The sequence below is a fragment of the Neoarius graeffei genome, chromosome 9, assembly GCF_027579695.1.
Source record: "Neoarius graeffei isolate fNeoGra1 chromosome 9, fNeoGra1.pri, whole genome shotgun sequence".
Classification (NCBI taxonomy): domain Eukaryota; kingdom Metazoa; phylum Chordata; class Actinopteri; order Siluriformes; family Ariidae; genus Neoarius; species Neoarius graeffei.
The window spans coordinates 63,847,064-63,991,242 of NC_083577.1; the positions used below are offsets into that span (position 1 = coordinate 63,847,064).

General features: G+C 41.1%; 4 protein-coding genes across 6 annotated transcripts in view; 3 read left to right on the forward strand and 1 right to left on the reverse strand.

The window, feature by feature from the left end:
- Positions 1–1,430, forward strand: part of scn1laa (sodium channel, voltage-gated, type I-like, alpha) — a 111,252-nt gene extending 109,822 nt beyond the window's left edge. The window contains exons 26-27 of the mRNA XM_060930080.1: positions 1–20; positions 117–1,430. The exon at positions 1–20 is cut by the window's left edge and continues 251 nt beyond it. Of these exons, the coding sequence (XP_060786063.1) occupies positions 1–20; positions 117–1,300 (1,204 nt within the window). The 3' untranslated portion in view covers positions 1,301–1,430. The remainder of the gene's footprint in view (positions 21–116) is intronic.
- Positions 1,431–38,364: 36,934 nt separating this feature from the next.
- On the forward strand, positions 38,365–81,429 carry ttc21b (tetratricopeptide repeat domain 21B). Its single transcript, XM_060930081.1, has 29 exons — positions 38,365–38,528; positions 40,867–40,996; positions 45,618–45,728; positions 45,893–46,059; positions 46,764–46,886; positions 47,183–47,340; positions 51,420–51,504; positions 51,599–51,697; positions 56,939–57,131; positions 60,539–60,636; positions 61,402–61,602; positions 63,472–63,601; positions 63,704–63,861; positions 67,191–67,415; positions 70,495–70,733; positions 71,143–71,215; positions 71,475–71,585; positions 73,200–73,338; positions 73,489–73,595; positions 73,692–73,880; positions 75,259–75,369; positions 75,462–75,543; positions 75,706–75,856; positions 77,316–77,477; positions 77,926–78,121; positions 78,482–78,706; positions 80,818–80,938; positions 81,013–81,080; positions 81,148–81,429. The coding sequence occupies exons 1-29, from the start codon at positions 38,496–38,498 to the stop codon at positions 81,223–81,225; spliced, it is 3,963 nt and encodes a 1,320-aa protein (XP_060786064.1). The 5' UTR covers positions 38,365–38,495; the 3' UTR covers positions 81,226–81,429.
- A 524-nt stretch (positions 81,430–81,953) lies between these two features.
- On the forward strand, positions 81,954–102,650 carry galnt3 (UDP-N-acetyl-alpha-D-galactosamine:polypeptide N-acetylgalactosaminyltransferase 3 (GalNAc-T3)). Of its 3 annotated transcripts, XM_060930084.1 has the most exons (12): positions 88,356–88,747; positions 90,204–90,803; positions 91,581–91,753; positions 92,882–93,031; positions 93,440–93,504; positions 93,574–93,674; positions 93,826–93,943; positions 98,445–98,645; positions 99,973–100,104; positions 100,534–100,635; positions 100,931–101,083; positions 101,532–102,650. In XM_060930084.1, exons 2-12 carry the CDS (start codon positions 90,274–90,276, stop codon positions 101,643–101,645), a joined length of 1,839 nt encoding a protein of 612 aa, XP_060786067.1. In that variant the 5' UTR covers positions 88,356–88,747; positions 90,204–90,273; the 3' UTR covers positions 101,646–102,650. The 3 variants fall into 3 exon arrangements, with proteins under 3 accessions (XP_060786066.1, XP_060786067.1, XP_060786065.1); XM_060930083.1 differs by lacking the exon at positions 88,356–88,747 and adding an exon at positions 81,954–82,145 and having other exon boundaries at positions 93,440–93,674; XM_060930082.1 differs by having other exon boundaries at positions 93,440–93,674.
- Positions 102,651–117,469: 14,819 nt separating this feature from the next.
- csrnp3 (cysteine-serine-rich nuclear protein 3) lies at positions 117,470–128,612 on the reverse strand. Its single transcript, XM_060928814.1, has 4 exons — positions 128,450–128,612; positions 122,324–122,583; positions 121,909–122,205; positions 117,470–118,627 (listed from the first exon to the last, which is right to left on the reverse strand). The coding sequence occupies exons 1-4, from the start codon at positions 128,595–128,597 to the stop codon at positions 117,470–117,472; spliced, it is 1,863 nt and encodes a 620-aa protein (XP_060784797.1). The 5' UTR covers positions 128,598–128,612.
- Positions 128,613–144,179: the final 15,567 nt, after the last annotated feature.

Genomic DNA, 144,179 nt, shown 5'->3' on the forward strand with positions numbered 1-144,179 from the left:
GGTCATTCTCTCAATAGTTGGTAAGATCTGCTGATTTGTACATGATCAGAAATTGTATTATGTATTTGCGGAGATACCACGCAATGTACTTGTAATGTCCCTCCTCTTTTCGACAGGCACGTTTGTCTCTGAAGTCATTAAGTACTTCTTTTCTCCAACTTTGATTCGTGTTGTTCGACTTGCTCGGATTGGCCGAATTCTGCGGCTCATCAAAAGTGCCAAGGGAATACGCACCCTTTTGTTTGCCTTAATGATGTCTCTCCCGGCCCTATTCAACATCGGTCTTCTTCTCTTTTTAGTTATGTTTATCTACGCAATTGTTGCCATGTCACAATTTGCCTATGTCAAGAAGGAAGCTGGAATTGATGACATGTTTAACTTTGAGACTTTCGGCAGCAGCATGTTATGTTTGTTTCAGATCACTACCTCTGCGGGGTGGGATGGACTCCTGTCACCCATTCTTAACAAGGGTCCTCCTGACTGTGACCCAGAGAAGGATAACCCTGGCACCCAAGTTAAAGGTGACTGTGGCAACCCAACTATTGGTATCATCTTCTTTGTGAGCTACATTATAATATGTTTCTTGATCGTGGTAAACATGTACATAGCTGTGATTCTTGAGAACTTCAGTGTGGCCACAGAGGAGAGTGCAGAGCCATTAAGTGAAGATGACTTCGAAATGTTCTATGAAGTGTGGGAAAAATTCGATCCTGACGCTACACAGTTCATAGAATACAAACAGTTGTCTGACTTTGCTGATACCCTTGACCCACCTTTGCGTATATCTAAGCCCAATAAGATCCAGCTGATTAATATGGACCTACCAATAGTAAGTGGGGAGCGAATCCACTGCATGGACATCTTGTTTGCATTTACAAAGCGTGTTCTGGGGGAAAGTGGTGACATGGATGTGCTTCGCGGGCAGATGGAGGACCGTTTCATGGCCTCTAACCCTTCCAAGGAATCTTATGAGCCCATCACTACAACTCTACGCCACAAGCATGAGGATGTGTCAGCTGTCATCATTCAACGGGCCTACAGGATGCATGCCATGAAACAGAATGCAAAAATAGCCACCAACACATACAAAAAAGCTGTACAAGGGAATGGGGTGGTTTCAAACAAGGTCCCAGTGGTGACACACAGGTGTAACAACCAGCCTGCTTCAGACAAATCTGACACATCAACCTCTACCATTGTCCCACCATCATATGCCAGTTTAACACAATCTGGTAAGAACAAATATGAGAAAGACAGGAAGCAAAAGGAAATAAAAGGAAAAGATAACAAGGAGCGGTAAAGGTAAAATGATTTTTTTTAAAAACCCACTATTTAAAAATACAGAGGTTTACAATATGATTATGTTTATATTGTAATCATGTATATGGATCAACTAATACTCTTTTCCAAAGTATGGTTATATATGCCATAGTGGCAAAACTGCCTCTTGCATTTTGCGATCATCTTATTGAACTTATTATTTTCTTTAAAAATATCTTTAATGATGATGTTTTGAAGAAACATTTTGTCTTTCCTTCTGTTCTACTTTAGTATCGTCCCTTTTTCACTGAAAGAAAAGCTATTAAATGTGTTCTAGCGTCTTCTTATGCATTCTGGGACCATCCATATTTTTTCCCCTGAAATGCTTCCTGCTTTCGGTGATGCTTTTGTTATGTATTATTGCTAAATCTCAAACCATGGAGGATTGATTTCCATGCCTTTCTGAAGTCATTTGGTTTTATCAACTGCACTTCCTCCCTGTTATGTTTGCAGATATTATTCTCGTTGTTCGATTAAGCCATGTACTTTGTGTAATATTTCTACTGTAAGACAACAACCTTGCTTCCAAGCTTTGCCTTTCCCCCGTGCAGAGATTTTGAAACACAGATGTTGCTAGAACTCATGAATCCGTTTGACCTCCAGTGAATCACTTTGTTTACAAGGGACAATTCAGGGAATTTTATCTTTTGAAGAAGTTGATGGAACCTTTTTCATGCTTGCTGATGAGCAGGGACATTGAACTACACTATGATGGACTCTGTAGTGAGATGGGATTGAAACAAAGCCTCTCAAATGCTGTGTGAAATAGAAGTAGCCAGTTCTTCATGAAATCCTTGGGGAATTGGTGGTACATATGCAGGAATTATCTTCCAACATCAACCAAAGAGGGATCTGTGTGCTGCAGCAAATGAGTCAATGTATGTAAATGTGCCTATGAACATACTAGAAAATTGATTGTGTATGATGGAACATATCATTCACAACATAAACTGGCAGAATCAACCATAACCAGCTGTAACTGCACTGTTTAATTTAGCATGTATATAAATCTTGTCCAATCAACACCATCTTATTATACCAGTGTAGCTCATGCATTTGGATATAGTCTGTCTGAAAGATTGAATGGATTTGCTATGTATCCTGGGTATTTGTATTCTTTTACATTCAGGCACTGCCACAGATCCTGTCAAAAAATTGGTCATATTACCTTTCAAATATTAATTTTATTCTATTTTTGGAACATACTTGTATTATTAGAATGATAAACATATCCAGTGAAAGAATGTTGGTGGAATACTGCTTTAAAGGTGAGAAAATAACACACATGGGCATCACTATGAAAAAAAGTGTTATATCACATCCAGTATTTCAGAATGGCACGATGCCTCACAGGTGCCTCTTAACCTCATTAGAAAGCCATTAGTATATGTGCCTATTTGCATCATGAGCATACAGTACAAAATAAATCCATTAATAAACAAATTACTCTTAGGTCTTGCCTTTAAAAATAGCTCTTGCACATTAAAGCCTTTCAAAAATTCAGCAACTTCCACTTGATTGTGCAAGTTCCCTAATTTTGTTCTTGTAGTCTTGATTAAATACAATGATCAATAAGCCATCCGTCATGCATAGTAGCAGATATATTGTATGAATATGAATTATGTAGCATATTTTCTATAAGGAATAGATTATGCTTAAAAATTTTTAAAAAAGTCAGAGATTAGTACTACAATATGTTCTGTTTCTAGTCAGCAGGAGGTTGGGAAGAAAAAAATGCTGAATTTAATGCTATTTCCTCAATATGCCTATATTGCATTACTGAAATATACTGTATACTTGCTTTGCCTTTGTACAGTTGGTGTGTGTGTGTGTGTGTCTGTCTGTCTGTCTGTCTGTCTGTCTGTCTGTTATTTATAAAGGGATTTGAGATAAGAAACACACCATGCACACTTTGGTTGCACTTTTTTTTCTGTTAAATTTAATTACTTCCTTCCAAAGACTGTACTCTAAATTTCTGTACTGTCAATTTGAATCTCATTTATACTTTGATGAGGTGTCTTAGCAAACTGAGCATGCTCCCTGCACATTGACTAATATTATCTACAACTGAAATAGAGAATATATTTGGCTGATTATATCTGTGCCTGGAATAGTGTGGCCTAAGTTCAACAAATCCTTGCATTTGTTTAAGTTATTTTTATGAATTTTTATCAGGTATGTTTCTATTTTGTTTTGAATCAACTGTTTGTCCTTAAAGGCCCATTACATATGTCTTACATAAACACTGCTATGATCCTGTTCTGTGAGTGTCTTATGCATATACTAAGAATATTTTGTTGCCAGTGAAATATACATTTATATGAAATGAATGTTTTGATTACATAAGCACAGGTAACAGATGGCATTTTATATATAGGTTAAGCTTGTAATCTGTCATGATACTGCATGCAAGATACTGCCATGAGTCAACTGATTAAGGAAGCTAAAACAATAAAGATGTAACGTAACTTACGAATTCTTGTCCTGGTCCTTTTTAAAAATTTTATTTCATTTTTAATTAACATGCTAGTTGGATCATTCACATCATGTAATGCTGTAAAGATGCTGTAATGTTATTCATCTCATCTCATTATCTCTAGCCGCTTTATCCTGTTCTACAGGGTCGCAGGCAAGCTGGAGCCTGTCCCAGCTGACTACAGGCGAAAGGTGGGGTACACCCTGGACAAGTCACCAGGTCATAACAGGGCTGACATAGACACAGACAACCATTCACACTCACATTCACACCTACGGTCAATTTAGAGTCACCAGTTAACCTAACCTGCATGTCTTTGGACTGTGGGGGAAACCGGAGCACCCAGAGGAAACCCACGCAGACACGGGGAGAACATGCAAACTCCGCACAGAAAGGCCCTCGCCGGCCACGGGGCTCGAACCCGGACCTTCTTGCTGTGAGGCGACAGTGCTAACCACTACACCACCGTGCCGCCCCTGTAATGTTACTGTACTTGTAATTTTAGAAGAAATAAGACAGTAATGAATATCCAGTAACATAATGGCCATAAAAAGATTACATACGATGTTATGTGTCCTCCTTTTAGTTCAACTGATTCCTCTTAAAATGTGTTTAAATCCATGGACCAGCTACAGTTTTTGACATGAGATTTAAAGATTAATCTTTTGGGCTACGCGGATTGAAGTCCAAAACTGAATTGTAGAATTGTTAATCATGTTGCATTTTTTTTATCAAATGTCTATCATGACTATTCAAATAAATGTTATTTTGCAGACCCAGCAAGTAATTTTTTTTCACTACTATTGAAAATTAAACAAGTTAAAAAACATTTCTGGTCCATGTCCGCACATAATAAGAGGCCTATGAGCAATATGACCTGTTTGAGCAAGAGAAATTGTTTTAGGGCCATCAGCTTCTGTCTCAAGTGACTAACCACACCTAATTAGGAAAGCATTAGTGCCCTATGCGCTTCCAATCACCCTTTTTATGACTTTCAGCATGCTCATTTCAACCAACCACAATCAGCATTAGGCCTTCCACATTGCCGGAAAAGACCCATTTTTTGTATTCCAGCTAATGAGCACTTAAATGTTTTATCTCCTCATCCTTAGATGGTGCAGGGAGGGTGTGTGTGTGTGTGTGTGGCTGTTTGTGGATAAAGCAAATATATTGCAAAGACTACTTGATTTATAGTCAACAAAATAAATTTATCCCCTCGAAAGACCTGTTTGTATATTTATGGAGCCCATAAAGTTTCCCTAATTGTATAGCACTTCATTTAGAGATCCAGGAACTATAAGTCTTTACAAGCATTTATTTGAGTCTAAGACACTTGACCACAAGCCATTGGTTGGGTGCCATGGTGGTGTAGTGGTTAGCACTGTTGCCTCACAGCAAGAAGGTTCTGGGTTTGAGCCCAGCGACCGACGGGGGCCTTTCTGTGTGGATTTGCATGTTCTCTCCGTGTCTGTGTGGGTTTCCTCTGGTTTCCCCCACAGTTCAAAGACATGCAGTTAGGTTAACATGGGCAGCCTTGGGCTGAAGTGCCCTTGAGCAAGGTACCTAACCTCCAACTTCTCCCTGGGCGCTGTAGCATAGCTGCCCACTGCTCTGGGTATGTGTGTGTGCTCATTGCTCACTTGTGTGTGTGTTCACTGCTTCAGATGAGTTAAATGTAGAAGACGAATTTCACTGTGCTTGAGTGTGCATGTGACAAATAATCTTCTTCTGTTAGTATATCATTAGATGCATCCATTCATTATCTATACCGCTTATCCATCAGGGTCACAGGGAAGCTAGAGCCAGCAAAATGAGCCCATGTTTACATTAGACCGTATCAGCGGATCATCAGATTAACGTTTTTAAAACGATTAGTGTGCACACAGCAACACCAATACACGATTTGCGTGCACACAGCAACGCCAATACACGGATACGCTCGGCTCCGCAGGCATCCTGCGCTCCAAATCACTCCGCCCTGAACAGCGAGTGCCCTCTGGAGGGTGCGCACTCCGGCCTTGCGCAACTCACAGAGCACGCGAGTGAAGTGAACAAGTGGAGTGGGGCTGAAGCGAGCCAAAGCGAGCCGAGTGAGGCTAGGGGCGTGAACAGACACTCCCCTGTGCACTGATTGGTGAGGAGGCGTGTCCTCACATGCCCACACACGCCCCGCGAGCGCGCTGGGATCTGTAAACACCGCAAACCCGGAAGGAGAATAATTACGAGAATTTCTGAAGCCTTATGCTCCTCGCCTCATCTATACGCTCTTGCCAGTATCTGTCCGCGTTGTCGGTGACAACAAGCCACAGCACCAAGACCAGCAACACTAACGACTCCATGTCCTCCATGTTTATTGTTTACTATTCGGGTCGTGAGACTACCGCTTAAAAGGTCACTGATGTCACTGTTTGCGCTGCTTAACGACATCACCTGACGTCCACCCACTTTCGCTAACTCCACCCAAAGTGTCCACCCACTTCCAGCCAGCACGGTTCAGCGCGGTTGTAGTCGAAATGCAACTCCAACAGCCCCACTCAGCCCAACTCAGCACGGCACGGCTCAGCCCGACTCAGCCGCGTTTGTAGTGGAAAAGCGGCATTAGTGGCTCTTGTTTTTTTGTATACTCTCTTCATACCCGAGAGGAAATTAGAATTCTCCACATTTAGCCCATCTGAGGCAATGAACACACATACCCAGAGCAGTGCACAGCGCTGTGCGATGCAGTACGAGTGCTACAGCGCCCGTGGAGCAGTTGTGGGTTAGGTGCCTTGCTCAAGGGCACTTCAGCCATGGATGTAGAGGGGAGGGGAAAGCCCTGTTCATTCACTCACCCCACCCACACATTTTTCCTGCTTTTCCAGGGAATCGAACTGGTGACTTTTTGCTCTCAAGCCTGCTTCTCTAACCTTTATGACTTTAACCTTTTTAAGAACTATTAGGCTATGTTTACATATAGGCTTATCTTATTAGATATATTTTGTTATTAGATATTATTAGAGTATACAGACAGTTTTCATTCAGAGATGATTTAGTATCAAGATCTGCAAGCAGAGAGCACACAATTTGATACCCTGCAATGTAAGGAAATAAAATAAATTGACAAAATTAAAAATAAACAAATAAATAAATAAATAAATGGGAAAATTAAGAAAAACAACCTCAGTTATTGAGTTCTCATCTTCTCATTATCTCTAGCCGCTTTATCCTGTTCTACAGGGTCGCAGGCAAGCTGGAGCCTATCCCAGCTGACTACGGGTGTGTGGCAGTTCGTGTAAATGGGTGGAGCACAGAAGGACGGCAGGACAGAACTGAGAGTACAAAAAAACTCTTTATTCAGCTTTTCAGCTGTCAATACACACACGCGCACACATCAGCTATCTGCTGTGGAGAGACTCCCTCTGCTCTCACTCTCTCTCCTTAAGAAGGGCGCGGTCACTGGGAAGACACACAAACACATCAATTAACAGGTGTAATGATTCTGCCACTTAACTTCCCCGACTCCGCCCTCCTGTCACAGACCGATGCTAGACCACGCCCCCGCTGCCACATACCCCCACCGCCCGACTCAGGCCGGGCAGCCGTCCGGCCCGCAGCCGACTCCCCCCCCCGCTTGACGGGAGAGGAAGTCCGCCACGACCATCTGTGCTCCCGGCCTGTGGATCACCTTGAAGTTAAAGGGTTGGAGTGCCAGATACCAACGGGTGATCCGCGCACTGGCATCCTTCATGCGGTGGAGCCACTGGAGGGGCGCGTGGTCCAAACAGAGGGTGAAAGGGCGTCCCAGCAGGTAGTACCGGAGGGCGAGGACCGCCCACTTGATTGCCAGGCACTCCTTTTCGATGGTACTGTAGCGCCCCTCACGCACCGACAGCTTGCGGCTAATGTACAAGACAGGGCGATCCTCCCCCTCCACCTGCTGGGACAAAACGGCCCCCAGCCCTCTGTCCGACGCATCCGTCTGCAACATAAAAGGGAGAGAAAAGTCAGGGGAGTGTAAAAGTGGCCCCCCACACAGTGCAGCCTTAACCTTAGAAAAAGCCCGCTGGCATTGCTCTGTCCACTGGACCGGATCTGGTGCCCCCTTTTTAGTCAGATCAGTCAGTGGGCTGGTGACGTCCGAATAATTAGGTATAAACCTACGATAATAGCCAGCCAGCCCCAGGAACTGTCTCACCCCCTTTTTGGTCTTGGGCCTCGGGCAGGCCGCAATCGCTGCAGTCTTGTTAATTTGGGGACGCACCTGCCCGTTGCCCAAGTGGAAGCCCAGATACCGTACTTCCACCCGCCCAATTGCACACTTCTTCGGGTTGGCTGTGAGACCCGCCCGCCTCAGCGATCTAAGGACGGCCCTCAGGTGTTGGAGGTGCCGCGGCCAGTCATTACTATAAATAATAATATCATCCAAGTACGCGGCCGCATAGGTGGCATGGGGGCGGAGGACCCTGTCCATCAGCCGCTGAAACGTAGCAGGCGCCCCAAACAGCCCAAAAGGAAGTGTGACGAATTGGTGTAAGCCGAACGGTGTGGAAAAGGCCGTTTTTTCACGGGATAATGGAGTCAAGGGGATCTGCCAATAACCCTTTGTTAAATCCAGTGTCGAGTAAAAACGAGCCATGCCTAGCCGATCGAGCAACTCATCAATACGAGGCATTGGGTACGCATCGAATTTAGACACCGCGTTGACTTTACTATAGTCCACACAGAACCGGACCGACCCGTCGGCCTTGGGTACCAAGACCACCGGGCTGCTCCAGTCACTGTGGGACTCCTCGACGATGCCCATTTCGAGCATGGCCTCGAGTTCTTCCCGAACCACCTTTTTCTTGTGTTCGGGTAACCTGTAAGGGCGGCTACGCACTACCACCCCCGGGGGCGTCTCAATGTGGTGCTCTATGAGGTTAGTGCGGCCGGGCAGGGGTGAGAACACGTCCGAAAACTCGGTCTGCAACTGGGCAACCTCCGCGAGTTGGGTCGGGGAGAGGTGGTCTCCACAGGGGACCGGAGAGGGACGTGATGCCAATGTTCCTTTTTGAACCTCCGGCCCCAGCTCCGCCTTCTCTGGAACCACCAACACCAACGCCACGGGGACCTCCTCGTTCCAGAGTTCGAGTAGGTTGAGGTGGTAAATCTGTAGCGCCCCACCCCTGTCCGTTCGTTTCACCTCATAGTCGATGTCCCCGACTCGCCGTGTGACCTCAAAGGGTCCTTGCCACTTGGCGACTAATTTAGAGCTCGATGTGGGCAAGAGTACGAGTACCTTCTCTCCCGGTGCAAACTCTCTAAGGCGCGTACCCTTGTCGTACAGGCGGGTTTGCCGTTCTTGGGCCTGCCACAAATTCTCCTGGGTTAGTTGTGTGAGTGTGTGGAGTTTTGCGCGCAGGTCAATAACATTGAATTTCATTTTTGCTTGGTGAAAGTCCCTCCTCCCAATTTTCTCGCAGCACATCTAAAATGCCGCGCGGCTTACGCCCATATAGTAATTCAAATGGGGAGAACCCCGTGGAGGCTTGGGGGACTTCTCGCACTGCAAAGAGCAAGGGTTCGAGCCATTTTTCCCAGTTACGCGCGTCCTCACTTACAAATTTCTTAATTATGTTTTTAAGGGTGCGATTAAACCGTTCCACTAAGCCGTCCGTTTGTGGGTGATAAACGCTGGTGCGGATCGGCTTAATACCTAATAACCCATACAGTTCCTTCAGTGTTCGTGACATAAACGAGGTGCCTTGGTCAGTCAGAATCTCTTTCGGGATTCCAACTCGGGAGATGACGCGGAAGAGTGCCTCCGCAATACTGCGTGCTGAGATATTGCGAAGAGGCACCGCTTCCGGGTATCGCGTTGCATAGTCCACCAGAACTAATATAAAGTGGTACCCTCGTGTTGACCGATCTAATGGCCCGACGAGATCCATGCCAATTCTTTCGAACGGGGTCTCGATTAACGGTAGAGGGCGCAAAGGCGCTTTTGGAATGGCCGCTGGGTTTACTAACTGGCATTCGCGGCATGCCGTACACCACCTATGGACATCGCCGTGAATCCCCGGCCAATAGAATCGGGCCATTATTCGGGCTAGTGTTTTATCCTGCCCTAAGTGTCCAGCCATGGGATTAAAGTGAGCCGCCTGAAATACCAATTCCCGGCGGCTCTTCGGAATTAAAAGCTGCGTGACTCGCTCTTTCGTTTGAGTGTCCTGCGTCACTCGGTATAATCTATCCTTCATAATCGCGAAGTAGGGGAAGGACGGGGTGGCGTTCGGCTGGAGCGTTTGACCATCGATTACTCTCACTTGGTCAAAAGCATGCCGCAGAGTCTCGTCTTGCGATTGCTCTAACGGGAAATCCGCGAGGGATTCCCCAATAGAGAGAGGAGGAGCCGGCGGCTCCTCACTCTGGTGCAGAGAGGACGTAGACGGCTCTGTGACAGCTGCTCCCGCCAAAGCGACACCGGGACCTCCCCCTGTCAAATGGCAGGACCCACTCTTGACTAAGTGTGTCATTAAACCCCAAAATCCCGGCCAATCCGTCCCCAAAATTAAAGAGTGGGTAAGGCGAGGATTAACCGCCGCCTTTACTATAAATTTTTCCCCTCTGAAAATAATGTGGACCGACACTAAAGGGTAGTTGTGAACATCCCCGTGCACACATAACACCTTCACCAATTGTGCTCCCCCCAATGCCTCGTCTTGCACCAGGTTTTGGTGGATTGAGGTCTGATTACAGCCCGAATCCACCAACGCCTGATATGTATCCCCTTGGATACTCACCGGTATGCGATACGCTCCGGCCCGATCGAGGGCGGCTCCTGGCGCGTTGGGGATCCGAACCACCGCGCCCACCTCCATTATCGAGCACTGCTGTTGGAGGTGGCCCGGTTCCCCGCAGCGCCAGCAAACCGGCCCGGGCTTCCTCTCTGCACTAGTGCTCTGGGGCTCACTCACCTGAGGGGGGGGAGAGACAGACACAGAAGGGAGACACGAAAGGGCACCGCGGGTGCGGCGGGCCGGCTGAGGTGGCGCCGGCCCCCGTCTCCGCGGTGGGGGAATGGGGCGAGGAGAAGACACAGGAGGAGGGGAGAGAGAGAGAGAGGAGAGAAGAGAAGAGGTCGTCTGCTGTCCTGCCGTCGGGACAGCCGCCAGATGATCCTCCGCCAGCTCGATTGCCTGATCCAGCGGCGCCGGGCGGTGGCACTGGACCCACTCTGCGGTTCCTGCTGGTAGATGCGCGACGACCACCTGGTCGATGAGTCCCTGGTCGATGAGTCCCTCGGCGTCGCAGCTGTCGGCCCTCAACCACTGCCAGCAGGCGTCCCGGAGTTGCTGGCCAAACGTGAACGGCCGGCCGACTTCCTCCAAGCGTAGAGCGCGGAAACGCTGATGATGTTGCTCCGGGGTGCGTCCCACCCGCTGGAGGACGGCCCGGCGAAGGTCCGCGTAGGCCAGCCGGCGGTCCGCGGGGAGCTGTAGCGCGGCCAGCTGCGCCTCTCCCGTTAGCAGGGGGAGGAGGCGCGCCGCGCGCTGTTCCACCGGCCACCCCGAGGTCTCTGCTACCTGCTCAAAGAGCGTGAAGAATGCCTCGGGGTCGTCCTGCGGGCCCATCTTCGTGAGGGTGAGGGGGGAAGGGCCCGCGGCGGTGGAGTTGGTGGACCCCGCCGACGCGAGGAGGTGCCGGAACGCCCGACGATCTTCCTGTTGCGCCAGCACCAGGGCCTCGAACCGTTGTTCTTGCTCCTTTCGGAGGGCGAGCAGCCCCTGGTGCTGGCTCTGTTGGGCCGTGGCGAGGGCGTGGATCAGGTCGGCGAAGGTGGAGGACTCCATGGGGCTGTTGTCTTCTGTGCTCATTTCCCGGGTTTCGGCACCACTGTGGCAGTTCGTGTAAATGGGTGGAGCACAGAAGGATGGCAGGACAGAACTGAGAGTACAAAAAAACTCTTTATTCAGCTTTTCAGCTGTCAATACACACACGCGCACACATCAGCTATCTGCTGTGGAGAGACTCCCTCTGCTCTCACTCTCTCTCCTTAAGAAGGGCGCGGTCACTGCGAAGACACACAAACACATCAATTAACAACAGGTGTAATGATTCTGCCACTTAACTTCTCCGACTCCGCCCTCCTGTCACAGACCGATGCTAGACCACGCCCCCGCTGCCACAGGGTGAAAGGCAGGGTACACCCTGGACAAGTCGCCAGGTCATCACAGGGCTGACACATAGACACAGACAACCATTCACACTCACATTCACACCTACGGTTATTGGACCTGGCAGCCGTGTGTGTATTGATAAGGACCTGTCCACACAAGCAAATAAATGGAGGCTATGGAATTTTACTCGCAGCTCTCTTTCCATGTTAGGATCACTAAATTTAATGCTATTTGGGGCACAACAGATTTACCTTATTTATTGACCTGGTTACTGCTGTTTCTAGGAAATTGTCATCCACTTTCATTTCCTTCTAAAGTTGTGGTCTTGCCAAAATCTGCACACGTTCATGGATGAGCATTTCTCGACACCGATTTGATATTCAGTACTCGGAATTTTGTCACGCACCTGTTAAAAATACTGTCACTATCATTATGTTCTGTTCTATTTGTCAGGATGCTTCTTACATCGACAGCATTTTGGGTGGCCTTTGTGCACACATGCTTCATTTGGAAGAAGTACAATACTGCTGTTTCCCAAGGTTTCTTGTTAGCCCATTCTGTATTAATATATTTCCTATATCAGCCTATGAGTAGCAGAACAAAAAAAAAAAAAAATCACTGAAAGTCTGTGAGTTTGAATCCCAGCAACACCACAGCCATCTTTGACTGAGAGACAGGAAAACATAATTAGCCCTGCTCTCTGGGTAGGGACCGAATTACTCGCTTCCCCCTGTCGATTAAGGTGACCCAAGCCAATTGTGGGCGTCTGTGAGCTGTTAGTGGGCAGTTAGCATCCCCTCCAAGCATGTCTGGCTGCCCAGCAGCAGTTTGAAAAAACGCAGTAGAAGAGCAGCATACAGTATCTCAGAGGAAGTACAGTATGTGTTAGCTCTCAGCCTTCCCAGATATTCCTTAACCTGTGGCAAATGTATAAGATGCAGAAATGTAGAATAACAATGTGTGAAATAGTGTCGTGCCTATAGAAAGTGCAGTGTAAAATACAGCATTTGCTGTAGCATAAAGGGACCCAGAGAACTTGTTTAACTTGGAGCGGGTTCCAGAATTGCCCTGCCACTGAGCGCTGAGTTTAAGTGGTTTGGCTTTTTTCAGTGCGATTATGCTGCTTCAGCAGCCAGTACTGTTATTGTACTCTCAGAATACTCATCTCATCTCATTATCTCTAGCCGCTTTATCCTGTTCTACAGGGTCGCAGGCAAGCTGGAGCCTATCCCAGCTGACTACGGGCGAAAGGCGGGGTACACCCTGGACAAGTTGCCAAGTCATCACAGGGCTGACACATAGACACAGACAACCATTCACTCACACATTCACACCTACGGTCAATTTAGAGTCACCCGTTAACCTAGGCCAAGTTTACATTAGACCGTATCTGTCTCGTTTTCTTCGCGGATGCACTGTCCGTTTACATTAAAATGCCTGGAAACGCCGGGAAACGGGAATCCGCCAGGGTCCACGTATTCAATCCAGATCGTGTCAGCTCCAGTGCTGTGTAAACATTGAGATACGCGGATACGCTGTGCTGAGCTCTAGCTGGCGTCGTCATTGGACAACGTCACTGTGACATCCACCTTCCTGATTCGCTGGCGTTGGTCATGTGACGTGACTGCTGAAAAACGGCGCGGACTTCCGCCTTGTATCACCTTTCATTAAAGAGTATAAAAGTATGAAAATACTGCAAATACTGCCCATTGTGTAGTTATGATTGTCTTTAGGCTTGCCATCCTTCCACTTGCAAGTGGTAAGTGATATGCGCTGGGATCACACACACAGCGGCTCAGTCCCGAATCATTGCTTGTGCACTTCACTCGCGCGCTCTGTGAGCTGCACAGGGCCAGAGTGCGCACCCTCCAGAGGGCACTCGCTGTTCAGGGCGGAGTGATTTGGAGTGCAGGATGCCTGCGGAGCCGAGCGTATCCGTGTATTGGCATTGCTGTGTGCACGCGAATCGTGTATTGGTGTTGCTGTGTGCACACTAATCGTTTTAAAAACGTTAATCTGATGATCCGCTGATACGGTCTAATGTAAACCCCACCCTAACCTGCATGTCTCTGGACTGTGGGGGAAACCGGAGCACCCAGAGGAAACCCACACAGACACAGGGAGAACATGCAAACTCCACGCAGAAAGGCCCTTGCCGGCCACGGGGCTCGAACCCGGACCTTCTTGCTGTGAGGCGACAGCGCTAACCACTACACCACCGTGCCGCCCCTCCTGATGAGTGTATGAGCAAAATATTTTCAAAGGCACAAAATCAACCTGAATAGAATAATATTATCGCATATGCACCATTGAATAGCGTACTGTAGTGTATTTCACGTCAATAAATTGCTGCATTGTCTTGTGACAGTGATACCAATAACAATTATCTGCATCACAGTTATGAATACATATTATTCCTTTCTTTGACACCGCATGCCATCCACCAGAAACACCACTACGACATTTTTTATGGAGTGACTCTGCTGGGTGCCTGGTGGACAGCAGTGAACCAGCACTTTCACTTTACATCATTACTATATAGTTACGATTGAATATCAAACTTGATATGTCAAACAGTTATCTAGTTACGTCTGGCACATCCACGTGCATGTGTGCGCAGCACCATGAGGACTAATTACCATGTACCTGTTCCTGATTAGAGTCCAATCACAGCACATACAGTGCCTTGTGAAAGTATTCATCCCCCTTGGTGTTTGTCCTGTTTTGTTGCATTACAAGCTGGAATTAAAATGGATTTTTGGAGGGTTCGGACCATTTGATTTACACAACATGCCTACCACTTTAAAGGTGCACTTTTTTTTTATTGTGACACAAACAATAATTAAGACGAAAAAACAGAAATCTGGAGTATGCATAAGTATTCTTATTCTTCTATCAGTATTCTATAAAGTCAATACTTTATAGAGCCACCTTTTGCTACAATTACAGCTGCAAGTCTCTTGGGGTATGTCTCCTATTAGCTTAGTACATCTAGCCACCGGGATTTTTGCCCATTCCTCAAAGCAAAACTGCTCCAACTCCTTCAAGTTCGATGGGTTGTGTTGGTGTACAGCAATCTTCAAGTTATGCCACAGATTCTCAATTGGATTAAGGTCTGGTCTTTGACTAGGCCATTCCAAGACATTTAAATATTTCCCTTTAAACCACTCCAGTGTAGCTTTAGCAGTATGTTTAGGGTCATTGTCCTGCTAGACTGTGAACCTTCGTCCCAGTCTCAAACCTCTGGCTGACTCAAACAGGTATTCCTCCAGAATTGCCCTGTATTTAGTGCCATCCATCTTTCCTTGAGTCCTGACCAGCTTTCCTGTCCCTGCAGATAAAAACCATCCCCACAGCATGGTGCTGCCACCACCATGCTTCATTGTAGAGATGGTGTTCTCAGGGTGTTGGGTTTGCACCACACATGGTATTTCCTATGATGACCAAAAAGTTCAAATTTTGTCTCATTTCACCAGAGAATCTTCTTCCATGTGTTTGGGGAGTCTGCCACATGCTGTGGGGCAAACTCCAAACATGATTTTTTAAGCAATGATTTTTTTCTGGTCACTCTTCCATAAAGCCCCACTCTGTGGAGTGTACGGCTTAAAGTGATCCTATGGACAGATACTCCCATCTCTGCTGTGGATCTTTGCAGCTCCTTCAGTGTTATCGTTGGTGTCTTTGTTGCATCTCTGATTAATGCCCTCCTTGCCTGGTCTGTGAGTTTTGGTGGGTGGCCTTCTCTTGTCAGGTTTGTAATGGTGACACATTCTTTCCATTTTGCTATAATGGATTTAATTTGTGCTCCCTGGGATATTCAAAGTTTGGGATATTTTTTTATAACCCAACCCTGATCTATACTTCTCCACAACTTTGTCTCTGACCTGTTTGGAGGCTCCTTGGTTTTCATGTTGCTTGCTTAGTAGTGTTGCAGAGTCAGGGTCCTTCCAGAACAGGTTGATTTACAGACATCATGTGACACATCATGTGACACTTTGATTGCACACAGGTGGGTCTTAATCAGCTAATTATGTGACTTATGAAGTAAATTGGTTGGACCAGCTCTTATTTAGGGGTTTCATATGAAAGGGGGTGAATACTTATGCACACTCCAGAGTTCTGTTTTCATCTCATCTCATCTCATTATCTCTAGCCGCTTTATCCTGTTCGACAGGGTCGCAGGCAAGCTGGAGCCTATCCCAGCTGACTACGGGCGAAAGGCGGGGTACACCCTGGACAAGTCGCCAGGTCATCACAGGGCTGACACATAGACACAGACAACCATTCACACTCACATTCACACCTACGGTCAATTTAGAGTCACCAGTTAACCTAACCTGCATGTCTTTGGACTGTGGGGGAAACCGGAGCACCCGGAGGAAACCCATGGGGACATGGGGAGAACATGCAAACTCCGCACAGAAAGGCCCTCGCCGGCCACGGGGCTCGAACCAGGACCTTCTTGCTGTGAGGCGACAGTGCTAACCACTACACCACCGTGCTGCCCAGTTATTGAGTTTTGTATTAAAAATATTACACATCTCAAAATTCATGCAAAATGCCTGAAAGTAGCTAAAAAAAATAAATAAAAATTCTGGCAATGGAAAAGGGAGACACCATGGAGTTTTTTTTTTTTAACTAGCCTAAATTGGCATAAACCCCCACAGTGTTGGCAACCGTGTCATTAACTGTCCTGTCCTGTTTCTCCTCCATTGAAAATATTCATAGAGTAAGCATAAAACAGCATGATTACCACCCCAGTGAGCCTCTGATAGCACTTGTTGCAGTTGCCATTTTTGACCTCTAGGTCCAATAAAAAATGTATGGAGCTAAATGGGACAGTGAGTTTGCTGCCCCATAATTGAGCAACATTTAAGTCAAGACAAATCAATTTATTTCTAAAGCACTTTTAACAATAGACATTGTCACAAAGCAGCTTTATAGAAAAATAAAGATTTTAAACATATGAACTAATACATTTATCCCTAATAAATTGATTTATCCCTAATGAGCAAGCCTGAGGCAAAGGTGGCAAGGAAAAACTGCCTGAGACAACAGAAGAAACTGTGAGAGGAACCAGACTCAAAAGGGAACCCATCCTCATTTGGGTGATATCGGATCACCCAATCAGTATGGCATCATTTCAGTTTTCGGTTGAGAGTACGCTGTGGGCATTTTGGCTGCACCTTCTCACTGGAGCGTTTTCTCCCCCCGCCCTTTTTTTTCTTTCTGTGTTTGTATAGTTTGATGTTTGTTCTTTGTTTGAATGTTTTGTCTGTTGGTTGTGGCATAGCTCCAGACCCAGTTTTGGGCGTTGGTTTCCTCAGGCCTTGGTCTGCCATGGGTGATGTGTGTCTGCTCACTACGGACTGTAGTGAGCTCATTGTTCTCTTTAACATTGGAGTTGCCCAGCGTTCTGTGTGGCAGTGCTTCTGTGCTTGCTCTCTGGATCCATGACACAGTGTTCTGAGTCCTGTTACCCGGTGGCGTTGTGGTGGCTGTGCAGGCGATGTGGCATTTACCCTCGTGTGCTTTTTGGCGGGACTGTGGCCAGCTATGCCACTGGAGTTACATCTTAACCTTTTTTGATGGACTTTGTTTTTTTGTTTTTTTAATTGTCAAGCAACCTTGGGTGTGAGAAAGGCACTATATACAGTGCCTTGCAAAAGTATTTACCCCCCTTGGTGTCCTGTTTTGTTGCATTACAAGCTGGAATTAAAATGGATTTTTGGAGGGTTAGCACCATTTGATTTACACAACATGCCTACAACTTTAAAGGTGCAAATTGTTTTTTTCATGGTCTAGCAGGACAAGGTTCACTGTCTAGCAGGACAATGATCCTAAACATACTGCTAAAGCTACACTGGAGTGGTTTAAAGGGAAACATTTAAATGTCTTGGAATGGCCTAATCAAAGCCCAGACCTCAATCCAATTGAGAATCTGTGGCATAACTTGAAGATTGCTGTACACCAACGCAGCCCATCTAACTTGAAGGAGTTGGAGCAGTTTTGCCTTGAGGAATGGGCAAAAATCCCAGTGGCTAGATGTGCTAAGCTAATAGAGACATACCCTGAGAGACTTGCAGCTGTAATTGTAACAAAATGTGGCTCTATAAAATATTGACCTTGGGGGAATGGGATAAGGTTCTTATGCTGGAATGCAGTGTTTTCCTTTCTCCAAACATAACGCTTCTCATTTAAGCCAAAAAGTTCTATTTTGGTCTCATCCATCCACAAAACATTTTTCCAATAGCCTTCTGGCTTGTCCACATGATCTTTAACAAACTGCAGATGAGCAGCAATGTTATTTTTGGAGAGCAGTGGCTTTCTCCTTGAATTCTGAATTATACCAGTGAGTTCTAAAGGAAAATATCAGGACATCTGTCCATGAACTGAATCTCAAGAGAAGGTGGGTCATACAGAAAGACAATGACCCTAAGCACACAAGTCTTTCTACCAAATAATGGTTAAAGAAGAATGAAGTTAATGCTTTGGAATGGCCAAGTCAAAGGCTACATCCACACGACAACGGCAACGAGATGTTATTTAAAAATATATCGCGTCCAAATGGGCAACAATCAGTAAAATATCAGGTCCATATGGCAATGCAACGCTTGCTGAAAACAATGCAATACACATGCCACACCTCTAGGGGCGCTGTAAGACGGTCCCTTCGGAGACACCAGAACAATAGAAGAAGTAAGGACGCATGCGCATAAACTATTATGCGCGAGACTTCATATTAGCCACAAAGTCAGGAAAATCTGTTTGTAAAATTACATTATAATGACCAAATACAATGAAAAGTATTTTTCCAGTCTCACCTGTGAAAGGTAATCCCATGTGATCTCATTTGGACAGCAAACCCGTTGGTGCAGTTAAACGCAGCTAATCTTTATTCTCCGCTTTGACCTATCCAAAATGGCGGCGAGGATGACGTATGATTCTACGCAGAAGGCGGCGTCTTTAATGGTCCGGAATAAATTGAATGATACACGTTGATGGATTAATTTGTTGTTTCTCACCTGTGAAAGGTAATCCCATATGATCTCATTTGGACGGTAAACCTGTTGGTACAGTTAAACGCAGCACATGAATCTTTATTCTCCGCTTTGACCTATCCAATATGGCGACGAGGATGACGTATGATTCTACGCGGAAGGCGGCGTCTTTAATGGTCTGGAATAAATTGAATGATACACGTTGATGGATTAATTTGCTCTTCTACGCCCTTTTTGAGGAATGTATTGTAGGACTTAAACCCACATCTGAAGAGGTGAGATCGCTCCTTTTTTTCCCTATTTTTGCTGGCGGGATTGACTCTGCCCTAAGGGCAGAGTCTCTCTCTCTCTCTCTCTCTCTCTCTCTCTCTCACTTTGCACCATTACACAATAAATATTCACAGTGAAAATATTTTGTAAGCGCGTTTCATGAACCAAGTTACAGGATTTGTTGACAACTTGCATCGAGTTCGTTACACTTCTACCCGGCGTGAAGCACTCACAGTCATGTGGTTGTGATGTCATCATAAACAAATCCGTTCTACTCATCCAGACGACTTTACAACGGCAACGTTGCCAGATCTTTCCACTCTGGAACCCGTTCTCAAAAAGATTGCGTTTTGGGCACCCAAAACGCCGGTGCCGTGTGGACGCCAGGCCTAAACGATAAGCAATTGTATCGGAGTCACCTGAATCCGTTGCCGTGTGGACAGGGCCTTAATCCAATTGAAATGTTGTGGAAGGACCTGAAGCGAGCAGTTCATATGAGGAAACCCACCAATATCCCAGATTTGAAGCTGCTCTCCACAGATGAATGGGCTAAAATTCCTCCAAGCTGGTGTGCAGGACTGATCAACAGTTACCGGAAATGTTTAGTTGCAGTTATTGCTGCACAAGGTGGTCACACCAGATACTGAAAGCAAAGGTTCACATACTTTTGCCACTCATAGATATGTAATATTGGATCATTTTCCTCAATAAATAAATCTCATCTCATCATCACTAGCCGCTTTATCCTGTTCTACAACGGCAACGTTGCCAGATCTTTCCACTCTGGAACCCGTTCTCAAAAAGATTGCGTTTTGGGCACCCAAAACGCCGATGCCGTGTGGACGCCAGGCTTCTCCTCCTCCTACTCAAGTGAGTAGGATGCTTCTTTGCTTTGCTCCTGCTTTCTTAATCTTTATTTCTATACTTTACTTTCTCATTGACTTTCCACTATTTTATTCTTTTTTTTTTAATTTTTTATCTTTATAAGCTTTTAATTTAATTTTAATTTAATTTCCACTTTTTTTTTTTAAATGCCAGGAAGCAAAAAATCCTGCAGAAAATGCATGGAATTAGAACAGAGGATTTCTATTCTGGAATCAAAGATTAATGCTCTGCCAAAGACGGATGAATTAAAAGCGATATCTCAGGAAAGGAGTACTGAAACAGTGGCTGAGAATGCAGAGATTGCGCTCCGACAGACTGAGGACATTGCAGACCAAGTGGAAGAATTCATAACTCAACCTGTAAGTACTGAAAACTGGCAAATGATGGGTGCTAAGCCAAAAAACAAAAATAGAAGAGTAATTACTTCAACACCAGCTCGTTCTACAAATTACAATAGGATCTACAATCCTATGGAAAATCCACAGCCTATAAGGCTTCAGAACAAATTTGAATGCCTCAGGGAATGTGGAAGAGGATTTGTCAAGCGGACAAACACATAGTAAAAAGAGATCACACCAAAATCGAAGAGCTGTGAGAAGAGGCAAAAAGCAGCTTGTAACACCACCTGATCCCACAACCCTTGTTCTTGGTGATTCCACTGTAAGACAATTAAAAGGTTATGAGATGATTATTTGTTGTCTTCCAAATGCATCCATCTCTGACACCAAAGACAGCATTTTGAAACTCATGTCTGAGCATAAAACTATAAAACGTATCGTTGTGCATGTGGGAGCAAACGATGTTTTCAGAGAACAGCTGTTTGTCCAAGATGATTTCAGAAAACTTTTTTCTGAGCTCTATAAGACTGGAATTCAATCTTTTATCAGTGGCCCACTCCCAGCGAGAGGAAGTTTTGCTTTTTCTCGACTCTTCAGTCTTAACACCTGGCTTGGAAAAACTTGTTCTTCATTTGGTATGAATTTCATAGACAATTTTAACCTTTTTTGGAATCGCAAAGAATTTTACAAGCCAAATAGCACTAAACTCAGCTGGATTGGAGCCAAAGTCTTAGCAGACCACTACAAACTTGCAATCTTTTCTCAGCCAGCACCGAGGAAAACAGTTGATAAGATGTCGCAGACTGACATAGTTACAAAGCCTAAACAATCATCTTTGCAAGTCGTCATCAAGGACACACAAACATCTGTGCTTGCAGGCCTCCCAACATTCAAGGACAGACGACTCCACTTCTTCTCGGATGGATTTCCCAAATAGCATGAAAAAACTGCTCCCAATGGCTACACTTTCCTTTTCCAGCCCAAATCTGTCGCGACAAGCAGTGTATCAGTACATCAAAATTGTGTTCGTCCAGGACTTTCAGCTGGCTACAAATCTTTTTCACCATCCAAAAGATACATGTCATCTCCAGTCCTTTCACCCTCAAACCAAATGGAACATTTAAAAAGTCTTGTTTGATGTAGTCTGGGTCCCTGCAAATGGATGCAATGTTGAAAAAAAGTTGGGACCCGATGTTGACACTATTCCTGTGTTGATAAGAAACAGAAAACATAGAGCACATTTAACCCTGGGGGTGAACCAATCTAATCTCCTTCCTGTTTTAAAACAGCATCAAAGTGCACAACCAAATAATGCTTCTAGAATTTCTGTAAAGCTAGCTCTTCTGAACATTAGATCACTTTTAAACAAGTCATTTTTAATTAATGATCTTATTTGTAAACACAATCTTGATTTTTTGCTTCTAACTGAAACCTGGCTGGATCAAGCAAATAGTGCTACCACTCTTATCGAAGCAGCTCCCCCAAATTTTAATTTTTTGAATGTTACCCGACAAGGGAAAGGTGGAGGGATCGCAAATATATTCAAAGTCTCTTTTCAATGTAAACAATCCTCACTTGGTGATTTTACGTCCTTTGAACACTTATGTGCACTTGTTACATGCTCTCCTAACATATTATTATTAACTATTTATAGGCCTCCGAGACATTCAGCCAAAGTCTTTCTTGAAGAGTTTGGTGAACTGTTATCAGTCATTTGCTTAGAGTTTGATTGTCTTATTATATCTGGGGATTTTAACTTGCATGTAGATAATACTGATAACATTTATGCCAAAGAACTATTTGCAATTATTGATAACTTTAACCTGGTACAACATGTACAGGGACCGACCCACTCTCGTGGTCATACTCTTGACCTCGTCATCACAAAGGGTCTTACTGTTTCTTATACTGTTGTTGACCTGGCATTATCTGATCATTTCTGTGTTTTCTTTGAAGTTTCTATGTCTCCTTACATTCAGAATAGCTCAACGACTATAGGTAGGAGAGTCATAAATGACAACACATGTGTTCTTTTTGAGCAAGCTCTCTTACAGAACTCAACCAAAATGTCAGACTCTGTAGATGATTTACTGGAATTTTTTAATTTAAATATGACCCAAATTATGGATGATATTGCTCCATTCAAAATAAAAAGAGTCAATGATAAGCAGAAAGCACCATGGAAGCAGTACCCAGCTGTTAAACTGCTAAAGAGAGAATGTAGAAAGACTGAAAGAAAATGGCGCAAATCTAAACTTCACATCCATTATCAAATCCATAAAGAGATGCTTTGTAATTATAATTATGAAATTCGTAAAGCAAGACAGTCTTTCTTCTCCAACATCATCAGCAGGAATATGAACAATGCCCGTGTGCTATTTTCAACAGTAGAGAAGCTAACTAATGCCCCACTACAATTAGCACCTGAACTTCTATCAGTTAATAAATGCAATGAGTTTGCATCTTTTTTCAAAGGTAAAATTGATAAAATAAGGCAGAATATTTCTCATAATATATCTCAGTTGCAAAAAATTGAAAAACTGCAATCACCAATGACACAGATAGATAACTTTAACACAATGTCAGAATTTTGTTTAATTGATTATGAGACTCTTGAAAAAACTGTACAAAATCTCAGTTCTTCAACATCTGAATTGGACAGTCTGCCCACCAACTTTTTTAAATCTGTTCTTCATCTTATAATTACAGATGTGCTTCAAATTATAAATACATCCTTGGAAACTGGCGTTGTTCCTGTGTCCCTAAAAAAAGTTGTTGTAAAGCCCCTTCTTAAAAAAAATAATCTGGATCCTTCAGTGTTAAATAACTACAGGCCAATATCAAATCTACCATTCATCGGGAAAATCCTGGAAAAAATTGTCTTCAATCAATTAACTGCCTTCTTGATGTCAAACAGCCGTTTTGATAATTTTTTAGTCAGGATTTCGTGCTAATCATAGCACTGAAACAGCGTTGATTAAAGTTATAAATGACATACGTCTTAATACTGATGCAGGCAAAACATCGGTCCTGGTATTACTGGACCTCAGTGCAGCTTTTGATACTGTTGATCACAACATACTGCTATATCGACTTGAACACTGGGTTGGATTGACTGGTAAAGTTATCAATTGGTTAAATCATACTTAAAAGATAGAAGCTTCTTTGTTACCCTGGGAAATTGTTCCTCAACGTCAATGCCCTTGACCTGTGGTGTCCCCCAGGGGTCGATTCTTGGACCATTACTTTTCAACCTTTATATGCTCCCACTTGGGCAAATTATCAATAATAATTCAATTTTGTATCACTGCTATGCAGATGATACCCAAATTTATTTTGCTCTATCATCAAATGACTATGCCCCCCTTGAATGTCTCTACCAGTGCATCGATCAAATCAATAGCTGGATGTCACAAAATTTTCTTCAGTTGAATACAGATAAAACAGAAGTAATTCTATTTGGAAAAAAAGATGAAAGACTCAGGATTACCACTATTCTTGACACAAAAGGGATTAAAACTAAAGAAATGGTTAAAAATCTTGGTGTTTTCATTGACAGCGAGCTAAACTTTGACAGTCACATGAAAGCAATCACTAAAACGGCATTTTATCACCTAAAAAACATCTCCAAACTAAGAGGACTTATGTCAAAAAATGATCTGGAAAAACTAATACGTGCCTTCATCTCTAGTAGGGTTGATTACTGCAATGGCCTTTTCACAGGCCTGCCAAAAAAGACCATCAAACGACTTCAGCTGGTTCAAAATGCAGCGGCGAGGGTTCTCACATGAACAAAAAGAACAGAGCACATTACCCCAATTCTAAGGTCCCTTCACTGGCTTCCAGTAAGCTACAGAATTGACTTTAAAGCATTGCTGCTGGTGTACAAATCTCTAAATGGTACAGGGCCCAATTACCTCTCTGATATGTTGCAGCAGCCTAACCCAATCAGATCTACCAGATCGCAACAGAAAAATTTACTATTAAAACCAGTTGTTAAAACAAAGTGTGGTGAAGCAGCTTTTAGCTACTATGCAGTACATTTATGGAACCAACTGCCAGAGGACATTAAAAATGCTCCTGCTGTTGGCAGCTTCAAATCTAGGTTAAAGACCAAGCTGTTTTCAGATGCTTTCTGTTAAATAATTAATATTTTTACATTTTTTATAATTTTTACTTTCTCTGCATGTTTTAAATTTACTTTAATTTTATTCTATTTTATTCCGCTGGTTTCTTTTTTCTTTTTCTCCTTTTTTCTTTTTGGCATTTTATTATTTTATTTCTACTGTTGTTTAATTCTTATTATTTTCTTTTAATTCTTTTAATTAATTGTTTTAGATTAAAAATAAAATTATTTTATGTAATTTTATTTCTCTATTGTTTAATGTTTTTGTTTTTGCTTCTGTAAAGCACATTGAACTGCCATTGTGTATGAAATGTGCTATATAAATAAACTTGCCTTGCCTTACAGGGTCGCAGGCAAGCTGGAGCCTATCCCAGCTGACCACGGGCGAAAGGTGGGGTACACCCTGGGCAAGTCGCCAGGTCATCACAGGGCTGACACATAGACACAGACAACCATTCACACCTACAGTCAATTTAGAGTCACCAGTTAACCTAACCTGCATGTCTTTGGACTGTGGGGGAAACCGGAGCACCCAGAGGAAACCCACACAGACACAGGGAGAACATGCAAACTCCACGCAGAAAGGCCCTCATTGGCCATGGGGCTTGAACCCGGACCTTCTTGCTGTGAGGCGACAGCGCTAACCACTACACCACTGTGCCGCCTCTGTTTTAGGTCATATTTATGCAGAAATATAGAAAATTCTAAAGGGTTCACAAACTTTCAAGCACCACTGTACCAACAAGTAGCCTGCATCTTTTGATCTAAGTGGGAGTGGTGGGTCATGAAAGAAAAGAAATTTGCTCAAGTACTGTGATATAAGACCATTCAATGCTTTATAGGTCAATAGTAGTATTTTATAGACAATGTGAAACTTGATTGGGAGCCAGTGCAGTGTGGATAAGGTAGGGGTGATGTGGTCATACCTTCTAGTTCTAGTAACGACTCTTGTTACTGCATTTTGGGCGAACTGGAAAGTTTTTAATGCACCTACTAGAACATCTAGACAGTAATGCAACTTTGTGGAATGTCAAACTTTACCTTAGTATGCATAGAAATTCACCATTTACATCAACAAATTGATAATGATCAATTAAATAAGACCTGAGCCAGGAGAGAATCATTCCCTTAACTCCAATAACATTTTGTAGTCTATCAGTGAGAATGGTATGATCAGTGGTGTCAAAGGTTGTACTAAGGTCAAGCAACACAAGCAAGGAGACACAACCCTGATCAGAGGCCAGTAGTAGGTCATTTACTACTTTAACCCGTACTGTCTCTGTGCTATGATGAAGTCTAAATCCTGACTAATACATTTCATGGATGTTATTCCTATGAGCATAACTGCTGTGCTACAGCTTTTTGTGCTTGGATCTTAGAGAAAAAAGGGAGGTTTGATATTGGCCTATAGTTGGACAGCTGGCAGGGGTCAAGGCCAGGTTTTTTTTTTTTTTAATTAGGGGTCTGATAACTGATCATTTAAAGGGTTTAGGTACATAGCTAGTGCTAAGTGAAAAACTGATTATTGTGAGAAGAGGTCTGATTGCTTCTGGCATTATCTGTTTGAAGAGTCATGTAGATAAGTGATCTCGTATCGAAGTTGAAGATTTTGATGAGGAAATTAGTGAGATAGTTTGATTTTTCTAAGGGAAGTAAAACATTCTAATCACTGATCTGATTAGAACTATATACAGTTATATAGTTATCTCAAGGGTTAGTTGTCAAATTATTAGGCTTTAAATTAGTTTGAATTTTTTGTCAGATATTTTCAATTTTGCCACTGAAAAACATTCACAAAGTCGTTGCTACTACGTATAGGTGGGTTGCATCTGGTGTGACATTTGCCTCATTAGATATGCAAGATGTGAAGTGGTGGTCAGCAAAGCTTACTGTTCACTAAGCGTTACCATTGTTAGGGGGCCTTGCTAGTTGTTAAAATGCCCTACTCGAATCAAACAAACCATGAAACTGATAAAAGTTTCTTCCAGGTTCCTTGTGAAGTGATAAAGAGTGAAAGAGCAAAGGATTTTACCAAACAATGCCAAGAAAGGTGGCTCTTGAACCTTTCGCTGCATCCAAAAACACTTGATTTTGCAGTGATGACTTCGTGAAAGGTTTGTAAATTCCTTTGATTTATTTCATTTGGATTTGCAAATGACTTTTATCCCCATTTTATGTTATTTTGTGATGTTTTGAAGTTCAGGAGACACTTAAGTCCTCAGATGTGTTTTTGTTTACTGTTTGATTGTGTTTGTCATATTGTAAACTAGTGTGTATGGTTTCACTTTATTTATCAGAATGTCCTAACCTTTACAAGGATGATGTAGATTGGGATCCTACACTGAACTAGACAGATAAGCTCATCAGACGATCCATGTAGACACAAAAGCAGAGCTCACGAGTTAACAGAACGAAACTGCTTACCCGGCCATGCAGTTACAGTGAGCTGTGATAACTTCTCTGTCCTGTTTCACCAATACCCAGGTCTTTAAATGTGTTTCTGTGGACCATTGTGAATGATTTATCTGGAAGAGAAGAGCAGGGAGGATTGAGAATCGAGTGACTGTCAGTGGTTTTAATGTTATGTCTGATTAGTGTATTTCAGTGAATTTTAGTTGGTAGTTTTAATTTTTCATATATCAGTGCTCAAATTGCAAAAGATAACTTTTCCTCAAGTTATTTTCAGTTTATGTACATTTTGTTCTGTAATACTATACATTTATTCTTTTTTCCAAACGTTTTAACATACTATTCAAATCCCCATTGACATGAGTACTGTTAGCAATAATTTGCATCTGATGGCTCAATGTAACATGAGTGGAATGAGTAGTAACGTCCACATTAGCATCCTCATCAGTCAATGGTCAGCCAAACAGCACAAGGCACATTGCCAGGCAACAGCCAAGAAGAATCTGCAGTCTCACTCTTCATTTAAATGATTCTCTGGTAGATGAGCTTCCTGTGTTTGCCAGTCATGCAGTTAAAATTGAGGCTACTGTCTGTGATGTTGCTTTTATCTTAAATGCAAAGGTGTTGTGGCTATTGGTAGAAGTGAAGCTATCATTCTGATCTATGTGTTGGGAATTTTGCTGACAATAATTTAGTCTGAAGGCCTATGGTGGCTTGTCCATAGGGCCAGAGCTGTCACTAAAGGGAGTGGTGGTTCAGTGGTTAAGGCTGTACGCTACTGATCAGGGGTGGATTTCCCAAAAGCATCATAGAACAAAGATGATCGTTAAATGGTAGCGCGAGCATCACAATGTACACTCTCTCTCCTAGTTAAGATGCTCTTAGCATTAAGAGGTTTTTGGGAAACCCACCCTTGAAGGTCACGAGTTAAAATCCCATCACCACACTGCAAAAAATGATATCTTAGCAAGTGAAAATATCTTGAAAATAGTTGAAACGATCTAGCATTTCCTATTAGAAGAATACAAGTCACTAATTCTGAGATTATTAAACCTAGTTCTAGAGTGCAACCAACTTATTCTAAGATGTCTTATCAAGTAAAAATATCTGTCCATGCAGCAAGATAATTTCACTTGTATTAAGTAATTTTCTCCTCAAATTCAGTTTTCAATTTTTTGCAGTGCACCAAACTGCCACTGTTGGGGCCTTGAGCAAGGCCCTTAGCCCTCAACTTCTCAGCTGTATCCTCTCTTAGTTGTATGTTGTTTTGGATAAAAGCATCAGCCATTTATCCATTCTTATGTACAGGTTGGAGGCAAGCTGGAGCCTATCCCAGCTGACTATGGGCAAGAGGCAGGGTACATCCTGGACAAGTCACCAGATCATCACAGGACAAACACATACAGTGCGTTTACATGCACATCCAAATCGAGCTACTGTCGGTAATCGAGCTAAGGGTCCCAGCAGAGGTGCCAGAGAAATCCAATCCTACATGCACACAAGGAAATCGAGCTATTGTGTGAGGTACATTGTGCACCCGAGCCACAGGTGGCGCTACACGCCCCATCGTGTTGGTACACTTACGGTTGTCGTCATGAAGAAGAGCTATTCAAGAGTATAAACAAAGTTATCGCAGTGTTGCCAGATACTGCGGACGTTTTCCAGCCCAAAACTTGTTCAAATCCACCAAAATGCACTTAAAACCGCCCAATCTGGCAACACTGGCAGTTCCGTGTTCACAAGTTCCGTGCTCAAGCTGTTAGGCTTGCTCTCAGTGTTGCCAGATTGGGCGGTTTACCACCCAGTTGGGGGGTTTCAAGTGCATTTTGGCGGCTTTTGAACATATTTTGGGCTGGAAAACGTCAGCAGTATCTGGCAACACTGCTTGCTCTAACAGACTGTATGGCTACAAACTGTCCTGCGCAGACCACTGTTTTGTAAGACAACTTATTTTGCACAATTGTATATTTTTCTGAAGTCCATTTTTTGCTTACAAAAAATATTTTTTTTGCTTACAATTTAACTTATGTCTTAATAAACACACAAAAAGTTCAATTGTTTTGTTTTTATTGATATTCTTCAGATGTTGGACATATACATATATATATATATATATATATATATATATATATATATATATATATATATATATACACACAAATACAATGACTTGTTTATGTACACAATTCACAGCTATGCAACAGCTGTACAGATGTATTTGGTGATACAGTAAGTGAGCTAAATTTTAACAGTGCAAACAATGCCACAAAAAGAAAAGATTCATGCCATTGTCATGATTCGTTGTCATGCCGACCGAGGCTGTTGTGTTTCCCGCTTGTGGTCTCGTCACTCGTCACTTCCGGAAGGGGCAGTGCTGAAGTAAGTAGCTCGACTACGTAGCTCGATAGGGTTTACATGCACTAAGTAGCTCGGCTACAATCGCATAATCTACGTCGTGTAGCTCGATTACGAGAAATCAAGTTCGGTTCAATTTCAGCCTAGCTAAGGTGTTTCCATGGCATTTAGAACTTCGATTTCAGTCGAGCAACAGCAGAAATTCGATTTTCTCTATGTGCATGTAAACGCACTGATAGAGACAAACAACCATTCACACTCATGGTCAATTTAGAGCCACCAATTAGCCTAACCTGCATGTCTTTGGACTGTGGGGGAAACTGGAGCACCCGGAGGAAACCCATAGAGACACGGGGAGAACATGCAAACTCCACACAGAGTGGCCCTCATCGACCACTGGGCTCGAACCCAGGACCTTCTTGCTGCGAGGCAATAGTGCTAACCACTACACCACCGTGCCGCCCATCAGCAAATGTTAATCTGCATTGTTATAATTTAGACTGAACAATACAGACAATGTAAATCTTAGACATCTAAACATGAACTATGATCACAAGGCAAGAAACATATATAGTCTAGGTGGTACAACCTGACAACAAACAACAACAAAAGACAACAGCTAGACAATGAGTGCTGTACAAGACATGACTTAAATACTAGTGCTCATAAAACCAAACCATGAATCAGGAGTAAACAGTCATGTGATGCAAGTGTTGTGATGCAAGTGTTGTGATCCGAAGAGGTGCTGTCTGATGGGAATCCATAATCCTACGCCTTCCATGAAGTCATTTTCAATTCCACTGGAAGACTAATTACCTCTTTTTAGTGACCAGCAATTTTTGAAAAAATGTTGCTATTTGACATGTACTTAACATTTATGCCATGAAATTGAATCATACATGAGCTGATAGCCAACAAGATGCATAGCCTCCCAGACCTGAGTGACATATTTAGATGACATATTCAAATAATATTGGCTGGCATTTTTTGTGGTCTATCAGATATAGTCCATTCAGCTCGCATGATATTGAACTCTTCTTTGACTCCTTCAGTATCATGCTAGCTGAATGGAATATATCTGATAGACCATGAAAAAAAAGCCAACCAATATTATTTAAATATGTCACTCAGGTCCGGGATGTATTTTTTATGAAAAATGCGAGTTTTTCAACACAAGAAGATAAACTTCATATCTTCAAGCCAATGTGTGATTTTCTTTTTATTATATAGACACATTCACAAACAAAATGTACCCAAGTTGATCAAAACACTTCATCGATTTCCTCACAAGTGACATATAGAGATTTATGTCACGGTTTTGGTTCTCCATGTCCCGGATGTAGCTTGTATGAAAAATACAAGTGGTATATTTCCCAGTAAAATACTTGTGTCCATATAATATATGGAATGATGTTGTAAACAAAAAAAGTGTGAAAGAAAAAACTAAATATGTTTCATATTTGAGCTTCTTTTATCTTGATGACACTTTGCATACTATTTTCAATTAACTTTTCAGTTAACAGGTGTGCCTCGTCAAAAGTTAATTAGTGAAATTTCTTACCTTCTTTATGCATTTGAGCTCATCAAACAGTAAATAGTAAATAATAACAATACAGTAAATAGCCCTATTCCACAACTGTAATAATTCATATTATGTCAAGAACCGCTCAACTAAGTAAAGAGAAACTACATCCATCATTACTTTAAGACATGAAGTGACTTTTAATTCATAAAAATAAAGAAAAAAAAACCCCACTGAATTAGATGTGTCCAAACTTTTGACTGGTACTGTATCTGTTACTTTGTATTCTTCCTACTTTGCCTTATGAATCGAGTGGAATACCATTCTCATCCCAGTGGCCCTCAATGACCACTTTATTAGGAACACCTATACGCCTACTGATGCATGCAATTATTCAAAAGCTCATCATGTAACAGCACAATGCATAAAATCATGCATATGCAGGTCAAGAGCTTCAATTAATGTTCACATCAAACATCTGAAAGATGAATAAATGTGATCTCAGTGATCACGGTTGCTGGTGCAAGACAGGCTGGTTTGAGAATTTCAGAACCTGTTTCTAGAGTTTACACAGAATGATCTCATCTCATTATCTCTAGCCGCTTTATCCTGTTCTACAGGGTCGCAGGCAAGCTGGAGCCTATCCCAGCTGACTACGGGCGAAAGGCGGGGTACACCCTGGACAAGTCGCCAGGTCATCACAGGGCTGACACATAGACAACCATTCACACTCACATTCACACCTACGGTCAATTTAGAGTCACCAGTTAACCTAACCTGCATGTCTTTGGACTGTGGGGGAAACCGGAGCACCCGGAGGAAACCCACGCGGACACGGGGAGAACATGCAAACTCCGCACAGAAAGGCCCTCGCTGGCCCCGGGGCTCGAACCCAGGACCTTCTTGCTGTGAGGCGACAGTGCTAACCACTACACCACCGTGCCGCCTACACAGAATGATGTGAAAACAAAAAACATCCAGTGTGTGGCAGTCCTGTGGAATGAAATGCCTTGTTAATCAGAGAGATGAGGGGAGAAGAGCCAGACTGGTTTGAGCTGTCAGGAAGGCTACAGTAACTCAAAAAACAACAAATCAAACTTTGAGGTGGATGGGCTGCAACAACAGAAGACAACACGAATCCATGGACCCAACCCCACTTGTGTTAACAGTTAAGGCTGGTGGTGGTATAGCAAATGGTGTGGTGTGGTGATGTTTTCTTGATATATATTGGACCTCTTAATATCAATCAAACATCCTTTGAACGCCACAACCGACACGAGTATCACTGTTTACCGTACACATTCCTTTATGACCACAACATGATTGTGCATTGACATTTAGGCAGCAGTTCTGTGTCTGTATGACTTACATCATAAAGCTACTCTTCTATATCAGTAACTTGACATGTAAATTAGTTCCACATCATGCTCCATCTCCAAGCTACACAACATCCTGTTATGTCATTGTGAGAGTCTGACCACTAATGCACCAAGGTCCATGTTTGGTTAAAACGGAAAGGAAAAAAAAACACATTTTCCAGTAACTCTTCATTTGGTTCAACTTTCTACTGCATTATAACTTCTTCAGGTTTCCGTATACATGGTCAAATTGAACTGAAATCGAATACACCATGACCTTAAATGATTTTCTTGTCACACTTACTTTGGAGCATGTGAGTTGGCAATTATCTTATAAATTATAGTATGTAAACCACCCTCTATGAATGTTCTCAGGAAAAACCACAATGGAGCAAGCCACATACAGGAAACGAGCCATTTGATAGAGGCTTCTAACCACGAGATGTGCTTAGGGATTTACAGATCTTTTAGGGGATAGCATATGTAATGCTTTTAATCTCAATCCAGTTATTGATCAGGTCCTTTCCTGTCAGATGATCTGGTAGATTTAATTATGCTTATGAGACATGAAGGCCAAAATACTGACACAAAACTGCTCATTCACAAACCTCTATCATCCATCCATCCCTTATCTATATCATACTGGCTGTAAGATTCAAACCTTGAACCTTCCTGCTGTGATGCAACAGTGCTAACCACTGCAGCACATCCAAACCTGTATCGCTATTTTATATGTGCTTATATTTGTGATTATAATGTGGTTACAAGTAATTTTGATGATTTACCTACTCACTCCTTATAGAATTACATAAAGCAACTAAATGTGTAACTGTCCAAAAGCCTATAAAAGAGAAGGCATGTGCAAATAACTAACAGGAACACAATGCTATTTATTTATTTATTTATTTATTTATTTGTCCCACAGTCTGAGGTCAATAACAATGTGATTATTTACACCATTGATTAATTGTGCCCACGCTAATGATTATATGCCAGTACATATTTGGAATGATACCTGACAGAGTATTCCCTGTCCCATTCCATTTGGACAATATATACATAGGCAAACCATTTTTTCTGGACTGGGCTCAGAACATCCGGCCCCTGTGTTGTTCTCTACCATTGTAGACAACCAGAGCTTGGATTTCAGAATCAATATTGTCAAACTGTTGTGTAATGCTCATTGCCACTGATGAGAATAAGCAGCATTTCCATTCCACATACTAATGAGAACTGGCTGACATGGTAGTCAAACTCAGTTAGTCATGGCTCAATATCTCATATTTAACCCTTTGGTGACTGAACCCTTGAAAATGGTTCCTCCAGGAACGATGACGTTTCAGTTGTCAAGACAACGGAAAAACTAAAATACAAAAACAGAAAGATACGTCACAATGCTCTTGTGCACAAAACAAAATGCTCTTGTATTTGTATTTGTATTTTAGTTTTTCCGTTGTCTTGACAACTGAAATGTCATGGTTCCTGGAGGAACCATTTTCAAGGGGTCAGTCACCAAAGGGTTTTAAACAGAAAAATATATTTTTTAAAAATGATATAGTTATGTACTCGGTGGTGCAGTGGTTAGCACTTTTGCCTCGCAGCAAGAAGGTTCTGGGTTCAAACCTCATGGCTGATGAGGGGGCCTTTCTGTGTGGAGTTTCCATGTTCTCCCTGTGTCTGCGTGGGTTTCCTCTGGGTCTTCTGGTTTCTCCCACAGTTCAAAGACATGCAGGTTAGGTAAAATACCCAGCTACTGGGGCTGTACAAGCCAGTGCGTACTTAGTGCCAGTCCCAAGCCCAGATAGATTAGGGAGGGTCTCGTCAGGAAGGGCATCCGGTGTAAAATCTATGCCAAATCAAATATGCAGAAAAAAGATCTGCTGTGGAGACCCCTAATGGAAGCAGCCAAAAGAAGAAGATATAGTTGTGTGCCATCTCACAGCTGCAGAGTCCCTGGTTTGATCCTGAGCTCAGGTTACAGTCTGTTTGAGTTTTGTGTATTCTCCCTGTATTTGTGTGCGTTTCCACCAGGGGTCTCCGGGTTCCTCCCACTGTTCAAAAATATGCTGGTAGGCAGAAGGGCTATGCCAAATTGAATGAGTGTGAATATGTGTGCATGGTGCCCTGTGATGAACTGGCATCCCATCCTGGGTGAATTCTTACATGTCGCACTCTGGGATCTTGACCATGATAAAGCAGTTACTGTAGATAAATGAATGAAATAGTTGTGGAATAAATTAACTTGGCCTCAAGCCCTTTTCCTTGTTCATTTTATTTTTTATGCACAGTATAACAAATGAGTGTCTTTTATTAGGCTGTGTAGTGCTCCTTTTAGATATGATTATCATTACATTCAAATGGGAGCCCCAGGCCTTTGTGCAAAATTTGACTTCCTTTCAGAGCCGCGTCATGTGAGTTTAAGACAGTCCTTGACCGTGGTCACAGCCCCACACTAAGTTTGCATTCATTCAAAATATCGTACCTTGTGTCAAAGTTAAGACCCATGGGTAAGGAAAAGGAACTTCCTTTTTACTTTAATGTATGCAAGATATTTGTTCTGTTTGGATACACACAGTTTTACAACTAATTGGAGGAGGAGGAACATGGAGGAAAATCTTGACAACAGTACTCAGTATTATAATTTAAATATTTGAAAATGCATCAATAGTACTTATAACCCTTAATATAGCTTCTCTGCTCACGATATACCGACTGTACTTAACTGGTACTGGGTCACAATGCAACAATGTTAGAAAACAATAAAAATATCCAAAATAATAACAATCTTTTTTCAGCTGCTCCCATTAGGGGTCACCAAAGCAGATCTGTTCTGTATATTTGATTTGGCGTAGGTTTTACATCGGGTGCCCTTCCTGACGCACCCCTCCCCAGTCTCTCCAGGCTTGGGACTGGCACTAAGTATGCACTGGCTTGTGCAACCCCAGTGGCTGGGTATTTTACTTAATCTGCATGTCTTTGAATTATGGGGGGAAACCAGAAAACCTGGAGGAAACCCATGCAGACATGGGGAGAACATGCAAACTCCACACAGAAAGGCCCCTGTCAGCCATGAGGTTTGAACCCAGAACCTTCTTGCTGTGAGGCAAGAGTGCCAACTACTACACTACCATGCCACCCCCCCAAAAAAATTACTATTATTATGGGTGTACCCCGCCTCTCGCCCGTAGTCAGCTGGGATAGGCTCCAGCTTGCCTGCGACCCTGTAGAACAGGATAAAGCGGCTAGAGATAATGAGATGAGATGAGGGTCGTGGGCAAGCTGGAGCCCATCCCAGATGACTATGGGCGAGAGGCGGGGTACACCCTGGACAAGTCACCAGGTCATTGCAGGGCTGACACATAGAGACAAACAACTATTCACACTCACATTCACACCTACGGTCAATTTAGAGCTACCAATTAGCCTAACCTGCATGTCTTTGGACTGTGGGGGAAACCGGAGCACCCAGAGGAAACCCATCCAGACACGGGGAGAACATGCAAACTCCACACAGAAAGGCCTCTATCAGCTCAAACCCAGTGGGCTCAAACCCAGAACCTTCTTGCCCTGAGGCAACAGAGCTAACCACTACACCACCATGCTGCCCAATAAGATCTAATCTCATCTCATCTCATCTCATCTCATTATCTCTAGATGCTTTATCCTGTTCTACAGGGTCGCAGGCAAGCTGGAGCCTATCCCAGCTGACTACGGGCAAAAGGCAGGGTACACCCTGGACAAGTCGCCAGGCAGAGGTGGACAGTAACAAAGTACATTTACTTGAGTACTGTACTTAAGTATGCTTTTTAAGTATCTGTACTTTACTCGAGTATTATCTCATCTCATCTCATTATCTCTAGCCGCTTTATCCTGTTCTACAGGGTCGCAGGCAAGCTGGAGCCTATCCCAGCTGACTACGGGCGAAAGGCGGGGTACACCCTGGACAAGTTGCCAGGTCATCACAGGGCTGACACATAGACACAGACAACCATTCACACTCACATTCACACCTACGGTCAATTTAGAGCCACCAGTTAACCTAACCTGCATGTCTTTGGACTGTGGGGGAAACCGGAGCACCCAGAGGAAACCCACGCGGACACGGGGAGAACATGCAAACTCCACACAGAAAGGCCCTCGCCGGCCACGGGGCTCGAACCCGGACCTTCTTGCTGTGAGGCGACAGCGCTAACCACTACACCACCGTGCCGCCTACTCGAGTATTATTTTTTTGGAAACTTATGACTTTAACTTCACTACATTCAAAAGACAAATATCATACTTTTTATTTCACTACATTTCTATCAAGGTCCTTGTTACTCATTACTGTAAAGCAGCTTTGAAAGTGGATGTTTTTTTCTTTTCTTTTCTAAAACATGATTGGTTTTTTTTCCCCGCAGGTGACACTGAGACAGCCTATCAGTAATCACTAGGGTCATGTCATGTCCAGAGACTATAAAATCAGGTTCACTGATTTCTCCGCAGCATTATTTGAACACGATCAGTTGATGGCAGAATGGAAGGAGGCGGTTCTTCTAGAGAATGCACGCACTCATGGCCATACCTCGAACCCATGTTTCAGTTTTCTGAAAAGATTAAAGATTCATTTTGTTTTAAATGTTTGCTTTGTTTGCCTAAAACGAACCACATCACGGCCTACAAAAACTCGCCGCCCAACCTGTGGAAGCATATTGATCTATATAAACATTTTTATTCCAAGAGAAAGCTTGTTATGAAGTTATCTGTGCTTTTAGAGTTAGCGATAACGTTGCAATAGCCATGCAGTCTGGTAAGTCAAATGACTTTCTATGGATTTGCCCACCAAGTTGCCATTGCCTTGTCCACGGCTAACGCTAACACATAGCAAGTTAACTTGGACACTGTTAGCATGTAAAAATGGAGTTACCCTAACATGAATAACATTAACTTATCTGAAGTCCTTTCAGAAATGTTTTAGCATAATCTTGCCAAATAAACAGAAAGTAGAAATCTGTGTTTAAAGGCGTTTATTCTACAGTTTCTACAAGCGAGTCAGTAAATCTAGTCGGTTGCTTCAGAGGCATTAGGTTTTGTAAGTGTTGTGACAATAATACAACAATGCATTGACAGAAAATGTACTTTTAATACTTAAATATTTTTAAAAGCAAGTACTTCAGTACTTTAACTTAAGTAAAAATTTGGCTGGACAACTTTCACTTGTATTGGAGTAACATTTGACCAGTGGGATCTGTACTTTGACTTAAGTAATGAAGTTGGGTACTTTGTCCATCTCTGTCGCCAAGTCATCATAGGGTGGACACACAGAGACAAACAACCATTTACGCTCACACTCACAGTCAATTTAGAGCCACCAATTAACCTAACCTGCATGTCTTTGGACTGTGAAGGAAACCGGAGCACCAGGAAGAAACCCACGCAGACACAGGGAGAACATGCAAACTCCGCACAGAAAGGCCCTCATCGGCCACTGGGCTCAAACCCAGAACCTTCTTGCTGTGAGGTGACAGTGCTAACCACTACACCAATAAGATTATTATTATCCATCCATCCATCCATCCATCCATCCATCCATCCATCCATTATCTGTAGCCGCTTATCCTGTCCTACAGGGTCGCAGGCAAGCTGGAGCCTATCCCAGCTGACTATGGATGAGAGGCAGCGTACACCCTGGACAAGCCGCCAGGTCATCACAGGGCTGACACATAGAGACAAACAACCATTCATACTCACATTCACACCTACGGTCAATTTAGAGTCACCAGTTAACCTAACCTGCATGTCTTTGGGCTGTTGGGGAAACCGGAGCACCCGGAGGAAACCCACACAGACACGGGGAGAACATGCAAACTCCACACAGAAAAGCCCTCGTCGGCCGCTGGGCTCGAACCCAGGACCTTCTTGCTGTGAGGCGACAGTGCTAACCACTATACCAATAAGATGATGATGATGATTATTATTATTGGATCAAAAAATGAGTTTGGAAATGTTCACATATGCATGGAGTGCATCCTTGTGGTGCATAAAATAGCACAAAGATTCTGAGAGAAGTCCACAACAGCCATTCGAGGTCCAGCCATACAATTATGCAGGAGTAGGGCGCCATCGTGTGGACATGTAAAGGATAGTTAGGAGAGGTTTTTTATGCACTTCCTTGTTACTAGATAAAAGATGGCGACGGTTGTTTGGTTACTAAGACGCTTTGCTTGATCTTCAAGATGGCGAAAAACTAGTCAGAAAGCAATTCGTACAGAGCGATAGTGATCAGCAGGGATTGAGTTCTTCTCAAAGGGAACAACGATGACTGAAGCTGAGGACGAAGAAATAACACAGGTCAGTCAGGGCTTTAGTGCTTGTGTCTCAACACAGGAGAATGTACTGCATCCTAACAGATGTGCCTTCTGTTCTAGTGTTGTGTTTTATTGTCATTTCCAGTAGAACAGAAATAACAATAGGTTTCATTCTTTGTGGGTTAAATGTGCCATGTGGTAGACACGAATTTACATCTTGTTGCTTACAGTCGGTGATTTAGCAGCTGCTAAAATTACGGTGATACTCTCTTTTTCTTTTAACGGAGAAACATTTAATTTCATTAAAACAATAGCTATAAGCTTTTAATGAGCTATAAGTTTTACTGAGCATCTTGCAGAACCAGCCACTGTTGTTCTTCTGGACACTTTGGCTGTCACACTTGCTTATTCAGATACCTTTATTATATATATATATATATATATATATATATATATATATATATATATATGAGTGATTCCACGCTTATGGGTACTGAAATGGGGACATGAACTTATTTTTAAAAATTCACCTAAAACCATTTCTTTTTTTTACCATCAGGTCACAAAACATGTAATCTTTAATGAATGATATGTTAAAAGATAACTTTAATTTTCTGAGATGTAATAAAAACATATTTATATGCCAAAGTCAGAACGTAACAGAAGTGTTGTGGACATATAGATTCTCAATTTTAACAATGTAGAATTACTTTTTGAAACATAGGAAGGTGATGTTTTAGCAAATATAATTAATAAACATGTGTAGTAGAATAAACATACACATTCTTTCAATAAGATTAACATGGTATATAGCTAGATTGTAATTAATTTGTAACAGACGCAAGATGGACAATCGTAACAGAAGTAATGTAACAGACATCATTTTGGAACTCATAGGCTTGACTTTGGCATATAAATATGTTTTTATTACATCTCAGAAAATTAGTTATCTTTTAACATATCATTCATTAAAGATTACGTTTTGTGACCTGATGGTAAAAAAAAGAAATGGTTTTAGGTGAATAAGTTCATGTCCCCATTTCAGTACCCATAAGCGTGGAATCACTCATATATAAACTATATGTATGTGTGTGTGTATATGCATATATATACATGCATTCATACACACACATTTTATATATATAATGTGTGTGTATGTATGTGTGTAACGTCTCATCTCATTCTCATTATCTCTAGCCGCTTTATCCTTCTACAGGGTCGCAGGCAAGCTGGAGCCTATCCCAGCTGACTACGGGCGAAAGGCGGGGTACACCCTGGACAAGTCGCCAGGTCATCACAGGGCTGACACATAGACACCCATTCACACTCACATTCACACCTACGGTCAATTTAGAGTCACCAGTTAACCTAACCTGCATGTCTTTGGACTGTGGGGGAAACCGGAGCACCCGGAGGAAACCCACGCGGACACGGGGAGAACATGCAAACTCCACACAGAAAGGCCCTCGCCGGCCCCGGGGCTCGAACCCAGGACCTTCTTGCTGTGAGGCGACAGCGCTAACCACTACACCACCGTGCCGCCCCCTGTGTGTAACGTAACTTGCGAATTCTTGTCCTGGTCCTTTTTAAAAATTTTATTTCATTTTTAATTAACATGCTAGTTGCATCATTCACATCATGTAATGCTGTAAAGATGCTGTAATGTTATTCATCTCATCTCATTATCTCTAGCCGCTTTATCCTGTTCTACAGGGTTGCAGGCAAGCTGGAGCCTATCCCAGCTGACTACGGGCAAAAGGCGGGGTACACCCTGGACAAGTCGCCAGGTCATCACAGGGCTGACACATAGACACAGACAACCATTCACACCTATGGTCAATTTAGAGTCACCAGTTAACCTAACCTGCATGTCTTTGGATTGTGGGGGAAACTGGAGCACCCGGAGGAAACCCACATGGACAACATGCAAACTCCGCACAGAAAGGCCCTCGCCGGCCACGGGGCTCAAACCCAGACCTTCTTGCTGTGAGGCAACAGCACTAACCACTACACCACCGTGCCGCCCGTGTGTGTATGAAAAGTGGTCTCTTTTTTTTTTATATATATATAATAACTTGCTTTTATTTCCTGCCATACAGACATTTATGTATAACATTTAATTTTGTGCTGGAAACTTTTTTTTTAAAACAATTTGGAAATCTAAAATGTTTTTATACTGACTTAAAGTAGAAATCATAAAATTAAAAAAAAAGGTGCTATAAAGACTTTTACACCATACTGTATATATTAAACTTCATTAAGCATCTTGTTGTGTCTCTGTTCGATAAGAAAAGACATTAACAGTAGGCTATGTATATCCTGCCTGTGTGACTTCTTTTCTTTACAGAGTGTAAGCTAACCCAAACTTTAAATCTTTTCAGGCCCTGATCATTTATTACTGCCAGGAGAAGTATTCAAATCACGTGTTGAATGTTTCAAGTGAAGCCCAGCGAAAGTTCAGCAGTAGCCCAATCTACACGTTCTTCCACGCCTATGGCCTTCTCATGCAAGGTAAACTGAGTATGTTCAAGATATTTGCGCTTAATGCTCATGGATGAGTCAGAAGTCAGCAGTTATAAAGCCTGAATTGGAGACAAGTGAGGGGAGCATATTGTCCTCCTCAAACAGGTTGAACTCTACAATAAAAGCATCAATTAGTTGTAATAGTGGAGCAGAGCAAAGCCCCATACTTAAGAGAATATGGTAATGCATTAACCTAATTTTTGATGGCTTTTGTAACGGAACGACATCTGTACATACAAACGATGTACGTGTACCACCACAGGGAACTTGATCACCGGACAATGAAATTTGTATCTTTATTCAGATGGGTTTTTATCCAGTGCTTTAATTTTAATTTGCTTTTTAAAAAATATTTTATGGAAAATGTTCACAATAGTTTAATATAAAACTAGATAAAACAATTTTATTAGTCCACTAGATTGTTCGACAGCTGTAACCAGACAACTGGCCTGAGTTTCCCAAAGACATCGCAGCACAAAGATCATCATTAAATGGTAGTGTGAGCAGCACAATGAACACTCTCTCTCCTAGTTAAGATGCTCTTAGCGTTAAGAGGCTTTTGGGAAACCCATCCCTGTTTGAGATCTCAAGTTTGAAATATCAAGATTGCAGCTCTGAGCCTTGGAGCTCATACATTGCATTCAGTTGAGGAGTATGTTTTACAGTAAGTTTTTCCCCAAAGGTTTTTATCCTACTGGTTTTTCATAGCAGGCAACATATCTTTACATTGTATGCTTTTTACCTGAGCGATTTCTGACTCTGCACACTCATGTAAACATAATTAATTGTATCGTTCAAGAGCAATGATGAGTATTTTTCTTTAGTTTTAGATAATCTAAAACTACCGGGGCTCGATATTGATTAGTTCTTATGTCCGATAATATTCAATCGTAACTATATAGTAATGATGTAAAGTGAAAGTGCTGGTTCACTGCTATCCACCAGGCACCCAGCAGAGTCACACCATAATAAATCTTGTGGTGGTGTTTCTGGTGGATGGCATGCAGTGTCAAAGAAATTAATAAATATGTATTCATAACTGTGATGCGTGTCATTATTGGTATCAGTGTCACAAGACAATGCAGTAATATATTGATGTGAAGTACACAACACTACACAATTAAGTGGTTCATGTGGTATAATATTCTATTCAGGTTGATTTTGTGCTCTTGCAAATATTTTGCTCATAGACTCCTCAGGAGTGCCACTTTTAGGCTATCTATCTATCTATCTATCTATCTATCTATCTATCTATCTATCTATCTATCTATCTATCTATCTATCTATCTATCTATCTATCTATCTATTACAAGGCAAAAGGATTTTCATCTATTGTGTTACCTCAGACAGGTGGTGAAATGTAAGATCCTGATGGCAGTATTAAAATAGCACAAGATAGGATAAATAAAAATGAGAAAATAAGTAAGTATATGGGAGTTGAATTATCATTCAAAAAAAAAAGTGATTTAGTAAGCTATTGTGTCACTGTAAGCCACCAGAACAGCCTCAGTGAATACTAGAACATTGGAACCTAATCTAAAGTGCCTAGAACTGTGTGAAGATGACTATTTTTCCAATAGATATTCTCTCAGGGCGGCACGGTGGTGTAGTGGTTAGCGCTGTCGCCTCACAGCAAGAAGGTCCTGGGTTTGAGCCCCGGGGCCGGCGAGGGCCTTTCTGTGTGGAGTTTGCATGTTCTCCCCATGTCCGCGTGGGTTTCCTCCGGGTGCTCCGGTTTCCCCCACAGCCCAAAGACATGCAGGTTAGGTTAACTGGTGACTCTAAAATTGACCGTAGGTGTGAATGTGAGTGTGAATGGTTGTTTGTGTCTATGTGTCAGCCCTGTGATGACCTGGTGACTTGTCCAGGGTGTACCCCGCCTTTCGCCCGTAGTCAGCTGGGATAGGCTCCAGCTTGCCTGCGACCCTGTAGAAGGATAAAGCGGCTAGAGATAATGAGATGAGATATTCTCTCAGTTGGTGTTTGGATGATGATGATGGTGGTGGTGGAGGAGAACATTACCTAACACCTCACTTCAAACTCCCCAGTAGTTGTTCACTTGGGTTGAGATCTGCTGACCATGAAGGCCTCACTATGTAGTTGTGGATGAACTGTTGTTGCTGATGGTCTGATCATGTGCTGCACTGACATTCTCAATCACTTGAGTTCTCTTTTGCTCCCCCCCTTCAGAATGTGCTTTGGATCACAATTTTCAACTCTATTTACTGATGTCTTTTCCTTAGATCTAAATCCAGATGTTACTTAAGTCAATGTTCCTATTGACACACTTTCCAGTGTTTGTGACTGAATTTCCTGTGGTCTGTGTACCATTTTTCAAGGTCTCTTAGATCTTTTCCTGTTGCCATCATGAAATGGAAGTCAACTGGGCCTGCTCAACATACAGTCAAGCCGGAAAGTCTGCATACCCCTTTCACCTTCTCCATGTTTTATTACGTTATAGACTTAGACTGAGTTCATTTTTTGTCACAAAATAGCCCATAATGACAAAGTGAAAGCAGGTTTTCAGAAAATATGCAATTTTATTTTACTGACAAAAATAGGTTATTTAGGGGTTACATATCTGTACACACCCTGAGCCTAATACTTGGTTGATGCATCTTTGGCAGCATTTATAGCTTCAAGGTGTCTTGGGAAAGAAGCTATGAGCTAGGCATACTTGTTTCTGGACATTTTTGCCCATTCCTCTTGGCATATCCTTGCAAGCTCTGTCAGGTTGGATGGGGAGCATCGGTACATAGCCATTTTCAGCTCCTTCCACAGATGTTCAATTGGATTCAGGTCTGGGCTCTGGCTGGGCCACTCAAGGACATTCACAGACTTCCTCCGAAGCCACTCCTTTGTTCTCTTGGCTGTGTGCATCGGGTCATTGTCATGTTGAAAGGTAAACCTTCACCCGAGTCTGAGGTCCAGAGCACTCTGGAGCAGATTTTCTTCAAGGATCTCTGTGTACTTAGCTGCATTCATCTTTCCCTCTATCAGCACTAGTCACCCCATTCCCACTGTTGAAAAACATCCCCACATCATGATGCTGCCACCGCCATGCTTCACTGTAGGGATGACATTAGCCAGGTGATGAGCGGTGCCTGGTTTCCTCCAGGCGTGATGCTAGGTGTTCAGGCCAAAAAGTTCAATTTTGGTTTCATCAGACCAGAGAATCTTGTTTCTCATGGTTTGAGAGTCCTCTAGGTGCCTTTTGGCAAACTCCAAGCAGGCTGTCATGTGCCTTTTACTAAGGAGTGGCTTCCGTCTGGTCACTCTACCATAAAGGCCTGATTTGTGGAGTGCTGCCAGGATGGTTGATCTTCTGAAAGGTTTTCCCATCTCCACAAGGATACGCTGGAGCCCTGTCGGAGTGACCCTTGGGTTTCTGCTCACCTCCCTGGCCAAGGCCCATCTTCCCCGATCACTCAGTTTGGCTGGGTGGCCAGGTCCAGGAAGATTCTTGGTGGTTCCAGACTTCTTCCAGTTACGAATGATGGTGGCCACTGTGCTCTTTGGGACCTTTTAAAGCGACAGCAATTTTTCTGTACCCTTCTCCAAATCTATGCCTTGACACAATCCTGTTTCTGAGGTCTGCAGATAATTCCTTTGACCCCATGGCTTGGTGTTTGCTCTGACATGCACTGTCAACTGTGGGACCTTATATAGGCAGGTGTTGGCGATCCCCAATCATGTCCAATCAATTGAATTTACCACAGGTGGACTCCAGTTAAGTTGTAGAAACATCTCAAGCAGTATCAGTGGAAGCAAAATGCACCTCAGCTCACTTTTTGGGTGTCCTGTCAAAGGGTGTGCACACTTGTGTACATATATATTTTACATTTTGATTTGTAATAAATTAGCACAAATGTTTAAAAACCTGCTTTCACTTTGTCATTATGGGCTATTTTGTGTAGAATTTTGTGACAAAAATTGAACTCAATCTATTGTAGAATAAGTCTGTAATGTAATACAACGTGGAGAAGGTGAAAGGGCTGTGCAGACTTTCCAGCTTGACTGTATTTATACATGACCGAGCAGGGTAGGATGTTAATTGTTTTACTGTGTCATGCAGTACACCTGTCTGGAAGCATCTGCACTTATGTTTCCTTTATTCATTCATTTTCAATAAGCACTTTATCTTGTTCAGGGTTGTTGTAGATCTGAAGCCTATCCCTGGAACAGGTGTGAATACATCTTAGCTGAGATGCCTGTCCATCACAGGGCACCATGTACACACACATTTACATACTCCTTCATACCTAGAGGCAATTTAGCATAGGCAGTCTACCTAGCCGCATGTTTTGGGACAAGGGAGGAAACCTGAGAACCCTGGGGAGGTCCGCATGGATACAGGCAGAGAGAGTAACCCGAGCTCAGGATTGAACCAGGGACCCTGGAGTTGTGAGGTGGCCTTGTTACTCCACTCATGTACTTGGGTTTTTGCTTTAATAGGTCACCTGTCAGTGTATATAAACAAATGAGTAATGTAAACACATTGTTTTGTTGTTTACAGCTTTCAGTAATGTGTGTTGTGTCCCAGGAATGATGAATTAAATTGTGTGTGTGTGTGTACGCATGTTTAAAGTCCTCTTGTTTTTTTCGGTAGATCATGTACAGGAGGCCATTGGGGAGCTGGAACAGGTGAAGGATAAGAGAGATGTATCATTGTGTGCACTGATGGCTCTGGTCTATGCCCAGAGAAAAAGACCTAACCCAGGTAGACACTGGTGACCTAACTCGCACATTTTTTAAAAAAAATTCTGTTACAGTTTGTATCACTTGAATTCAGGTACCTAAGCCTTTATTTTATTTATTTTTTTTTAGAGAGTAAAGTTTTCCACTGCGCTGTAAAAGAATTTGTAATTGTTACTTTCACTTCAGACAGAGACACCATCCAAGAGCTTGATGTGAAGGTGAAGGAGACTCGTAAGACTGCCAGCCCGAAAGCTCTTTATCATGCTGGGATGTTTCTCTGGCTCCTGGGCCGGAATGACAAGGCCAGAGAGTATGTGGACAGGATGATCAAAATCTCCAACGGCTCCACAGACGTAAGCGCTATATTAAGATTTGTATTAAAGATCTGCAGTAATTATCAATGTAAACAATTCTAACAAATAACTAATAAATCATGCAACATGAATGAAATTATCTTAGTCACAATTCACTCCTAATATAATAATGTAATCACCATACAGACATATTTTTGTTAGGTTTTGTTTCTGATTAAATTCGGGAACATTTCAATGATGTGTGCTTTGTTCACAGAGCATCTTATGGTCATATGATGGACAGGGTAGAGAGGGGAATGACGCAGATGCCATTATAGCAACAATTGAAATACAGTAATTTGGTAATTGTATAACCATAAAAAAACTATATGGTTTATCAGTGGGCCACATTTCGGCATTGAAGGAAAATGTATAAATTTTGCATTAATTAAAGACTTTACTGTATTATTGCATATTTTATTTCTGACAAACATGGGCTATTAAATGACTATCCAGTTGTAGTTAAATTAAAACTAGGCTCTTTACACCAAATCTGATATATTAAAAACATTTTTACATGAAATCAGTGTTGACAACTCTAATAACGCACAAATTCAACAGTACATTTCCCAAATTATTGGGCCCCATGGACAAAATTGAATGTCATTATAAATAAATTTATATCAATATATCCCAGACTGTCTTATGAATGATATATCCCAGACTGTCAATATATCCTAGACTGTCTTATGTGTGTGTTTTAGGGATTGATAATGAAAGGCTGGATAGACCTGACTTCTGGTAAAGACGGCTACACCAAGAAATCTGGGAAATACTTTGACGAAGCTCTGAAAGAGAAAATCACTACTTTTGCTCTGATGGGGAAGGTAATTATGAAAAACAAAAAAGTGATCTGTAGTGGTTTCTTCTGTACTTTATTCATATAATTGCTGAAACACAGCTTTAGTATGTGGTGCTCGGGACATCTTACCATTTATTACTGGTTGAAGTTGGGAATTTCCTTATGTAGCTTTAAAAGGTATTTAAAAAAATTAATATGGAAATTCAAAAACTAAAAGAACAATAATTAGGATACAATTATTGGCATTTGGCAGCTTCACACAATTGACATTATCTCATTTCCAGAGACTTGGATTTCCTATTATACCTCATTTCCTTTCAGGTGCAGTATAATGAGGTCCGTCAGAATTACTCTGGTGCCTTAGAGACGGTTAACCAGGTCATTGTCAATTACCCATCATTCATGCCTGCTCTGGTGAAGAAGATGAAGCTCCTATTGAACCTGCAGGACTGGGAACAGACTGTGGATGCTGCTCAGAGGTATCGCCTCTTTTACTGCTTTGTTTAATTCTGGCTTCAGATCAACAGGTTGTTTCGAATGGATTTTATATACATATGCTACTTTTAATACACTGAGCCTGTTGTATGTTCCTGATGTCTAAACAGACAAACACAAAAACACTGAAAAGTCATTAGGCCAAGGAGTCATGGCCGTGGGAGTCAGTCTGTGTTTGAGTGTAAATGAAAATCAAATGTGATGCCACAGATTCAGGCTGAAAGACTGGGCCATTGTTCTGTTCTCCTCTCCCTGTTGGATGAGGGCCAGTGGGAGGTAGAATCAAAGGAGCTTTTGAGGCCAAGCCCAAAAGCCACACATTTCTAAGAGTGCACTGCTGCGGGGGGGTGTGAGGGGAGAAAGACCATTCACTCTGTGGTTAGGATTTGGTAGTGCCAGTGTACCAGCTCTTCCTGAAAGTAAAGGAACATGCACTTATTCTTTCCACATAAAACTGTTTTGCCATGAGGATGATCTCGGGAATGAAATATTCTTAGCCATTTCAACTGTTGCATTGTGTGCCATGCTGCACATCTTAAATTTTAAGATTTGGGTATAACATAAAGTAGACAATTAAAATAAAAGAAGCCCCAAACAATAACATCGACTGTATCCAGTATAAATTTCGCATACCCTTAAGAAAATATATGAAACAGCAACGTAACAGTTAGAACAAATTGTACAGTTAGGTCCCATTGAACAATTGAAATTAAAAGTGAACAATTTGGGTATCACATGTGTTCTTTGGTTAATAATGGCAAAACAAAATTGACCAAATATTGTATGTTAAAATATTATCTGGGATACCTCAACATTCTGTCATACACTATAGTAAACCTGTTTTAAAAAACTAGTTCTCTGTTGCTTTTACACTCAGTACGTTTACATGCGCATCCAAATCGAGCTGCTGTCGGTAATCGAGCAAAGGGTCCCAGCAGGGGTGCCAGAGAAATCCAATCCTACATGCATACTGTGAAATCGAGCTATTGTGTGAGGTGCATTGTGCACCCGAGCCACAGGTGGCGTTACACGCCCCATCGTGTTGGTACACTTCCGGTTGTCGTCATGAAGAAGAGCTATTCGAGAGTATAAACAAAGGGACTACAGGTGGAAATTAGCATGTACTGCTATAACCTGGTACAGACATCTGTCCTTACCACAAGGATAATGTTTAATTTGTACACTGTCCCTTTTAAAAATAAAATAAACTCTAAACTCTAAGAAGAGTGTTTGTAGTTTGTATGTACGAACAGAAGTGTTCCTAATAAAGTGGGCGGCTAAGGTGTAGTGTCATGCCGACCGAGGCTGTTGTGTTTCCCGCTTGTGGTCTCGTCACTCGTCACTTCCGGAAGGGGCAGTGCTGAAGTAAGTAGCTGGACTGCGTGGCTCGATAGGGTTTACATGCACTAAGGCTACGTTCACACTGTAGGCTGAAGTGACTCAAATCCGATCTTTTCGCCCATATGTGACCTGTATCCGATCTTTCATTGATGATATGAACGACACAGATCCGATTTTTTTCAAATCCGACCCAGGCCGTTTGGATATGTGGTCCTAATTCCGATTCCTATCCGCTCTTTTCATATGCGACTTCAGTCTGAACCGCCAGGTCGCATTCATCCGACTTACACGTCATCAGCAAGCCACAAACGTCACTATTCTGCGCTGAAGTAGGCGGCGGGTCTCTCAAAAAAAGTTACAACAACATGGCGCATAATCACGGGCGCAGATAGAGGGTGGGACGGGTGGGATTCGTCCCACCCAGATTTAAATTCACTTCGTTCGGTCCCCCCCACTTTGCATAAGGCAAACCTCACGGAAAAATCAAAAGACTAATTACCATTTGGTTTATTGAGGTGCACAGCAGTGTATACATAGTTGCAACAACTCACATAAAACAAAACAAAGACTGATATTCGGTTGGTTGAGCTGCACAGACTGCACAGGTTGCGAGCTCGAGCTTGGTTGCTATGGTAACCCACAACAAGTTTGACAGGCATATCGGGGTTGGGGTTGGTTTGCTGGCAGCTTTGTCCCCCCCAGTTTTTTGTCCCCCCCAGTTCAAAAAACGTATAAACGTATCTGCGCCCCTGCGCATGATATCAATGCGAGGGACGCTTCGGGCTGTGAAGGTTCTGAATCTTCTCAATGGAAGGACACAGAGGTTAGGGAGCTGATTTCCATTTGGGGGGATAAAGCTATCCAAGCTAGATTGGATGGGTCATACCGCAACCGGGCGGTTTTACTTCCGTAAACACTGGCCATGCTCACTGCATGTGACGTCGTCGTATCCTGCAATGCGCATGCGGAACACTTTTAGGTCGCTTTTCGTTCATACTGAGGATCACATACAAGTCGCATATATTTGTTAATGTGAACGACCTCACAAAAAAATCGGAATTGAGCATTAAGCCTTGCAGTGTGAACGTAGCGTAAGTAGCTCGGCAGAAATCGCATAATCTAGGTCGTGTAGCTCGATTGCGAGAAATCCAGTTCGGTTCAATTTCAGCCTAGCTAAGGTGTTTACATGCCATTTAGAACTTCGATTTCAGATGAGCAACGGCAGAAATTCGATTTTCTCTATGTGCATGTAAACGCGCTGAATGTTTTTAATTGTAGTCTTAGAACATCTTGGTTAAAACTGAAATGTGGGTGTACAAAATGTAAGATTGCTTTGTATGTAAGTTTATGTAAGAGTTTGTGAGCTTGTTTTTAAAAATGTATGCACTTGCATGGACAGTATATTAGCCCCCGGTCACACCGCCCGAACTTTGCTGGAGCGTTCCTGGAGCGGTGAAAAAAATTCATCACCGCTCGTAACCGTTCACCACCGTTTAACAAAAGTTGGCCCCCGTTAAAGCAACGCCGTATACGCTCGGCCACCGCTGATGTTTCTCGAGGGGCCCTCCTACTGCTCCGAAAGTTTTGAGCTGCACAAAATATTGCGAGCAGGAGGGGGCAATTTTCCGCCCCGGCAAAGTTCACCCCCGCTCCACCAACGCCCAGTCAAAGTTTGGCACCGCTAGACGCAAGTTCGTGGACGCTTGGGTCCGCTAGGCCAACGCAGAAATCTTGAACGCTGGACCACCGCTGCTTCGCCAGCGTTGCCCGGGCGGCGATTAAACGTTGCACAAACTTCGGTGGAGCGGTTGTAAGCGTTTTACGAGCGGACACGGGATTGCTGGAACGGTGTCGGGTGTTGAAGCAGCTATCCATGGCGGCGATGAACTTTGGTTTGGCGTTGGTATAGAGGTGTCGGAGCGGGACCTTATACCCCCGCCAAGCCAAAGCCCGCATGCGCAGAACGCCGCTATACCAACGCTCGTGTCACCGCTAAACCAACGCTCGCTACCGCTCGCTACCGCTAAGGCAACGCCGGCTTCAGCGGTGCACCGCTAAGCCAACGCCCGTGTTTTCGATTTTTTTTTTCCCATTTTGTGCGCGGTGACGAGCGTTGTCGAAATTCGGCCCCCCCTCCCTACCGTTCAAGGAACGCTCCAGCAAAGTTCGGGCGGTGTGACCGGAGCATTAAGAAGAAGAAGAAGCCTTTATTTGTCACATGCACACTCAAGCACAGTGAAATTCATCCTCTGCATTTAACCCATCTGAAGCAGTGAACACACACACATGCCCAGAGCAGTGGGCAGCCATACTACAGCACCCGGGGAGCAGTTAGGGATTAGGTACCTTGCTCAAGGGCACTTCAGCCCAAGGCTGCCTCATGTTAACCTAACTGCATGTCTTTGAACTGTGGGGGAAACTGGAGCACCTGGAGGAAACCCATGCAGACACGAGGAGAACATGCAAACTCCACACAGAAAGGCCCCTGCTGGCCGCTGGGCTCGAACCCAGAACCTTCTTGCTATGAGGCGACCGTGCTGCAATTGCCGCAATTACAGATAACTGTATTGCTGAGTAATTTGCTATAATGGTTATAGTTCCAGAGTTTTAGTTTTGGTTTTTTTTTGCTTTTAATGGGGACAGGGACTTCCTATACATAAAGAGTACTCCATGCTAGCTATTTAATGTATTATGTCCATTTTTGCTCAACTTTTCTCTTTAGACTTCTTCAGAAAGACAGAAACAACCTGGAGGGACTACGAATGCTAGCACTGCACTCCCTCTGCCGAGAAGGTGACATAGGGGAGGTCTGATACCTACTATTCTACTATTATTATAATAATATAAGTCAGTTTGGTTAAATTAGGAAAAATAATATAATATTAAAATCTGTGTTTACAGTCAGCGAAACAGTTGTTGAACCTTGTCAGCAACTTGGACTCTCAAGAGCCTAACAACCCAGAACTTCTTTTCAGAATGTCTTTGGCTTTCACTCGAGGGGTAAGGTCTCTTAATAATTCTTTGATCATAGTCATGGTTTAGCATCTCACCTTTTTTACAAAAATGAACAAAAAATATGCAAAATTCCATATTTTTTAATAGGAAAACTACATTTTTCTGAGATATCATGGATATTGTCAGTACAAAGTGCTGACACGAGACTGTTAAAAAAAAAAAAGATAAACATATTGCAGGTGGATCCACCATACAATTCCCTGTGTCAGTTGGTACTGTATAAACGATAACAAATTAGAATACATTAATATAAACCTTGCAGCTGGAACTGCTGTCAGAGCTGCTGTTATAGTCAAGTCAAGTTTGTATAACGCTTTTAACAATAGACATTGTCCCAAAGCAGTTTTACAGAATCTGAATGACCCAAGACATGAGCCAATTTGATCCCTAATCTATCCCCAATGAGCAAGCCTGTGGTGACGGTGCCAAGGAAAAACTCCCTCAGATGACATGAGGAAGAAACCTCGAGAGGAACCAGACTCAAAAGGGAACCCATCCTCGTTTGGGCAACAACAGACAACATGACTATAACATTAACAGTTTTAACATGAAGTCAGTTTCATTGATGTTATAAACTCTTCATTAATTGAAACTTGAGTGCAAAACTGTTCATGACAACTGCAGTCCTAAAGCTAGCAAGTCAACTGTAGTCCTCAGCCATAAAAGCATTACTGTAAGTGTCCAGAGCATCTTCCAAGTGTGACTTTCAACTGTCCACATGGGGCCGTCCTCCACAGGAGCAATGCGATGAGACTCTAACCAGACACAGGGCACCAGGATGGATCAGGCAGGTCCGAGGAGTGGAAGAGGTCAGCATCTTGATCTCAGAATTGACATGTAACTCAGAGGGACAGATTGGGGGGAGAGAGAGAGAAAATGCAGGTTGTTAGGTATGCTCAATGTCACCTGAATAAGTAGGAACAGTATACATTTTGCGCTGAGTACAAGCAGGGACTCTGGCAAAACTAACTATGACAGCATAACTAAAAGGGGAGAGCCAGAAGGTAACATAGGCATGAGGGAGCTCCGGGACATAAAGCAGCAGCCACTACACCATCAACAAACTTGAGTGAGCAAGTGAGTGGGGACTGACAGCATCCATACATCCCAGTTTACCAAAACACTCTGTCTGAGGACCCTCCAGATCTACTCCTTTACCTCATAAACACCACTAACAAAAGGCTTTGACTAAACAGATGTGTTTTCAGCCTAGACTTAAACACTGAGACTGTGTCTGATTCCCAAACACTACTTGGAAGGCTGTTCCATAACTGTGGGGCTTTGTAAGAAAAGGCTCTGCCCCCTGATGTAGCCTTCACTATACGAGGTACCAGCAGATAGCCTGCACCTTTTGATCTAAGTAGGTGAGGCGGGTCATAAAGGACCAGAAGTTCACTCAGGTACTGTGGTGCGAGACCATTCAGTGCTTTTAAAGGTCAATAGTAGTATTTTATAATCAATACGAAATTTGATTGGGAGCCAATGCAGTGTGAATAAGACAGGGGTGATGTGGTCATATTTTCTAGTTCTAGTAAGGACTCTTGCTGCTGCATTTTGAACTAACTGGAGCTTGTTTATGCACTTATTGGAACATCCAGACAGTAAGGCATTACAATAATCCAACCTGGAGGTAACGAAAGCATGAACTAGTTTTTCTGCGTCGTGTAGTGACATTAAATTTCTTATCTTAGCAATATTTCTGAGACGAAAGAAAGCTATCTGGGTGATGTTATCAATGTGAGTTTTGAATGAAAGACTGGGGTCAATAATCACACGAGGTCTTTTACTGCTGCATGTGAAGAAACAGAAAGGCCATCCAGAGTTACTATGTAATCAGAAAACTTACTTCTAGCTGCATGTGGTCCTAGTACAAGTTCAGTCTTGTCAGAGTTAAGCAGAAGGAAGTTAATAAGCATCCAGTGTCTAATGTCCTTTACACATTCCTCAATTCTATTAAGCTGGTGTCTCTCATCTGGTTATGCAGAAACATACAACTGTGTGTCATCAGCATAACCGTGGAAACTAATACAATGTTTACGAATAATATCACCCAGAGGTAAAATATACAGTATATATATATATATATATATATATATATATATATATATATATATATATATATATATATATATATATATATATATATTAAAGAAAAAAGCAGTGGACCCAAGACAGAACCTTGTGGAACACCAAACTTTACCTCCGTATGTCTAGAAAAATCACCATTTACATCAACATACTGATAGCGATCAGTTAAATAAGAGCTGAGCTAGGAGAGGGCCGTTCCCTTAACTCCCACAACATTTTCTAGTCTATCCAGAAAAATGGAATGATCAATGGTATCAAATGCTGCACGAAGGTCAAGCAACACAAGCAGCGAGACACAGCCCTGATCAGACGCCAACAGTAGGTCATTTACTACTTTAACCAGAGCTGTCTCTGTGCTATGATGAGGTCTCAGTCCTGACTGATACATTTCATGGATGTTATTCCTATGTGAATATGAGCATAGCTGCTGTACCACAGCTTTTTCAAGGATCTTGGAGGTTTGATACTGGCCGATAATTGGACAGCTGACAGGGATCAAGGTCGGGTTTTTTAATCAGGGGTTTGATAACTGCTAGTTTAAAGGATTTGGGTACACAGCCAATCCTAAGAGAAGAATTTATTATTTTTAGAAGTGGTTCAATTACTTCAGGTATTATGTGTTTGAATAGACGTGTCGGTAAGGGATCTAGTACACAAGTTGAGGCTTTTGATGCGGAGATTAATGAAAGTACTTCAGTTTCTCTAAGGAGAGTAAACCATTCTAATTGATATGATAGTTATGTTGTTAACTACAGGGTCACTTACATTGTCTGACCTTAAATTAGTAGTTTGAATTTTTTGTTGGATGTTTTCAATTTTGTCATTAAAAAAATTCATGAAGTCGTTGCTACTACATACTGTAGGTGTGCATGTGTTTATAGTGGACTTATTCTTGGTTAATTTTGCTACAGTATTAAATAGGAATCTAGGATTATTTTTGTTATCTTCTATTAGGGAGGAGAGATATGTTGATCTAGCAGCACTAAGAGCTTTTCTATACTTCAGGAAGCTCTCTTTCCACGCTAATTTGAACGCTACCAATTTTGTTTGACACCATTTACGTTCCAATTTTCAAGTGATCTGTTTTAAAGTGTGAGTGTCATCATTATACCAGGGTGCTAATTTTTTCTCTCTAATCATTTTCCTTTTAAGAGGAGCTACATTATCTAAAGTATAGCGGAACATTGACTCTAAGCATTCAGTTGCCTGATCAAGTTCTGCAGGGGCTGTCAGTGACCCAATCAAAGTTGATAACTCTGGGAGATCATTTATAAAGCTCTGTGCAGTAGTTGATGCGAATGTATGTTTAATACAGTAGCGTGGTGAGGTGCATATATTATTACTCAGGCATATTTTGAATGAGATGAGATAATGATCTGAGAGAACTTCAGACTGTGGAAGTATGATTATATATTTTCTACGTTTAACCCGAATGTTAGTATTAGATCGAGGGTGTGACCATCATTATGGATCGGTCCTATGACATTTTGATTTACCTCTACTGAATCTAAAATGGACATACGCTGTTTTCAAAGGGTCTTCTGGGTTAACGAAGTGAATATTAAAATCTCCGACAACTAAAGCTTTGTCGAAGGAAATAACCAGGTCTGAGATAAAATCTGCAAATTCAGAAAGAAACTCAGAATATGGCCCCGGGGGTCTGTAAATAATAAGTAACAGAATTAACTGGGTAGACCTATTTTTCGAGGCTACATATATTATATTAGTATGAAGAACTTCAAATGTATTAAATTTATAACCAGGTTTTTGTGTTACACCTAGATAATCATTATAAATAACCGCAACGCCTCCTCCACTGCCAGTTAGACGAGGCTGGTGTCATACATGTCAACCTTTGGTCAATCAAACCTGTATAACCAACCTCCAAAATCCGTATTTCCCTTATAAAATCCTTATAAGATGCAAATTAAAATAATTTACCTAAAATTTGAATGATAATTAACAATGATATATCCAAGTTACTTTTTATTCAATATTAATAACAATAAACCTTCAGAATGAATACAAAGCTCCAATGTTTGACAAAAACACAAAGTGTCACTCTAATGTTCTGAATTGTACTCCATGACAGCTTTTTTAGCAGTCTGCACCAATACCTCACTTGGCTGCATGTCACAGGAAGTGTCTGTGTTGATCTTGCCGGAGTGCCCATTCAGAATCTTTTTAGTCGCTAGTGAAAGTCGCTCATGTGGAAATACGCGTTTCAAACAAAATGTTACTTCCCGGTTGGCGGGATTCTCGCAATGCGGTGTGCGCATGATCAAAAGTGGAACGAAGTCTCACTACCACAAGATAACGCGTGATTTCATAAGACTCTTTACTGGCTGTTTGTGCTTTCTGTGGTGTACAGTACGTTTGTAAATGTTATGCGCTCTTTTATCATCATGGGAATTGATTTATAGCTCTAAATAAATATTGAAGTTTTTTTTTAAAGAATCCGTATAACTTTATTTGTACACCCGTATACTACGTTTATTGAATCAAATCCGTATAAAATACGGACATTCCGTATAGGTTGACATGTATGTGGTGTATATAACTGTATCCAGGAGGACTCGCTTCATTTAATGATATATAAATAAATTTGGCTTAATCCATGTTTCAGTTAAACAAAGTACATTAAACTCCTGATCAGTAATAAGTTCATTAACCATTAGTGCTTTAGATGTAAGAGATCTAATATTTAATAGCCCCACCTTTAGATCAAAGGCGCTAGCAGTGGCTGTACAGTTAGTATGACCTAATTTTATATTGATTAGATTACTGGAACAAGTTCTCTGAGTATTTCTACTTTTTTTTTTTTGTTGAGCTCGGGGAACATTAATTATAGAAAATTAATCAAAATCTTCTGGCCAGTCAGAATCAAGAACTCAACAGTGCTATGTTTTATTTAAAAAAAAAAAAAAGGCATGATTGAATTAATATATTTTCATATATTTACTCACTTAATACTTTACTGTTTTACTTGTACACCTAAATATTGTGATATTTTATTTTTGCCATATTTCCCTATATTCAAATGAACTGTGTTTTGAGAACTTTGTTTTTATAATAAGATTATTAAAATTATTATAGTGCACCATGTTCTCCTCACTGATGATGTAATCCTGTCTATAGTGTGGAAGAGCAGAAAAGGTTCTCCAGCACACACATACACTCGTGGAACGAGCCTTCTCTCTGGCGTCGGGTGATGCAGAGCTGGCTACTGAATTGGGCTACCAGCTGCTCCTTCAGGGCAGAGCCAAGGAGGCCATAAAGTGGTACAAAATTGCCATGACTTTGGATGAGAGCAGTGTTCCTGCTCTGATAGGTAAGAACTCATTCATTTCAAAGAATGAATTCCTTTTACTCCTCAGCTTCCAAGACATGTCATGAGAAAGTCAACAGGCATCACTGTAACTTTAGCAGAATTGATCCAGAGTCTCTTTACGTGACTAGATACATTGTGAGATGGTCAAAGAGTCTGTGCTTCTACAACTCCAGTTACAAAAATGTTGGGATGCTGTGTGAAACAAACAAATACAGAATGTGATGATTTGCAAATGATGGAAACCCTATATTTCACTGAAAATAGTACAAAGGCAGCATATCAAATGTTGAGACTGAGGAGCATTATTATTATTATTATTATTATTATTATTATTATTATTATTGTTGTTGTTGTTGTTGTTTTAAAGTGCTTATTTTGAATTTGATTTCAGCAAAACGTTCCAAAAAAGTTGGGATGGGACATGTTTACCATTGTGTTGCATCACCTCTACTTTTAACAACACTCTGTAAACTTTTGGGAACAGAGAAGACTAAATGCTGTAGTTTTGAAAGAGAAATGTTGTCCCATTCTTGCCTGATGTACAATTTCAGTTGCTTAACAGTTTGGGGTCTCCACTGTCATATTTTGCACTTCATAATGTGACAAATGTTTTAAATGGGAGGCAGGTTTGGACAGCAGGCAGGCCAGTTTAGCACACAGACTCTTTTTTTTTAAACTACGGAGCCATGCAGTTGTAATACATGTAGAATGTGGTTTCCATGATTTTCAAATCGTCGCATTCTGTTTTTATTTGCATTTTTACACAGTGTCCCAACTTTTTTGGAATAGGAGTTGTAAGATGGGGTAAAAATACTGTAAGCAAATGGCGCACAATAAAAGATTCAAAAAAATTGACAAGGTAATGTTTGCCTGAAACACTTTCCCACTGAAACTCTGAGATTTGTAAGTGAATATGAGGGGCTTGCAGCCTGATTTTTGGTTTTTAAGACTATTAATATTGACACTTATTAGTGTCATAGTACCCATTATAATTTGGCAGGATATTTTTGACCAAGCTGAGAATCTGAGGTCAACTATTGGGCTGGGCATTATAACATTTATAATATTGATATCATTCTATATTAACATTTATGATACATTTTTCTAAGTTTCTTGGGTAGCTTAATGTATCAGTATGTTTATAAAGCCATTATTACTCCAAGTTATTGATTGGAGATGAAACTCTATTTTAAGCAGTTGTTTCATAACCTTTTTCATTATTAATTACTTTACCTTTTTGTAAATATTGAATTGTTTCTGAACTTGATTCTTCATTAATGTGGCTCCACTGTGTTGCATGCACTTTAAATATTGTCTTCTATATTGTGTCTTAAGATGCCTTCAAGTATCCCCCCCCCTTCCCTCTACATTGCTTATGCCTAATTGATTGTGATAACCCTCTGGATTTTGGAATAACTGCAGTCAGAGATTTAGCAGACTGTTCTTGCAATGCATCCAATGTTTCTGAGGCATATTGGTCCCCCCCCCCCCCCAATTTTTCTCTCTATTTTGGTCACCTGACCATTCCAACTCACTAGCTAGATCTCCCATATGATATATCATTCCATCCATCCGTTTTCTTCCGCTTATCCGAAGTCAGATCACGGTGGCAGCAGGGTATTCCAGGTGTCCCTCTCCCCAGCAATGCTTTCCATTTCCTCCTGGAGGATCCCAAGGCACTGCTAGGCCAGATTTTTATATATATATATATATATATATATATATATATATATATATATATATATCTCTAGCATGTTCTGGGTCTACCCCGAGGTTTCCTCCCAGGTGGATGTGCCTGGAAAACCTCCAGAGGAAGGTGCCCAGGAGGCATCCTAATCAGATGAACCACGTCAGCTGACTCCTTTGACATGAAGGAGCAGAGGCTCTATTCCAAGATCCCTCCGGATGTCCGAGCTCCTCACCCTATCTCTAAGGGTGAGCCCAGCTACCCTATGGAGAAAGCTCGTTTCAGCCAATTGTATCTGCATTCTCATCCTTTCAGTCACTACCCAAAGCTCATGACCTTAAGTGAGGGTTTGAACATAGATTGACTGGTAAATCGAAAGCTTTGCCTTCTGGCTCCGCTCCCTCTTCACCACGACGGGCCAGTACGGTGCCCGCATAACTCCTGATGCTGCCCCAACCTGCCTGTTCATCTCATGCTCCAATTTTACCATTACTTGTGAACAAGACCCCGAGATACTTGAACTCCTTCACTTGGGGCAGCAACTCCCTCCCAACCCGGAGGGAGCACTCCACTGTTTTCCAGCAGAGAGCCATGGCCTCAGACTTGGAGGTGCTGACTCTCATCCCAGCTGCTTCACTCTCTGCTACAAACCATCTCAGTGCTTGCTGAAGGTCACGCTCTGAAGAAGCCAACAGAACCACATCATCTGCAAAGAGCAGAGGCGCAGTTCTGAGGTTCCCAAACCGGACACCCTCCTCACCCTGGCTGTGCCTTGAGAGCCCATCCATGAAGATTACAAACAGGATCGGTGACGAGGGGCAGCTTTGGCGGAGCCCAACACCCACTGGAAACATGTTTGACAGTTGCACCATATGGCCAAATATTTGTGGACCCCTGACCATCACACCCATTTATGATTCTTCCCCAAACTGTTGCCACAAAGTTAGAAACTCTCAGTTGTGTAGCATGTCTCTGTATGCTGTATTACAGCTTCCCTTCACTGAAAACTAAGAGGCCCAAACATGTTCTAGCATGACAAAGCCCCTGTGCACAAAGCGAGGCCCATGAAGACATGGTTTTCCAAGTGGAAGAACTTGAGTAGACTGTGCAGAGCCCTGACCTCAACCCCACTGAACACTGCTGGGATGAGTTGGAAAATCAGCTGCATACCAGGCCTTCTTGTGTGGCACCAGTGCTTGATCTCAATAATGCCCTTATGTCCAAATAGGCATATCCACACTCCAAAAACTAATGATCCTCCCAGAAGAGTGGAAATTATTATAACAGCAGAAGGGGACTAAATCTGGAATGGGATCTTCAACAGGCACTTATGAGTGGGATGGTCAGATGTCCACAAACCTTTGGACAAGCAAGTGTAGTGTACCAGCCAATGGGGGCATGTTAAGGAACATGAAGCCAGCCAATGTGCTCCATTGCTGCTTGGCAGAGTAATACACAAGGAGGAGAGCACTATCTGCCCTCTTCTGCATACATAAGGTCACAGAGGTCCGCAATTGGCTCATGTCGCTGTAATTAACAGGGGAGAGAGGGTATGCCATCACTCCTCCCCAAGCATGGCCAGTTTTGCTCCCTTGATTCATGGCCACGGATGGCCAGGATTGTCACATTTTAAATTTGTGATCTGCTGAAGATCAGGTGAACGTTGTTGTGCCAATTGGGAGTGATCAGACTATATTTTTAAGATGTTTATGTTCTGCAGGTATTATTCACTGCCAGTTGAGTGAGGGTCATCTGCAGGATGCTGAGCAGCAGCTCGAATTTCTTACTGAAATTCAACAATCCATTGGCAAATCAGCGGTGAGTCACCAAAAAGATGGATTTCAACTCAAGTCATAATACTGACTTTCTCCAAATTTTCTTAACTTATTTTTTATTGTTAAGGTGTTCATGCATGCATCCTCAAATATATATTTTTATTTTTAATACATGTTGGTCGTTGGTATGGCATGGTTCTTCTCTTTCATAGTCTGTCATATGCCATTTGCTACACCAAGAAACAAGTCAGGAACTAAATGTTTTACTCTATTAGAAGCCTAAAAACCTTTTTAAGTACTCGGTCACTTGTGAATATTATTAGATATTGGTCGTTCCCATATTTATTTATTTATTTTTTTTTGTTCTGCACATTTATAATAGGGTATTGCTGAATCATACACATTTTGCAATGGCTTATTTTGTTAAGTTGCTCAGTGATTCAGGCAGTCTTCTTTAAATCCTCTTTAAATCAGTCAAACACAGCTGTGATTCACTGATGCATCCACTTGTTTTGTTTAGATGGAGTCATCTGTAGTGTGTAACATCTTCCATTCAGACATATGAAGGTTTTCTTTACAACATCAGTCAGACACAGTATGTGTTCAGCTGAGCTGCAGAAGTGAGCACACAATGTACTCTCCAGCTATTTAGTTACTAGTTAAACAAGATAATCTACTCAAGTGACATGAGTGGTAGGCATAACACAGAGTAATGTGTAATGAAACATTATATTCTAGATAACTCTGTCTCTTCTGATCTTTGAGCAACATTCTTATTAGATGTTTTCTATGTTGCTGTGTGTATTAGGAGCTGCTGTATTTGCAGGCAGTCTTGGCCATTCGCAAAAGGAAGTCTCAGGATGAGGTGACCAACCTGCTGAATGTCGCTGTGGACACACACTTCTCCACTCTCCAGGGCCTGCCACTCAGTATAGAATACTATGAGAAACTTAACCCTGACTTCCTGCTGGAGATTGCAAAACAATACCTGGCGCTCTGTCCTGCCAAGGTTTGTCTTGCATGATGCGCAGACAGAAACTCTGACTACAACCAATGTTTCATAATATATACTTGAGTGCAAAAGTTTTCTGGTTGAAATTTAACTTCACAGTCTAATTGCAAAACAGTATTGCATGGTGTTTCAAGGGATTCCAAAGATCCAACATATGTTTTCTTACTAAAAAAGTTACAACATGACCTAAATATAAGCTCAAAGGTTTACATCCCCATTGAATATCTTGTTGGTTTCAAAGAATATACAAACTTTTGCACTCAGCCCTTTACTACATGACAGTCTTCTCAGCTTATGATATAAACATGCTGCCAATTGTGTGTTTAATTTCCTTGTAAGTTAAATCCCACAGTCCCAATTCATGTATCAACCTAAATTTAACCCAGTTTACTTTACTTAATTTTACTTGGGTTTATTTATCAGTGATAAACTGCTAATACTAGCAACTATTACACAAGCATTACTGACCAATCCAAAAGCTAGATCACACATGTTAGCAAGTAATCTCAACACTAACTGGCCTAGGGTCAAAGACAAGTAAGAAACCCAAACAAGGCATACATGTCAGATCAACACTTGCCTGCTGGCGGCACGGTGGTGTAGTGGTTAGCACAGTGGCCTCACAGCAAGAAGGTTCTGGGTTCGAGCCCAGCGGCCGGCGAGGGCCTTTCTGTGTGGAGTTTGCATGTTCTCCCTGTGTCTGCGTGGGTTTCCTCCGGGTGCTTCGGTTTCCCCCAGAATCCAAAGACATGCAGTTAGGTTGACTTGGGGCGACCTTGGGCTGAGCAAGGTACCTGACCCCTGACTGCTCCCTGGGTGCTCTGGTGTGGCTGCCCACTGCTCTGAATGTGTGCGTGTGTTCACTGCTTCAGATGGGTTAAATGCAGAGGATGAATTTCACTGTGCTTGAAGTGTGCATGTGACAAAGGTTTCTTCTTTCTTCTTAGTGCTGATGAAGACACTTTTTAAATCTGAATTTGGAATAAGCTGGAATAGTTAGGGGGAGGCATGGTGGTGTAGTGGTTAGCACTGTTTACCTCACAGCAAGAAGGTTCTGGGTTCGAACCCAGTGGCTGACGAGGGCCTTTCTGTGTGGAGTTTGCATGTTCTTCCTGTGTCTGCGTGGGTTTCCTCCGGGTGTTCTGGTTTCCCCCACAGTCCAAAGACATGCAGATTGGGTTAACTGGTGACTCTAAATTGACCGTAGATGTGAGTGTGAATGGTTGTTTGCCTCTGTGTCAGCCCTGCAATGATCTGATTACTTGTCCAGGGTGTCTCTCACCCGTAGTCAGTGGGATAGACTCCAGCTTGCCCACGACCCTGCACAGGATAAGTGGTTATGGATGAAATGGTGAGTTTGGGAAAGTATATTTATGAGCTACAAAAGGAGCAGACTCTCTTCTCCAGGAGCAGAGGTGGCCAAAGGCTACTGCCAATGAATCCTAAGGAAATGCAACATCCAGATACACTCACACTAAGTGCCTTCTGATGTGTAAGTCACACCCTGGAAAGAGCTTAGTTTAATTTTCCTTTGCTTTAGCAACATCTTAGATGTACCAGTGTTGTAAGGCACAGGTGAGACCATCAAGCAAGTTCAGTTAGAATGTTTGGGGATGCACACATTTACCTGTTGCTCATCTGGTCCTCTAGAACCATGGTTCACAAGTGGGATCTGGAGATCCCAGGGGATTGTGAATGGGGTTCTGGTTGTATTTTTACAGTTAAAGGTGTCCTTGACTGGATAAAATTTTTGAGATCCCCTGCACTTGAAAGTATTTGTTATAAAGCTTTGTAGTACTCTATAGTCATCTGTTTTTCTTTTTTACCTGTGTTACTGCATAAACTGATGGTCTGTCTTATTGTCAGCTTCCAGCCCAGGGCCAGGCTCCTGCTCCTCAGCTACAGAATTGTGCAGCTGTGTTGGACACAGTGGTCAAGCTTGTCCCTGGACTCCTCCAAGCCGTGTTCCTGATGGCAAAAGTCAGGTTTCTGTCAGGTGCATGTTTTAAATTTAACAGTTGCTTTTTCTGAAAGAAACATCAAGTTTCTCCTGAGGTCATGTAGCATTTTTGTTGACCCTGATCTTCGTCCCATTTAGGGAACATAGAGGCAGCTCAGAGCAGTCTGGAACATTGTTTGGAGCAGAAACCCTGCTTTGCAGATGCCCACCTCCTCATGGCACAAATCCATCTCCTCCAGGGCAACTTCAAACTCTCTTCACAGTCTCTAGAGCTCTGCCTCAGCCACAACTTTGAGGTGACAGTGGATTTTTTTTTTTTCTCAGTCAGTGACAAACGCATGGTCAACTCCAAAATAATTGACAACCTACAAGAAAATGAAAATGTATTATATAAAATGGTTATAATGATTTCAGATGCTCAGCTCAAATATTGAGGGGAGATCCTTATCCTTCCTCGAAGCAAACATTCTCACAGGCATTTGAGATAGTATAAATAGTAAGATACAGACCATCCACAAAATGATATAAAAACAGCTGACCTGCCAAGACATGGAAAAAAACCCGCATCAGAAAAATCTAAAGAGTAACGTCGATGATCTGTCAGGATTTATCTAAGCTTAAACTTGTCAATAAGTGTTTTTGGACCAATTAGAAGCTTATTAAACAAGTACAGTAAATGTATGTATAGATCCAGTATGTCTTCTGGCATGTATGGGGTTAGTTGATTTTGGGCACCTTTGCCAGTCATACTGACAAGTGATGAATGAAATCTGGTCTTTTCATTCACAGCAGTCTGACTACTCAACAACAACTGAAACTGCTTTTTGGCATTTCACATGTCAAGGTTTTCCGATTGCTTTGACAGGGCCCGCAACTTTACAAGCCTACAGACATGACAGCAGCTGTCATTGCATGCATGTACATATGTAAGTTAATCTTTATAATTATAGATCTCGACCATACGTAGTTTTATGTCTCTCGTGCACAATCGGTCATTTGTGTAATCATGTCAGATTATGATGGACCAAGTACAAATACACCAAAGAAAAGAAAGCATGTGCATTCTAAAATGTTCAGTGAAGAGTGGTCTTTTGCATTTCCATGTTCCCAGCCTGTGAAAGATCAGCCAGGCAAAGCGTTTTGCACAGTGAGGTATATATTAATTTTAATCACTTATTTACAAGCTCTAGACCAAATGGTTAAACTTCCATTTATGTTACTGGTTTGTAAAGTGATCCATATGCTGGAAATATCCCAGTGTTTTAATATATCTAAAATGTAGATCTGCATCTGATAGACTGTAGTGTAGGCCCATAGTAGCCTAGTGTCTGTAATGATCTAAGACTAATGTGTGATTTATCAAACGTCAAGGTCGTTGCCATGTCAACGTAAACACTGTTTGGTGCTGTCAGATGCTAAACATGTGCTGTTATAAACTGTCAGCAGATGCACCATCCACGTGCAAGTTTTGATACCAATATAAATGTCATAAAAATAAGCTGGAATGCTTGGAAATTGCATATTTCAATGCCATTTTAAAACATATTTTTCTGTGGGGGACACTCCCCCGAATCGGTGTACTTCCTGGTCAATTTGGCAACATGGAAACAGGGCTGTAGTGAAGGCTAAACACACACAAATGGCGTTTACACATCACCTACATTTTTGAGATTGCATGCACGCACCTCTAATAGAGTTAACACAAGTTTAAAATGTGCTGGAGTTACAGATTACTATTTGCTGTACCTCAGTGCACTACATGGTTGTTCTGCTTTCATTGTTCTTTATACTTCAGGGATGAGAGTTTTCCGCTTTTCGGCGGATTTCCGCTTTTTCTGAGTAAAAAAACCGACCTTTTTATATTATGCCAAATCCGTTGAGAAATTTTTTTTATTAATTGAGGGGGGGTTGGGGTATGTTCCTTCATGCTGTTCAAACTTAATTAACTCCAACGATGTTTACACATTATTTGGAAGTCGCCATCTTTAATCTCGTTGAATGTGATGTAAAATTCGTGTTATCTACATTGTTATTGGTCAAAACATCGATGTCGAGACCATAATAGCCAATCAAAACAGTTTTTACAAAGATACCCACAGCCGTTTTCTTTTATCAAAACTTAGACATGTTCGTGAGCTGCATATCAAAAATGCGCTCCTCTAACCGGCGGTTTTTCTCAAGATGCCGAATACTATTGACAAGCGAGATGAAGCAAAAGTACGTGAAATTGATGCTTGCATAAAAAACAAGTTTAGCAAAGCAAGAGAGGAGTGTGAGCGAGAGCTAGGTTAGAGCATGTAAAAACACAGGAGGAGCTGGCTAATGAAAGAAAAAGGGAAAAAGAGAGGACTGATAAGCTTTTGGCTTTGGCCAAGAAGCTGAAGAAGTCTAAATGATCAAATGAAAAATTGTTTCAAAAATAACTGGGAACTGTAAATAACTTTTAACTGTAAAAAATGTAAATAGACATTTTCCTTTTGAAGATGTGGACAATAAGATAAAGACAGTCCCCATAAAATATGCATTTGTTTGATTCAATACATTTGAATATATGATAATTTGAATTATAGCTGACAGTGTTGATAACTGTAATAACTTTTTAAAGTTTAAATAGACATTGTGAAGAAATCATATACAAGTAATGTGGACATTAGGAAAAGGTCAGTCTCCATAAGATATGAATGTTTTTATTTAATTCAATATATTGAATATATGAAAATTTGAATTATTAATGGAACTGTAAATAACTCTGAATTTTAATGGACATTTTTTTTAGAAAAACAAGTGATGTTGACAATGAGTAATAACCAGTCCCCTTAAAATGTAGATGTTATTTTGAATTAATACAATACACATAGCCCTGTGATGACCTGGCGACTTGTCCAGGGTGTACCCCGCCTTTCGCCCGTAGTCAGCTGGGATAGGCTCCAGCTTGCCTGCGACCCTGTAGAACAGGATAAAGCGGCTACAGATAATGAGATGAATGAGATGAGACAATACACATATTGATTTTGATGCATATTGTTCTATATAATAGTGTTTTTATTTCAATAAGTATGAAAATAGGCATCAGGTGTTTTAATTAATTACAGCTCAGATTGCAGGAAATAGGGTGTGTAAGGTCTCATTTTGAAAAAAATTTCCCAGGGGGTGTCACCCCACACCCCCCCTTATTACTTCAGGTGCCTTCGGCGCCTTCAGGACATTTTACAGATTTTCTGCTTTTTTTCATCAGGACCCACTCTTATCCCTGATACTTTCAGTTCCTACAAAGACCTCTCACAAGACACACACACCCCCCCCCCCCCCCCCCCCCCCCCGCACTGCAAAAATGATATCTGAAGTTAGAATATCTTGAATATAGTTAAAACGAGCTAGCATTTCCTATTAGAAGAATACAAGACACCAACTCTGAGATTATTAAAACTAGTTCTAGATTGTAACCAACTTATTCCAAGATGTCTTGTCAAGTAAAATTTATGTCCATGCAGCAAGATAATTTCTCAAGTATTAAGGAATGTTCACCTCAAATTCAGTTTTCAGTTTTTTGCTCCTTCTCTCTCTCTCTCTCTCTCTCTCTCTCTCTCTCTCTCTGTGTGTGTGTATGCGTGTGTGTGGAGAGCAGGTAAGGGAGCACCCTCTGTATCATCTGATTAAAGCTCAAACCCAAAGAAAGATGGGTGAGCTGCAGGAGGCCATTCAAATGCTTCAGTTGGCCATGAGTCTGCCAGGAGTAAAAAGAGTAGGCTCCTCTGCCAAAACCAAAGCCAGGAGAGTGGAGCTCAGCACAGCAGACTGTGTTTCTGTGTATCTGGAGTTGGCAGAAGCACTGTGGCTCAATGGAGAACAGGTAATACTTGGGGTAATGAGAGGTTAAAGTGACTTGGCTTTCAGTGTAACTGAATGAAGTTTATATAAAATGATATTACATGGTGGTGCGAAAATATGTTTATCTTCAAATGGTGAACATGTTTCACAAGTGAGTGCAGCGAATGAGTAAATATATTTATTATCGAGACACGAGTGTTTTACTGGGAAATACACCACTCGTATTTTTCATACGAACTTCATCCGGGACACTGAGTAACACATTTTCCAATATCCTCATTCGTGAGGAAATCAGTGAGTTGTTCTGATTATCTTGTGTAGTTTTTGTTCGTGAATGTGTCTATATAATAAAAAGAAAAAAAAAGAGAATTACACGTTGGCTTGAAGATATGAAGTTTATTTTCTCGTGTTGTAAAAATATTTTTCATATGAAATGCATTGTGGACCTGAGTGACATATTTTCCAATATCTTCACTCATGAGGATATCAATGACGTCACTTCTAATGTTTTCCCGCTGACTTAACACACATTGTCAAAATGGTGAACCAGTTCAGAATTAAAATTCTTTTGATTAACTTGCGTATTTTATGTGGATGTGTCTATATAATATTACATGGTGGTGTGAAAATATGAAGTATATCTTCTAGTGTTGGAATATGTTCACCACTCAAACTTCATATCTTTGCACCACTGTGTAATATCTATCTATCTATTTATCTATGTTTATTTCTATCCACATTCACTGGACATGAGCAATCGCACACTCTGATCACCTACTCTACTACTAGGATATCAGCTCATATACAGTGAGTATAGAAAAACAAAATGGCGGCGCGTTTTGCTCAACCAGTCAAGGATGAAATAAAAACTGTACTCGAAAACAAAACCCCAACAATTATCAAGTATTTACAACCCCGATTCCAAAAAAGTTGGGACAAAGTACAAATTGTAAATAAAAACGGAATGCAATAATTTACAAATCTCAGAAACTGATATTGTTTTCACAATAGAACATAGACAACATATCAAATGTCAAAAGTGAGACATTTTGAAATTTCATGCCAAATATTGGCTCATTTGAAATTTCATGACAGCAACACATCTCAAAAAAGTTGGGACAGGGGCAATAAGAGGCTGGAAAAGTTAAAGGTACAAAAAAGGAACAGCTGGAGGACCAAACTGCAACTCATTAGGTCAATTGGCAATAGGTCATTAACATGACTGGGTATAAAAAGAGCATCTTGGAGTGGCAGCGGCTCTCAGAAGTAAAGATGGGAAGAGGATCACCAATCCCCCCAATTCTGTGCCGACAAATAGTGGAGCAATATCAGAAAGGAGTTCGACAGTGTAAAATTGCAAAGAGTTTGAACATATCATCTATAGTGCATAATATCATCAAAAGATTCAGAGAATCTGGAAGAATCTCTGTGCGTAAGGGTCAAGGCCGGAAAACCACACTGGGTGCCCGTGACCTTCGGGCCCTTAGACGGCACTGCATCACATACAGGCATGCTTCTGTATTGGAAATCACAAAATGGGCTCAGGAATATTTCCAGAGAACATTATCTGTGAACACAATTCACCGTGCCATCCGCCGTTGCCAGCTAAAACTCTATAGTTCAAAGAAGAAGCCGTATCTAAACATGATCCAGAAGCGCAGACGTCTTCTCTGGGCCAAGGCTCATTTAAAATGGATTGTGGCAAAGTGGAAAACTGTTCTGTGGTTAGACGAATCAAAATTTGAAGTTCTTTATGGAAATCAGGGACGCCGTGTCATTCGGACTAAAGAGGAGAAGGACGACCCAAGTTGTTATCAGCACTCAGTTCAGAAGCCTGCATCTCTGATGGTATGGGGTTGCATTAGTGCGTGTGGCATGGGCAGCTTACACATCTGGAAAGACACCATCAATGCTGAAAGGTATATCCAGGTTCTAGAGCAACATATGCTCCCATCCAGATGACGTCTCTTTCAGGGAAGACCTTGCATTTTCCAACATGACAATGCCAAACCACATACTGCATCAATTACAGCATCATGGCTGCGTAGAAGAAGGGTCCGGGTACTGAACTGGCCAGCCTGCAGTCCAGATCTTTGACCCATAGAAAACATTTGGCGCATCATAAAACGGAAGATACGACAAAAAAGACCTAAGACAGTTGAGCAACTAGAATCCTACATTAGACAAGAATGGGTTAACATTCCTATCCCTAAACTTGAGCAACTTGTCTCCTCAGTCCCCAGACGTTTACAGACTGTTGTAAAGAGAAAAGGGGATGTCTCACAGTGGTAAACATGGCCTTGTCCCAACTTTTTTGAGATGTGGTGTTGTCATGAAATTTAAAATCACCTAATTTTTCTCTTTAAATGATACATTTTCTCAGTTTAAACATTTGATATGTCATCTATGTTCTATTCTGAATAAAATATGGAATTTTGAAACTTCCACATCATTGCATTCCGTTTTTATTTACAATTTGTACTTTGTCCCAACTTTTTTGGAATCGGGGTTGTAAAAGAAACAGAAATAGCTAAAACAATATAGTCCCCCCCAGCTCCTGTTCCATGATTCAGCCCAGTTGGTAATGCACCTTTTAAGCTGGTTTGCCAGCTGCCAAAAAAAAAAAAACCTCAAAAAGAAAACCCCAAAAAATACAAAAAAAGTAACAAAATATGGAATAAAGTATTTGATGGTAAGAATGTATCTTTTTTTTTTTTCTTCAAGAATTATTATAGCATTTTTCACAAATTTCTACTGTCATTCCACCATTTTATTTACATTCTAAGCAGAAATTATTTTGTTGGACGTTTTGTATGAAGTTTTTATTTATCGAATTTGCAAACGATAAATTGCTCTTTCTCAAAATCCAGTGAATGTGGATAGAATAAAACAGTTATTCCACTCAATCTTGTTGTACATGGCTTATAGCCGACTCGGTGCTACGCACCTTGTCGGCTGTCAGCCCATGTACGACTCAATTTCATGGAATAACTTAATTATTCACACACTTTTTGTTGCTTAGGTAATTGACTTACTCCATTCAATGTTATTGTGTCGTCATGAACTCGAAATCTGTGCTTTTTTTTGTGTGTTAACCACAGCATGAGGCAGCTAAAGTGATGCAGGATGCTATCAATGAGTTTACTGGTACTCCTGAGGAGCTGCGTGTCACCATCGCTAATGCCGACCTTGCCCTGCTGCGGGGGGACACAGAGCTCGCATTGAGCATGCTTCGAAACATCACACAGGAGCAGCCCTACTTTGTGCAGGCCATAGAGAAGATGGCAGATGTGTACCTGAACCACAGGAAGGAGAAACGGCTATATGTAAGCTGCTATAGGTGAGGGGGAACTGCATGCACCATATCAATATTTAAATAGCAACCTTAAGCAGACATATGTCAATAAAATAAAATTATTATTATATACTATATTATAAATACCCTGCAATGAACTGGCATCCTATCCAGGGTGAATTCTCTCTACTTTGCAACCAGTGTTTGCACTGGGATTGACTCCAGATCCACCATGACCTGATCTAAATAAACATCCAGTATGATAATAGCTATGTCATATGCTCAGATACACATTTGAGAAAAGACAAACAAGTCTTGTCTGTGACTCAAATACTCATGTTTACCCCCCCCCCCCCCCCCCAAAAAAAAAAAACAAAACCCACACACAGACACTCATGCACTTGCGTTTATTGCATTCTAATGGGAAAACTAAACATATCTTCATTTTAAACAGGGATTTGGTGGAAAAGATGCCCAGCTCACATACATACTTACTATTAGGAGATGCCTATATGAACATCCAAGAGGTTGGTATTAAATGACCTTATGTATTACATATAAACCTTTCCTGTATCTTCTTTCAAATGGGTAGGAACTAGATAGTTGTACTGAATAGGGCATTTGTCATCAGAAAATATTGTTAATCAATATTTGTTCAAAAACTATTGTAGGAATATTTACACTCCGGCAAATGGAGTGCATTTGTTTATTTAGAGGACTGGCTCAGTCAGGTTTTGAAGCTCTCACTTTATTACTGAGTCTGAACATGAAAATGTGTTCTCTCAGCCTGAGATGGCCATTGACGTTTATGAGCAGGCTTTGAAAAGAAACCCTAAAGATGGTGCTGTGGCTAGCAAGATTGGGAAAGCTCTTGTCAAGACCCATAACTATGTGAAGGTAAGCATATGAAGAGACACTATTCCCATTATACCGTTCACCAAAAACTGTAATCTTCTGCAGTGTATACACATTCAATATTTCGTCAGTCTCGAATGTTTGTACTTAATAATACTTAACGGTGGTATATAATTCATTAATAAATGTGTTTACCTTGAATTAGTTACCAGACAACTCCTCATATATTTTATACCCAACATGATATTAAATTATCTTCATGTATAAGCAGATCGACCCACTATTGTCTATAAAATACCTTATCTGTATATTTGGTCTTTTTGACACCTTGAATGCTAAACGGAGGCATACAGTAGTTACAGAAATACGTTAAGTCCACAGAGAAATAAATGCACAGATAACATAAAACTGGTTCTGCCACACACCAAAGGAATAAAACAAAACAATAAAAATGAGGGGTATGTTCGGAACTCAGCAACAGATTGCTCCACCATATGTTTTACATAATCATACATTTTACACACCATACATTCAGAAATCTGCCCATATTACTTCTGTTTTTTTTTTTTTTTTATTTCATCTACATTCAATTTAAAATAATCATTTATATTTACAAAGTACTCTATAGTTAACTGCACTCTTCCAGCCATACATTCTGACCTGCACTTTTATGTCTTCTGCTATTGGTGTTCTCACCACCCCTTGTACTCCTCTGTCTGACATGGATGGGAGATTGTTCCGTGCGTTTGCTTCTAAAATTTGGAACACTCTTCTCCATCAGACCCTACAATATCCTCTCATTTTTCAAAGCCAAACTTCAAAGTCATTACTTATTTCCATAACTAGTTATGCCAGTACACTATTTTATTACTTGTTACCACCCTGTTATCTTATTTTTATGGACTTGTTATGCAATAGGTCTAATTGTCATATGAGTCATTTGTTAATTCCTCTCTTAAAGTATGCTTATGCAGTAATGGGAACTTTTGTCTTTTAGTTTGTTTGCTTAAATCTATATTGGTTGTGATAGTTAACAATTATTTGCCAAAGGCAAAGTGAATTTTGGTGAATAATAACTGAGAATAAGTCGAGGTGATTATTCACTGATCTTCACTGAGCCTGAGGCGGATAATTGTTTTAGTATAAATACACAGGTGATTTTTATTTAAAAAAAAATTTATTTCAATCTTCAGAAGTGGCATGCAAATGTAATAACGGCACTGAGCAAGGTTGTGTCATTTATCTATGCCAACCCGCATAAAATACTTTGTTTTGAAATGGATAAAATAAATCACAATTCCATCTTTAGCTTTGAATAGTTTTAGACCAAACTTCTTAGCATCTTTAGTGCTTTTTGGAACATCGTTTAATTTCATGATTTGTAATTCTTCCTCACTTACAGTGACAAAGCGATTGGCAGCCATTTTGCCAAGTCGCCCGAGATGATTATCGAGAAATAGTCTGCATTTCTCAACCAACTGGCGCATGTGATTTTCGATAATCATTTGTGTATTTATGAATAAAGCCCTCTCTCTCGCTCATAAAATTTCCATTTCTTGACAATAACTGGCACCTGTACCCATGAATCCTACCCTGTTGTGTCAAGATAAAGCAGAGATACTCAAGAAATGTTTGCCCCCCCCTTCTTCTCCTCAGGCCATAAACTATTATGAGGCTGCTCTTAAGAGTGGTCAGCAAAGCTTCTTGCGCTATGATCTGGCTGAATTGCTCATGAAGCTAAGACAGTATGAACGCTGCGAGAAAGTTCTGCACGAGGCTCTCTCGCACGACCCTGGTGAGACCTTAATGCACATGGTGTGGAAACCTGTTCAACACAAAAAAAACCACACACACACAAAACACAACAGCTTTGCATGCAACCAAACATTTACAGCAAATAATTCAGGAACTACTTTGCTTAGAGTTTAATTTTCTGTGATTTTAGTGAATGAACTGCCTTTGCTAACAGAGGATTGCCGTTACCTTGTACTGCTGGCCAAGATTCAGAGCAAAGTCAATAAAAATGATGAGGCTTTGCTTTCTTTACATCGTGTGAGTCTGCTGTCATTTTCATTGATTGGTTCTTTGTCCATGTGTTCCAGTTTATTTCAGGAAGCATTGTAATTATTACTGACTGTGTTTGATCAGGCGAGAGATGTGCAGGCGAAGGTGCTGAAGCGTGTTCAGTTGGAGCAGCCTGACGCAGTGCCCATGCAGAAGCAGCTCGCCTCTGAGATCTGTGCTGAAATTGCCAAACACTGCAGCCACCAGCGTGGCTATGAGAGAGCCGTCAAGTTCTACAAAGAAGCGCTTGTGTACTGTGAGAGTGACAGCAAGGTCAGCACGGTTAAATCAGTGTGTGCAGTGTGCTCCTCTCTCTGCAGCTGTGTCTCAGGAGCCTTTCACTTCTCACTGTGGGTGTGATGGGGTTTATTGTGAGAGATTTCAAGAAGGATGCATGAAGTATTTTAAATTATCTGATGATTTATTACAATTTGAAAAGTTTGCCCTTGTGTTCTCTTTAATTATCCCCCGCCCAAACGAAGTTTGGCGGGGGATATAGAAACAGCTTCCGTCCATTCGGCTGTCCATCTATCCGGTCACATTTTTGTTTCCAGGCCATATCTTTAAAACTACTGAATATATCTTCATGAAACTTTGTATACATATCAAGCAACATGTGAACTGATGCCTTTTGCTATTTTGGATTATTGAAAAAAAGTATTTTTCAGATTTTTACATAAAATATAGATTTTGACTTCGTTTCTAAGAGCACTGTTTGTTTCCAGAGCATATCAGATTTCAAGTTTCAAAGTGTTTATTGTCATATGCACAGTAAGGAACATGTCCTCTTGCTCAATGAAATTCTTAGTTTGCCGTCCACCATGAATGCCAAATTACAAAAATAAATAGGTGGAAGAAATAATACAAAGTAAAGGCAATATAGTGCAAAATAAAAGCAAAAAAAACACCAGTATAGTACAAAATAAAGGTAATGTAGTGCAAAATAGGCAGTATAATACAAAAATAACGCAATGATAGAATGTAGCAGCGAAAAAGGGGCAGTCTTGTGTAAACAGTCAAGGACAGTTTATAGGGAGGTAGTCCATGGTTATAGACTCCTGTCAGCTGTTCAGGAGTCTTATGGCGGAGGGAAAGAAAGCGTTTTATATCCAAAACTATTCATGATACGGATTTGAAACTTGGTATGCATGTTAACAAGGTGATGTAGATGTGCCTTGTCATACTAAGAAATTTAAATTTTTCATGTTTCCATGGAAACAATTTCAGACTTGGTCTCTCAGGTTAGTCTTAGGGGTAGGTTTTGTTTCCAGAGCAGAACTTGAAACCTATGAGTGGTATGGTCTTGAAAATTGGTGTACGTGTTGATTAAGTAATGTATATGTGCCTTTTGATATGAAGAAATGGGAGAATTTTTAATTTTTAGCTCCCCTGGACCAAAGGTCCGGTGGGCTTATGCCATGGGCTGCTGAGGTCAGTGTAAAGAGGTAGGGTTAGTTTTCTGTAGCAAAACTTGAAAAATGTGACCAATAATATCTTGAAACTTGGTATATAGTTGGTATATAGGGTGGGGGATATAGATTACTCTGTCTTATTGTTTTTTATTATAATATGTGATATTCTGTTGCAGGAAGCTTTGCTTAAAGTCTCTCTTTTGACTTAGTTGCTTTTTCCTGTCTTTCTGTTAAACCAGGTGATGTTGGAGCTAGCCCAGCTGTATCTAACTCTGGATGATGTAGAGGCTTGCCAGCAGCAGTGCAGTGTCATCCTGAAGAACGACCCAGTCAATGAAGCAGCAACACTGGTTAGTGTCTCAACAATACCTCCCCGTTTGTTGCTAACTATATTTTTGTCTACAAGCTGCATTCATGTGTGTTCTCTGCTTTGCTTCTGTAGATGATGGCTGATCTGATGTTCAGGAAACAGGACTATGAGCAGGCAGTTTTCCACTTCCAGCAACTGCTGGAGAGGAAACCAGGTGTGACTGATTGTATCTCCTGTATCAGACAGCTGATCTTTATCAGGTCCAGCCAGCATCCCATCAGAATGAGAGAGTGATGAGGGAAACCTGAGTACAGAGCGATGTGCTGGCCTGCTGTGGCTTTGTTTTGATGTCTTTACCACATTTAATCTCCCTTAGACAACTATCCAACACTGTCCCGGCTGATTGACCTGCTGCGCAGAGCTGGCAAACTGGAGGAGATTCCCAGATTTCTGGATATGGCTGAAAAACACTCGCCAAGAGCCAAGTTTGAGCCAGGGTACAACTACTGCAGAGGCCTTTACTTGTGGTAAGGATAAAGAGAAAAATTCAATGCAGCAGACAAATGTTGTACAACTCATCTCATCTCATTATCTCTAGCCGCTTTATCCTTCTACAGGGTCGCAGGCAAGCTGGAGCCTATCCCAGCTGACTACGGGCGAAAGGCGGGGTACACCCTGGACAAGTCGCCAGGTCATCACAGGGCTGACACATAGACACAGACAACCATTCACACTCACATTCACACCTACGGTCAATTTAGAGTCACCAGTTAACCTAACCTGCATGTCTTTGGACTGTGGGGGAAACCGGAGCACCCGGAGGAAACCCATGCGGACACGGGGAGAACATGCAAACTTCGCACAGAAGGGCCCTCGCTGGCCACGGGGCTCGAACCCGAACCTTCTTGCTGTGAGGCGACAGCGCTAACCACTACACCACCGTGCCGCCCTTCATTCATGATCATTTATGGATTTTTCTACACCTCATACTTTATGAAAACTAGCCTGGGACCACACATCACTAGTGAATATTTCTGTGTGCTTGCAGAAAAGCCCTCATCCCTCTTCTTGTTGTAAATGGAGCAAAAGCAATTATAATTTTATTTATTTATTTTTAATTTTTTGCCCAACTTGGATATTGCATCTAGCATCCACAAACATCTCCATCCCTCATTTCTCTATGTGTGAAAATCTTTAATAGTACTATTTAGTATAAATACAGAGGTATTTATAGAAAATCGTATACTGATTTGGTCAAGAAATTCGGACTATTTCTCGATAATCACCTCGACCGACTCGGCAAAATGGCGGCCAATTGATTTGTCACCGTAAGTGAGGAAGAATTACAAATTATGAAAGAAAATGCTGTTCCTAAAAGCATCAGAGATGCGATGAATTTTGGTCTAAAACTATTCAAAGGTAAGGTAGAATTGTGATGTATTTTATGCATTTCAAAACAAAGCGTTTTTTGTGACTCACATAGATAAGTGATACAAGCCTGTGCGCATTACATTTGCATGCTGCTTTTGAAGTTTTAAATAAATTATTTTTTAAAAATATCATTATTTAAAAAAGATCACGTGTGTATTGATACTAAAACAGTTATCTGCCTCAGGCTCAGTGAATATCGGTGAATAATAACCTCGACTTTATTTCCGTGATTATTCACGGATATTCACGTCACCTTTGGCAAATAATTGTTAAATGGAATCTGACAAGAGATGGTTTAAAATTAGGAAAGCTGTAACCATTAACCTTCTTGAGGAACCATGAGAAACCTTCCTCTGAATCTGTAATGTTAACATTTTATATGGTCAGGTTCAGTACTTTTAATTATAAACATATCCATGCTATATTCATAAATGATTACAAAAATATCTGACAAACAAGCATTTATTGCTTGTTCATGGTTTTTGAAATGCAGCCTGAAATGAATCCAACCTATCAGAGAAATGTTTGTGATTATCCTTATACTGTATGTCTCAGGTACACTGGTGAACCCAATGAGGGTTTGCGTCACTTCAATAAGGCACGCAAGGACAATGACTGGGGTCAGAATGCAATATACAACATGATTGAGATTTGCTTAAATCCAGATAATGAGACGATGGGAGGCGAGGTGTTTGAGAACCTGGATGGAGACATGGGGTGAGAAAATACAGAGGCACTACTCAGCTGTGGGGTATTTCAGTGGGATAAATGGAAAGGAAAACAAAACTACAGGATTTGTATAATGCAATTAAAATTCAGTATAAGGCTTATGATCAATTATGAATAAATAATCATGATAGTGGCAAAGTTGGCTTTGGTATCTTTTCATTCTTTTTTTTTTTTTGCTACTACTACATATTGACCAAAGCATAATATGAAATAAAGATGTAAATATTTTAAAATGTTCAATAAACTTGGTGAAACCAAGGCACTGTAAAAGTGTTGAATTAATGGTTAGTCTAAAAGTTATCAGTGGTAGCAACCTTTATACATACAAACATACTCAGTGCCTCAGGCTCTGTTTCAATTGTTTGGTGAAAGGATTTGAAAAAAAAATGAAGTAAACTTGGTGCTTTATGTACTGATTAATAATTTGCCATATCAGGAACTCCACAGAGAAGCAGGAGTCAGAGCAGCTGGCAGTGAGAACAGCAGAGAAACTGTTGAAAGAGCTGAAGCCTCAGACCCCTCAAGGCCACATGCAGCTACGTATCCTTGAGCATTACTGTTACCTGGCTACCAAACAGAAGGCCAACGTGGAGAAAGCTCTTGGAGTATTCATTGAGATTGTGAACAATGAGGTGTGCAAAACTGTGATGGATGGGATTAATTGTACACCAGATTCTATATAAAGCTACACACTCCCTCATGTCTGCATGGGCACACACCTTGGTAAACATAACTGTGAAACTCAAAGTCTCAGTGTACATTTTCACTGATAAGGCACCTGCTGAGAATGTGTGTTTAAAACAGACTAGGAAAGTGTTTGTGTATATTTTTAAGGTATTTTTGTTTTTAGAAACAAATCACAAAACACTTTTTGCAACAAACTGAAATAATTTACTTTAATTTATTCATCTTTAGTGCTTTTATTCTGCTCAGGGTCATGGTATATCCCATCATTGTAATACTGACCCCTTCCTCCCTCTCCTGTAACACAGAAAGATCATGTCCCTGCACTGTTGGCAATGGCCACAGCCTACATGATCCTCAAACAAACTCCTCGAGCCAGGAACCAGCTGAAACGCATTGCCAAGATGAACTGGAACATTATTGATGCCGATGAGTTTGAGAAGAGCTGGTTGCTCCTCGCAGACATCTACATCCAGTCTGGCAAATATGACATGGCAGGAGAGCTATTAAAACGCTGCTTGCGCCACAATAAGGTTGTTATTATTATAATTATTATTATTTTATAAGTGTGGTTAGCTTGATCCTGATCTTGGCATATACCTGGAGGGAACCCATTCCTTTGTCAGGTTTTGTTGCACTTGTAGGGAAAGGCAGAGAAATGGCTGTGTCTCACCAATTTGGAGACATGCATTTACAACCCTGATTCCAAAAAAGTTGGGACAAAGTACAAATTGTAAATAAAAACGGAATGCAATAATTTACAAATCTCAAAAACTGATATTGTATTCACAATAGAACATAAACATATCAAATGTTGAAAGTGAGACATTTTGAAATTTCATGCCAAATATTGGCTCATTTGAAATTTCATGACAGCAACACATCTCAAAAAAGTTGGGACAGGGGCAATAAGAGGCTGGAAAAGTTAAAGGTACAAAAAAGGAACAGCTGGAGGACCAAATTGCAACTCATTAGGTCAATTGGTAATAGGTCATTAACATGACTGGGTATAAAAAGAGCATTTTGGAGTGGCAGCGGCTCTCAGAAGTAAAGATGGGAAGAGGATCACCAATCCCCCTAATTCTGCGCCAACAAATAGTGGATCAATATCAGAAAGGAGTTCGACAGTGTAAAATTGCAAAGAGTTTGAACATATCATCATCTACAGTGCATAATATCATCAAAAGATTCAGAGAATCTGGAAGAATCTCTGTGCGTAAGGGTCAAGGCCGGAAAACCATACTGGGTGCCCGTGATCTTCGGGCCCTTAGACGGCACTGCATCACATACAGGCATGCTTCTGTATTGGAAATCACAAAATGGGCTCAGGAATATTTCCAGAGAACATTATCTGTGAACACAATTCACCGTGCCATCCGCCATTGCCAGCTAAAACTCTATAGTTCAAAGAAGAAGCCGTATCTAAACATGATCCAGAAGCGCAGACGTCTTCTCTGGGCCAAGGCTCATTTAAAATGGACTGTGGCAAAGTGGAAAACTGTTCTGTGGTCAGACGAATCAAAATTTGAAGTTCTTTATGGAAATCAGGGACGCCGTGTCATTCAGACGAAAGAGGAGAAGGACGACCCAGGTTGTTATCAGCGCTCAGTTCAGAAGCCTGCATCTCTGATGGTATGGGGTTGCATTAGTGCGTGTGGCATGGGCAGCTTACACATCTGGAAAGACACCATCAATGCTGAAAGGTATATCCAGGTTCTAGAGCAACATATGCTCCCATCCAGATGACGTCTCTTTCAGCGAAGACCTTGCATTTTCCATCATGACAATGCCAAACCACATACTGTATCAATTACAGCATCATGGCTGCGTAGAAGAAGGGTCCGGGTACTGAACTGGCCAGCCTGCAGTCCAGATCTTTGACCCATAGAAAACATTTGGCGCATCATAAAACGGAAGATACGACAAAAAAGACCTAAGACAGTTGAGCAACTAGAATCCTACATTAGACAAGAATGGGTTAACATTCCTATCCCTAAACTTGAGCAACTTGTCTCCTCAGTCCCCAGATGTTTACAGACTGTTGTAAAGAGAAAAGGGGATGTCTCACAGTGGTAAACATGGCCTCGTCCCAACTTTTTTGAGATGTGGTGTTGTCATGAAATTTAAAATCACCTAATTTTTCTCTTTAAATGATACATTTTCTCAGTTTAAACATTTGATATGTCATCTATGTTCTATTCTGAATAAAATATGGAATTTTGAAACTTCCACATCATTGCATTCTCTTTTTATTTACAATTTGTACTTTGTCCCAACTTTTTTGGAATCAGGGTTGTACAAAGATTCAGTGTATTTTAGAACCTTGAGGTCTCTGAAATCCTTATTTATTTGGTATACCATAATAAGAGCCTTTGGTTATGGAGGTGAAGTACTGTATATTACTACTCCATCCATCCATCCATCCCTCTGAAATGGTATTTGTGGGAAACAGTCAATCAATAAATTTATATACATATGTATTATGGTGGTTTTTAAAATATTTTTCCTCTGGAAAGGTAATTGCTTCAGCTTTGATGTCAAGTATTATTAATTATGGCTCTGCAGCAGCATGCCTACATCAGGAGCAGATATTGTAACTTTAATATTGTTACAGATTTGATTATTATCCATCTGTTTTTGATAGTCATGCTGCAAAGCTTATGAATACATGGGGTACATCATGGAGAAGGAGCAATCTTTCAGAGATGCAGCCATGAACTATGAACTGGCCTGGAAGTATGGCAATCAGACCAATCCAACCATCGGTATGTTGGTAGTTGTTGCTGAATTTCCTTGGCCTTTAAAGTTGTTGATATTTATATTTCAGTATTTGTTACAGGGTACAAACTTGCTTTCAACTATTTGAAGGCAAAGAGACATGTCGACGCCATAGATGTTTGTCACAAAGTGAGTAATAATAATAATAATAAAGGTTACATCAAAAACTGAATAACTGAGAATCTTTTTCTTTCAGGTCTTGGATGTACACCCAAACTATCCGAGGATAAGAAAGGACATTTTGGACAAAGCAAGAGCTGCTTTGCGTTCTTAGTGTGTGTATGTGTTTGTCTGAAAACCAGAAATGTATTAGCATCCTAATAACAGTGGTGTTTATAAATGGTGATATACTTGAGTATTACATTTTTATCTGCTATTTGATATATATTTTGGTGTGTTTTAATTCATTATTCTTGATGACTCTGTATTAAATTGTCTGTAAAGAAAAATAATTATATTAAAAAAAAGTGATCCATAATGTTCTGTCTGTACTGCTAATATGACTTCCTATTCAATAATTATTTCTGTAAAGCACAAATCAAACCACTAAACACAAGGCTCATTTTAATTTTGTATTTTTTTTAAACCTCTGGTGAGTAAGGGATTAAATTAGGCTGTAGAAAGCTTTCTGAACTTTCAGTTTGCCCGTCAGTCTTTTCACTGTCAGGGAGACTGAGCCCTTTTGTTTTCTTTCTCAAGACATCCTCTCTTCTCTGTCCTATTCAAGCATTAGCTCTTCGATGTGGAAAAAAAAAAAAACCCACACCCTTTGTTGTATTTGAGAATACCCTGTATAGGGGTTTCAGAGTTAAAACATGAGTAAAGTTAGTTCTGGTGTTATTCCAGTAACTAAATGCCAAATAAAGAAAACAGCAAGGCTCCTAGATGCAGAATCCTGAGACTATATTAGACTTTAATCTTAAGTGTGCAGTAGCTGCGGCTCTCTCCTCTTTGCTTGCTCAGTGAGGTGCCAGTAAGGAAGGACAGACAGAGGGGGAAGTCTCGTGGAGCTGAAGCTGGTGCCCTTCTTGGCATGTCCGTCTATCTGTAGAGCTGAACAGCCACAGACACCGCTGTTCCTCTCACATGGCCGTTGTTCCTGCTGTCCTTCTGCCCTTTAGCCTCCACTCCATCATCCGCTCTGTGCGCGCGCGGAGACAACATGGATTAAACAAAACTTTCACGAGTGCAATGGTAAGGTCTTTCTTTCTTTCTTTCTTTCTTTCTTTCTTTCTTCAGTAGGCATCATGTACAAGCATTACTACTTGGCATCGCTTTGTCCTTGTCAGACCCCCGGGGTCGTCACTTAACTTTGATAATCACCGGCGAGCACTTATATTCAACACAAACCGAGCTTTCCGCACGTGGGGTAAGTTTGAGCAGTTTGTCTGGACGCTGTTAAGCGTTATTGTGTAAGAAGGCGCTGCACCGAAGTGCTTTCGCTTCGCTTTGTGTTGTAACTTCAGTGAGAGTTTCTGCTGCTTTTGTGGTCACTCTTGCTTCTCTTTTGATGCGGCTCGCGCGCGTTCCTCCGCTCGCTGTATCCCAGCAACCGTGTGAGGGCGAGAGGGGCTCGCGAGAGAAGCCGGTTAACTTTGCGGGATCTTCAGGCGACGTCCCAGACTGACTGCTGCACCGCACACTGCTGCACCACACACACTGCTGCAGGCTCAATAAATCACCATTAATACACTACAATACACTCGCATCCGGTTTATGGACATAGCCTGACTCTCCTTAAAATCGGACATTTAAATAATATTGGCTGCCACTGAGTGGTAGAGTAGATTGGGGGGAAAAGCCCCCCTTAAGGAAAATTCAGTTTTTCTCCAAGTTGAAATGAACCATGTGTTTAGTTTTAATCATAGTTTTTACAACAGTGACATGAACAATAATGCCACCTAAAGTTAATACTTAATTTTTTTTTTTAAACAAAAACAAACATGGCGGCACGGTGGTGTAGTGGTTAGTGGTTCTCCCCGTGTCCGCGTGGGTTTCCTCCGGGTGCTCCGGTTTCCCCCACAGTCCAAAGACATGCAGGTTAGGTTAACCGGTGACTCTAAATTGACCATAGGTGTGAATGTGAGTGTGAATGGTTGTCTGTGTCTATGTGTCAGCCCTGTGATGACCTGGCAACTTGTCCAGGGTGTACCCCGCCTTTCGCCCATATGTGTCAGCCCTGTGATGACCTGGCAACTTGTCCAGGGTGTACCCTGCCTTTCGCCCATATGTGTCAGCCCTGTGATGACCTGGCGACTTGTCCAGGGTGTACCCTGCCTTTCGCCCATAGTCAGCTGGGATAGGCTCCAGCTTGCCTGCGACCCTGTAGAAGGATAAAGCGGCTAGAGATAATGAGATGAGAGAAAAACAAACATTGTGCCAAGGGGGCCTTTTTACCCCCCCCCCCCCCCCCCCCAGTGGGGTAAAAGGCCCCCTGAGGTGGGGCAATAGGCCCCCTCACTCAAAAAAAGCTGTTTGGATAGCAAAAGTGTTTACTTAAGCCTATAATGTGAAAGAAACAAGAAAATATTCCTGAATTAATGAATAGATGCATTATTTTATTATATTTTGCATTTTAATTTCAATTTTTTTTTATTTCAATTATTTTTAAGTTCAAATTACTCAACCGGGTAAGCGAGATGTTATTAAAAACTATGTATCTGCTATTCAGAAATGTATGAAATACAGTAATTATGATAAAAGGAAACGATGCCCCCTGAGGGCCATTTACCCCGCCATTAAGGAGGCGTTTTACCCCACAGACTACACTTTTACAAAAAAGGGTCTTACTTTCAAAATGTGATTCAACTTTTTATACCTAATGTATTTTTTAACGTACTGACTTGTCTACTCATACCACATACACAGCTGTGATATCTGACGAAATAGCAGCTATCTAAATACAGTTTTACTGATATCTGAAAATTATATCACTTACCATGAAATTTGATTTCTCTCCGCTGCGTTGCTGATATGCGATCCACAGTGGATATTTGTATATCCCCGTTGTCAAGCCAGCCCATAGCAACAATAGAAATGTAACTTTGCGCCGTCTGGTGGTTATTTTGGGTAAAACAGGCCGGGGGCGTATTACCCCACGGGGGCTTTATCCCCCACTCTACTCTATATCAGATATATTCCATTCAGCTAGCATGATATCGGATGATGCTAGCTAAATGGAATATATATATGATATACCACGAAAAAGCCATTATTATTATTATTACTATCCATTAGGGTGCATCAGTTGCCCTCACTTTCATAAAATCTGATGCATTTTTGTTTGGGTGTTCCTTTTCACCAATAAAGACATCCTGTAAAAATTTTTGACCATATTCAAAAGTCTAATGGTGGCACCATGAGGTTCATTTTTTTTTTTTTTGCCAAAAAACGCTTATTTTATGTTTTCACCTAAGGTTTGAATCACAATGTTGGACTCCATTTATTGATTTCTCATGATCCAGAGATCATGTTAAGAACCTTTGCAAGGGATTGAGAAGCATTAATGTGATTCATAATACATCTGTATTGTTTAAAAGTAGTTGAACAATGATACAATGAACAGCTGAAACTCAAACTGTGCTTGATAATATATTTAGAATATGTACTAAAAATGTGTATCTAAGATATTTGGTATACTCTATAAGGTGTCATAATGTTTCATGAAAAGTGATCGAAATTTTGTCATAAAAGTCATAAAATTGCAGCTTTTTCTATAACTTTGAGCTCCTGATGCCACCATTAAACTTTTTGAATTTTGTCAAAATATTTCACCCAGTGTGTTTTCTTACCAAAAGGAACATAAAAACAAAAATACATCATGATCAGAGGAACTTTTCATTTTTAGGGGGCAACTGATGCACCCTACTATCCATCCATCCATCCATCCATCCATTATTTGTAGCCGCTCATCCTGTTCTACAGGGTCGCAGGCAAGCTGGAGACAGGGTACACCCTGGACAAGTCTATTATTATTATTAGTAGTAGTAGTAGTACTTACACACTCACTCTTTTCCAGTTTTTCGATTTCCATTGATGCATATTTACTAGAGAAAAACATGTGAAGAATATCTAATGAAGTTTTGGTAGACTTTCAGGTGTTCGATGTGTTGTTCTCTTTCCCACCGAACAAAGAAAAGCTTCTGCGCACGCGCAGCAGAAAACTTTCTCCTCGGATATTCACATCAGCTCCGATGTATGACGTCTTGACAACCGTGCAATATCCATCCATTATCTGTAGCCGCTTACTTTTTCTACAGGGTTGCAGGCAAGCTGGAGCCTGTCCCAGCTGACTATGGGCGAGAGGCAGGGTACAACCTGGACAAATTATTATTATTATTCCCATCTCATTATCTCTAGCCGCTTTATCCTTCTACAGGGTCGCAGGCAAGCTGGAACCTATCCCAGCTGACTACGGGCGAAAGGCGGGGTACACCCTGGACAAGTCGCCAGGTCATCACAGGGCTGACACATAGACACAGACAACCATTCACACTCACATTCACACCTACGGTCAATTTAGAGTCACCAGTTAACCTAACCTGCATGTCTTTGGACTGTGAGGGAAACCGGAGCACCCGGAGGAAACCCACGCGGACATGGGGAGAACATGCAAACTCCGCACAGAAAGGCCCTCGACGGCCACGGGGCTCGAACCCGGACCCTCTTGCTGTGAGGCGACAGCGCTAACCACTACACCACCGTGCCGCCCATTATTATTATTATTATATACACACTTCCAGTTTTTCGATTTCCATTGATGTGTTTTTCTCTAGTAAACATGCATGAAGAATATATAATGTTTTGGTAGACTTTCGGGTGTTCAATGCGTCTTTCTCTTTCCTGCCGAACAAAAAAAGCTTCTGCACACGCACACACACAGCAGAAAACTCTCTCCTTGGATATTCGCATCAGCTCCAATTTATGACATCTTGACAACCATGCAATATCCATCCATCCATTATCTGTAGCCGATTACCTTTTCTACAGGGTCGCAGGCAAGCTGGAGCCTGTCGCAGCTGACTATGGGCAAGAGGCAGGGTACAACCTGGACAAGTATTATTATTATTATTATTATATACAACTGTACACACTTCCAGTTTTTCGATTTCCATTGATGTGTTTTTCTCTAGTAAATATGCGTGAAGAATATCTAATGTTTTGGTAGACTTTCGGGTGTTCAATGCGTCTTTCTCTTTCCCGCCGAACAAAGAAATGCTTCTGCGCACGCGCAGCAGAAAACTTTCTCCTTGGATATTCGCATCAGCTCCGATGTGTGACGTCATGTTGTTTTGACAACCGTGCAATATCCATCCATCCGTTATCTGTAGCCACTTGTTCTACAGGGTTGCAGGCAAGCTGGAGCCTATCCCAGCTGACTATGGGCAAGAGGCAGGGTACACTCTGGACAAGTCTTTATTATTATTATTATTATTATTATTATATACACACACTTTTCCAGTTTTTCGATTTCCATTTATATGTTTTTCTGTAGTAAATATGCATGAAGTATATCTAATGAAGTTTTGGTAGCCTTTCAGGTGTTCAATGCATCTTTCTCTTTCCCGCTGAACAAAGGAACACTTCTGCACATGTGTAGCAGAAAACTTTCTCCTTGGATATTCGTGTCAGCTCCGATGTATGACGTCCTGTTTTGACAACCGTGCGATATCCATCCATCCATCCATCCATCCATCCATCCATTATCTGTAGCCACTTATCCTGTTCTACAGAGTCACAGGCAAGCTGGAGCCTATCCCAGCTGACTATGGGCAAGAGGCGGGGTACACCCTGGACAAGTCGCCAAGTCATCGCAGGGCACCGTGCAATACCGTAAACCATATTCAATGCTCATTCTCCATTGGGTACTTACTTAATCTTCTTCACCCCGAGTGGGCCATAAGGCCAATAACAAGCGCCTCAACTTTTGACAGTCTTTAGCAAAATATTGTGCCTTGCTCCATGATGGATTTAACTTTGATAGCTCAGAGGTGATGGTTCTTCTCAAATGGTCTTAGGTCTTCCAGGCTTCCGCCTTCCAGGGGGTGTCCACATTAGGGCAACTTTGGGGATCTGCTGTTGGTCCATACGTAAGCCATGCCTGAGCCATCTCATGCGTTGGTGTTTGATTTCATCAACCACGCTCCGACTTCTGGTCTTTTTGTATAGCTCCTGATTCTCCATTGGGTAGAGTGACGTAATTTCATGTAGGATTAGTGATATGCTAATATCAATATTGCATGCTATCAAACCAAATGAATCAAACCTGCTAGAAGGGAATAGAATACATGTTTTTATTCCGTCGAAAAAGTGTCCTGTATGTATAATAATGTGCATTACATTAATGGCATTTAGCAGACACTTTTATCCAGAGCGACAATACAACATACCCAGAGTAGCCTGGGGAGCATCTGGGGGTTAGGTGCACTTGTTTGTTTCATGCGTTGGAGGTCGCTTAAATATTAAATACGCATTTAAAACACATTCAGCCTTGCTCAAGTGCACTTGAGGTATTCCTGCTGGTCCAAGGAATTGAACCGTTAACTTCTTGGTCCCAAAGCTGCTCCTCTAACCTTTAGGGCCCTATCTACCCCACTGAGTTTCTGGAAGCGGTTTAGGAGAATTAAAAAACTTGGTTGTTTCATGTGTTGGAGGTCTCATCTCATTATCTCTAGCCGCTTTATCCTTCTACAGGGTCGCAGGCAAGCTGGAGCCTATCCCAGCTGACTACGGGCGAAAGGCGGGGTACACCCTGGACAAGTCGCCAGGTCATCACAGGGCTGACACATAGACACAGACAACCATTCACACCTACAGTCAATTTAGAGTCACCAGTTAACCTAACCTGCATGTCTTTGGACTGTGGGGGAAACCGGAGCAAACCCACGCGGACAACATGCAAACTCCACACAGAAAGGCCCTCACCGGCCATGGGGCTCGAACCCGGACCTTCTTGCTGTGAGGCGACAGCGCTAACCACTACACCACCGTGCTGCCCATGTGTTGGAGGTAATTTAAATATTAAAAACGCATTTACATTGCCTTCATCATCCAGATGTAATACAACGAAATATATCACGCACAGGCCATATTTCTCAGCACAAACCAACCCTAGTCAGACTGTGGCAGCCTACAGCAAAACTTGACCCATACCTGTTGTATTTGACTTCCCTGAGAAATGAGGAACTTGGTTAAGTATTACGTATTCAGGGAAGAAGAAGAAAAAAAAGTCACCACATTGCACTTTTCCTTGTCCCTGGGCTGGTACCACGGAGGGGGCATCCTTTGTACCTTTTATGTTGGGTTGCCATGGCATGGAGTGGTTATAAAGGCGGCCTCTGCGCATGCGTGGTAAAGGCTCGCCTCCGAACTTCTTACCTGACAAGCACACCTGGATTCAGCAGGCGGAAGTACTGTGTAGTGCTGAGATTGTTGAATCGGGCGTGCTGTCTCTCATTACGTGGCCGTTTCCTCGGGGTTGGGATCGGACCGTCGGGACTGTGTTTGGAGTAAAACTTCCCTTTTTTAAACGATTCCGGATGAACCTCCGTGAGAACGCGGCTGATCAAACACGAACAGATAAATACAGTTCAGGCTTTCGCACGTGGAGTCATTTTTAGCGTCGTTATATGGTATTGTGTAATAAATAGGCTACTGAAGTAATTTTGGTTGGATTGTAACTTTATTAGAAGTTTCCCATGTTGGAATTCTGCTTGGAATAAAACCTCACCTGTCTCCATGAAACTTGGATTATATGTTTTTACTGGCATACTGTATGTTATGGCAGTGTAGTCTGGGTAAGATTATGGTTTTCAGTGAAAGCCATTCCTGAATGTATCTTCTGAGTGGGCTATGTAGGTGGCATTTTGACACTACTAAGTCATGCAGCACTGACATAGTAATATGTTGGCTGTCTTCAGTTCACATCATTCTACGCTGTGCTTTTAAAGCCTTAAAAATGTTTTGTAAAGCATGACAGACAGCACTGCAATGACCTGCTGCACTCCAACCTCTCAAACTTTGTGTGTTTTTTGTACATTGTAGAACAACAAATCTGTGAAATAACATATGGAACATGTATGAATTATACAGTAAAAATCTGTGAAATAACATATATGGAATTATACAGTAAACAAAAAGTGTTAAAAAGCAAAATGTGTTTCATGTTTTAAATTCTTCAAAGTAGTCACCTTGATGACACTTTGTACACTATTGCATTAACCAGCTTCATGAAGTAGTCACCTGGAATGCTTTTCAGTTAACAGGTGTGCTGTGTCAAAAGTTAGTGATTTTTTTTTTTTTGTCTTCTTAATGCATTTGAGATCAAACAGTAAATAATAAAAAATACAATAATTAGTGGGCGGCACGGTGGTGTAGTGGTTAGCGCTGTCGCCTCACAGCAAGAAGGTCCTGGGTTCGAGCCCTGGGGCCGGTGAGGGCCTTTCTGTGTGGAGTTTGCATGTTCTCCCCATGTCCGTGTGGGTTTCCTCCGGGTGCTCCGGTTTCCCCCACAGTCCAAAGACATGCAGGTTAGGTTAACTGGTGACTCTAAATTGACCGTGAGTGTGAATGGTTGTCTGTGTCTATGTGTTAGCCCTGTGATGACCTGGCGACTTGTCCAGGGTGTACCCCGCCTTTCGCCCGTAGTCAGCTGGGATAGGCTCCAGCTTGCCTGCGACCCTGTAGAAGGATAAAGCGTCTAGAAATGATGAGATGAGACAATAATTAGCCCTATTCCACAACTGCAGTAATCCATATTATATCAAAAATCACTCAACTAAGAAAAGAGAAATGACAATCCATCATTACTTTAAGACATGACGTGTCTTAATTAATAAAAATAAAGAAAACCCGCTGTCCAAACTTTTTGTCTGGTACTGTATACAATTATTTCCAGTGCTTAGAGTTACCATGTTTCAGTTTGGTAGGAACGAAACCTCAGCAGTATCAGTAATTTCCTGGAGAATGTATAAAAAGACATGAAAACACGTTTCTCTCATTGAGAATAATTTCCCAGTCATCCTAAAAAGATCTTAAATGTCAATGAAAATGTTTATTTTGGGGAACTTAGACATTGAAACTGACTAAAATACCTCAAAGTTTTTCCTTTCCCAATCCTATACTCACAAGTATTTAAAGTGGGCTTTCTTTAAAATTGAGATGTTTTATAATCATAACTAAATATCACCCTTAAGATTGTGCATACAGGTAATGTTTGTCACTGACCTTTTTTTTTTTCTTCTTCTTTCACAGGTTTAGGAATCAGTGATGTTACTCACACTGTGTGTCAGGTGAATCATTGTCTGCAACATTTGAGAAGTACATGCACACCACTATTTGTTCCCACCACAGAAGAATGACTTTGATCCGCAGACTGCTACGCAGGCGTTTGCACCCATGGAAGGTTGCCATTGTGGCGCTAGTGTTCGTCACATTTTTGTTCCTGATGCAAAGAGAGGTGGTCAGTCAGAGCCCACAGGAGGAGCCCTGGCTAAAAGGGATTGTAGAGAAACGGGACACCATGCTGGGCATGGTAATGGGGGCTGTGAATAACTTTAGGGACGCCATGCCAAAGATGCAGATCCGAGCCCCAGTGAGGCAGCAGGAGAGCAGGAGCAGCCAGCTCTGTTTGCCTGGTTACTACACAGCTGCAGAGCTGAGGCCTGTGCTGGAACGGCCCCCACAGAATCCCAGTGCCCCAGGCGCCTCGGGGAAACCCTTCCATACAGAGAACCTCAGCCCAGCTGAGCAGAAGGAGAAGGAGAAAGGCGAGGAGAAACACTGCTTTAACCTGTATGCTAGTGATCGTATCTCACTCAGTCGAGACCTCGGCCCTGATACAAGGCCACCAGAGTACGTAAGCACGTTGTACTTTCTTATGTAACAACACTTGGCAAAGCAACGGTATTTGTTTGGTTTTAAGTAAAAAGTAGACTGATCTGTAATGTGATCCTAACTATAAAATTTGGCACCCGATAGTGTCTACGATCATTAATGGGGAGTATTTTTTGATAACCTTTTGTATAAATGAAATAAACTAGTGTAATAACTAATATTGTGCTGGAACATGTTTGCTAATTGCAAACATTGCTATAGCGCCATCTAGTGCTTAAATTAAGTTCTATACGGTCGTCTTTAAACACAAATGACCAAATTCCGAAAACTTGATGGATGAAAGGACCACCATTAAGCAGAAATGATAACATACATATTTCAATTTCTAGCACACACTGAGGCTAAACCCCAAACACTATTTATATTTGGCTGCTGCTCTGAAAAACCACAGACTTTTTTTTTTCTTCCTGAGACATTGCTTCAGCATGTCTGCCTAGTTGAACTGGCTGATTAAAGAGAAATAGAGGAAAGAAGGATGTTGTGCTACGTCTGGCTAATTACACAAGTCTGTTCTTGTTCTTATTAGTGTCACTAGGCAATTTAGACTGTACCAAGCCCCATTTTATTGTTCTTTTCAGTCATTTAGTGAACCACCAGATATTTCATGGATGTATTCACCTTATGGTTGTACACCCTGCTTTATAGCAGTAGGGGAATGTCGTACATCTGTCTTGCTCCATATCTCCAAGCATCATTCCAGCTATTTCTCTCTATTTTTCTCTTTCTTTCCTTCAGATGCATAGAGCAGACATTTAGGCGCTGCCCATCCTTGCCGACCACGAGCGTGATCATCGTGTTCCATAACGAGGCATGGAGCACATTGTTGCGGACTGTCTACAGTGTGCTCCACACCTCTCCTGCCCTTCTTCTCAAAGAGATCATCCTTGTTGATGACGCCAGCACAGACGGTAATGACTTCTCAGCTTTTAGGACTGCAGGACCACCCATGTGTTTAACTGAACTAAAGTCAGTCAGGTGGCCCACTTTATAGCTCTCTAACCAAACTGCTAAGGCAGGACAGCACGACCTTGGCAGATCTTTGTACCAGTGGCTTATAATGGGCTGTAGAGCAGAAAGCATAGCTGCCTGTGATAGGGGTTTTACAGTATCTTTTGAGGGTGTTTAGGTGAGGCAGATACAATAGAGTTGTATAACACACCCTAGGCTTAAAGGAAATGGTCCCACTGTTAAGCTTCAGTTATAAACTAGTCCCTAGAATGACCATCCAGAGACTGATTGGATCAGGACCGGGAGACTGCCGTGTAGGGCTGACTTACTGCAATGCAAGTTTTACACCGCCTTTTCCCTCATGAAAAATCCCTGACCCCTGGAAGTTTCTGTATGGAATCCTAAAACAGGGAGTGTTTTTGATGTGGTCATTCTACTACCAAGTGAAGATGCCATATGCCAAGTACTGAGGCATTTGCCTGGGACAGAACAGAACACATCCTTCTGAACCGAATTCATCATCAGTAAAGAGAAGTGAGTCAGTTCTACTGGCAACCATGCATTTCAGTTTTCTCTGAATTATTAGCAGGGTATTTGCCTGCATATTTTCTCATTCTATTTCTCTGGTACAGGTTAATTTTTGTAATAATGATTTTGTCCTAGGACCCTACAGGCTTAAGGTAATTGAGGCCAATCTGGTGTAGGCTTCTATTTATGGTCGTCTCTGACACACATAGTGACATCCATACGTAGTGCATAGTGTTCTTATGAGCAGTTGAAGATTTTCTTTATGATCGTTTTCTTCATGCATCCACTGCTGAGGTCTTCATAAATCTTCTATACGTTTTCTCTGATGTTTTGCACTTTGACCTCAAAATCAGTGTTTTATCTCAAATTCACTCTGCTGGGGTTTAGAGGCAAATCAGAAATGGCCAATGTATGCTTATTTATGGACTTCACTACATCTTTTCACATGGCATAGCTTAGATTCTGTTTCCCTAAAAATGAAAATTGTGTACGTATGCACAAGTGCACACCTTGACTGTATTCTCAGCAGTAACAACGTGTTTTGGTTTTCTACCATCCAGAACAGCTGAAGGAAGAGCTAGATGTGTATCTGAAGCAACTGCACATTGTGCGTGTGGTGCGGCAGCTCGAAAGGAAAGGTCTCATCACTGCACGACTGCTGGGAGCCTCGGTAGCCACTGGAGACACCCTCACTTTCCTGGATGCTCACTGTAAGTCAAAAAAATACTGAGTCATCATGAGTTCGGGGCTTTTGCACTCATACACGCCTACACTGTACCATGCAGAATAGTCACTGCAGTTTTCTCTCTAGCAAAACAAGCATGATGGCAGTAATGATGGCTTTTGCTGGAAAGCGTGTGCCTCTGTGTCATGCTGGTTAAGCTCATAAAAATTGTTATTATTCAGTGTGGTTTCACACACTGTTTACTTAGAGATTTTCCAATGCACCAGTGCCTTGCAAGTATGAAGCTCTACACTGTTGTTCTTGGAATGTTTGTTTGGTCTGTACCCACACTTCTCCCCCTCTGAGTGCTTGAAGCTTGGACATCCTTGAACCACAGTTCCGACTTTTGCCACAGCAGCAATGGACTACTCTCTTAAATGCTCTTCTTGTGCAGGTGAGTGTTTTCATGGCTGGCTGGAGCCTTTGCTGGCCCGGATCGCAGAGAACTACACAGCAGTGGTGAGTCCAGACATCACCACTATTGACCTGAACACATTTGAATTCATGAAGCCTTCTCCATATGGGCAGAACCACAATCGGGGCAACTTTGACTGGGGCCTGGCCTTCGGCTGGGAGAGTTTGCCTGATCATGAAAAAAAACGTCGCAAAGATGAGACCTACCCCATCAAGTAAGACACACAGCACATGGATTAAACAGATAAGACATTGTAAACAAATCAAGACTGAAGGACAGTTTTGTAAAGAGCAGCCCTTCAGTTCTATTTGCTTAGATTTGCTTACAAATCTACTGATGTACATTTTTTTTCCTGTACTGTACAGAACACCAGCATTCGCTGGAGGACTGTTCTCTATCTCTAAAGATTATTTCTATCACATTGGGAGTTATGATGAAGAGATGGAGATCTGGGGAGGAGAGAATATTGAAATGTCCTTCAGGGTAAGAAATGGGGGGGGGGGGGGGGGGGGACATTTACACATGGTGACCCTGGGTGTGAATGTATCTGTGCATGGTTTCCTGTGATGGACTGATGTCCCATTTAAGGTCTATTCCTGCCAAACATCCAGTATTCCTAGCATAGAGTTGGCAATCATCGACACATGCATCTCAATTAGAATATTATGAAAAAGTTCACTTGTTTTTCATAATTTAATTCAAAAAGGTATATCTTCATATAATTTACATTCATTACACGTAAAGTGAAATACATTTCAAGCCTTTTTTCTTTTAATTTTGATGATTATGGCCAATAAATCACAAAAATCAGAAATCCAGTATCTCAAATTACAACCCCAGTTCCAAGAAAGTTGGGACATTGTGTAAAGCATAAATTAAAAACAGAATGTGAAGATTTGCAAATCATGGAAACCTTATATTTCATTGAAAATGCTACAAAGACAACATATCAAATGTTGAAACTGAGAAATTTTTATTGTTTTTTGAAAAATGTATCATTTTGAATTTGATGTCAGCAACATGTTTCAGAAAAGTTGGGACAGGGGCAAGAAAATACTGAAAAAGTTGTGTAATGCTTAAAAAAAAATTGGTTAATTGGCAACAGGTCAGTAACATGATTGGGTATAAAAAGAGCATCCCAGAGAAGCAAAGTCTCTCAGAAGTAAAGATGGAGAGGGGTTCACCACTCTGTGAAAGACTGTGTGGGCAAACAGTGTAACAATTTAAGAATACCGTTCCTCAATGTAAAACTCCAAAGAATTTGGGGACAACGTCATCTATGGTACATAATATCATTAAAAGATGTGTGTATGCACCTGCTCATTGCTCACTTGTGTGTGCATGTGTGTGTTCACGGTTTCAGATGGGTTAAATGCAGAGGAGGAATTTCACTGTGTGCTTAAGTCTGTGCTTGAATGTACTTGTGATAAATAAAGGCTCCTTGTTTTTGTTCTTCTTATTCTGAAATCTGTATGCAAGAGACAAGGCTGAAAACTGACGTTGGATGCCTGTGATTTTCAGGCCCTCAGGCAACACTGCATTAAAAGCAGACACGTGTCTGTAGTGGAAATCACTGTATGGGCTCAGGAACACTTCAGAAAACCATCGTCTGTGAAAACAGTTCATTACTGCATCCATAAATTCAAGTTAAAACCAGATATAAACAATATCCAGAAACACCGCCACCTTCTCTGGGCCCGAGCTCTTTTATGATGGACTGAGGTGAAGTGGAAAATTGTCCTGAGGTCTGACTAATCAGAAGTATAATTTTTTTTCAAAATCATGGACACCATGTCCTCCAGACTAAAGAGGAGAGGGACCATCAGGCTTGTTATTAATGCACAGTTCAAAAGCCAGTATCTGTGATGGTATGAGTGCATTAGTGCACATGACATGGGTAGCTTGTGCATCTGGGAAGGCATCATTAATGCTGAATGATATATACACGTTTCAGAGCAATAGACTGCCATCCAGACAAAATCTTTTTCAGGGAAGGCCTTCCTTCTTTCAGCAAGACAATGCCAAACTGCTTTCTACACATATTAAAACTGTAGGGCTGCGTAGTAAAAGAGTCTGGGTGCTAAACTGGCCTGCCTGCAGTCCAGACCTGTCTCCCATTTAAAACATTTGGCACATTATGAAGCAGAAAATATGAGAAAGGAGACCCCTGGACTGTTGAGCAACTGAAATTGTACATCAGGCAAGAATGGGACAACATTTCTCTCTCAAAACTATAGCAGTTGGTCTCCTCAGTTCCCAAACATTTACAGAGTGTTGTTCAAAGCAGAGGTGATGCAACATAGTGGTAAACATGCCCCTGTCCCAACTTTTCTGAAACATGTTCCTGACATCAAATTCAAAATGAGCATATATTTTTCAAAAAACAATAAAATTTCTCAGTTTCAACATTTGATTTGTTGTCTTTGTACTATTTTCAATGAAATGTAGGGTTTCTATGATTTGCAAATGATCACATTTGTTTTTATTTACAGTTTACACAGCGTCCCAACTTTTTTGCAATTGGGGTTGTATTAGAATATTTCCTAAGATCAATCAAAAAAGGTTTCACAATACAGAAATGTCCAGTTTCTGAAAAGTATGTTAATTTTTACACTCAATACTTGGTTGGGGCTCCTTTACCACGAATTAATGCATCAATGTGGCGTGGCATGGAGGCGATCAGCTTGTGGCACTGCTGAGGTGTTATTGAAGCCCAGGTTGCTTTGATAGTGGCCTTCAGCTCATCTCTATTTTTTGGTCGGGTGTTTCTCATCTTCCTCTTGACAATACCCCATAGATTCTCTATGGGGTTCAAGTCAGGTGAGTTGGCTGGCCAATCAAGCACAGTAATATCATGGTCAGCAAACCATTTGGTAGTAGTTTTGGCACTGTGGGCAGGGGCTAAGTCCTGCTGGAAAAGGAAATCAGCATCTCCATAAAGCTTGTCAGCAGATGGAAGCATGAAGTGCTATAAAATCTCCTGGTAGATGGCTGCATTGACTTTGAACTTGATGAAACACAGTGAACCAACACCAGCAGATGACATGGTACCCCAAATCATCACAAACTGTGGAAACTTCACATTGGACTTCAAACACTTTGGCTTCTGTGCCTCTCCACTCTTCCTCCAGACTCTTGGACCTTGATTTCCAAATGAAATGCAAAATTTACTTTCATCTGAAAAGAGGACTTTGGACCACTGAGCAACAGTCTAGTTCTTTCTCTCCTTAGCCCATATAAGACACTTCTGATGTTGTCTCTGGTTCAGGAGTGGCTTGATATTAGAAATGTGACAGTTGTAGCCCCTTTCCTGAAGACACCTGTGCATGGTGGCTCTTGATGCACTGACACCAGCCTCAGTCCACTGCTTCTGAAGCTCACCCAAGTTCGTGAATCGACTTTTTTCTTGACAATCCTCTCAAGGCTGTGGTCATCCCTGTTGCTTGTGCACCTTTTCCAGCCAGTCTTTTCAGCAATGACCTTCTGTGGCTTACCCTCCTTGTGGAGGGTGTCGATGATCATCTTCTGGACAACTGTCAAGTCAGCAGTCTTCTTCATGATTATAGTTGCATGTACCATCTCTAGACCAAGAGATGCACAGTATTTATACTGTTTTACTCAAACTCAAAATGAAATATTCTCATATTTTGAAGTTTATTTTGTTGTTGCTGCTCTGTAGGCTATAATTATCATAATTAAAAAGAAAATTGTTTGAAACATTTTAATGAATCTACAATATATGAAATGTTCACTTTCTCTCTCTCTCTCTCTCTCTCTCTCTCTCTCTCTCTATATATATATATATATATATATATATATATATATATATATATATATAAGATGGATGGATGGATGTTTTACTCAGGTACCATGTGCAAAAAATGAAGACATAGCTATAATGGCTCATAGCCTTCTGTCCTCATTAAGTAATGACTCAAAGGATAACAATTCAGTGCTTTGGTCAAGGATGCCAGGTCACAGCAAAATCTTCAGCCAAAGTATATTAAAAAACACACGCACAACAAGACCTGAAACTGTCTCAAAATGTTCAGGCAATGGAAAAGGGAGCTAAAAAAATTTTCATATGTTTTTCAGTCTTTGGGTTGGAATTCAGTTTACCTCGGTGCACACACATTTCTGATTTGCAGAAGACTTTTCTGCAATGTGTTTGTTTATGCTGTAATTGGCTGACCATTAACCACTGCATAATCCTTAAAAATGCCACTTTCTCTTTGTGTTCCATACCTATTGTTTATTGATTTAAAGTTTACATTTAATTCCAATTATTTGCTTTAAAACATGAGCTTGGCAGCTGCAGGCTATGTTTAAATTGGCCAAAAAGGCACATGTGGACTTGCTTTTTCCACCCACAATCTTGTTCCAAACCTATCCCAATTTGGCATTAAAAAAAACAAGGCCCTGGCAACCCTGGTTCAAGATCATGTTTAGGATTTGAGAGAAATGTTGTCAAATCGTAGACTAAATAAAAAAATATATATATTCATTAGCATGTTTGAAAGCGGGCGGCATTGGTGGTGTAGTGGTTAGCACTGTCACCTCACAGCAAGAAGGTTCTGGGTTTGAGCCCAGTGGCCGACACGGACCTTTCTGTGTGGAGTTTGCATGTTCTCTCCGTGTCTGTGTGGGTTTTCTCCGGGTGCTCCGGTTTCCCCCACAGTCCAACAACATGCAGGTTAGGCTAATTGGTGACTCTAAATTGACTGTAGGTGTGAATGTGAGTGTGAATAGTTGTTTGTCTCTGTGTCAGCCCTGTGATGATCTGGCGACTTGTCCAGGGTGTACGCTGCCTCTCACCCATAGTCAGCTGGGATAGGCTCCAGCTTGCCTGCGACCCTGTAGAACAGGATAAAGCGGCTAGAGATAATGAGATGAGATGAGGGGTTTTTTTTAACCTTGTTGCATAGAAATTCAGTTGTATATGAAATAATGTACATGTGTTCCTTCCTTGTTTTCATGCCTGCAGGTGTGGCAGTGTGGGGGTCAGTTGGAGATTATCCCCTGCTCCATTGTGGGCCACGTGTTCCGCACCAAAAGCCCTCACACTTTCCCCAAGGGCACACAAGTTATTGCGCGTAATCAGGTGAGACTGGCTGAGGTCTGGATGGATGACTACAAAGAGATCTTCTACCGCAGGAACCAGCAGGCGGCGCAGATGTCTAAAGAGGTAATGCAAGGTTTTTAGGCACTTTTATTTCTGGTTCCAGATATCTCACACAGTGGTACAGAGTTAACGTCCACTTCCAGAAGCAGTGACAGGCTTCCCCCACCCCTTCTTCACAGTCTCTGACTGACATTTCATTAATGTCCAGGTTGACAGATGGATGAATGTGTTTTGTGACAAGGGGGTACCATTGTTGATAGCTTTAATGTTCCACAGACATAAGTTGTACTTATTGCCAGCAGAGCATTAATATGCTTGATTATACAGAATGAGTATACATCTTTTGTATAGAAATTACATAGCTTTTCTGGTTGAGACTGTCGAGAACTGGTTTGTGTAACCCGACACCTAACTCGTGCTGGCCAAGTTAAGCATGTGTGGATTTAATGTTTTCCAGGCACAGATTAAGACAAATGTAAGACTGAAAATGACTTTCAATGAAGCACCATGAGCTTAATTCAATTAAATAAAATCTAGGATTAATCATGTGTCTAGAGGATGGTCATAATGTCTGTGCTGGATAAAATGAACAGAGGAGAAACAAAGACAGTCATTCTTAGACTTCCATGCTCTTGTTATCCTTTGCTTTCCTTTGGGTCAAATTTCTCATATTCACATTTTACCAAATTTTGAAATGAAAGAATAAAAAGGCTTTACTTGTCCTAATGGAGATCTTTCACATAAAGATCATGCACTAATCTGTGCCTAGACTGTCTCTGAACACATGTAGGGTCTCCTATAATGTACATTGGATCACACTTAACACTATACTGTTGTGGTTGCACAGCCAGGCCTCTTTGGAATGATGAATGTTCTCCACATATCCAATAAAGTTTCACTGAATGTTTATGAAATTTTTAGGTAGTCATGGCACATGGTAGATGGGCAATGCATAAAGACGCTACTAGATGTACTCTGGATATTCATCAGTTTCTACGCCTAGATGCTTGTGCTGTCCTATTATAAAGATTTGTGGCCACATATTTGCTGTGGGGAAGAAAAAAAACCCACACTTGGTCATTTTGCAGTGTTGGGTTGATTTTAAAGGCATCTTGCCAGACTCTCAACTTGAATCCAAGACTTGCTGCTCTTTCATGGCCCAAACCACTGAAACCCATCACCAGACTTTCAACATGTAGCCAAGACCTGCTGCTAGTCTAAACCCGAGGGGAAAAAGACTGCCTAAAACCAGTTCCTATAAGGTCTGAGGGCAACAGAATGGATAGTCTCCTTCTGATTCCAAAGCAGCTTCAGAGTTGAACCCCTCCCTTCACCTTTATTAACTATGTCATTAATAAAATGTTAATAAAGTCTGGGTCTGTTTCCACAGAGAACATTTGGAGATGTCTCCAAACGCTTGGCACTCCGTGAGAGGCTACAGTGTAAGAGCTTCTCCTGGTATTTAGAGAACGTGTACCCAGAGGTCTTCATGCCTGATCTCAACCCAGTGCAGTTTGGCGCGGTAAGTGTGTGTGTGTGTGTGTGTGCGTGTGTGCGTGTGTACACAGTGGCGGGTCTCATTTTCACTCATTATTTCCATTTATTGCCTATTTCTGCCCATTTTTTTTCTCTCTCTCCCCATTCTTTTCCTCTCTCCCCCCATTCATTTGGCTCTCCCAATTCTTCCTTCAGTCTTTTTCTCTCTCTTTGTCTTTCTCCTCGTTCCAATACTCCAGACCACAGAATGTTGTGTCTGGCCACTGTGGTTTCCCACAATGTATCTCTCCCTACAGAGGGTCTGGGAGAAAGCTCGGTTCCATGTTTTAACAGCTTGGATCTTACTGCCCTGATGGCCCTCTCCTTCTCCAATTTATTTTTTCATCTAGCTCTTGCCTCTATCTACCCCATCTCACTGTCTTTTTTTTTCTGACTGTACACACTGTTTCCGCAGATAAAGAATACAGGCAAGGACATGTGTCTTGATGCAGGAGAGAACAACGAAGGAGGCAAGGCACTTATCATGTACCCATGCCATGGCCTGGGAGGCAATCAGGTACCACCATTTAACTATTACCAGTTGATAGATCATGCTAATATTTGTCTTCCCTCTAAGAAACAATTTTTTTTCTTGTAAGAACAAGAAAAGTGTATTTTTTTTAAATGTTATGATTTAAAAAATAAAATATTTAAATTGGTCAGTGGAATTTGGGGATTTAATGTGAATTATTTCATCTGTATTTTATAACATGGATATTATATGTAATGTATGAAATACACAACCCTTTCAAAGAGCATTTGTATTACCGTAAATAGTGTTGCTTTTATCCTCTCAAACCATACATATGTAGTATTTTGAGTATTCAACGCACCATGAAATACGACACAACATTCAGAAGGAGCTTTGTCTGCATGCGACTGATGGAGTGGTGAAACTCCAGGATTGTCAGTATAAAGGCCTAAACTCCTTCACTGGTCCTGAACAGAAATGGGAGCTGCAGGAGGTAATGAAACTTTAAGAGCAGCCACATTTTTTACACTGTTTACTAATCCTTCTCCCCTGTGGCTAGTCATGCTGTTTGATCTGTGCTTAAGCAGCACACTAATAAGTTCTGAATGGCCTAAAGCACTGTAGCATTGTATAGTTCTCTGTACAGTCTTTCTTGGTCTGAAAAAGTGTAATAATCTGTTAAATTTAATAACGTGTCAGGGCATGGTTGTCTGACGTAGCAGAGGAATGAACAGAGACGTATCCCTCGCTTACTAATGTACTCTGGTCTAACTCCTGAACCAATCAGTATTCTTTGTGCATCTTTGCTCTTGTTTTAAGAGAGAGAGAGAAGTTGTATTTTTCTTGTATTACTTGCTATAAATTTCTGAGTGTTTTCTTTTATTGGATTGCAGTGATACGTTGCCAATCACCTCTCTGTGTGCTCCTCTTTGGCTCTGTAGAATCAGCTATTTTATAACCGCGGGCGGAAGCTGTGCCTGAGCGCTCGTTATGAAAACCCCTCTATGGTCCCCTGCAACTCGGCGGACAGATTCCAGCTTTGGGCTTTCACCTGAGAGGACAAGCCAATTAAAATACACACTATTGTTACTGAACTTCTGAACAAAAAAAATAATTTATTTTTATATGTGAAATTACTGCTGCTGGAAAGATTTGAATATCATTAAGTGGTATGCATCGAGTACATGTATAGAAAATACATGCACGATAAAGTTAAAAAAAACAACAAAAAAAAACAAAGCACCTTCAGGAAGTATACTGAAGTTGTACAGGAAAACATCAAGTGAAGACTTCTGAACTATTAATGTTTCTCAAATGTTCTTTCTCTCTATGTTGAAAGGGTTTCTCTCTTCATTGAAAGGATCTAACAAAAACAGAGGCCTTCAAATTCTTTTGTGGTTCTAATCTGAAGTTGGTCTAACCTGCACATTTTAATGCACCAAAGAGTATCTGTAAGCCCAGTTTCACTAAGTGCAATTCCCCCCATATGCACTATAAATTACCCTCACTTCAAGTATTTAGATCCTGAATTAAATAGCCATGCACTGACTCATTCCTGTCCTTCACTGACAGCCTTTTTTCAGACTTAGAAAACACAGAACTGACTGGCAGACAAATAGCATTAAATGGGTGGTCTGTATTTATTGAAGGAGTCTGTCATTGGATCAAAATCCCCCACAAAAATCCTCACAGTCTTCCAGAATTCATGAGTCGTGAACAAAACCAGTGTCTCTGCTTCTAATTTTCAATTATTTGTCAATTGCTTGCACACCCAAAACTACAATTTTCGGGGTTGGTCACTTGAGTCAGCAGTCCATTCAAGTGTAGCGATCCCCCCCCCCCCCCCCTTTTTTTACTCACTGTGTCAGTGTTCGAGTTGGTGCCAGTTTTTGTTCACAAATGACACTTTTTTTTAAATAATACTTTGTAAATTAATATTGTGGACAGAGAGATGGTAGTAAACAGTACTGTAACCTTAACAACACAAGAAAATGTCAATGAAAAAGGGCAATGTATGCTTTTAAAATAAACATTCCAAAAACTTTTTTTATGATCTTAAACAGGCTGGCTGGTGTTGTCTCTATGTTGGGCTGGTTGTGATTTTTTTTTTTCTTTTTGTTGTTGATTAAACATGGACATATTAAAAACCAGGCTTGTAATACTCGAGTCCAGGACTCAGACTCAAGTCCGACTCGTGGCCTAATTTTAAGGACTTGTGACTTGACTTGGACTTGAGCACTGATGACTTGGACTCGAACTCGTACATTAACTGCATTCGGACTCGTAATTTCGAGATGAAGACTTGGATTTTTTTCTTTATTTTTTGTAATATGCCATAATAATTTGGCATAAGATACTGTATTTATATCTACATTAATTTTTGTACCAATTTCATGCAAGAGTGTCACACCTACGTGCCTTGGCACGTGCATCAGATAGACTCTTGGGCGCACTCTGGACAGCACACGCGCGCCGTAAATGACTCACACCTGCACAGGATTAAGGCGCAATCAGCGCACCTTTATAAAAACTGTGAAAACACACTTACTTTGCAAAGTATTGAGTTGCGTTGCTGACACATTACTGAGCCTTATTTCCTTGTTTGGTTTCCTGATTTCCTGTTTCTTGTCTTTGATTCTGTTGAGTCTACGATAGCCTGTTTGTGCCTCGCTCGACCTATTGCCTGTTTCACTGTTTTACGATTTTGCCTGCCGGTCTGGATTGTTTACCTGTTTTCACTTGTATTAATAAGCGCACCTTCTGCACTCACATCCGTCTCCCAACCATCTCTGAAAGAATACTTCGCTCTCTCTGATAAAGAGAATGCACATTCACCTGTTCATACGTCATGTTCAGGAACAAACTAATGTTCATGGCGCTAAAATAACCACCGTCAAATGGTGCAATTGGAGTCTTGTTCTTGGACTCGACTTGGATCAATAGTGGACTCAACTCAATTTTTTTTTTAATGACTTGGACTTGAACACTGGGGACTCAAAACTGGACTTGGACTCAAGGTTTAGTGACTCGACTACAATACTGCTTAAATACTAATGCTAAAATCACACAATAATAATAATTAGCTATTCTTGCATTGTTCAGAATGTTATCACTGAAAGAAACAATATGGTACCGTACTTAAAAAAAGCTTAACAAGAGACATGATCTGCATGCATGTGAAATTTAGACAAACTGGAAATGCTTGTGAATGAGCAAACTTAACAAACTTGAAACTCTTGTCTGACGTATTTATACTCTATAACTGACATCATTTTGAACCCTGTTTATATTTGGCAGAATGAGTAACATTTTAGGATTAGTTTGGTGTTTCCACACTCATGCTCTGGGGAGTGCCACATATTTCTGGGCTCCATGGAAATGCAAGATGTGCCCCTTCCAACTTGCTGAAAATGCTTTAGTTCAGGTCCCTCAACCTAGGGTTCCTGGGTAGTCAGTTCAATTATTACCCCTGTAGTGATACTTCTGCTCTTGGAGATATTTTTCATACATTTCCTACTTTTAGAAGTAGACCTATCTCAGAATTGTACTGTCCTCTACTGAAGATTTTAAAAAAAAATTGTCAAATCAAAAGTGTGATTTTTTGAAAGGTCGACTAACCATTAAACACTAGACAATATAGGGCAAGACAATGCGCAGGAGTCATGTCAAGTTTATTTGTATAGCCCTTTTAATAACAGACATTGTTGCAAAGCAGCTTTCCAGAAAAATAAAGACTTTAAACATATGAGCTAATTTTATGCCGAATAAATGTATTTATCCCTGATGAGCAAGCCTGTGGCGATAGTGGCAAGGAAAAACTCCCTCAGATGACATGAGGAAGAAACCTTGAGAGGAACCGGACTCAAAAAGGAACCCATCCTCATTTGGGTGATACCAGATAGCATGATTATAAATAACTTACTTCTGTAACTGTGTCCTATAGAGTCACAAAGTACAACTGTGAAACCAGGAAATTCATTATAGTTTTAACATGAAGTCTATTTTATTGATGTTATCAACTATTCATTGTTCGTTGTCAACAATCCCGAGTGAACGTGTGAGAGTGGGGGAGAGGGCGCGACAGCATCCATACAACTCAGTTTACCAGATAACACTATGCCTGAGGACCCCCCAGATCTACTCCTTTACCTAATAAAAAGCTATGTTTTCAGCCTAGACTTACAGTGCCTTGAAAAAGTATTCATACCCCTTGAACTTTTTCACATTTTTCCACCTTACAACCACAAACTTAAAAGTTTTTTATTGAGATTTTATGTGATAGACCAACACAGAGTAGCACATAATTGTGAAGTGAAACGAAAATGATAAATGGTCTTCAAAATTTTAAACAAATAAAAATCTGAAAAATGTGGTGTGCATTAGTATTCAGCCCCCTGTACTCTGATACCTCTAAATACAATCCAGTGCAATCAATTGCCTTCAGAAGTCATCTAATTAGTTAATAGAGTCCTACTATGTGTAATTTACTCTCAGCATAAATACACTTGTTCTGTGAAGGCCTCAGTGGTTTGTTAGAGAACACTGAAGAACAAACAGCATCATGAAGACCAAAGAACTCACCAGACAGGTCAGGGATAAAGTTCTGGAGAAGTTTAAAGCAGGGTTGGGTTATAAAAAAATATCTCAAGCTCTGAACATCTCAAGAAGCACTGTTCAATCCATCATTCAAAAATGGAAAAAGTATGGCACAACTGCAAACCTACCAAGACATGGCCGTCCACTTAAACTGACAGAGCGAGCAAGGAGAGCACTGGTCAGAGAAGCAGCCAAGAGGCCCATGATCACTCTGGAGGAGCTGCAGAAATCCACAGCTCAGGTGGGAGAGTCTGCGCACAGGACAACTATAAGTCATACACTCCACAAATTTGGCCTTTTTGGAAGAGTGGCAAGAAGAAAGCCATTGTTGAAAGACAGGCATAAGAAGTCCCATTTGCAGTTTCCCAGAAGCCATGTAGGGGACACAGCAAACATGTGGAAGAAGGTGCTTTGGTCAGATGAGACCAAAGTTGAACTTTTTGGCCTAAATGCAAAGCGCTATGTGTGGCGGAAAACTAACACTGCTCATTACCCTGCACACACCATCCCCACTGTGAAACATGGTGGTGGCAGCATCATGCTATGGGGATGCTTTTCTTCAGCAGGGACAGGGAAGCTGGTCAGAGTTGATGGGAAGATGGATGGAGCTAAATACAGGGCAATCCTGGAAGAAAACCTGTTGGAGGCTGCAAAAGACTTGAGACTGGGAAGGAGATTCACCTTCCAGCAAGACAATGACCCTAAACATACAGCCAGAGCTACAATGGAATGGTTTAGATCAAAGAATATTCATGTGTTAGAATGGCCCAGTCAAAGTCCAGACCTAAATCCCATTGAGCATCTGTGGCAAGACTTGAAAATTGCTGTACACAGATGCTCTCCATCCAATCTGGCTGAGCTTGAGCTATTTTGCAAAGAAGAATGGACAAAAATTTCAGTGTCTAGATGTGCAAAGCTGGTAGAGACATACCACAAAAGACTTGCAGCTGTAATTGCAGCAAAAGGTGGCTCTACAAAGTATTGACGCAGGGGGGCTGAATACTAATGCACACCACATTTTTCAGATTTTTATTTGTTTAAAATTTTGAAGACCATTTATCATTTTCGTTTCACTTCACAATTATGTGCTACTTTGTGTTGGTCTATCACATAAAATCTCAATAAAAAACTTTTAAGTTTGTGGTTGTAAGGTGGAAAAATGTGAAAAAGTTCAAGGGGTATGAATACTTTTTCAAGGGACTGTAAACACAGACTGTGTCTGATTCCCAAACACTACTTGGAAGACTATTCTGTAACTGTGGGGCTTTGTAAGAAAAGGCTCTGCCCCCTGATGTAGCCTTCACTAGATGAGGTACCAACAGATAGCCTGCACCTTTTGATCTAAGTAGTCAAGTCAAGTTTATTTTTATAGCGCTTTTAACAATAGACATTGTCGCAAAGCAGCTTTACAGAAATTTAAAGACTTTAAATATGACCTAATTTTATCCCTAATCTAGTCTAGCCCTAAGTAGGCATGGTGGGTCATAAAGGACCAGAAATTTGCTCAGGTACTGTGGTGCAAGACCATTCAGTGCTTTAAAGGTCAATAGTAGTATTTTATAATCAGTGTGAAATTTGATTGGGAGCCAGTGCAGTGTGGATAAGACAGGGGTGATGTGGTCATATCTTCTAGTTCTAGTAAGGACTCTTGCTGCTGCATTTTGTACTAACTGGAGCTTGTTGATGCACTTATTGGAACATCCAGACAGTAAGGTATTACAATAATCCAACCTGGAGGTAACAAAAGCATGAACTAGTTTTTTCTGCATCATGTAGTGACAACATATTTCTTATCTTGTCATGTCACTCATGTACCCATCTCCACCTTTGTTGAGGTGACCTTTTATACACAACCCTCATTGTTTTGGCATAAACGGTAGCTGTGTTTGAAATGGCATACTGAACCCCACCCAAAAGCAAAATGTAAAACACAGGATGTGAAGAATGTAAATGTTTCCAGTACATCATTGATTCCTGAATGACGTACTAATTGGATGCAGTTTCAAGAGCTATTTCCGTGATGTAGTGCATTCCACAATACAATGTGATCCCTTTGTTTTTCAAAAAATGAAACTGATTAAAGTGTAGCCCATATTTAATGTCAGTCATCTTTTTAGTCCGAAGCTGGCATCCACAGCTGGATAAGACAGAAGAGAAAAAAGTTTAATACTGATGTTTCACTATTCCAAAATTAAAGCTAAATCAGGTTATGACTATCGTAAAGCATTTCTCCACCACATCATTTTTGGCCTTAATGACTAAAAGTTACACACTAGCCAAGCCCAAGGCCAATTCTAAAGTGCAGTGAGAATGTATGGCATGCATACAATGAGGAAATAGAAATGTAATTTTTGGCAAAATGACACTGTCCTCTGTGTGTGTGTGTGTGTGTGTGTGTGTGTGTGTGTGTGTGTGTGTGTGTGTGTGTGTGTGTACTGCACATTGAGTCTCTTTCCATTTGGAAATACGCAAAGTAAGCTTTCATTAAAGTTCCAAAATGCTTTTTCCCCATTCTGAATAGACTGAGATGGGGCAGAGTGATTTAGGGGCATTGGGGGGGTGTTTATAAATCACAATCACAATGATCGATAGGAGACCCACACAAGCACAAACACTCCGGCCCTTAAAGTTTTTCAAACAGGGTTTCTCAGCCAAATAATACACTTGTGTTGATGCCAATGTTTAAACTGTTTTTTTTTTTGTCTGTTTAAACATTTTTCCCTTTTACATATTGTGTATCTCACTTGTACTAGTAAGTAATAAAAATAATTTCAGACTATTAACCAACAACTGGAAAGCAAAACAAAAACAAACAAAAAAACCTTCCTCAAATCTGTGCCCACATACTGTACAAACATGAAAATAAAGATTCTTAGTGTGCTTTTTCTTTTTTCTTCTTCTTTTTTTCTGACTGCTTGCATGCCATACTATACCAATAGATAGATGTCATACCAATCAATCAATGCCACACCCTATAGCAGGTTCACATGCTAAAAAAAAAAAAATCCTGTGATCATCATGGCTTATGGCTGAGTTTTCCTCCATGTTGATATTTTGTTATCAATCTGAGAGCTTAAAATACAAATGTATAACATGCAGCACAGTATATGTTAAATCCAGACAGTTAGTTAATATCCATCCATCCATCCATCCATCCATCCATTATCTGTAGCTGCTTATCCTGTACAGGGTCGCAGGCGAGCTGGAGCCTATCCCAGCTGACTATGGGTGAGAGGCGGGGTACACCCTGGACAAGTAGCCAGGTCATCGCAAGGCTGACACATAGACAAACAACCATTCACACTCACGCCTATGGTCAATTTAGAGCCACCAATTAACCTAACCTGCATGTCTTTGGACTGTGGGGGAAACCGGAGCACCCAGAGGAAGCCCATGCAGACACGGGGAGAACATGCAAACTCCACACAGAAAGGCTCTCATCAGCCACTAGGCTTGAACCCGGACCTTCTTGCTGTGAAGCGACAGTGCTAACCACTACACCACCGTGCCGCCCGTGATAGTTAATATAATAACTATATGTTAATAACTATATTAACAACTTAATTATACATTTAAATTTACTTAAGGCATTTTTTACTATATACCTCTGGTTATCCTACCTGCTATCTTACAAGTCTTTGCTTCACTTATGTGAAGGTTGTTCAGCAGTGCTGTACTGTTAAACACTGCGTTACAGTTTAAAAGCATGCATTCCTCTAACCCAGCTGATCTGGAAACATCCATCCATCCATTATCTGTAGCCACTTATCCTGTCCTACAGGGTTGCGGGCAAGCTGGAGCCTATCCCAGCTGACTATGGGCGAGAGGTGGGGTACACCCTGGACAAGTCACCAGGTCATCACAGGGCTGACACATAGGTGGTGTTTACATTAGACCGTATCCGTCTCGTTTTCGTCGTGGATGCACTGTCCATTCACATTAAAACGCCAGGAAACGACTCCACAGGCGGAACAACTTGAATCCGCCAGGGCCCACGTATTCAACCCAGTTCGTATCTGATCCGGTGCTGTGTAAACATTGAGATACGAGGAAACGCAGTGCTGAGCTCTAGCTGACGTCGTCATTGGACAACGTCACTGTGACATCCACCTTCCTGATTCGCTGGCGTTGTTCATGCCACGTTGGTCATGTGACGCGACTGCTGAAAAACGGCGTGGACTTCACTTCCTGCTATTGTTTCCGCCTTGTATCACCTTTTTGTTTTTCATTTAAGAGTATAAAAGTATGAATATAATGCTTTGCTTTGTCATTCTTAATGTTGTTCATGGTAAGATGCAAATACTGCCCATTGTGTAGTTATGATTGTCCTTGCCATCCTTCCACTTGCAAGTGGTGAGTGACTTGCGCATGCCCGATATGCACTGGGATCACACACACAGCGGCTCAGTCCTGAATCACTGCTCGTGCGCTTCACTCGCGCGCTCTGTGAGCTGCGCAGGGCCGGAGTGCGCACCCTCCAGAGGGCACTCGCTGTTCAGGGCAGAGTGATTTGGAGCGCAGCCGCTGAGGAGGAAGCGCTGAGCCGCACTGACACATTTCAACTTACGTGCCGTCTAATTAGTCATGTGATTAGCGTATCCGTGTATTGGCATTGCTGTGTGCACGCGAATCGTTTTAAAAACGTTAATCTGATGATCCGCTGATACGGTCTAATGTAAACACCACCATAGCCACAGACAACCATTCACACTCACATTCACACCTACGGTCAATTTAGAGCCACCAATTAGCCTAACCTGCATGTCTTTGGACTGTGGGGGAAACCGGACTACCTGGAGGAAACCCACGCGGACACGGGGAGAACATGCAAACTCCGCACAGAAAGGCCCTCGCTGGCCACGGGGCTCGAACCCAGACCTTCTTGCTGTGAGGCGACAGTGCTAACCACTACACCACCGTGCTGCCCCGATCTGGAAACAAATAACATTAAAATGTATCTACATTTTAAACTAACTAAATGCATTTAGTTATACAGTCAATGAAAGCCCCTTTTTGGTCTGTCAAATAAGCCATAAAGTAAAACATCCATCTATTGATTATACTGCTCAGGCTTTTCACAAGTAGAGGGCCTACATTGTAGGATGTGTTTTTGAGCAGTAGAGGGTGCAGTCTGAATTCCTGTTTGAATTTCAGTTCATGACACATCTGGCAGTGGTGCAAGACATCCAAAACTGCAGTTTCTGAGATGTCCGAGTTTCTATCTGTAGGCAACTAAAACAAAATTTGCATAAATGCACGAATCTGTATGATTCACCTCAGTGATTTCTAGGTTGAAATGCTGCTGACACTTTTTTATTTTTCTTACTTCAAATTAATAGACTAAGGTAAATTCTGCAAGTACAGAAACATTCACTACAGGGATTCACAATTGAAAAAGGAAATGCCCCAGGTTAATAATTGCACAATCCATAAATCTATATAGACATTTTATTCTTCAGGAATGAGACATCCAAAACTGCATAACACAAAATTAATGCAGATTTTTAAAAAGGCTGTGAAATCACACCATGAATTCTCATCTTATTATCTCTAGCTGCTTTATCCTGTTCTACAGGGTCACAGGCAAGCTGGAGCCTATCCCAGCTGACTACGTGCGAAAGGCGGGGTAGGTACACCCTGGACAAGTCACCAGGTCATCACAGGGCTGACACATAGACACAGACAACCATTCACACTCACATTCACACCTATGGTCAAATTAGAGTCACCAGTTAACCTAACCTGCCTGTCTTTGGACTGTGGGGGAAACCGGAGCACCCGGAGGAAACCCACGCGGACACGGGGAGAACATGCAAACTCCGCACAGAAAGGCCCTTGCTGGCCACGGGGCTCGAACCCGGACCTTCTTGCTGTGAGGTGACAGCGTTAACCACTACACCACCGTGCTGCCCACACCATGAATTAATTTTCTTATTGTTAATTATGTATTTTTATTCTAAAGCTTGATTTTCTGTCTCTCTAAGTTTCCATCTGATTATCTTGTAGCTCCACTTATTAGTTTTTTCATCAGGATCACTTTGTAGGTATAAACTTACTGAGTGCAATCTGTTTGTTGCTATGTTGGCTCTTTTTATTATGTTCATCAGTGGAAAAGTCTATTCTACAGGACTGATCAGATAACTTTGGTAATGGGCCATTTGAGGCTGTGTATGGAGACATATTTTGGGGTCCAAAAGTCTGAGACCACTCGTGGAAATGCTGCAATTTTGCATTATTTTCTAATGTAATACATTATTATTATTATTATTATTATTATTATTATTATTATTATTATTATCAACAACAACAACAACAACTTGAGTGAAAAGTTGTTTCTTTCAAATATTCAGATGGATTTCAGAGTTTATTAGTATTTGGTACAGTGTGCACTTGAGCTGGCATGGACCACACAAGTTTGTTCAAACCTTATGAGGCACTTTACAACCCCAAATCAGAAAATGTTGGGACAGTATGTTGCAATTGAAATTAAAACTGAATACAATAAGTTGTAAATAATATTTGACCTGTTTTGCACTCAAAACAATACAACAGCACATTATTTGATATTTTACCTCATTAATTTTATTGTTTTTTTCCAAAATACACACATTTCAATTCTGATTCTTGCAACACATTAAAAAAAGTTGTGATAGGAAATCATTTACCACTTTGTAATGTTGTCATTCCTTCTCACAACACTTAAAATATATTTAGGGAATGAAGACACCAAGTGATGAAGTGTTTCAGGTGTTATTTTGTCCCATTCTTCTGGCAAACAGGACTAAAGGTGTTCAAAACTACAGGGCCGCCGTTGTCATTTCATTTCAAAATTCATCACACATTTCTCTATTGGGGACAGAGGCACCCTCTTCTTCCACAGCCATGCCTTTGTAATGTGTGCAGAATGTGGTTTTGCATTGTCTTGGTGAAATATCCCTGGAAAAGATGTCATCTTAAAGGCAGCATACATTGTGCCAAAATCTCAGTGTACTTTTCTACATTAATGCTGCCATCACAGAAGTGTAAGTTACCTTTGCCAAGGCCACTGACACAACCCCATACCATGACAGACTCTGGCTTTTGGACTTGTTGTTGGTAACAGTCTGGATGGTCCTTTTTGTCTTTGGTCTGGAGCACATGGCGTCCATTTCTTAAAAAAAAAAAAGACCTGGAATACTGATTTATCTGACTAGAATACAGATTTCCACTGTGTGATGGTCCATCCCAGATGCCCCAGAGTCCAGAGAAGTCGACAGTACTTCTGTACACGGTTAACATAAGGCTTCCTTTTTTTGCACGGTAAAGTTTTAACTGGCATTTGTGGATGTAACTCTGTACTGTAGAGCATAACAAAGGTTTGCCAAAGTAACCCTGAGCACATGTGGTTATATGAGCTATAGGTGAATGACAGTTTTTGATGCAGTACCATTTGAGGAATCAGATGATCACGTGTTCAGCTTAGGCTTGCGCCCTTGCCCTTTACACATAAAAATTCTGAAAGTTTAATGATATAATGCACCATGGAGGGTGAAATATCCAAATTCATTAATATCTTTCATTGCCTTTAAACATTTCAATAATTTTCTCACACATTTGTTGACAAACTGGAGATCCTTGGCCCATCTTCGCTCCTCAAATACTAGGCCTTTCCTGGATACTGATTTTGTACCTAATCATGATTACAATCGTCTAAATCACATCATTACCTAAATGTTTTACTTCATTACTAGCCCTAAATTTCCCCCATTCCAACTTTTTGTTGTGACTCATTACTAAAAAGATCTTCAGCCCTAAATCTAACTGTCATCTGAACACATTTTTCAATAGAAGAGATTAGGCATGAGGAAAATCTGACCTTTTGTACAAAGTAGTTAACATGGTCACTATCAAATTGGTCACAAAATTGAGTACATTTAAATAGGGACCTAGAAATAGTGCAGATCCTTGAATGTGAAATATTCAAGGTCTTGAATCTTTACTTTCTATGTTTTTAATACTTTGAAATTCCAAAATCTGTTTATTTCCAATTCTAAAAGAAAAAAAATCCCAGATATTCATTGTTGAGACATTGGGACTTTCAAAATGATTTGATCTGTACGTGGTTCCCATCAATGCTGTGAGTCACATAATAAAGATGGAACACAGGAAGGTGAACTTGGCGGAAACAGCCTTCTCCAATCTCATCCAGAGAGGTGAAATAATACATATTTATGTACTCTATTTATCTGTGTGCTCAGTACATCTATGGTTTATTATATATATATATATATATATGAAAATTACTCAGAAATGGATTTAATCTTAGTTTTTCCCCATCAATATTAGTCTTCATTTTATAACACATTTTCCACTATTAAATCCCATTGATGGAAATTCATTTGAGTGAACACATTGGTAAAAAAAAAAACGTAAAAAAAAGGTCACTTTACAGCTTTTTGTGATTCTGTATGCAAATATTTTGTCATTACACTAGTTTAAGAGGAAAAGGAGCTGGGTGTATCGAGTTGGGTGTTTCCATTTTTTATATTCATAGAATCTTTTTTTTTTAAATGAGACTAGCCACTTCCATTTACTATTCAAATAGTCATCAAAATATGATTGGAGGAACTAAAATAAAGCGTTTTAGTTCTTAACACACCTTCCCAGCTTCATGCTTTATGTAGAAATGATTAGCTGTTGTTGCTGTGGATTGATGTGTTTAAAATACAATTTCAGATCCTTTTCATTGCCTCATATTTGGCTTTAACTGCTGAAAACTAAGACATTTTTGGTGACTGAAATGGTGAACATACTCAAAGATTAAATGATGCAAGGTCATTCTGGCATGTCGCTACAGTGATGTGGCTGCTCTGACTTCCTTTTCTTGAGACAACTGCAGTCGTGATCAAACAACCATTCACACTTATGGGCAATTTAGAGTAGCCAGTTAACCTAACTGCATGTCTTTGGACTGTGGGGGAAACCAGAGCACCCGGAGGAAACCTACACAGGCACGGGGAGAACATGCAAACTCCACAAGACCCTCTTCGGCCACTGGGCTCAACATCCACACGACAACGGCAACGAGATGTTATTTAAAAATATATCACATCCAAATGGGCAACGATCAGTAAAATATCAGGTCCATATGGCAACGCAACGCTTGCTGAAAACGATGCAATACACATGCCACACCTCTAGGGGTGCTGTAAGACAGTCCCTTCGGAGACACCAGAACAATAGAAGAAGTAAGGACGCATGCGCATAAACTATTATGCGCGAGACTTCATGTTAGCCACAAAGTCAGGAAAATCTGTTCGTAAAATTACATTATAATGACCAAATACAATGAAAAGTATTTTTCCAGTCTCACCTGTGAAAGGTAATCCCATGTGATCTCGTTTGGATGGCAAACCTGTTGGTACAGTTAAACGCAGCTAATCTTTATTCTCCGCTTTGACCTATCCAATATGGCGGCGAGGATGACGTATGATTCTACGCGGAAGGCGGCGTCTTTAATGGTCCGGAATAAATTGAATGCTACACGTTGATGGATTAATTTGCTCTTCTACGCCCTTTTTGAGGAATGTATTGTAGGACTTAAATCAACATCTGAAGAGGTGAGATCGCTCCTTTTTTTCCCTATTTTTGCTGGCGGGATTGACTCTGCCCTAAGGGCAGAGTCTCTCTCTCTCTCTCTCTCACACTTTGCACCATTACACAATAAATATTCACAGTGAAAATATTTTGTAAGCGCGTTTCATGAACCAAGTTATAGGATTTGTTGACAACTCGCATCGAGTTCGTTACACTTCTACCCGGCGTGAAGCACTCACAGTCATGTGGTTGTGACGTCATCGTAAACAAATCCGTTCTACTCATCCAGACGACTTCGCAACGGCAACGTTGCCAGATCTTTCCACTCTGGAACCCGTTCTCAAAAAGATTGCGTTTTGGGCACCCAAAACGCCGGTGCCGTGTGGACGCCAGGCCTAAACGATAAGCAATTGTATCGGAGTCACCTGAATCCGTTGCCATGTGGACAGGGCCTTAGAGTCTTCTTGCTGTGAGGTGACAGTGCTAACCACTACACCACCGTGCCGCCCTCACATGCTTATACAAAAGGATAATTTCGCACACTGCATGCTACTACAAGGAATAGCATATATACAGTGTACATTATATTCTGAGCAACAGCCTGAGGCTATGGTTGTTGTTATTAAAATCACAACACATTATGGACACCATTAGCAAAGAAATGTTTAATTCAGCACATACCATTTCAGGAAATCACAATAAATACACATTTCAATAGATCATTCAGAATAAATACTGCAAACAGAGTGTGTTCGTGATGCGGGATGTGCTGCCTTCTGCTACAGCACGGCCAAGACATCGCTTCATTTGATGAACTCCAACAGAGAATGAGGTCAAATACGTTCACTGTCCATTAAGATGAAAAAAAAATGCTAGAAATACAAACTATGGAAACAATGGGACATGATCATCCCAAGACAAACCCAAACTACAGTATAAGGACATAGTCTGTTTTGTGAAAAGATTTCCTCTTTTACTTTTGAGAGCAAATGTAATTTAAAAAAAAAGAAGAAAGAAAGGCATTCACTTTGTGTGAAGTCACACCAAAGGCAATGTTCCAGTTTACCTTTCAAACTATTTTCCCTTTATATCTTTAAGAAACACTCCCTTATTTGTTCAATAATTTAGTCTAAGATTTTGTTCATGAAATTTATTTATGGCATATACACCTGCTCTAAAATGCTGGCTGTAGTGAGCTCTGTAGTTCTGGCAAAATCACTGCAGGAATATGATTGTCCTCTTTTCTGCTTCTTGAAAAACAACTATTCGCGTAAAAAATAGCTTACATTTCATCGAAACACTATTGAGGAATATATAACATTATTGTAATTGTGTGGGAAATACATTTTCATTTTAAGGTCAGTCAGAAAATTAATTGAAAATGATATCTGGTAATGAAGGGCTGACAACCAGAAAGGACCATAATTGTTATCCTGTTACACTATTGCACTCGACTGTCTAATCAGTCTTTAAAAATCATTTGTTCGTATATTATACATTTATAATTTGTCAAATTTAGAATTAATTTCATGATTTCATGCTCAGATACATCAATTCAATACTGCAAATTTGTAATGCCTCTTTAGCACGTATGCTTATATAATTTTTTTTAAAAATACAGTACTAAGTGACACATTAAAGTGGGAATTAACCATATGCTGAAACACAAGCCTTTTTATAACTTGTGAGAAATCAGACCTATTTTATCTCTCTTGCTGGTTCTCCACATTATGATTAGTTTAACTTGATAAACTTTTTACAATTTAAATTTCAGAAATATGCTTGCTTTCCTTCCTTTTTTCCTATAAACTTTTTTTAAAATAATTTGAACACATAACTTCATTTTAAAAGATATGCAGTACCTAAGAACAAATTAATCTGATGTTTTTCAAAGTGCATTTGATCAGATGTCCCTGTATAATCCCAAAAATATTAGTTCGAATTGCTAAAAATGAAGAACTCTTTCATTCTCTCACCACCGGGATGGTGTAATGAAAATTAAATAATGGTCGAGTAAGAGATAGTTCACTTTATCAGTGCTCTGCTCAAGACTATTTGCCATTTTGCATGGCATCAGCCTCTGGAAAAGTGCATTATCTTCATGAAGTGTATTATATTCACAACTTAAATCATCTGATTTGGTATTGCAAAAAACAGCAAACATTTTAAGATCAGGCGTCATGCTTTTACAAATGCTTTAAAAGCATGATATACATATGTAACAACAAGAACTTAATCTTTTTTTTTTACAGTACATCAATGCAATCAATACAAAAACCATATATTGCCAACAAAAGCTACAAAAGAACATGCGCTTTTATCAAAATGATTAAGTATACACATTTTCTTTAATATATTTATGAACGGCAACATTTTTTTTTTTGCACCACTGACACATAGACATAGAAAAGTTCTATCCACAATATCGGCTCAAAACTAGAACTTTGACTTTTGAAATACCAGATAACATTGCACAGGCCTAAAGCTTACAGTTTATATGATCTCAGTTTGCACTTAGAATTATGGATTTTTTTTTCTGGCTCATTGAAAAATACATGAATATGAATGTCATACATGTCAACATCTTCAAACTAAACTATGTCAAGTGTAGAAACAAAGACCCGTATTTGAGTCTGTGTGGTATTTGAATCAAACACTTGATAGCTTACCGTTTGTGTTCTCCTCTTCATGGATTTAATGTGTCTATCTAAACAGGGGTGGGCTCAGGGAAAGGCTCCAGTATTGGGGGTCCTTTGGTGGTCTCTGCTAAAGAGGGAACCTCAGAAAGGCTGTGAGATACCTCTTTTGGCTGCTCTACCACAAAACAGTTCCCGTTAGTTGTATATCCCTCTTCTGTGTTATTGTTCAGATAGTTTTGGTACTCCATCTGACTCAGCTCTCCTGATTGGCTGTGGTAGGTCCCTTTCGATTGCATGCTTTTGTCCTGCTCTGGTTCACAGCAGCCAATTGTAGCTGAGGATCCATTAGTGAGAGTGAAATGATGATTGGCATATTGTTCCTCAGGTGGCTGTGAATAGTCAGTGTAATGCTCAGTGGTCATGTTAAAGGCTCCTGGTGCCATGACTCCATTAGTGTTGTTCACCCTTTCTTGATATGAAGCTGAATCTCCTCCATAGCTCTCATTAGCCTGGTTAGCAGCTGCTAAAATTGATGCTGAGCTGGCATTCTCCATCTGATAGTATTCAGCTGAGGAGTTGATAAAATAAGCGTTGCCATTGGTTTGGTTCTCCTGTGTGACCGTGTTCTCCGAGTAGCACATCACAGAGGATGAGGAAACCACCTCATTGTGTGACAAAGGAGCGATGGTCAGGCCGTCCTCAAACTCCTCTGTTTTGTCTTCATCCTCATCAACATCATCATCTTCCTCCTCCTCTGAGTCACTGTTCGCCAGACTCTGTGTACTCGAGTCCGACAGGCTACACAAACTGCTGCTCTCGTCTTCATCATCTTCATTTTCTTCCTCATCCTCATCTTCTTCTTCCTCCTCCTCCTCCTCTTCTTCATCCTCTTCTTCTTCCAAGGCTTCATCCATATCATCCACAGCTTGCAGGTGCATGATGGCACTTTGCTGGACGGGATCAGGGACGGGATATTCTAAAGCATGCTGGCCTGATGTCAGTGGACTGCAGTGGCCATTGGTTTCGCTGTGGTAACCATTGGGGGCAGGGACAGAGGCAGGACCAGGGGCCGAGCTCTGCTGCTGCTCCCTGCTCTTCTCCAGCTCCAGTTTCATGATGGTGTGTAGGAAGTGTGTGCGTACACGGATGGGGTTGAACTCAATTCGGCCGGCCGCATTACTGCAGCCCTCTTTAGTGCAGCCACACGGGAACGACATGCGGTCCACCTGCATGGAAACAACACAACCAAGCCTTAAAGCTAGACTGCTTTTCAGATTTTTCAAGTGTAGGTCATAAAAAGAATTTTCCCTGACACCCAGTTATTTTTGTTTAATGGACTGAAAGCTACCAAATTCAAATCACAGACTTCTGATTTAATTAGTAAAAAAAAAAAAAAGAACAATTAATGCTCCGCTATTTTTTCCTGCTTCACCATGACCCAATTCAAGATACTATGTCATGCATCACATGGTGGGCTTTCCCTGTATGCGCAAGGCATTGTGGGATACAAATTTGAAACAGGAGAGAACAATGAAGGACGTGAGTGTGCGAATGAAACGTGAAAGACCGATGACAGTAAAGGAAAGCGAGAAGAAAAGATGTTATGCTGCGAAGGAAAGGAAATGCAGGATCAAACTAATAAATATCGGCGGTCAGCGAGCACCTCGGTGTGAACAGCTGTTCATTTAGCGACAGAATAATGTAACTGTCAGTGCACGGTCAAGGTAAGCCTGTAGATGGCAGTAATGCAACACTGGATGCCAGCTGCCGTAAAACCCAAAAGAAGAAGAAGACAACGAAGGTAAGCATGCGCACACAGACTTCCTCTGTCTGCTTGACTGTGTGAAGCAAGCGATTTCATGCACATAATTTGCTCAGGAATCCCCTCAACTTAAATAACTTCCTAGCCACATAATGGCCTGATATTTTTTTTAGATATTACAGAAATAAACATATATCACAATGACCAAATTTCAGAGGGAACTAAATTTCACCGATTTTATGAAATCAAAAGGTCGTCTAGCTTAAAGATCTAAATGGAACTTAACATGAAACCTCATTGGAATGTCCAAAGTAAAAGCATGAGACATCTTAACATAAATTAACTCCATTTATCAGCTCATCTGTGTCATCTATTTCATGCTTCATGTCTTAATTTGATAAGGCTATATCTCAAATAAAGATGATCTTGATCACATCTTAATCTGTTTTAACTTGTCAGTCTGCAATTTAGTAGTGTTTGAATTATCTTTTGTCTGTAAAGTGAAGATAGATAGATAGATAGATAGATAGATAGATAGATAGATAGATAGATAGATAGATAGATAGATAGATAGATAGGTAGATAGGAGTGGTGCTTGAAAATTTGTGAACCCTTTAGAATTTTCTATATTTCTGCATAAATATGGCCTAAAACATCATCAGATTTTCACACAAGTCCTAAAAGTAGATAAAGAGAACCCAGTTAAACAAATGAGACAAAAATATTATACTTGGTCATTTATTTATTGAGGAAAATGCTCCAACATTACATATTTGTGAGTGGCAAAAGTATGTGAACCTCTAGGATTAGCAGTTAATTTGAGTCAGATGTTTCCAATCAATGGGATGACAATCAGGTGTGAGTGGGCACCCTGTTTTATTTAAAGAACAGGGATCTATCAAAGTCTGATCTTCACAACACATGTTTGTGGAAGTGTATCATGGCACGAACAAAGGAGATTTCTGAGGACCTCAGAAAAAGCGTTGTTGATGCTCATCAGGCTGGAAAAGGTTACAAAACCATCTCTAAAGAGTTTGGACTCCACCAATCCACAGTCAGACAGATTGTGTACAAATGGAGGAAATTCAAGACCATTGTTACCCTCCCCAGGAGTGGTCGGCCAACAAAGATCACTCCAAGAGCAAGGCGTGTAATAGTTGGCGAGGTCACAAAGGACCCCAGAGTAACTTCTACGCAACTGAAGGCCTCTCTCACATTGGCTAATGTTCATGTTCATGAGTCCACCATCAGGAGAACACTGAACAATAATGGTGTGCATGGCATGGTTGCAAGGAGAAAGCCACTGCTCTCCAAAAAGAACATTGCTGCTCGTTTGCAGTTTGCTAAAGATCACGTGGACAAGCCAGAAGGCTATTGGAAAAATATTTTGTCAACGAATGAGACCAAAATAGAACATTTTGGTTTAAATGAGAAGCGTTATGTTTGGAGAAAGGAAAACACTGCATTCCAGCATAAGAACCTTATCCCATCTGTGAAACATGGTGGTGGTAGTATCATGGTTTGGGCCTGTTTTGCTGCATCTGGGCCAGGAACGCTTGCCATCATTGATGGAACAATGAATTCTGAATTATACCAGCGAATTCTAAAGGAAAATGTCAGGACATCTGTCCATGAACTGAATCTCAAGAGAAGGTGGGTCATGCAGCAAGACAGTGACCCTAAGCATACAAGTCGTTCTACCAAAGAATGGTTAAAGAAGAATAAAGTTAATGTTTTGGAATGGCCAAGTCAAAGTCCTGACCTTAATCCAATCGAAATGTTGTGGAAGGACCTGAAGCGAGCAGTTCATGTGAGAAAACCCACCAACATCCCAGAGTTGAAGCTGTTCTGTACAGAGGAATGGGCTAAAATTCCTCCAAGCCGGTGTGCAGGACTGATCAACAGTTACCGGAAATGTTTAGTTGCAGTTATTGCTGCACAAGGGAGGCACACCAGATACTGAAAGCAAAGGTTCACATACTTTTGCCACTCACAGATATGTAATATTGGATAATTTTCCTCAATAAATAAATGACCAAGAATAATATTTTTGTCTCATTTGTTTAACTGGGTTCTCTTTATCTTCGTTTAGGACTTGTGTGAAAATCTGTGAAAATCATATTTATACAGAAATATAGAAAATTCTAAAGGGTTCACAAACTTTCAAGCACCACTGTAGATAGATACCATAGATAGATAGACAGATAGATAGATAGATAGATAGATAGATAGATAGATAGATAGATAGATCAATCTGTGTAAAAGTGTGTGTACACTTATATTCACAAAAGGGTTTCCCGAGCATTCTTTGGATGGCCTAAGTATTTAAGTATTGGTTCTAAGTATTTAAAGAACCCTATAAATGATATGAAGGTTCTTTGCTGCTGCAAAGAGTTTGCACTTCAGAAGGGTTCTTCAAACGCTACAGAATTCCTGTTAATTATCTACAATTTATGAAATCTCTGGAAACCACGTTATTAACATCTTTGAGGACTTTATAATTTTCCAGAATCCTTTGAGGAAGAGGAACACTTTCTACGGTGGTTCTTCTAGGAACCATTTCTAAAAGTGTTTTTTCTTTTTATCTGAGAACGCTGTGTTGTAGGGTTTTACGTAGAAAGTTTTTGGGATACCCCCCCCCCAGAAGATCAAACCAATAAATGCTCTAAGATGGAACCTCTTTTTCTAAAAGTGCGTGTGTGCCCCAGACATCTTTGCTGATTTCTTATATACAGACATGTTTACCTGACACTTGATGCCTGCCAGGCTGCAGGTGCAAGTCTCTGGGTCACAGAAGAGTCTGCAGTCACAGCCGCAGTCCTCGCGTGACACTCGGATGGCTCTCAGTTCATGCTTCTCCTCCACATCGATCTTCTTGACACCAGAGGCACGAAGCAGGGCCCGACGCTTCTTCGTGGTCAGCGGCTGGAGGAAGAAGTATTCATCCACCTCTGTGTTGTCCAGGTCCAAGTCATCATCCGAGATATCATCCACCGTGAGCGCATTGGCCTCTTCTGACTCAACAGAACCATTTTTTGTCAGCTAGAAACAGAAAAGCAGTTCACAGAGTTAAGTTACTGCCTGTACCTGTTGTAGCTCACCAGTTCCTATAAAAGTCATCCTCCGAAACATTTTTTTTCTAATGGAGTCTGTTTCCTACCCTGAGTTTGATGGAGTTGAGTTTTTCCTCTTTCAGGTGATCTCTCAGCATGTCCCTGTGTATGCGCTCCTGTTCCTTGGCAAACTCGCCGAGTGTGTACTGCCGTACAGAGCTGTGTCGGCTTGACATGCCCAAGGTGCTTCCTCCCTGACTGGGCACACTGGTAAAGCCTTGCCGCCGGCTGAAATAATACACCGTCACCTTCTCGAAATGCACCCTCTGTGTTCTCATCCGCTTCTCTCGCTTCAGGATGGAGGAGGCTGGAGGAGAAAAAGAATTTAAAATTCATATTAAATACAAAAAAAAAACCAACAACCCCAAGATAAATATGGCTTTGAAAACTGGATGGATTTCAAAAAACTAAAATAGAAATTTTTGTAAACACATGCCACAGAAATGAATGTAGTGATATTGTGAGCTATTTTTACACACTAGATATTAGAATTGTAATGTGCTATTCTGAGATTTTGAGTGATCGATTTGGACTTCATTTCTTCCTTAACATTTTATTTTTCACTGAAACAAATATGTTATGCTTTATAATATTTATGCACATGAATAATTCTACTGCATATATTAATATATGCCTTTAGACACCAAAAGACACATATTGTCTTTGATCCATCCATCCATTATCTGTAGCTGCTTCTCCTGTCCTGCAGGGTCGCAGGCAAGCTGGAGCCTATCCCAGCTAATTATGGGCAAGAGGCGGAGTACACCCTGGACAAGTTGCCAGGTTATCACAGGGCTGACATATAGATACAGACAACCATTCACACTCACATCTACGGTCAATTTAGAGCCACCAGTTAGCCTAACCTGCATGTCTTTGGACTGTGGGGGAAACCGGTGCACCCAGAGGAAACCCACGCGGAGAGCATGCAAACTCCACACAGAAAGGCCCTCGTCGGCCGTTGGGCTCGAACCCAGGACCTTCTTGCTGTGAGGTAACAGTGCTAACCACTACACCACGGTGCCGTCTGTCTTTGACCCAAATTTCTTCAATTTATCTAATATAAAGGGATTTATATGTAGTCTTGCTTGAACAATGGCCTTTCGAATTACAGCATATTATCTGTTTTGAACAGTGCAAGAGACCCACATGGGCTGTTAACAATTCAGCTGCAGCTTTGAGAGACCTGCTTTTCCTGTATTGCCTCTTTCAAATTACCTCATAAAGCGAACCACATAAATTAGAACAGCCATCTACACCTGAGAACCAGAACAGCTTGTTTAAGTGCAGCCCTACTGTGACCTCCACTGGGCCGCTTAAGAACGTGCTGACTTGTGCTTCCCACTGGGTTGCTATGTACGTAAAAAAATAAAGGTGGAGGAATTTCCATCAGGGTAAATATATACAGCATAAAAGTCTCTCATATTGGCTTTAATGTCCATTGAGTTCCCCACAGCCCCTCCTTGAGTCCCCCGCATGTCAGACATGCACAGGACAAATAGAAACCATCTGTTCCTGCAGCACCACCTCCCACAAGCATGAGCACAGGACATTTCATTACAGACAGAAGTATGGTCCATTTGCACATTCTCACGGCATGGGGAAGCACAAACTTCAGTATTAGTGTAAAGCAGAAGCACACAGAAGACACAATTTTAAATATCATTTGTACTTACACAAATGTGTGAATGTAATAAATGAGAAAATAGACAGTCAGATAGGTGATTAAATAATTTACTTCCTATTCATCTAATGATTCTTTGTATCTTCAAGCTTCACTCACCATAAATGTTGATTTATCTTATTTTTTGTCTTTATGGCTATTCATGCAATTAATGTGATTCCTGTGGATACAAGATCTGTTACAATACAACTCAGATTTATGGTTTCTTTTCAATCTAGGAGAAAATGGAGGGTGTTTTAAAATACAAGGACCAGAAGATTCACAGTAGTAGGAATCACACATTTCTGTTGAATTAAAACTTCTAATAAATTGAATCTCATGGTCTCAGAGCGACTGACAGACAGCAGGATGAAGCATTAAACAACCCTGAGGTGTGATGGAGCTCTTAAAATTAAATGCCTCTCCAGATGGTGGGAAGAGTAATCCAGGATGTGAGCTGCATGAATGATTGACACACAGGAAGCAAAGGTCTTCCACTTTTTGAAAATCATGCTATAACGTGCTGCATTCACAAGAAAATATTGAAAATGTGATTGTACCTCTAAGTATTATATATTAGATTATTTTATACTCTCTTACAATGAAGAATAAAAATTCTTTGCATAATTAAGACTGTTCACTTCCTAAAGTCTATGCTTCCTATACATAGACTTCCTGTACAGAATTGTAAAGGGTTCTCCAAAGGACTCTTTATGGTGCATAACAGAACACCCCCCCCCCCCCGCCCAAGAGTGTACAGACATTGTTGTAATTTTTAAAAATAGCTTCATGACCTGGTCCGATTGTTATTGGGCTCAATAAAGAAATACTTAGTGAATCGTCTAACAACATACAATACAACAGTAGTAGTAGTAGTAGTAGTAGTAGTAGTAGTTGTTGTTGTTGTTTTATTTAATTAGGATAGTCAGATTGCAAACAAATGTTAAAATATCTGTCCTCAATACATAGGGTTTTTTTTGAATAAACATACCATAATTCAAATTTACTGATTTGCTCATTCACTCATTAATTCAAAAATAAAACATGGTGGTGTATGCTGTTATAGGAGAATAATAATAATTTTTTATCAGTTTATAGTTACATTTAATATTATGGAACATTAGTTCCTGTTATTACTTATAGCAGCTATAAACAGTTGTTCTCTCAGTAGTCTCTTTTATTTTCTCAAAGGCAAAGCATCCAGCTTGTCACATTACTGAGAAACTACAAAACGCACAAACCTGTCTCCTGAAGACTTTGCCGACTCTGACTGACACTGAAGACTCCTTCCATAAATGGAAATCAAGTGTCATCATAGAAAGCTTATACCCATATCGATGATTGATTATACATTTCTCTTTATTACATAAAAACACATTTTAACTCATCTATTCATGCATTCTTTATACCACTTATTCATTGCAGGTTGCGGGTGAGCTAGAGTCAATCCCAGTTGACACTGTGCAAGAGGCAGGGTATAGAGAGCGTGCATGTGACGTCACGAGGTCACGTGATATTTGTTTATCTGCCATCTTGGACGGCATGGCCGCGCATAGAACTTAGACGAACCTGTTCTAATTATCAAGTGTGTGGGAGTAGATCTTTCGAGAATGGTTATATCTTGTTCAGCATTTGGTTGTACCAATAGACAGGGCCAAAAGGAGGGCCTGTCATTTTATAGATTCCCCGCAGACGAGGAGAGATGCGCAAAATGGGTGTCCGCTGTGCGAAGAGAAAACTGGAACCCCAGTTCTACCAGCCGAATTTGTAGTGAACACTTCATATCAGGTAGGGGTAATCTTCTAATTTAATACTCCGAGTACATCTGTTAAGTTGATTTTTGGATTGAATGATAACTGCATAGTCGGTGACTTGTGATATTTTTTTCAGACAAAAACATACATATTTACAACCCTGTCATTATCTGGAACTGAGTTTAGATTTCGAACATTCTTATGATAAAACGTCCTGCGTAGTCTCTTTATGATAAACGTCTTAATGCCACTTACCCGTGAGGTTATCAAGTAGACATTCTTCTTCAGAACCTTCCAGAGGTATAGTTGGGATGCCCATCCCGCAACAAAATATTTATAAGCTTCCAGGCTCTTGTAAGCTTTGAGGGCTTTGCCAGTGTAACACAATTCACGATTAACAAGAAAATTGCAAATGTCGTGGTAGGCGAGATCGGGCAAATCGCCGGCACCGCAGCTCCGAATTTCCCTGAACAAGGATTGTGGCAAGTTGTACGGATCTGCAATCCCCAACCTGGAACACTTTTCCACGTAACGCTGCCTCACGTCACTTTCAAGATGCTGAACAAACTTAGACAAGTTATTGCGCGATGTAGATGGGGTATTTTCTGAATTTTCTTGGGGATTACTCCCTGGATCCATTACACTCGCGCAAGGTAAACAATCCTGAAGCCGTCCAATATGGCGGAGTAAACATGGACGGGTCACGTGACTGCACATCCTCTATAACCTGGACAGGCTGCCAATCATGGGGCTAACACAGAAACAGCCAAGCATTCACACTCACAATTTAGAGTAGCCAGTTAACCTAATCCACAAGTCTTTGGACTGTGGGGGAAACCAGAGCACCCGGAGGAAATCCACACAGGCACAAGAAGAACATGCAAACTCCACACTGAAAGGCCGTGAGGTTCGAACTCAGAACCTGCTTGCTGTGAGGTGACCGTGCTAACCACTGCACCACCATGCCATTTATTATTCTGCTTAAATTAGGCTAAAAGAAACATCTGCCATACAAGACCTTGCGAATGAAAGAAATGCTTTTTCTCCCTGTTAAAACAAGCGCCTTAATATTAACCTTGCAGTCAGAACTACTGTCAGAACTGCAGTTATATAAAATGAATAAAACTGCATCTGCTTCAAAAAAGTGTTATCACTTTTCTTAACACAATCTAACCAATCAGATTTGAGAATTCAACAGCACCAAGGTACAATATTCTTCTTTATAATATATTTACATACCCAGTTATACAATACATTATACACAACACACAGCTACACATAATATTACAAAATCTTATTATATTATGATATAACTCAAGTATGTGTTTGCTGAAGCAGTTACTAAGGAGTTTGGTGTTCTCTTCATCTTTTAAATTTAGTTTATGTTAGTTGTGTTGAACCAAACATAGTCCTCTCAGTCAAGTAGAAAAAAATAACTACTAACCATAACCAATGTCAAATAGAGAGTTAAAAAATGGGAAAACAAAAGCACATCATCCTGCACTAGGCTACATTTTGGTAATAGGACAGTGAAATTAGTGTTACACGTGTATGCCTTGAGCGTACATCACCCTGTACTCCCTACACACCTATCTGGCTGTACTAGCCAATGAGGAAAGATCTCTGGGATGTGCCGCTTGCTTTGGAAATAACCCATCTCCCAGCTCTGAAGCAACACAGAACAAAAGCGCTGCTCACCTATTAGCACTGAGGTAGGCACCTTTGCTGTTATTAATCATTAATGAGCATCAGCATCAGGCACTTAGCTGGCGTGAGCCATGAAAAGGGAGCTGCTACCCACAGGCTCAGTAAGCAGCTCATGTGCTAGCCTATGTGATGAGCAATAGGGGTTAGGTTTACTCAGCTGTGGCTTTTTCTTAGAAACCCACACACTCTTTCACTGAACTCTGTAAGGGGTGAGGATCACAGATTCATTGGTGTAGCTTCGCCTGCAGCAGTTTTAAATCATAGATTCATTGGCCTGGGCTTTCCTGCTGTAGCTCTAAATAAGAGACAGCTCGAGGTTTTATTGCAGTAGCAAGTGGGTGCAGCTGAAAAATCTCTAACTGCTCATTGCAACACAAATCTCTGTTGTAATATAAATTGATCTAATGTGATAAAGTGGCCCTTTATTAAAAAAAAAAAAAAAACCTCAAGAGATTTTTTCTGTTTTTTCCATAGCCCTTATAATATGTTGTGTTTTTAGGACAGCATACTCTTAAATACTTAGTAGCTCTCTCTCATTTAATGAAGTCAAATACCAGAAAACACAAAGCATGCATGGAGTGTAGCCACTTGATGCTGAAACCTGCGAGATGCAGTCGTTTTAGGTTTATTGTCATAATGAATATTTTATTATAGACCACTACAGACTCAGATGAAAATCAATATTAAATAGCAGTGCTAAATTCAGCTGTTGGAGAACCTCACAAGCATTTTCTATTGCCAAGAGTGCACATGCAGGAATATTACTCATTGCTTTATACGTTACAGGCCAATCAAGAGATTGAGAGACCAATGGAAAAAGAAGTGATTGAGAAAATATTTAGCTTGTGACTTATGACTAACTGCTTTTCCAGGGGACACTGAATATGATTCATCAGGTAGGACTTTTTTATTTTTATAACACTGTTCTCTAAGCCAGAGTAAATGTCAATGCTGAATCATTGTTAAATGTACAAACTCTATTATACAAAAGCAGACATTGATGTATCCTGGTGATGATAATGACGACAAAGGAAGCAGTGATGACTCACGTGTGAAGTGAGAGGCAGAGGGGTTGACGCTGTCACTGCTGTCTCCACTCTCACTGCTCGATATCTCCTCCTCTTCTGACTCCCTCAGTGAGGAGCACGGTGATGCTCCCTCCACCTCCTCAAACTTCCTCTTCAGTATTCCACTCATGACTGCTGCTGAGCCACACCTGCATGTGTGTGAGGAAGACAGATAAAGAGAAAGGTTCTTTAATATCTTAGATTATGGCTAATACAATCCTCAAAGCACTCAATTAGCAACAATTTCTCTCTCTCTCTCTCTTTCTTTCCAGGGGCAACTGATCACCTTGCCACAAATGGCCTCAGGTGGAAGACGGAAGAGGAAAAACTACTAATTGAATGCTTCTAAGTTCCAGGAAGTGTGTTTAGTCTATCTTTTATTGAGTGGCCACAGAAAAGAAGGGGGTCTTCATTTGACTCTCCCTGTAAAGTGATAAACAGTATCTGCTATGAGGATGAACTGATCACAGGCATACAAACGTGTGGCTGAAAATGAGGTGAAATAAGGTTTGAAGCTTTGACTGTGGGATACAAAACATCACCTAGGCACAGAATATTGGGAACGTAAAGTGAGTTGTAGTAAAGAAATACGTCTTAAAAATCAACAAAAGTCATAGTTTAATTAGGATTACTGTTTATATTGCAGACAAATGATGAGTAGACAAATAATCACAGTGAATGTGACTTAAGAAAAAAAGAAGCCTCTATGAGGCTATAGCTCATACTGGCCAAGACGTCCATAAAATTGTAAATATGACAGGTGGCGCCACCATCTTGACAACTTTTATGCACATCCACCTGGAGAACATTGTATGAGTTTGATCAAAATCCAATCAATCCTGTAGGAGGAGTAGTGATTTTTGCAAATTGTGGATGGACAACGATGACGGACAGACAACGGACGAACGACGCGTGATCGCATAAGCTCATCTGGCCTGGCCTGCAGCCAGATGAGCTAATAATAAATGATGTAAAAAAGCAAAGCACAAAGCTCCATATTTGAGGCATGATAAACATATATGAAACAGTGTATGCTCACTTTAGAGAACTAACCTACACATACTGTGTTAGTGTGATTAATACACGATATGCTGTATTCTGCCTCTGGACACTTAATATATATGGATAGTTGTATTAGTAACTGACTTTTTTCTGCTATTCCATATCTAATAAACACTTCCAAGCAAATCATCTTTCTGAACAGTGTGCAATATGGCAAATTATTATACATACAGAACACTTTTTAGATGGAATAAAAACGTATTCTGTTCCCTTCTAGCGGGTTTGATTCATTTGGTTTGAAAGCATGCAATATTGTTAGCATATCACTTATCCTACATGTATTATGTCACTCTACCCAATGGAGAATGAGCGTTGAATATGGTTTACGATTTTACATGGTTGTCCCAACAACATGACATCACACATCGGAGAGGTAAAACTTCTGTGCTAGCGAGTGACTGTGACAATTTGTAAACAAACATGGCCACCAGGTTTGCTTCGTTACATACGAAAGATTTTGAGAGAATTTTGAAAGAGAAAGATGCGTTGAACACCTTAAAGGAATGTATAATAATAATAATCTCATCTCATTATCTCTAGCCGCTTTATCCTTCTACAGGGTTGCAGGCAAGCTGGAGCCTATCCCAGCTGACTACGGGCGAAAGGCGGGGTACACCCTGGACAAGTCGCCAGGTCATCACAGGGCTGACACATAGACACAGACAACCATTCACACTCACATTCACACCTACGGTCAATTTAGGGTCACCAGTTAACCTAACCTGCATGTCTTTGGACTGTGGGGGAAACCGGAGCACCCGGAGGAAACCCACGCGGACACAGGGAGAACATGCAAACTCCACACAGAAAGGCCCTCGCCGGCCCCGGGGCTCGAACCCAGGACCTTCTTGCTGTGAGGCGACAGCGCTAACCACTATACCACCGTGCCGCCCCAATAATAATAATAATAATAATAATAATGGCTTTTTTTCGTGGCATATCAGATATATTCCATTCTGCTAGCATTATACTGAACTTGTCCTTGACTCATTCAGTATCATGCTAGTGGAATGGAATATATCTGATATACCACTCAATGCCAGCCAATATTATTTAAATATCAAATCACAGTACTTGAAGACAACTTTATGTTACACTGTATGTATAATAATATTCAAGTTTGTTAACAGCAAAGTAAACAGTAAAACCACATTCCAAAAACCTATCACTTTTAAGTTCAGCTTAGATAATCACTGCAGGCAGGAATGATTCAATACAGAAGAGGAAGGAAATGCAAACATCCAGTCAGCTACTTGTTACTAGGAGGGAGCCACTGTTATAAAAGTGTATTGAGGTATAATAATAACATAATGGCCATATTGCCTGGCCCTGATTTCTCCTGTACAAAAAAATCGATCAATCAAAACCAGGCTGCATGCTATATGTTATGAGAAACCTGTAAGATAAAAAGAAAAGCATTTATAATACTGTAGAGTCTTTCTAATACATCCATCCATCATTGATACCGCTTATCTGTAAGAGTCGTGGGGGAACCTGAAGCCAATCCCAGCTGACTTTGGGTGAGACGTGGGGTACAGTATACCCTGGACAGGTCAATGATCTACAGTGGTGCTTGAAAGTTTGTGAACCCTTTAGAATTTTCTATATTTCTGCATAAATATGACCTAAAACATCATCAGATTTTCACACAAGTCCTAAAAGTAGATGAAGAGAACCCAGTTAAACAAATGAGACAAAAATATTATACTTGGTCATTTATTTATTGAAGAAAATGATCCAATATTACATATCTGTGAGTGGCAAAAGTATGTGAACCTTTGCTTTCAGTATCTGGTATGACTCCCTTGTGCAGCAATAACTGCAACTAAACGTTTCCGGTAACTGTTGATCAGTCCTGCACACCGGCTTGGAGGAATTTTAGCCCATTCCTCCGTACAGAACAGCTTCAACTCTGGGATGTTGGTGGGTTTCCGCACATGAACTGCTCGCTTCAGGTCCTTCCACGACATTTCCATTGGATTAAGGTCAGGACTTTGACTTGGCCATTCCAAAACATTCACTTTATTCTTCTTTAACCATTCTTTGGTATAATGACTTTTATGCTCAGGGTCGTTGTCTTGCTGCATGACCCACCTTCTGTTGAGATTCAGTTCATGGACAGATGTCCTGACATTTTCCTTTAGAATTCGCTGGTATAATTCAGAATTAATTGTTCCAGCAATGATGGCAAGCTGTCCTGGTCCAAATACAGCAAAATGGACCCAAACCAGGATACTACCACCACCATGTTTCACAGATGGGATAAGGTTCTTATGCTGGAATGTAGTGTTTTCCTTCCTCCAAACATAACACTTCTCATTTAAACCAAAAAGTTCTATTTTGGTCTCATCCGCCCACAAAACATTTTTCCAATAGCCTTCTGGCTTGTCCACATGATCTTTAGCAAACTGCAGATGAGCAGCAATGTTCTTTTTGGAGAGCAGTGGCTTTTTCTTTGCAACCCTGCCATGCACACCATTGTTGTTCAGTGTTCTCCTGATGGTGGACTCATGAACATGAACATTAGCCAATGTGAGAGAGGCCTTCAGTTGCTTAGAAGTTACCCTGGGGTCCTTTGTGACCTCGCCGACTTTTACACGCCTTGCTCTTGGAGTGATCTTTGTTGGTTGACCACTCCTGGGGAGGGTAACAATGGTCTTGAATTTCCTCCATTTCTACACAATCTGTCTGACTGTGGATTGGTCTAGTCCAAACTCTTTAGAGATGGTTTTATAACCTTTTCCAGCCTGATGAGCATCAACAACGCTTTTTCTGAGGTCCTCAGAAATCTCCTTTGTTCGTGCCATGATACACTTCCACAAACGTGTGTTGTGAAGATCAGACTTTGATAGATCCCTTTTCTTTAAATAAAACAGGGTGCCCACTCACACCTGATTGTCATCCCATTGATTGAAAACACCTGACTCTAATTTCACCTTCAAATTAACTGCTAATCCTAGAAGTTCACATACTTTTGCCACTCACAGATATGTAATATTGGATCATTTTCCTCAATAAATAAATGACCAAGTATAATATTTTTGTCTCGTTTGTTTAACTGGGTTCTCTTTATCTACTTTTCAGACTTGTGTGAAAATCTGATGATGTTTTAGGTCATATTTATGCAGAAATATAGAAAATTCTAAAGGGTTCACAAACTTTCAAGCACCACTGTATTACAGGTCTAACACAGAGACGAGCAACTATTCACACTCACATTTACAGTTTTGGGCAATTTAGAGTGGCCAGCTGATTTAATCCACATGTCTTTGGACTGTGTTAGGAAACCGGCGCACCCAGAAGAAACCCACACAGGTACAAGGAAAATATGCAAACTCCACACAGAAAGGCCCCAGTCAGCCACAGGGTTCGAACCGGAACTTTCTTGCTGTGAGGTGACAGTGCTAACCACTGCATCACCCTTTGTAATACATACAGTACCAGTCAAAAGTTTGAACACACTTACTCATTGCTATGAATGAGTAAGTGTGTCTAAACTCTTGGCTGGTACTGTACATATGTTCAATTCAATTTTATTTGTATTGTGATTTTAATAATAGTTATTGTCACAAAGCAGCCTGACAGAAATCTGGGTGTAGATTTAGATCCTTTAGGCCAAAGGTGACAGTGTTAAAAAACTCTCTGAGATGACAAGTAAGAAACCTTGAGAGGAACCAGACTCAAAAGGGAACTCATCCTCTTCTGGGTGACACCAGATAGTCTGCTTATAAATCATTCCTCTTCTATAATTATATACTTTAAAATCCAAACAATACTAAATTTGTTGAGAGGATGTTCAGTATGAACATTATAATATTTATAATTACAGCAGCAGTTCTTAGATACAAGTCAACTGTATCCAGTTTCCATAGTATAGCCAATTGTTTGTAGACACCTGACCATCACACCCATATGTAGTTCTTCCCCAAACTGTTGCCACAAAGTTGGATGCACACAATTGTCTAGAATACCATTGTATGTTGTAGCATTATACTTTCCCTTCACTGGAAATAAGAGGCCCTAACATGTTTCAGCATGACAATGCTTCTGTGCACCAAGCAAGGTCCATGAAGACATGGTTTTTCCAAGGCTGTACTGAGAAAACTCAAGTGTCCTGCACAGAGCCCTGATCTCAAGCCCATTGAACACATTTAGGATGAACTGGAATGCTGACTGCACCTTGGGTCTTCTTGCCAAACATCAGGGCCTGACCTCACTAATGCTCTTCTCATGCTGAATGAGCACAAATCCCCACAGCCATGCTCCAAAATCCAGTAGAAAACCTTCCCAGAAGAGTGAAGGGTTTTTTTTATAACAGCAAAGGGGAGTGGAATCTGGTATTTTGGGTTTTATAAAAAGCACCGGTGAATAGATGAGGTTAAATTACCCTGTCCTATAAATCAACAGGAGTATCGAGTATTAATCAGTTCATAATTACGTTCACAGTACGGCTTTAATAATCAAGGCGGAAATCTCCAGAGCGTTTTGTCAAAACCTTTTTTGTCATGTAAATGAGTGAGATCTTACACTGATTTCAGAAACCTGCAGCATAGCTTTGAGAACACCCTAACAGTTACCTCTCACACACTTACTCTCTTGCTTTCCAAAACTAAAATAGGCAGTATGATGAAAAAGCTGCAGGAGGAAGCACAGATTAGTGGTGTGCCAGGAGAGAAGGAGTGAAAGAGAGAGAGGCAGTCTGGGACATGCTGCTGTATTGTTTCATGTGGTGAGGCTCAGAACCTCTTGGCGCTATCGGCTGATTACAGAAGCCTAGACGAAGCAGGGGGCGCTCAGCTAGGCTCTCAGCACAAGCCTATTGTTCTTCTGTGTGCGCTGATGGAGAGAGGGAGGGATTGAGAGAGAGAGAGAGAGAGAGACAGAGAGAGAGAGAGAGAAGCTGGAGAAGCTCCAAACCACAGCATACAGTGCTGCTATGGAATGTCTGGCATTTTCCTTACAGTAAAAAACGCACTTTTCTTATAGCTTGTGTTCTACAGTCAGGCTTAACTAATCTAACTTCTTCCTCCAGCAGGAAGAACATGCAGTACCTATTCATAACCCTACTGATAATAATCTACTATTTTTGTGCTTTGTCATATTATTAATATAATTCAAAAATGCAGTGACACATCTTCCAAAAAAAAAAAAAAATCATTCAGTTATGTCCATTTTTGCAAGCCATGCTTCTCTCTGTCAGATTAACAGAAGGGGGGATGAGATAACTGAAAATGGTTCGTCCAGGTTTTGCGGATACAATGTAGGCCTATTTCCTTGTAATCATCATAATTAGTTCCCCCTTGTTGAAAATCCATTCTCATTCCTAGCCCTCGGCGCATGCTGCACTGCTCTTTCATACCAAAAGTGGTTGCTATGGAGATACTAATATACTTACACAAATAGTGATTTCATATCAGAGACATTTTGATTTTTTTTTTTTTTTGTGGCATCTACTACACAACCCCAAGATCCAAAAATAAATACAGCCACCAAGCTGCATCATACATATATAATCATGTGGTATTCATAAAATCATTGATAAAGAAAAGAGGATCTCTGATCAGTCACTTTATGAAAGATCTGCCTTGTGCTATATGCAGTTGCAGAATGTTTGGGGTTTTTTTTTGGGAGTTGGTTATGGGCATTTTTTATGACTGCAAAGACTTTTAAAATAATGATTGCTAATAATACTAAGGAAGAGCACAGCCTTATGGCAAAAGACCATGTAATGCATATAGAAAGTGGCTGATGTCAAAGTGGTCATCTCTCCTTGTTAAATCAGAGATTCTTCACTGGATCTGATTCTATCTGAGACCAGAACAAGAGTAGCAACTATTCATTTTTTGACACAATGAATTGGCATGACATCATGGGTAGCCCAGAGGTAACAAGAGCTGACTGCTGTAGTGTGCAGAGGGAGAGAGACAGAGAGATGAGGAGAGCAGTAACTCTCCCAGCTAGTTATTCCTCCACTTCATACCTCATTCCCTTCTCTCTCTCTCTCCCTTTGTCTCTCCTTTCTCCCGGCTAGGCTGCTGTACTTTTCCACAGCACACATACTCCCTGTTGCAACTAAAGCATTCTGCAGCAAAACCCAGCACAGAAAATTCAGCCACTCCCAGGAAGACAGGAAGATGACCATTTCACATGCATACTAATGTATACACACATAGGCACTGCCAATACTGCATCACGTCCACATGTGCAGTATCACAAGCTGAGAAACAGAAGCAACATTAGCAACTACTCTATGTAGTTTAAAGAGAAGCCTATTCACCTGAGCATTAAGCCAGAGTCAGTTAAACCCTGCTGAAGTGTGGCGTTGCCACATGAGTTCAGGAGCGAGCAATGGGCTGCATGCCGGGCTTTAAAGGAGCCAACTGACCTGCGTCCACCACTGATGTGCTCCACCCGCTACTCCCTCCACTCACACTCAGAGTGAATGGACCGATTCAAGCCTGGATGAGTCGTGATGAATGAAGGCCTCCCATTTTACTCTCCCTGTACTGGGCAGTGTGTGTGTGTGTGTGTGTGTGTGTGTGTGTGTGTGTGTGTGTGTGTGTGTGTGTGTGAGTGAGAGAGAGAGAGAGAGAGAGAGAGAGAGAGAGAGAGAGAGAGTAATGGGGAAATGTCAGGGAGTACGAGAGAGTGGCAGTAGGAGGAGAGAGAGAAATGGAAAAGGAAGAGTGTGTGTGAGAGAGAAACCTGTGCATTCAGCAGCAGCCAAGTCTTTACTGTTCTTTCCAGTAAAGAACTCTCCTCTTCCCTCTCACTGATTCTCTTTCTCTCTCTCTCTGCTTCTTTCTCCCTCGCTGCTTCTCTCTCTCTTATTCGTTCCAGCCACACAAAGACTCATTAGGTGCAGCCAGCTGAGGGCTGGAGACTGAGCACAGCCTGCCTGCGAGATCACATGGGTGGGATGTCTGAGAGAGAGAGAGAGAGAGAGAGAGAGAGAGAGAGAGAGAGGCACCCTTCTTCTGTGCGCCTGCTGTCTGCAGATATTTTTTACCAGTGTTGGGGGGGGGGGGTAAGAGAAGATGAGTGAGAGAGAGAGAGAGAGAGAGAGAGAGAGAGAGAGAGAGAGAGAGAGAGAGAGGTGCAGAGATTGCATGAGAAGAGATGCACGAAGGAGAGGAAGCTACAAGTCAATACCCTGCACAACAAGTAATCTAAAGAGATTAATGGTTACACTAACAAATTAGCCAGACACACACACACACACACACACACACACACACACACACACACACACACACACACACACGATTAAGATTGTTGCACTGGGATTTGTGGTAAAAACTCATAGAGCTACAGTTAATATGAACTGCCACATGGTTTATCGATGCCACAATTATGCAGAGTAATGATGCCTTCCGGCATCAAAAACTCCTTTCCAACTATCCCAAATGACATGTACTGTTCACCAAAATAAACTTTTATTTGCATATTTGCATTAATACATATCTTAACCTTGTGTACACTTTCGTCTTATGCTTACCTAATGGCTAGCTTCACTTCAAAAGGTAAACAATACTTTTGCATTATTATTATTATTTTTTAAAAATATGGATACACCAATGTAACAGCAGCCTAAAACTTTAAATCGGTATGGGGTCAGAAATGATATATTTTCTGATCTGACATAACACATACGTGGCACATAAACACAGGAAACAAGCCCACCATCATCACGCCTGTGATGTTTCACATTACATATCAACATAAGCTTGTAAAGCATGTTTATTTGGAGTAACTAAGAGGATATGAGTAATGATTTACTATCAATTAGGTATTGGAAGATATTTAAAACTCTGTTATTGGTATCATATTAAAAAATAGTAAAAGGCATGGAAGCATTCCTAGTCTTTGACCATCCACAGTCAGCCAATTATTTTGTGATTAAAGGAGATTACAGCGCACATTAAAACACCAGGTTGAAGCACAGCTTAATAGTGCAGAGTTCTACTGCTGGGATTCCTATTCAAACCCAAACTCAAACTGTGTTGTACATTTAGGGCAGGATGGGTAGTAGACTACTGTTACTAAGCAACGTACCTGCCAATCAGTGATCTGCAGGGTCATGTCGCAAAGCTAAACCCATGGGATTGGCCTCAGAAGATGTACAGGATAAATGAAGGTTCATATATTTACAATCTAAAGCATAATCTGAGATTATAGCATGAACAATTCTCATGAGCATATTTCATTATTTTATTGCAAATACATCTATAATGTATTAAAAGACTGCCAGAGACTTGTTAGATGTGTGCTCAGTTAGGCATATAACAGTGATTTAATGTTTCAGTGGAGTTTTTTGGGAATATAATTAATGAATTAAATCAAATAGATACATTTTTGCAGATGTATACAGATGTCTTCTCTGTTTAAATTACTTCAAGCTACAATAGGAATAATTGTATATGAATGTTCAGAACATGGTCTTATTAATACCTCAACATAACTTTCTTTCAAGCTTTTTTCTTTAACCATCAGTTACTATTGTATGAATATTAAACTAATAAACTTTTTTAATATAGTGCTTCACATCCACTATAGGCCACTCATTTTCTTTTATAATTTAAATGAGTGTTTTGTATACTAAAGACATAAAAAAAAATTGCATATAGTCAATATGGCATTAAAGCCACTTATGTCTGCTTATAAGCTGGTTTGTAATGCCATGAGTGTATTATATACCATTAGAGGCTTTATGAAAGCTCTGTGAAGGGTCACCTGCCTCATAAGGATAAAGCCAATGTGTGTTTTGGATTTAATTGCTGTCTGACTGTGCTTGAGTTTAATTTACCCAGGACCCACTCTTCAGAAAAAAAACAGGCCGCTGCTACAGTATATACACAAAATGGAAATGTTTCTAGTTACACTTTCAAAAGAATAATACTAAACTGTACCTTTCCATATCTTTGTTACCATCAAGAGTATACCTTTTGTGTCTTTAATATGTATCTCTCACCTGGTATTGTATACTTTATAAATCTCATCTCATTATCTCTAGCTGCTTTATCCTGTTCTACAGGGTCGCAGGCAAGCTGGAGCCTATCCCAGCTGACTTCGGGCGAAAGGCGGGGTACACCCTGGACAAGTCACCAGGTCATCACAGGGCTGACACATATGGCCCTTTTCCACTACCCTTTTTCAGCTCACTTCAGCTCGCTTCAGCTCACTTCAGCCCGACACGACTCGCGTTTCGACTATCTAAGAACAGCATGACTCAGCTCGCTTTCGCTTCAGCCCTGCTCAGCCCCCAAAACTCGCACGGTTTTGGAGTGGGGAGTGTCCTCACATGCCCACACACGCCCCGCAAGCACGCTGGGATCTGTAAACACCGTAAACCCGGAAGAAGGAGAATTACGAATTACGAGAATTATGAAGCCTTATGCGCCTCGCCTCATCTATACACTCTTGCCAGTATCTGTTGGCGTTGTTGGTGACAACAAGCCACAGCACCAAGACCAGCAACACTAACGACACCATGTCCTCCATGTTTATTGTTTACTCTCCGGGTTGTGAGACTACCACTTAAAAGATCACTGATGTCACTGTTTGCGCTGCCTAACGACATCACCTGACGTCCACCCACTTTCGCTAACTCCACCCAATGTGTCCACCCACTTCCAGCCAGCATGGTTCAGCGCGGTTGTAGTCGAAATGCAACTCCAACAGCCCCGCTCAGCCCGACTCAGCCCAACTCAGCACGGCACGGCTCAGCCCAACTCAGCCGCGTTGGTAGTGGAAAAGCGGCAATAGACACAGACAACCATTCACACTCACATTCACACCTACGGTCAATTTAGAGTCACCAGTTAATCTAACCTGCATGTCTTTGGACTGTGGGGGAAACCGGAGCACCCGGAGGAAACCCACGCGGACACAGGGAGAACATGCAAACTCCACACAGAAAGGCCCTCGCCGGCCACGGGGCTCGAACCCGGACCTTCTTGCTGTGAGGTGACAGCGCTAACCACTATACCACCGTGCCGCCCTTACTTTATAAATGTAGCATATATTTAAAAATGTCACATAAATGAACTATTATTATTTTTTAGGGTAACGCTTTAAAGGTACAGTATACTACTTGAACCAAGGATAAACACTACAAAGGATGTACCCTTGAGACGCTACTCCAGGAACAAGGAAAGGTACAGCTTAGTAGTCTTTTTTTTCTGAGAGTGTATAGCCCATGGGTATAAAATATTGATTTCTGAATAGATGAACACTAAAGCTGAGACTAAATGGAAAATCATTCAGAATAATAGCAGCAAGCAATTTCCTCATATTACTTGTGTAGCCTAATATTGTTCCATACAAAATGCTTTTGTTTTTGTCCATAGACCAATCAATGCAAAGGAAAGCTCATGACCCTTCCCATAAGTGCACAGGATAAATGCTCATACGAGGGCATAAGCACTGTGGAACCTGATTTTCCCACAAGATTTAATTATTCTCCTCATTTCCTTTCCATCTTGGGAAACCATCTATTGTATAACAGCGATATCTAATTTGCATTCTTTTCCTTTCCCCTCCTTATGGGGTATCATACCCACTGCATGCTCCATTTCATAAAAATGCAGAGCACAGGCTGAGCGGAAGCTGGTATGTTACACCGGATTGGGGAGCCACTGTTCTCTGTCAGTAAGAATGACCCATTTTGGGAAAGTGTGTGATTTTTGTGTCACATACGGTAGTAGGATTTCATCAACTGGAAGGGCTTCATTTGTTTAAAGTGCACATCTTGGGTATATTAAGGAGCAAGATCAATGTAATTCTCTTATTTTATATTAAACTTTGGTCAAATATCTGTCACATTTTGCATTTTGTGCAATTTTTTTACCTTGTGCAATACCAGAAAAATTCAGTTGAAATCAAGCCATTTGAGGCAAATTCGTCTGCCTCTGAAAAAACTTGGCATTTGGATTTCCTGACAAACATTGATTTTCGTGATGTCACGCGCGGGATGCCTCCTTCTGAATCCCATGTCAGCATTGGTTTGTTTATGAGAAAACGACCTGGTGGTTTTCTGCAAATTTCTTCAATGTTATCACGTAATTATTAAAATGGTTAACAGATGTATCGTAGGAGGGTGTAGCAACACCAATCTTGATGGGATTAGTACTCATCGTTTTCCAAAAGACCGGACAATGAGAGAGAAATGGGAGCGCTTTGTGCGAGGCACCCGGAAAAAGCCAAGGACCAAGCAGAACCGAGAAAAAGACCAAGAAAATCGGCAATTCACTAGTTGACTGTTGCCAGGGTAAGAAATAAGAGAGATTATACTCTAAATTAGGTGTTCCTGTGTTTGTGTGGTACACAGATAATGTTATTTATTGACACACACAAAAGTAAACAACACGAAAGTGCTGGGCGATAATACACTTACTTCACATGTATCAAGGGATATGCGTGTCAGGGCTTGAGATCTTGGGACCTGTCAAACATATTAAATGTATATACAACCCTGCTTAGCCGATTCCATGTGTGTAGCTTATGAAATCTTTCTCCTACAGTAGCCAGTAGTCTTCCAAATGAAGAAATATATAAATACATAATAGTAATTAGAAAAAATATGATTTATGTAACAATAGATAGATGAGCACTGATGCATGAATCCATGGGTTTAGAAGCTCAGGCGACAATTCCATATTTCAATGCAAAATCGCTAGCTGCTAAACTTGGTCTACACAGGCTGTGCACTGAATCCATGCAAGCTCTCTCAGCCTGCTGGCGGATCCGCACGTGACGTCACGAATCTGGCTCCAGACTCCCTTGGGATTTTTCCAGACGCATTTTGTTATTTTATTTTTTTCTGCTGTAGACAGATGGCCTTGTGCAAAATTACCCTTCTGGATGAGTGTGTAAAGGGACATACTTTCATATTAAAAAAAAACACGAAATTGGTCCAGGATATGCACTTTAAGGAAGTGTGCACCTGAATTTGTGTCATGTCCAAATAAGGTGTCCAGTTCTAAATTAAATATGATTGTGTCATAGAAAAACAGAGGACAGATGTTTAAGGCTTTTATGGTATGAAATAGTGCTTGGAAGTTTTAATAGCAGTTGTAGGAAGCAAAACCCATTCTTAGATATTTTCAGCAAATATTTAAGTTATTCCACGAAATCGAGTCGTACATGAGCTGACAGCCGACAAGGCGCGTAGCGCTGAGTCGACTATAAGCCATGTACAACAAGATTGAGTGCAATAACTGTTTTATTCTATCCACATTCACTGGATTTTGAGAAACAGAGTATTTTTATTTTTATTTTTTGCAAGTTCGATAAATGAAAACTTTATACAAAACGTCCGACAAAATCATTTCTGCTTAGAATGTAAACAAACTGGCAAAATGACAGTAGCAATCTGTGAAAAATGCTATAATAATAATAATAATAATAATAATAATAATAATTCTTGAAAAATAAAAAAAAGATATGCTCTTACCATCAAATACTTTTATTCCATATTCAAATACTTTTATAATCAAATACTTTTATTCCAAAAAAAAAACATAGGGTTTTTTGGCAGTTGGCAAACCAACTTAAAGGTGTATTACCACCACCGACTGGGCTGGAGTATGGAATGATATACTGGGGGGGAACGACACTATATTCTTTTAGCTATTTCTGCTTCTTTTAAAAGCTTGATAGCAATTTTTGGGGTTTTGTTTTCAAGTAAAGTTTTTATTTTGTCCTCGGTTGGTTCAGCAACATGCTCTGCCATTTTTTTTTCTTTACTCATGGTATATGAGCTGAAAGCCTAGTAGTAGAGTAGCCAGTAAGAACATAGGATTACTCATATACAGTGACTGTAGATAGAATAACAGCAGATATTATTTGACAGTCTAATTATGATAAAGACATCAGTGAGAGTATTGAGTGTGGGACATTTTTCAGTCTCTAAGCAGCAGTAAAACCAAGGCCAATATAAATAAAAGAAATCACTAAACAGATGTGAAATATTACATGAACAAAGTCTATTTTATGTTCAGTGAGTCAACTCTGATTAACCCACTGCTACTCTATTGACTCTCTAGCTAGTAAGAAACTTTAGACAGTGCATTACATAAATAGGCCTTCAGACTACAAAATGCTGAAATATCTCCTTAACACAGGAAAGGTAGTAAGTAGTAGAGAAAAAACTCCTGCTGCTGTGATGCCAGCACGCAGCATGCTTCCTTTGTCACCTCGATTTAACTCCCTTTGCTTTCTGCTGTCTCTCCATCTGTTCAGCCTCTATCCCCAGCCTGTGCTTCCTCCTAAATGTTTCATACTACGTCACTGCGGCTTTTCCATGGCCTTTAATTAGCAGCATACTAACCCCTGAATGGCCTCAGTATGGAGAATAGCTGAGCTCAGCCACTCCACTGAATCACATGGGTCATTTCAACAGTGCACTTCCTGGCGCACACTTCTGAAAACAAATAAGTGCACGACCACTATTGCAAATAACACTGGGAATTAAAATCAAACTCACCAAGCCTCTCCTACTAAACTAACATCATTGTGAGAGGGATCTGCTTTGGTGAAGCATCTTCTCCTGTTTACAGTCCTGTCACATTTATGAAGTTATGTCTACAGTGATGAGTAAAGGTACACAAAACTGAAATTAATATTCTATTTTTTGCTGACTATAGTATAGTCAGCCATTGTACATACACAGCCATTTATAAACACTGACTATATAAGTAGTTCTGTCTTAAAATGATATGGGGATGTAATATTTTACAAGATATAATATTTTCCATATACACTGATCAGCCATAACGTTATGACCACCGACAGCACAAACTGCTGAAAAAGTTAATGCTGGCTAAAACAGAAAGGTGTCAGCATGAACTTTTCAGCAGTTTGTGCTACAGTAGCCCTTCTGTGGGATTGGACCATATGGGGTAGCCTTTGTATCCCATGCGAATCAATGAGCCTTCGACACCCATGACCCTGTTGCCGGTTCACTGGTTGTCCTTCCTTGGACCACTTTTGTTAGGTACTAACCACTGCATACTGGGAACACCCCACAGGATCTGCTATTTTAGAGATGCTCAGACCCGGTCATCTAGCCATCACAATGTGGCCCTTGTCAAAGTCGCTCAGATCCTTACACTTGCCTATTTTTCCTGCTTTCAATGCATCAGCTTCAAGAACTGACTGTTCTCTTGCCCCCTAATATATCCCACCCCTTGACAGGTGCCACTGAGATAATTGACAGTTAGTTATTCCACGAAATCGAGTCGTACATGAGCTGATAGCCAATGAGGCACGTAGTGCCGAGTTCGCTATAAGCCATGTACGACGAGATTGAGTGCAATAACTGTTTTTATTATATCCACATTCACTGGATTTTAAGAAACAAAGCATTTTTTATTTTTTGCAAATTTGATAAATAAAAACTTTATACAAAACATCCGACAAAATCATTTCCGCTTAGTGGACACGTGGCAAATTGCATACATACAATTTTAATGCTTAAAGATGAAGAATGTAAACAAACCGCCAAAATGACAGTAGCAATTTGTGAAAAATGCTATAATGATAATTCTTAAAAAATAAAAAAAGATACATTCGTACCATCAAATACTTTCATTCCATATTTTGTTGCTTTATTTGTATTGTTTGGGGTTTTGTTTTCAAGTAGAATTTT

What these genes read in the sequence shown, in the direction of transcription:
- ttc21b (XM_060930081.1), top strand. Translation starts at nt 38,496, where the DNA reads ATGACTGAAGCTGAGGACGAAGAAATAACACAG. An exon ending in CAGTGTTCCTGCTCTGATAG is followed by an intron (nt 57,132 to 60,538) that starts GTAAGAACTCAT and finishes TATGTTCTGCAG; the next exon opens with GTATTATTCACTGCCAGTTG. An exon ending in AATCCATTGGCAAATCAGCG is followed by an intron (nt 60,637 to 61,401) that starts GTGAGTCACCAA and finishes TGTGTGTATTAG; the next exon opens with GAGCTGCTGTATTTGCAGGC.
- galnt3 (XM_060930083.1), top strand. Translation starts at nt 90,274, where the DNA reads ATGCACACCACTATTTGTTCCCACCACAGAAGAATGACTTTGATCCGC. An exon ending in GATGAGACCTACCCCATCAA is followed by an intron (nt 93,675 to 93,825) that starts GTAAGACACACA and finishes TGTACTGTACAG; the next exon opens with AACACCAGCATTCGCTGGAG. An exon ending in ATATTGAAATGTCCTTCAGG is followed by an intron (nt 93,944 to 98,444) that starts GTAAGAAATGGG and finishes TCATGCCTGCAG; the next exon opens with GTGTGGCAGTGTGGGGGTCA.
- csrnp3 (XM_060928814.1), bottom strand. Translation starts at nt 128,597, where the DNA reads ATGAGTGGAATACTGAAGAGGAAGTTTGAGGAGGTGGAGGGAGCATCA. An exon ending in CTCTGCCTCTCACTTCACAC is followed by an intron (nt 122,584 to 128,449) that starts GTGAGTCATCAC and finishes TTTCTCCTCCAG; the next exon opens with CCTCCTCCATCCTGAAGCGA. An exon ending in TGGCAGGCATCAAGTGTCAG is followed by an intron (nt 118,628 to 121,908) that starts GTAAACATGTCT and finishes GTTTCCATGCAG; the next exon opens with GTGGACCGCATGTCGTTCCC.